General features: G+C 49.5%; 1 protein-coding gene across 15 annotated transcripts; it reads left to right on the forward strand.

The window, feature by feature from the left end:
• The first annotated feature begins 3,283 nt into the window (after positions 1-3,283).
• On the forward strand, positions 3,284-79,640 carry OPA1 (OPA1 mitochondrial dynamin like GTPase). Of its 15 annotated transcripts, none has more exons than XM_084847836.1 (31): positions 3,284-3,392; positions 7,785-8,100; positions 10,182-10,278; positions 11,743-11,850; positions 12,945-12,998; positions 13,704-13,771; positions 19,305-19,415; positions 25,525-25,578; positions 28,238-28,342; positions 28,758-28,844; positions 29,195-29,308; positions 30,743-30,823; positions 32,735-32,809; positions 33,006-33,077; positions 34,526-34,625; positions 35,013-35,143; positions 36,266-36,338; positions 36,438-36,510; positions 37,477-37,592; positions 38,467-38,531; positions 39,923-39,999; positions 41,741-41,906; positions 45,744-45,896; positions 46,987-47,095; positions 47,411-47,490; positions 49,701-49,841; positions 52,156-52,272; positions 58,355-58,448; positions 59,230-59,340; positions 76,624-76,704; positions 77,606-79,640. In XM_084847836.1, the coding sequence occupies exons 1-30, from the start codon at positions 3,364-3,366 to the stop codon at positions 76,689-76,691; spliced, it is 3,045 nt and encodes a 1,014-aa protein (XP_084703962.1). In that variant the 5' UTR covers positions 3,284-3,363; the 3' UTR covers positions 76,692-76,704; positions 77,606-79,640. The 15 variants fall into 15 exon arrangements, with proteins under 15 accessions (XP_084703962.1, XP_084703963.1, XP_084703967.1 ...); XM_084847837.1 differs by having other exon boundaries at positions 7,788-8,100; XM_084847841.1 differs by lacking the exon at positions 28,238-28,342.
• The last annotated feature ends 62,715 nt before the right edge of the window (positions 79,641-142,355 follow it).

The raw sequence follows: 142,355 nt of genomic DNA on the forward strand, positions 1-142,355 counted from the left end.
GAAAAAGAAATGCAAGAAAGCCAAGTGGCTGTCTGAGGAGGCTTTCCAAGTAGCTGAGGAAAGAAGGGAAGCGAAAACCAAGGGAGAAAGGGGAAGACTGAGAGCTAGTGTAGTGTAGTGGCAAGAGTGGTCGACTAGGAGCTGGGAGATCCGGGTTCTAGTCCCCATTCGGCCATGGAAGCTCACTGGGTGACTTTGGGCCAGTCACACACTCTCAGCCCAACCCACCTCACAGGGTTGTTATTGTGAGGATAAAATGGAGAGGAGGAGGATAATGTAAGCCGCCTTGGGTTCCTTGCAAGAGGAAAAAAGGCGGGGTATAAATGCAATAAATGAAATTAAATGAAAGATATATCCAACTGAATGCAGAGTTCCAGAAAATAGCAAGGAGAGACAAGAAGGCCTTCTTAAATGAACAATGCAAAGAAATTGAGGAATACAATAGAATGGGAAAGACTGCAGATCTCTTCAAGAAAATCGGAGATATAAAGGGAACGTTTTTTGCAAAGACGGGCATGAAAAAGGACAAAGAAGGCAGGGACCTAACAGAAGCAGATGAGATTAAGAAGAGGTGGCAAGAATACACAGAAGAACTATACAGGAAAGATCTGAATGTCCCTGATAGCCATGATAGTGCAGTCACTGAACTGGAGCCGGACATCTTAGAGAGTGAAGTCAAGAGGGCCTTAGGAAGCATTAGTAACAACAAAGCTAGCGGAGATGACAGTCTTCCAGCTGAGCTATTTAAAATCCTAAAGATGCTGCTGCTAAAGTGCTGCACTCAATATGCCAACAAATTTGGAACACTCAATAGTGGCCACAAGAGTGGAAAAAGTCAGTTTACATTCCAGTTCCAAAGAAGCCAAAGACTGTTCAAACTACCGCACAATTGCGTTCATTTCACATGCCAGCAAGGTGATGCTCAAACTCCTACAAGCTAGGCTTCAGCAGTATGTGAACCGAGAACTACCGGAAGTACAAGCGGGGTTTTGAAGAGGCAGAGGAACTAGAGATCAAATCGCCAACATTCGCTGCATCATGGAGAAAGCAAGAGAATTCCAGAAAAACATCTATTTCTGCTTCATTGACTACGCTAAAGCCTTTGATTGTGTGGATCACAACAAACTGTGGCAAATTCTGAAAGAGATGGGAGTACCAGACCAGCTTACCTGTCTCCTGGGAAACCTGTACGAGGGTCAAGAAGCAACAGTAAGAACCGGACATGGAACAACCGAGTGGTTCAACATTGGGAAGGGAGTACGACAAGGCTGCATATTGTCGCCCTGCTTATTTAACTTATATGCAGAGTACATCACGAGAAACGCCGGGTTGGATGAATCACCGGTCGAAATTAAGATTGCCGGGAGAATTATCAACAACCTCAGATACGCAGACGATACCACCCTAATGGCAGAAAGCGAAGAGGATCTAAAGAGCCTCTTGTTGAGGGTGAAAGTGGAGAGTGCAAAAGCTGGTTTGAAACTCAACGTTAAAAAAACTAAGATCGTGGCATCTGGCCCCATCACTTCCTGGCATATAGAAGGGGAAGAAATGGAAACAGTGACAGATTTTACTTTCTTGGGCTCCAAGATCACTGCAGACGGTGACTGTAGCCATGCAGTTAAAAGACGCTTGCTCCTTGGGAGGAAAGCTATGGCACACCTAGACAGCATAGTCAGAAGCAGAGACATCACCTTGCCGACAAAGGTTCGTATAAGCAAAGCTATGTTTTTCTCAGTAGTAACGTATGGCTGTGAGAGCTGGACTATAAGGAAGGCTGAGTGCCGAAGAATTGATGCTTTCGAACTGTGGTGCTGGCGAAGACTCTTACGAGTCCCCCGGACTACAAGGAGGTCAAATCAGTCAATCCTAAAGGAAATCAACCCTGGCTGCTCATTGGAAGGACAGATACTGAAGGGTAAGCTCAAATATTTTGGCCACTGAATGCGAAGAGAAAACTCCGTGGAAAAGACCCTGATGCTGGGAAAGACTGAAGGCAAAAGGAGAAGGGGATGGCAGAGGATGGCTGGATAGCATCACCGATGCAATGAATATGAACTTGAGCATGCTCCGGGAGAGAGCGCAGGACAGGGAGGCCTGGCATGCTGTGGTCCATGGGGTCACGAAGAGTCGGACACGACTCAACGACTGAACAACAACCAGGAAATACCTCTGGATGTGCCCTAGAGGTTGATGACATCATGAAAAGGGCCACAAACTTCCCTGAGTGAGCCATCTCAATACCAGGATAAAAGTTCTGTGTGAAGGAGCCCGTAAAGGCAGCCTCAGTCTCAGAGGCTGTCCTCCAGGTTTCCCCATGGAGGGAGGTTCAGTCGGTGAGTCCAAGAAGTGGGGGCCTTTTCAGTTGTGAAACAGTTTTCCCAGGGAAAGCTTCTGTGCCCATTCTTATGAGCTTTTCAACATGGCGCCGTCTGAGAGAGCCTGATAGCTGTTAAGTCTTTTTCTGCTCTTGTGGCTGCCCCTCTTTATTTTGCTGACTGATTTATCCGTGCTGTTGCATTCTTTCCGGCTGAACATCAGGAAAAACGTCCTGTTAGAGCAATACGACAAGGGAACCCATTCCCCAGGGAGGCGGTGGGCTCTCCCGCGTTGGAGGCGTTCAAGACGAGGCTGGGCAGCCACCTGCCAGGGATGCTCTGGCTTGGACTCCTGCGCTGAGCAGGGGGCTGGGCTCGAGGGCCTCGTGGGCCCTTCCAACCCTGGTATTCTATGATTCTGTGATCTGAAGCCGTGGGAAGGCAGCAGAGAGCGGGGCGTCTCCGGGGCCACGGTCTGTGTCACCCACCACCGGCTCCTTCAACGGGGAGGCCGCAGCGGGGAGGCGGCCGCTTTGGCTGTGGCGCGCAGGCGTGAGCCGGCCCCGGCACCCGTGCAGCCGCCTGTCAGGCACCAGGCAAAGGCCTTTTTATGTTCCCAGGTCTTCTGGGCTGTGCTCCATTTCTGCTGCACATGTTTTTGGGCTGCTTTCTTGCATGATCGGAAACCACGGCGGCGATTCTCAACCGAGGGCCGACACAGAAACAAAGGAACAAAACAAGGAAGGTGGGCGGCCTTCGGGCAGAGCCTGTTTCGTCTGAGCAGCGGCAGCCTCCGGGATCTGTCCCCCCGCGAACACCGCCGCCGGCACCTGCGGGCCGCCCCGGCTCGTCCTCCCTGGCCAGCGGCCCCCTTGCGGAGGCGCGCGGGCCGCACTGCCGGGCGGGCGCCCCCTCCCGCCCCGGAACTCGGCGCCGCGCCGGAGCGCTTTGGCTGCCGGACCGCCGCGCGGCGCCGTGCCGCGGCCCGGAAGCGGCAGGACTCCGGCGGCGCGGCTCCGCGGGCGCGCGGCCTCCACGCAGCGGGATGTGGCGAGCCCGGGCGGCGGCGGCCTGGTGAGCGAGCGCGGCTGGGGCTCCGCTTGCGAGGGGCGCGGGCGCGGGGCGCGTCTCGGGCCCGAGCCCCGCTCTGCCGGCGGAAGGCCCCGCCAGCCCTTGGGCCGGGCCGGCGGCGGCGGCGGCGGCGGGCGGGCGGGCGAGGGGCTGTGCTCCGCCCGCGCGCGCGAGAGCCGGGCGTGCTGCTCGCGGCGGGGCCGAGGCGCGGGCTCCGGCGGCTCCGCCGTGGCGGGGCGGCCCCCGCCGAAGGCGCTGCGCGCGAGGCCCGGCGGGGCAGCTGGGCGGGCGGGCGGCCGCTCTCCGCGGCTGCGGCCGGCCGCTGGGCCTCGGGGGCGCCCCCGCCCGCGCGGAGCCGCCCTCTCGCCGGGCGTGCGCGCGGAGCGGAGAAGTGTGCCGCGAGCCGAGCTAAGCTGCTGGGCCCCGGGGGCCCGGCCCAGCCGCCCTGCCTGAGGACGCCGTGACCTGCCGCTCCGTGGCCGCTGGTCGTGGCGGCTCTGCGCTGCCTGCGGGCCAGCGACGCCTTGCCTCCGAGCGCCCGTTGCTGGGCAGCAGCAGGGGAGGCGGCTGTGCCAGAACTGGCCCGGGACATGTTGCAGCTTGCGGTGAAGGACAATGGCCGCCCTCCCTAGAGGCGGGTCGCGCGGGGAGTGGAATCGGCCTACGATCCATCTTCGCACCCTTTCTAAAAGCCAAGGTAGCAGGGCCAAGCGTAGTTCTTAAGGGGGCGTATTCCACGAACTGAGGGCAGCGCAGGAAAAAGCCCTTGCAGATGTGCACCACAGGCGAGCCTCTGTGGGTAATGGTGCCTTCAAAAGGGCCTGTCCTGGGGAGTTTACGAGCCAGGCAGGCTCAAAGTGAGACCGGCATCCCATTGAATTGAGCCCGGAAAGTGATTGGCAGCCAGTGCAGGTCTTTCAGGACAGGTATAATATGGTCCCGATATCATGCACCAGTTAGCAGCCTAGCTGATGCATTTTGTACCAGTTGAAGCTTACAGACGCTATTCAGGGGTAGCCTCGGGTAGAGTATATTGCAGTGGTCTAAACGTGATGTAACCACTGCCTGGATAACTGTTGCCAGATCAGACCGGCTTGGGAAGGGTTGCAGCTGGAACACCAAGCATAGTTGTGCACTCTCTGGAAAAGACACTGATGCTGGGAAAGATTGAAGGCAACAGGAGAAGGGGACGGCAGAGGATGAGATGGCTGGATAGCATCACCGATGCAATGAATATGGACTTGAGCACGCTCCGGGAGAGAGCGCAGGACAGGGAGGCCTGGCGTGCTATGGTCCATGGGGTCACGAAGAGTCGGACACGACGACTGAACAACCAGAACAACAACAAAACTCACTGCCGCCACCACCTGAAGATCCAGGGACAGTGTAGGACCAAGGAGCATTCCCAAGCTGTGGGCCTGATCCTTCCGGAGGAGTACAGCCTCTTCCAGAGCAGGTTGAGTGCCAGGCCCCGAGGAGCCAGGCTTTTTTCTGACCAACAACAGCGTTGTCTTGTCTTGGTTTAACTCTGGCTTATTCACCCTCAAGCAGCCCATTATTGAACCAGGCAGTGCTCGAGGGTTTTGACGGCTTGCTGGGTGACAAAGGGCCATAGAGCTGAGTGCCATTAGCGTTGGTGGTACCTTACTCTAAAGTGCCAAATATCTTTACCCAGTGGTTTCAAGTAAATATGAAACAACATGGGGGACAGGATAGAACTGTGTGGGACACTGTAGGCCGAAGGCCATGGAGCCTAGCAGTAATCCTCCAACACCACCTTCTGGACATGGCCTGATAGAGAGGGCCAGAACCATTGGAAATCAGTATCTTTGAGGCCCAGCTGTGCCAGGCAGCTTAGAAGGATACCACGTTTAATAGTATCAAAAGCCACCAAGAGGTCCAGGAGAACTAATAGAGTCGCACTCCCCACATCCAGTTCTCGGTGTAGGTCATCCACCAAGACAGGGATGGGCAACTGTCCAAGCCAGCATAGCCCGTGGTGAGGGATGATGGGAGTTGTAGGCTAAAACATCTGGAAGGCCATAAGTTGCCCACCCTTTCACCGAGGCAACCAGAGCATTCTTCGTAACTCAAGAAACCCTGAAAGCTTTGTCTAACCTTCTCTTGCAGGCCTCCTAGAAACAGTTTCGTGGTCCACTTATTACTGCACTTTATTGTTTATGCAGTAGTGTTATATCTTCAGATGAGAAATTGTACCATCTAATAGTGCGAGTCATTGTCATTATGGGCTCATTTACCCTGTTGATCATTCCTCTAATGTCATATATGCTGTTGCCTACCACTGACACCCATCAGCATTCAAGATAACAGTCCCTCTATAAGAGAATGAGGGATGCAAATTGAATGGTAGAAACGGGAGCTTGCAGAAGCCAGTGGGGTTAATCTAGTTCGGGGATATTGAACCTCTGGCCCGCCCGGGGACCCAGTCTGGTCCTCCAGGGTTCCCCAGATGGTCATCATGTTTCCCCACTTTCGCCGGTAGTTCAGTTGTTTCCCGGCTTTTCCGTGTTTTTCCCCCATTCTAAAAGGTTGAACTGCCTCCCCTGATGCTTAATTGCTGGCAATAAGAGCTTTAAGGTAGAATCTGCTGGGGCTTGGGGCTCTGCCCCTTTTTGCTTTCAGCCCTGACCACTGTTGGAATGGGCCCAAGAGCTTCTCTAGAACTGAATTCAGCCTTCAGGCTGAAAGAAGTCCAACACCCCTGACCTAGTTCATCTATCCTGAAGGAGTGTTTTCAATTTTCTATACTCATCTTTTGCAGCTTGGAAACGGAAGCTGTGAAATAGTGATGTGTTCAATGCATCCTAGTTAAGTTTGTAATGAGGAATTTAGATCCAGGTCTCCCAAAGCCCAAGAGCCTCGTGTGGCACAGAGCGGTAGGCGGCAGTATTGCAACCGAAACTCTCCCCACAACCTGAGTTCGATCCCAGCGGAAGCCGGGTCCCAGGTAGCCGACTCAGGTCAACTCAGCCTTCCATCCTTCCGAGGTCGGTAGAATGAGTACCCAGCTTGCTGGGGGAAAGGCAGTCACGACTGGGGAAGGCCATGGCAAACCACCCGCTACAGTCTGCCATGAAAATGCCAGCATGAGCAGCGTCCCTCTAGGGGTCAGTAATGACCCGGTGCTTGCACAGGGGGAACCTTTCCTTTTCCTTCCTGCCAAAGCCCAGTGCAATGCTCCCAATATTGGCTTTCTTGCGTTTCTGCAGCGATGAACTGGTTTAAAGGCTCATTCATCAGTCCCATGTCACCTGTTTAGTTTCTTCCAATACATAACTAGAAACCTGGGAAGCTGCCTTCTACCCAGTCAGACCACCGATCCATCTAGCCCAGTGCTGTCGACGCTGGCTGGCAGCAGCGGCTCCCCAGGGCTTCAGGCAAGTGCTTTTCCATCCCTACCTGGAGATGCCGGGGATTGAGCCTGTGACCTTCTGCATGCAAAGCAGGTGCCCTACCACTGAGCCCAGCCCCCACTAATTAAAAGTTAGTGCTCCAGTTTCTGTGGCCAGCTCTTTCATCCCATTGTATTACTCCTGTTGCACATGTGAGAGTGAAGGGTTTAAGCAATGTTGCAGTCTCACTTTAAAATGGGGGAGTTTGGAAGAAAGAGGGCTGCCTTGCCTATTAGTGCTTCATTTTCATCTGTGTTTGGTTCACTCTTCACCTGGCTTGAAACATCGTATACTGTAATCTTCACTTTCAGGATACGTAGCAAAACCACTGGGTGTGTGTGCCTCTTTCTCAAGTCTGGTGTCCTGCGTGCAGCAGCTCTGCAGTGATGGTCTCACTGAAGTAGTGACTTGCACTGTTCCTGACTGCTTAGGTCCTAATAGCCGCTCTGCTGCTGTTAGAATGTGGGTTTCAGCATCTTCTCTTTATACTGTGTAGCCACCATGAACATAGATGATCTTATATAACAGTCACCTACTTGTTTCGCTGTAGGTTCAAGTTGCTGATCACCCCAGTCTGTGCTTAGTGAAGGTTTGTGAGGACAGTGACCCAGGGTCTGTGTTCATGAGAAGGAAGCAGATAATGGCTTCAGCACAGATTCAGAAATCACCAGACATGTGCCATGATGGCCGTATGAATTTGCCCTTACTTGTTGGGGCAGCAAGCTTTGGGGCTGGGGCCGTTTGTGTGTCGTTCAACATCCACCCCTTGCGACCTGCTTCTGAAGGTCCCATGCTGTGTCCTGGATCATCAGGGGGTGCCCAGGGGACAGCTGTGGCAGCTCAGAGCGGGACGCTGAAGGGAGGACCGCCCTTTGAGGAGTAGCCTGCGGGTGGGACTCTTGGCGTCTGAGCCTTGGAGGAGCCTGGAATCCTGACTAAGGCCAGAGCTTTGTGCAAATAAGCTTGCTGTCTTCTCCTTCAGCAGTGTCTGTCAAAACCTAGCAAATGGGACCTACGGAGCAAGAGGGAAGTCGACGCTGCAGAAGCTGCATCTTGTTTCCCGAAGTATTCATCATTCCCGCTATCCAGTATCCAAGTTCCAAAGGCTTCCGTCACAGATCTCAGTGCAGCACTTCTCCACTCTTAATCATCTTCCCTTGCGCAACAGCAAACTCCTTGTAAAGTGTGGATCCCAACCCCATAGGAACTTTTGGCTGGCCAGAGTGGCATCAAGGCTTCTGAAACTTCGCTATATTGTCCTAGGATCTGCTGTTGGTGGTGGCTACACAGCCAAAAAGGTACTTAGTTCTACAGTAGCAACTGTTCTGTGTCATCTGCTCTGTGTGTTGCCTGTTCCTGAAACCGGTACAGTCTGGGGTTGTCCTTTGAAGAATTAATGATTTGGCAGTGGAGAGTACACAGCTGTTTTATCCATGGAGTGGCCTTTCATCTTATGAAGCAAGTCTTACACAAAACATAAGTGAGAGGGGAGCAATAGCGGCTTATAAAATTACTAACAAATATCCCATCAAATGGATTGGAGGAATAAGTGTTTTTCAGGGAGGGAAAGTTCTGGTCTTCACTTCTGATCTCACTCCTTTTTGCTCACCTTATATTAGCCCATCCTCTCCCTTTTCACGTGCCTCTCCTCGCTCCAGCCTTCTGTGTTGCCATCTTCTCATTCTACCACTGGGGAAAAGAGTTTTCAGCATGGAGCTGGATGTCTAGAACATCTAGTTCTGTTTCTCTAGGCCAGCCTTGCCTAACCTGGTGCCCTGATTGGTCTACGACTCCCAATGGCCATAGCCAGCATGGGCAGTGGTTAGAGATTATGGTAGTTGTAGTCCAAAACATCTGGAGGGTACCAGATTGGGGAAGCCTGCTCTAGGCTGTTGCAGTTTTGACTTTTCATCCTCAGTGATCTTAGATGCGATGGTAGGAAAGGGTACCTGGCCTTCCTTCTGCTCCATGCCAAAAGTGGATAGAAGGGGGAAAGCCTTTGGAGTGATGCTGCTGTTTCCGGGGACGGGGGGCTCCCTTAGGTCTTGTTAAGTGCAGTTGCGGCAGCACTGAATGGGACACACCGAATGAGAGCAGTGGAGTCATGAGCGATGTCAAGAGGTTAAAGGCCAGTAGAGAAACCTTATGTTTTCTCTCACACAATTACGCCCTGAAACTGAGACATGTCAGGATTAAATCAGGAGGGTAAGCAGGTTATGGAACTCCTTGCTCCAGGCCACTTTGGTGCAGATAGCATAAATGGTTGTTAAAAGGATTAGCAAACACTTAGTCAAGGGCTGCTAGCTGTGATGGCCGAAAGTGTACCCTCCATGCCCTTGCTATCCTTGCTTGCCAGTCCTCTGGATGGACAGAATGCAGAATTACCTGGCTTTCCCAGCCTCAGAGTTCTCCATGAGGGCACCAGCACCCATTGCATGGAGTTCGCCACATCCCTTTGCCCTCCCCCTTCGCAATCAACACACTCCAGGAAACAAGGCTTCAGGCTCACTACTTTATTAGTTAATGACTAGCTTCTTTACCAATGCAGATTTTAGGAAACTCTCAGACTGCAGCAAAACAGCTAATCCACACATCTACAAATGTCAATAGAGGAATTTCAATAGAGGAGCCGAAGTGGAAGTTAGAGAAGTTTCCAGCAGTCTGGGCAAGAACTCCTCTGCCAGACTAGCTTCGCAGGGATGCTCCTCCCTTAGGATGGCTCCCTCCTTTCATGAGCGGCCAACCTGGTGGAGCATCTGGGCTCCACCTCTAACTTTTCCCGCTTCACTCTGCAATGGACCCTAGCGTCCCTCAAGTCACGCCCCTTGCTCTCCTTCTCGTCTGAATCCTGGGTTCTCATGGTGGAGGAATGGGGGGGGGGCATTCAGGCTGAGCCATCTGTGCATCAGGGTCTTGGAAAGAAGGCCTTACCTATCTGGGCTCACTTGGGAGGGTGCCTCCCACTGTTCTGGCTGTTCCCAATCTGAATCTGAGCTGCCAGACATCTGCACGCTCTCGGATTCATTCCTGGCAAGTAACAGGCCAGTTATCTAAACTGAGTTGGGTCCCATAAAGTCAGCCCCAGACTGGAAAACTCTGGGATCCCAAGTCAAGGCTCCTTGCTAGCCTCCTCTCAGTTAACGTGCACCTCCTGTCAGTTCTGTCTGTGAAGCTCCCAATCTCAAAGACAACTTTTAAAAATGAGTTGGCAACAGCGGCTTACTTGGTACATCAATATAATGGACCAGACTTCACAGGGGTTCCGTGGCAAAGCCAGCGGAGGGGAGGGAGTAGATGTTGCAGACGTTGCAGTTTTGTCTTATTCATCATAGTAACTAATGCCAAAGCTTGCTGATACCTTTCTGGCTTTTATTTTAAGACATTTGACCAATGGAAGGACATGCTACCTGATCTCGGCGAGTACAAGTGGATTGTACCTGACTTCATATGGGAACTTGATGAATATGTCGACTTTGGTGGGTGCTTGACTTTTGTTGTGCTTCTAATGTCAAATTCATGCTGAACTCGAATATCAGATATAATGAGGAAAATGCATAATGCTTTTTTCTGGAAAAGCTTCTAAGTATATTTCAGAAGGCAGTGGGCAGCTTGTTGGACTGCAAGTCCCATAAGCCCTAGCCAGCATAGCTATGGGGATCATGGGAGTTGCAGTCTAACAACATCTGGAGGACCACAAGTTGCCCACCTTTTCCCTAAAAGACATTATACAGCAACAAAACATGATAATCTGATCAACTTTAAAGCAGCAAATAAAAAAGAACAAATTACTTTTTAAAAGGGGGAAGAGAGAGGAAACCATGACAAAGACAGAATGATGTCCCTATTGATAGATCAGCCTTTCCCAACCTGGTGTTCTCCAGATACTTTGGCTTTCAACTCCCCTCAGCCCCAGCTAGCATGGCCAATGGTCAGGAATCCTGGGAATTGAAGTCCAAAACATCTGGAGGGTACCAGGCTCATGGCCTAGTGTAAGAGGTGTGCTCCTGACTCCTGGGCTGGTGAGGCACTCCTGGGCTAGGTTTGCCACCAGCTGCCACATAGAACTGCTGCCCTGCTCAGGTTCAAGGAGGGGTGTTGCCCATTCTCAGCCTTCCCCCGTGGAGCAATTCTGCAGCGTTTCCCCAGCTGAGTCGGTGCTTCCTGACCTGTGTGTCTTGGCTCCCTTTTTCCTTGGATTTCACCCTCTGATTGCTTCACTGGTTTCAACCAGCCTCCTGCTGGTCTCCCCATGATCTTGCTCCTCTCAAATAGGATGCCAGGGAAGCCAAACTTTTCCCCAGTTTGGAGGAGGAGGGGCTCCAAGGAGTCAGTCGTGCCTTTGGAGGGGAGGGGCTCCAAGGATTCAGTTGTGCCACAGCTAGGCACATTCCATGTTTTGCATGAGAAGTATACGGAATTGGAATCGACTGACTTGTTGCCATCTGCTTAGAAACAAGCTTGGACTTGCTGGTGCCAGCAGCAGGCAAGGTTGGAATAATTTCAGGAACTTGTTTGCCCAGTGAGCAGACTGGAGGTCTAGGTTCAACTATGTGACATCTCTGCAGCCACTACTGTCCCAGCCTCATTTTTCCCTTTGTGAAAAGAGTTTCAGCAACCCGCCTCACAGGATATGTTAAAAATTGTAAAGCGTTTGCCTGTGAAGTGTATTTAAAAGCTGACCGTGGGCCTTGAAATACCCACACAATTCTTTCTTTGTGCCCTTAGAGGACTTTCCATGTATCCTTACAGTATGGTGTTTCATTTTAAGAAATAATATGAAAATCTTCTGTAATAGTACTATTTGAAATGTGTTCCACAAAAGCATAATCTTTCAGACTTGAAAGTTGAATGTAGCAGTCCAGGTTAAAGCTGAGGTGACAGTCGGTTATAGTTCCCAAAATCCAGAAGTGACCAATTCTCTCCCTGGCCTCTTCTTCTAGAAAAACTTAAAAAAGCGCTTCCTGATTCAGAAGACCTTGCTAAGCTGATGCCCGACTTTGACAATATTGGAGAGAGCATCAGGTCACTGACGGGTTTCGTCACACCTGGTAAGGGCATTTTTCACCGTGTTTAGTAAGACAAGATATGTAAACTCTGCAAAGGAACAATTTTGTAATCTTTCAGTCCTCTTAATCTTTAGTGAGTTGAATAAATTAATTGACTTAATGATTTTTAGGCTTATTGGTACAAGTGAGACCTGCAACGAAATGTTGCAGTGTGAAGTGCTTCAGAGTTTCAGCCAGCTAGCCTCTCCCAGGATACTCCATTCTCTGCTGGAAGAGGTGGCTTTCTTTCGACTCCTAGTTCAACATTAGGTGTCAGGGCCCCATTTTGGCTTAGCTCAGTTCCTGTTTGTGAGCATGTTTCAGCTGACAAATCTAGCCCCTTTTTTTTACTGAGCATCGTAAGTGTTTTTGTTCTTTGTCAGCCAGCATGTGATCCTTGTGCCCCTTTTTACAATGTACCCTTTCTGATGTTTAACATGATTTGGGGCTGAATTATCACTTCCCAATATGCATTTCCACCCGAAATGGTGAGTTCGTTCCACATAAATGTGAACGCGAAGATCTGAGCCTGGCACCATGCATGGGCAGGGGCTCTTCTGGTTTCCTAGTGGCTGCCAGAGACTTTCCTACTCAGGCACAGCATTTGAAGCCGTTCCCATCATATTGCCCCTTTCTCACACTTCCAAGGCTCTGCCTATCTCACCTTTCTTGTTCTAGGATTAGATGGCTTCTGCCACATGGTGCTAGAATGCAGCAGGAACCAGGCAGCCATCTCTCCCGATAATCTTTCAGTACTATTTGCATTGTCTTTACCAGTTGCTCTTTGCATGGGAGAGCGGTACGGAGCAGTAACTCTGATTGGGCCTGAATGGAAGGGATGTACTTAGAAACCAATGACAAGTAGATGAGACCCTCCTATGCACTATAGGTTTTTAAAAATTGGGATGTAATTTTAACCTCACTGTGAATTATTTTCACCCCACCTGTCTGTATCTGTTGGCATACCATGTTCGGGAAGTTTGCCATTGTGTCTGTGTGGCCCTTGCAGTGTATGAGACCAAAGCGTCTCGCATTTGCTTTGCCATTTGTTCATATTTATAATTTTTATTTCCCCTTTTTTTGCTGGTTTTCCACAGGTTACAATTTGGTTAGTGAAGTCATAGGAGCTTCTGATCTACTTCTCTTGTTAGGTGTGTAAAAAGCACTTTTTTTACTGTCCCTTAACATTCCTCCCCTTTCTCAAAAATGGTAATTTTAAAAAATGCCAGCAAGAATAGAAGGGAATAGTTTCATCAGTTAAGATGGAATAGTTTTTATGATTTCGGAACACTGTGGAGCCGTTCTCGGTAAACTCAGTTCTGCGAAGTAGGATGGCTCTTTTTTAGTATTATACATTGTGTTCATTCTCTGTTTCGATTGAAGTAAACAGAATTCCCAAGGAAGAGTAGAAGATCAGTGCTTCTTGTGCATCTTTCATTTAAAAAAACCAGTTGCTTGCATAGAGACAGATACTTTGCTGAAGAGTTTGGCAGTCTGCAGAGTGACAGATGGCAGCCCTGTCCCTGCCATACCGAGGCAGCCCCTTTGTGCCCTCCAGCCTGCCTCAGTGGTGGGCATTTCAGTGCTCGCTCTTGCTCCATCAGCAGAAATGCTACAGTGCCCTGGCCATTTTGAGTACTGGGCTGTATGTTCGTTACCTCAGCAAATAGGTAGATCTGACTATATTTGTGCTTTAGGAAAGAGATCCTTTTAGAGAGATTTCTGTATCCCAGGGGAGAAACTTGAGCTGATTAAAAGAAAGGGGCAGGGACAACTTGTTGCTTAACTCATGTGGTTGTCTTTGTTCTGTTCAAATTATGTACCACATTGTGTGAGTCCTTCCTCTTCCTTCCCAGGCTCTTCAGGGGATACAGCATTCAGGGCTACAGACCAGGGGAGTGAGAGTGAGAAACGGTACAAGAAGGTAAGCTGTGAAGAAGACGCGTGTGTGTGAGCCAGAAACAAACACGGGCAAAGGAGAGACTGAGGCAGGGGTGGGCACTTCAAGGCCCTCTGGTACTTTGCCCCAAGCCCCCATCAGCCCTAGCCTGCACAGCTAATGGTGTGGGAAGATGGAAGGTGCAGGCCAAAACATCTGGAGAGCCACAGGTGGCCCACCCCTGGACTAAGGTTTGGGCATGCTTGCTCTCTTTCATGTCGGAAATCAGTGGAATACATCTGCCTGAAAAACTCAGGCAGGCAAAGTTAGCGTACAGTGCAATTTTTAACCTTCCATGTCTAAATCTTAAATGTCCAAATAAGCCACCTTGAGTCAAGAAAAATGTTGTTTAAATTTCTAATGCGTCAATCACTTCCTGATCACAAAATATTAACTTGTGTATTTCAATTTCTAACATGCTCCATTTTTCAAATGGGTAACTATGCTTTAAAAATGCAATAATAAAATAAGGTATTTTACCAATTAAAATACCAAAAAACTTGTGTGTAAGCAAACTAAAATGACTTCCCATTTAACCCATGTTGTTCAATGCCAGCCTAGGCAAGGTGGGCCTTTTAGCACTCCCAGAAAGGGCCCAAGCTCAGACTTTGTTGAATTTCTGGAGGAAGGGAATTCTACAGTTATCCTTAAGGTGGCAGCCTACACCAAGCCCAGGAAGGGTTTTTTTTTTTTTTTTTTGCTGCTTAGCCTGAATGCCAGAAGATCAGAAGAAAAGGGAGTAGGCCAGATCATGTAACCCCACATTCTCGAATGTCCCAAACAATTAAAAAATGCCCCCAAAGAGAGAAGGGATTGTGCTTTAGTATTCTTCAACTTTGCAAGGGGGGTGGGGGTGGAGGGAGCCACATGCTGGTTTCTAGAGCTGCACTGACCTAAGAGGAGGCAGGTTGGTCTGGTCTTTTGCATGCTTGACCTGTGTGTGCGCGTGTATGCCAGTATACTTGAGAATGAATTATCCAACCAGCCAGGAAGTGTCCACTCTTCTGAACAAGGCTTTGCTAAGAACCAGGGGTTGAAAGCCACAGCAGACAGATCCTCTATAGCAAAGTCAAAGCATATGCACTAAAATGAACATGGCTTTCTGCGTCAGCCCCAGCATGCATGGTCAGTGGTCAGGAATACTGAAAGTTATAGTCCAAAACATCTGGTGGGCACCACGTTGAGGAAGACGGGTTTAGGGCCATGTGTACTATGTTTGAGGCTTGATTCTTTGGGATTCACGTTTAGTGCATCAAGTCATTGGGACAAGTAACAGGGCACCACCTCTGTGCAAGTTTCAAGACTGATTTGTATAGTCAGATTGAGTTTATTTTATACCTGGATCCTCACAAGATGGACTTAGCCCTTTCCAGCCTTCTGCAGGACTCTGTAGCCATTGAGTAGCCTGTGACACTTCATAGTTTACTTCTAGATTATTCTGTTTTTAGTAAAACAGCAAATAGCCCAAATAGCTCCACTCGGTTCTTGGTTTTCTGGATCCTCTTGGGCTTCCCACCCCTTCATCTCAGTGTCTTAGCATTCAACTGGCAGGGCAGGAGAAGGTCCATGGGCAAAACAGGAGAAGTGTGCAGTGAGAATATATTATGCTGGCCTCACTCTGCAGGCAGCTGCTTGTGTTGGTGCTGTAGTCCAGATGGGCCCAGGATCAACATGGGCTGAGCCCAGGCCTCCGCATGCTGCACAGGGGTCTCCTTGGGCAGAGGAGTAGCATCGCTGGACTTGACTGGACTTCAGCGTGGGGCTGCCCACACCCAATGTGCCTCCTGGCAGTTTACCTGATATGTATGTCCACAGTATCATAAGAAAACACAGCAGCTGGGCCAACAGAGAATTGCACAGGGGCAGTGTTGAGGGCGAGGGGGGCAGCAAGCATCCTTATCGAGAGCAAGATCGTAGGGCAAACCCTGCAGAATGTTTGTGACTGGGTAATCACTTGTTTTGCTTTTTAAAAAATAACATATCCGTAGGCATGCAAGCACAGTTATCTGTATAGTCTTTTTTACAGTATGTCTGCTAGTGCTGTATCCATATGTGGAAAAGGAGGTCTGGTTTTGCTGTCAGGAGACTGTACTGCTCTGCATTGAAGTTTTTATATCTCCCCTTTTTATTTTAATCTTGGCAGCTGCTTTGAATACCTTTCTGGCAGAAAAGCAGCTTTAAAATACCTATGTAAATAAATATAAAATAAAATGTTATTATGACTGCATTTTGACAGTCATATTTCTGAAATTAGTGCAGTTGCAGTTAAGCAATTGTTCATTGACCTGCAAGGTTGCTTAGGAGAAATTGCCCTGATAAATTGGCCCATCAAAAGGTCAAATATACCTTAAATTCAAGTGATGTATCTGAGTTGTGATTCTAAATGGAACAGATAGCAAAAGCCCCTAATATTTTTTTTAGTCTTCTATGAAGCAAAATCACTCCATAGATCCTTCTGTACCGCAGGTGGCAACATGTGGCACCCCACCCACTTTTTCTGCTGCCCAGCTGATCAGTGCTCAGCTGAGTGGTGGGGTAATGATCGCTGTTCCCATTAGCAGTGCAAGGACAGCAGCATTCATAGGTGTCCTGTATTGGCTGCAACAGACCCTGATTGAAGGGGCTTACCAAAAAGCAAGGTAACGAAACAGGCAAATGTTCCAATGCACAAATGGTTTCAGTCCAGTGGGGCTCAGGCTAAAGCAGGAGAGGTCAAGATAGCAGACAAAGGTCGAAGCGCAGGCAAGCGGTCAGATACGTGGGAGCAGGCTAAGGCAGGAGTGGTCAAGATAGCACGTAGAGGTCAAAACACAGGCAGTCAGATACGTTACACAGTCCAGAAGCAGAGTCCAAGGGTCAGTAGCACAGAGTATCAATCACAGGGCAAGGTCCAGGAGGCAAGGTAGAAGACGGTGCACCAGAAAGAATAGCATTGTTTCCAGCACTGGCTAGATAGACACTACACGCTTTTATCACCAGGGCCTGCCAACCCCCACCCAGAGCTCAGCTGCAGTACATTAGAGCTGTCTGGCCAGAGCATTACTCTTGAGGAATTGCTTTCTCCTGAGGAATCCTCCTTTGCAAGGGGGCACTCCTTCTCACGGGAGCCCCACTAGCCTGCTGCTTGAGGTGAAAGGGGTTGCTCAGCCTCTGCCTCAGGGCAGAGTCCCCTCCCCTGGCAGGGATGGGCCTGCAGCCATCTCCTCTGAGGTCCCAGGGTCCTCCTGGTCTGGTGACAGTGACTGATCAGGGGGCTTTCAGTTTCTGGGAGCTCCAGCTCTTCCTCTGAGGAGGATTCCTCCTGTGTGGGCATGACAGTATGGGTCGTGGGTGTGAGGGGTACTTTAACTCCCCCGCCCAGCAATCCCAGTGTAGCCTTGATTGCTGTCTCTTCACTGCTAATAGCTACAGTGCCTTACTCGTAATGAGCGCTCCATAATAACCGAAGTAACAAAAATGGAGATGATATGCTGGCACTGAGAAAAAGAGTTGAGTGGTGAACTTTAAATTTGCTCCTAGGTTGTTTGTAGAGACATGTGTTTCTTCCAAAGGGAAAGAGGGAATAATATTTGCTGCCCAGAGGAACTCATATATACCTCAGTCCAGTGAAACTTAGTGAGTCATGAGCACATGGCTACCTTTCTCTGAATTGCATTCCTAGTCATGGGAGAAAACTGCATTTTGGCTGCCGCGCTCATTTATTTATTTATTTGATTTATTTATTAATCGCCCATCTGACTGGTCACCCAGCCACTCATGTGCTGTGGTTGCTCTTTGCCAGCACAGGTAATTTGAGAATGCCACCATCGCCAGTGCTTTTGATAGGGTATAGATTGTATGATGCTGCTGAGGAATTGCACCTATTCTCATTTTACCAGTGGACAGTCTAGTAGCCCCATTCCTCTGGTTTTTGAGTGAGATGTTTACATGCTTGGTCCCCATAAAATGTTCTCTAGCTTACACTTGTATTCTGCAGATACATAGCTGCCATTTTCCCAGTGTGAAACTGCATGATTCATGTTTTCACTCGACATTGTGCCCAGCTGATTGGGCTAATTCTGTTGTAGCACTTTCTCAGTCACTGGCAGTCTGGGACTTTGCACTAGGGAAGCAGCAAAAGAGGATGGGGAGCATGGATTGCTGCTGTACCTCAGAAGTCTCCTCGAGAATGGCTGGCTCTTAGCATCTTATAAGAAAGGCTGTGCACCTGTCATCTCATTTTGATGGACACTTGGAAGGTCTTTCCAAAGCCCTACTGAACTCCAGAACTGTTGTTTTCTTGAGAAAGCCAGCCGTTACGTATAACTGAAATTATGCATATATAGCCATTTGAATGAAAATGTGATACTAATTAGGCATGCACATGAGTGCACACGCTGAAGCCACTCTTTATTTTCATCAGCCCATTCCTGTCCCTTTGTGTTTGTTGCCTCCGCTTGGGCCTTTAGTGCCTCTTCTGGCCAATGAGGTGGATAAATTAATTCCAGGATCTTCTTCCAGCGCAGAATATAAGTAATGGACACCTAGCGAGGTTTATGCAGGTGACCTCAGTAAAAGTCTATACACAAAGGTAGAGCTGTCACAATAACGTTATCTGATTTTTGATGACAGGGAGTATTAATGGAGGAGAGGTTCTCGCTCAGAGCAGCCACCAGTGAAGCAAAACTCTCTCTTGTAGTGCACCAACACAACTAATTTTGTAGTGCAATAAGAATTTGTAGATTCTGTTTATAATTCCAACCATTTCAATCATATTGGGTTTGATTATGCTGCCACTTTCTGTTTTAATGTATCTCCCAGTGGTGTGAATTTAAATTTCATGTGTAACTTCTTGTTTCTATGCTTTTTTGTACCATGTTCCTTGGTGCTCCACTTCTAAAGTAGTTTTCTAGTCATATGGCTGTTTAACAGCATTCAAATGAATGAAAATTGTACATATTTGCACAGCTTGGGTCAAATGTTTTGTGTACATCTGTGGCATAACTGAGTTGGCGTGAAGATGTGCATTTTTAGTTTAAATGCCATAGGCATGATCTTGGCATGTGAGAAGGGAAAGCTTTCCATATTATACAAAGCTTTTTGGTTACTGCATGGGGGTGGATTAAGCTTTAGCACAAGTGATAATTTTCTGGCAAGTCATAAATATGAAGTCTGGTGCACTCAGAGCAGAACTGAACATTTTCAGCGCTCTGCAGACGACCCCCATTTTCATGCTTTATGTCTCATATTTCTATGGGCATCTGTGACAGCTGTCAGGGGGGACCTTAATCCCTTCAAAGCACATTTGTCTTGACCCAGCAGTTTAAGGCTTCTTTAACTTTAATTCTTAAATGTTCCTAAAAAACAGACGCTCTTGGCATGTTGGTTTCTGTTCAGCTCCTTGTTTTTTTTGCTGTTTGAGCCACGCCACTTGTTTCTTTTCGTGCACATGTCTTTGTGTTGCACCCTTTGGTTTGACATTATTGCTCCCCTCACCTCCATTTTTTTCCTTCTCCTTCTTATTGTAAACTTGCGGCAGGGTCTTCTTGGCGAACTCATTCTCTTGCAGCAGCAAATCCATCAGCATGAAGAGGAGGCGCAGAGAGCCGCTGACCAATATGGCCCAGGCTCTTCCCAACAGAAACGAAAGGTGATGGCTTAAAAACAAAATAAAGGCACTGGGTGCTGTGTAATTCTTCTTTGCCCAGCCCCATCTAATCAAACTCTGTGATTTGTTAGCTGTGAATGAATCCCTGATTGAACTTTGGTTATGGGCCCTAGCACTGATCTTGGAATGCATTATTCGTAAGAGCACCAATAATATAATTGATTCAGCTTCCTCATGGCACTGTGATTTATGTGGTTTTAATTTTGACCACAAAAATGATGTTGATTGTGGGAAAGACCTGTACTCGACTATACTTCAGAACTTTCTGCTAGCTTGTATTTGACTATCCAGAGGGGGACGTTTATCTATGCATACCTCTGTGGGCTTTCTGAAGTAGCTGGCTGGCTACTGGAAATGGGACCTTGGTCTGATCCAGCAAGGCCCTCCATATGTTCTTAAGGCTCTATGTTTTGAGCATGTAAAGCAGAGGTGGGCTTCATGTGAGCCCTGCAGCCCCCCCAGTGCGCCTCGCCCAAAATTCTTTTTTTGTTTTCGCAAACAAATGGCACCTGGAGCTGCCGCAGCATTCCAAAAGGGTCAAGATTAGCTTGCAAACAAGCTGATGTTAACACTTCAGGCGCTCCGTCGCAGCTCCAGATGCCATTTTGCTTTTATTTTTTTAATCCCCCCCTGCCGCCGCCTGTTTTGGGCACCCGCAGGGCGGGGGGAGCTCATGGGAGGACCGGGGAGATGCACAAAGACGGCCCCCAGATCTCCCAGAGTTGCCCACCCCTGATATAACACATTCAGGGCAGCTTTTTAATAAAGGCTGATTGGTTTGCCAGTTAGTATGATCTGCACAGAATGTAACATCTCCCTCTGAGAGCAAGAGGAGAAGTGCAAGTTCATGGCACAGTGACTGAAATGTCCAGCAATGGCCCTGTGAGACAGGTGCCATTGTAGACCCACTGTGAACAAGAGCAGGAGGATGGTGTTGCACTCATGTCCTACTTGTGGTCTTCCTAGAGGCAGCTGCTTGGCCACTGAACAGGATGCTGGACTAGATGAACTTTTGGTCTGATCCAGCACAAATCATCTTGTGTTCTTCTCAATAGAAGCAGCTCTTACGTTTAGCTGTGAATCATTACGTGGTGATTTGTTCCCTTTGTTATGTTCGGAATCCCTGTCTCCCTTAAACATGTTTTGAGCAGCTTTTCAGCCATAAAAGAATCTTGGGGGGAGGTTAGGCTGCACACATGGCTTGCCCAAAGAACAGGATTGAAGGGCAGTATAAAATACTTAAAATACATTATTTATTATATGTTATTTATTATTACACCTATATCCTGCCTTTCCTTCAAGGCGCCCAAGGTGGCATACATGATCCTCCTCTTCTCCATTTTAACCTCACAACAGTCCTGTGAGGTAGGGTAGGCTGAGAGTCAGTGACTGGCCCAAAGTCACCCAGTGAGCTTCATGGCCAAGTGGGGACTAGACCCCAGATCTCCCGAGTCCCAGTCCAGCACTCCAACCACTACTCCACACTGGCTCTCTAAATGACTAAAATTCAGTAAACTTCGCAAATGAGTCGGGATGTAATCCTCAGTTTAGTCTAGTCCAGGCCCAATTCTACTTGCTGCACCCTGCTCTGGCAGGGTTGTGGGTGTATCAGTGAAAATACCTTAGTGCAGCCATTGAAAAGCACCTTTCTCCTCAGTATAAGTAGCCAGCATATAGAGATCCCAGGCAGCTAAATACTTGATGCTGGTTCCCACCCTAGTTAGGTCTTTGTACCTAGACTTTGATCCTGCCTCCTATACATCTTTCTTTAGTGCCTCAGAGTGAAGGGAGAGAGGGAGTTGCCCAAACTCCCTGCAGTGTAGTCAGGGAAAAACAATTGCCCGGTAGACTGCCCCCCCCCCCCCACCACACACACATCCTCCTCAGCCTGGCCAGGAGCTCTCAGGCCTTTCTGGACACACTTCGGTCCCAGTAGGCGCCCTCTTTGTCAAGCCCTCAGGCCTGACGCTCTAGACGGTAGCAATGAGCCAAGCAGAAGGCTCTGAATTTACTGCTGAAGTTTACTTGGAAGAAAGCACACACAGCTCTAGAGGGAGAAATGCAGTTTATGTACGTATATAAAAAGGTGAATGGGATAAAAAGATGGACAAGAATCAGAGAAAACCTTTGGAACAATGCTCCGTGCAAAAATAGCAAAGCCATACCTAACTGTCCCCTAGACATTGCCTGAGCATGGGTGTCCCAAGAGGACTGGGCCCCATCCATGAACCAAGAGCTGACAAGCCTGAGAGCAAGCTGGCACAGGGAGATGGAGTCAACTGGGCAGCTCCAAGCCTCTCCCTTTCATGCTCAGAGCCCCGGCAAGGCAGAGAAGGTTCCAGGGGGCTGATTGCAGGCTGCTGCAGCGTCTCAAACCCTGCAACGGAGGGGGGAAGGTGCACACAGGAATGTAGCTGAGGTCATTCAGTCCCAGTTAACTGGGTCTTACTCTGGCCTTGAAGGCTGGAGCTGTCTCGAGATAACAAGACTCACAGGCACAGGTGGTTACGCTGCGATGTGCCATTTCAGCTTAGCCAAACGGGGTGGTCACACAGTTTGAGCACAAAAAGAAAACGGCGCTCTCAGAGCAAGGACAAAACTCTTGACGCTCGGAATTTGAAATATCTTTCCAGCCCAGTGAATGTTGATGAATTTTTGAACATAGTGGTGGAATCTGGAACTGGAATAGTGAGGAAACTCAGAGTTGGGTGGGGAGGGGAGGCTCTCTGACAGATCCAAGGCCACGTTTGCTTGCTTGCTTATTTATTTAATTCATATACTGATTACCCTATTAAAATATATATATATCTAAGCAGTTTACATTAAAATACATTAGTGGCTGGAGCAGCAGTAGGTCTGTCGGGTTCCTGCCTTGTGGAGACAGAATGTGCTGGTCACGCTGCCTCATCACAGCCGCTGCGTGACGCAAACAGGCCGGATCTGTCTTTGGAGATATTTCTAGGAACGTCTTGCCTTGGCCATGTTTAGATGAATGCCTGGGGAGGCTGCCTCTTCCACACTGGATGGGAGCATGAGGGGGCAGCGGGGGCTCCTCGATGGTGGCCCTGGCACTCTAGACTGCCCCCTTTTTAGACAAAAACAGGATCTTTTTCCTAACATTTGTTAAATCTTTCGCTCTTCCACTACTTCTAATGACTGCACGTTCGAAAGATGTTTTTAATTAATTGTTTTCACAGTTGTATTGTGATGGTATTGTGTTAATTGCTTTTGAGCTTTCCTCAGGGTTCAGTGTGCAGAAGAGCAGGGTATAAATGTGTTCAACAACAACAGCAACAAAATAGTTGTATAGCCACTTCTTTACTTCTGCTTTGCATATAAAAGCTTTGGCCATGATCATTGCATATAAAAGCTCTGAATATTTTTATAGCCTGAAAACATCCCCTCCTGATGTAGAGAAAAATGTAGTAACCCACACATGTTAGCCAATGCTTGGCATGTTAAATGATCCTTTGCCCCCAAGGATGTCTCTGGGTCCAGAAACTTGCTTCCTTCATCTTGTTAGCAACCCCTCCCAGCGACCTCCGCAGAATCAAAGTTTCTGTCCTAGCTAGTATCTGCTTTACGGAAAGAAAGGCAGTGCCAGAGACTCCCAGGTGCGTCCTCCTTTTCTGGTTCTTTCCATGAGGACAACAAGCACAGAAATCATAGAACATAGAGTTGGATGGGACTTTGCAGGTAATCTAGTCCGACCCAGGATGCAGTTACCACAGCCGTCCAGCCTCTGATTTAATACTCCCAGCGGAGAGCTCACCACCTCCCAAGACAGTCTGTTCCACTGCTGAACAGTTCTTACCATTATAAAATTTCTTTTAATGGTTAGCTGAAATATGCTTTCCTGCCATTTCTACTCCTGCCCTCTGGAGCAACAGAGCAAATCTGCTCAACCTTCTGCATGACAGCCATTCAGATATTTGAAGACCACTGTTGCATCTCCCTGTTAGTTTCTCTTCTCCAGGCTAAGCGGATCCAGCTCTTTAAACTGTTCCGTATAGGATGTGCTTCCCAGACATCTCACTGTCCTGCATCAATGCATTGTCCAGCGTCTGACTGATCTTTCTGCAGGTCTCATAGGACCAGTGTGCAATTTCTTAGACAAAACCAAGGCAAGCAATGTACATAGAAGCACTTACTCTGATCTCCTGTATGTGGACAAATTGTTCACACAGCAAAGACAGTGGATCTCCATTGGCCAATAGTGTACATTGAGAGCCCCTAGGAAACAGGAGGGTGCAAAAATATTAAGTTTCCCTGCTTGTGTATGTGCTCTTTAGTCATGCTGGACAATGTGCTCATCACTTGCATTAAAAATTATATGAGAAAATAATTGGCTGAATTGGGACCAGCCAACCAGTTCTGAGGCTGTTTGAGAATGCTAAGGCAAGAGTGCCAGCTGTATCCATTTTGTTTGCAATGTCTTGTCATTACTGATGAAACCTGAGCCTTTTAAGTGCAAAAATATGGTCAGAATGTCGGGTTTGAAGTCCATTCCTGTTTCAAGCAGTGCTGCTGCTTGACCAGTTCCGCGGTTGTTGTCTTTGGGAGAATTGCTAGCCAGTGACAGCTCATCTGAAAGCTGACGTTCTCCAGCCCGCCTGGAAGCGCTGTGTTGCTAGCCACGTTGCAGCCCCTGCTCTGGAGGCAACACAGGCGCCCCCTCGTCTTGTGCTGGCTGAATGGCATTTGGAAGCTTGCAGATCAGGAGTCTTTCCGTGCTGGGAGGCCTCTCGCGCCTTCCTGTAACATGAAATGGCTGTGGCCTTGATTATCTTTTCTGCCGTAAAAATGGATATTCAGTTCTTCTCTCTTTTTTTCAGTCAGCATTTCAGAAGTTTTAAAAGGAGATTAATTCAAAATTCCTTTCCATAAATGGAGCAGAATTGGAGAGTTTTCCATATTGTACCCTTAATTTTTGTGAACCGCCCAGATTGCTTCAGCTGTTGGGCGATAGAGAAGTGGAGTGAATGAATGAATGAACGAACAAACAAATGGTTTACAGTAAGATTATTTCATCCCATGTTGTTATAATGTCTGCCCAGCTTTGCCCCAATTGAAACTCATTGAGGCATAAGTGGTGTAAAGTATAAGAAACAAGAACTGGCAACTACAGGAGGGCTGTCTTCTAAAAATTAGTGCTCTGTATTTATCCCAGCACATAACTTTTTAATCTCTTATTTAATCACAAAAGACCTGCTGATACAAAAAGGGACTTAAAAGTGCATAACTGTGTCCTTGGTGGCAACTGGAGTTATGGTTTCATATTAAATGTCCCTTCATTAAAAAAAAAAATCATCTTAACAAGATACTTCTAGGAGTGTAAACCAATTCATTTACTATGACATTCTTAGTATTAATGTCAGGGTGGACACTGAGCCCATAGAATCCAAGAGTAGTTCTGATTCTGAGGTGGAGCAGCCGCTTCTGGGAGAGGAGTGCGCTCATCCTTCCCAGGGCCAACAGCTGGCAGAGATTCCTCCCACCGGCATTCCTGACATAGATAGCAGTCCCAGGAGTGAGAGAGCGTGGGAAGAAGACTTGCTGGATGCGTGACGCCAACGCAGGGAGCGGCGCCAAATGGAGGGCGTGGAAAAGAGGCGTAGTGCCTGGTTCACGCGCAAACAACGGTTGCGCCCAGAGGATCCAAAGGAAAAGGGGAGGGACTCTCCCTAGCCCATAAATTCAGGGTCTGCCAGTGATTCTCCTTCAAATGGGGACCAACTGTTCCAACTTAGGGCATAGGTACTCTGCTGCTCATAGCTAGTTGCTAACAGAGTTGTTAAGTTGTAAAAAAGGAATAAAGCTTTGAAAAGAATCCCTTTGTCTGTGTCTGGACTTGGCTACTGGATTAGACTGAAAGAGGCCGCCAAGGAGCCCTTGACAATTAAGACTGCTATTATGAAAGAGGCTCTATCCTTAGTTTCCTTTCTGTCTCATGCTTTCAATTGACAAAAGAACTTGATTGAATGGTCCTTGTGAAACTGATGACTCTTAAAACTCATCATTTGTGGATCTGCTATATCCTGAACATAAAATAAATCCATGATATTCATGCTTATGATTTTTGCTGTTGCAGGTTTCTGACAAAGACAAGGTTGATCAGCTCCAAGAAGAACTACTGCATACTCAGGTATAGTCACTTTGCTGATGTGAAGGCCAAAATTCACAGTTGCTTCACCTTTGCCAGGGGAGTCATAGACCCTGAGTCAAACCAGGAATTGAGCACTTCTGCCTTTTCCTTGTCATCTGTTATCATTTTGCCATCCTCACTGATGAGTTGTACACCATTTCTTTCCTCTGTCTTTTACTATGCACATATCTGAAGAAAGTCCTTTTGTTGCTTTTAGCATCCCTCTCTAACCTCAGCTTGTTCTCAGCTTTAGCCTTCCGGATGCCATCCTTGCAATTCTGTGCTACCTGCCTGTACTCTTCCTTTGTAGCTTGGCCTTCCTTCCACTTCCTATATGTGTCCTTTTTTGTTTCCAGGTCATCTCTAAGCTTTTTGTGAAGCCACATTAGCTTTTTCTGTTGTCTTCCACCTTTTTTTCTTGTTGGAATTGTTTGTAATTGTGCCTTGAGAATTTCCTTTTTTAAAAACTCCCACCCTTCTTGGACTCCTTTTCTCACTAGAATCGTTTGCCATGGGACCTTACTGATCATTGTTCTGAGTTGATTAAAATCAGCTTTCCTAAAATCCAGGGTATGCATTTCGCCACACTTGGCTTTTGCTTCCTTTAGAACCAAAAACTCAACTATAAGATGGTCACTTTCCCCCAGAGTTCCTGTAACTGCTACTTTATCCACTAATTCATCTCTGTGGGTTAGAATCAAGTCAAGGATAGCTGATCCTCTAGTTCCTATCTCTACTTTCTGTAGGAGGGAATTATCTGCCACACAAGTCAGGAATTTCCTGGAGGGTCCATGTTTTGCAGAATTTGTCTCCCAACAAATATCGGGGAAATTGAAGCCCTCCATCATTACTACATCATGCTTCCTTGAAACATTGGCAATTTGGTTTTCAAAAGTTTCATCCTCGTCTTCTCCTTGATTGGGTGGCCCATAGTTGACTCCGACCACCAAGTTCCTGTTATTCTTTGCTTCACTGATTTTAACCCAGATGCTCTTGATGGGGCTACCAAGCTCCTCCTCCTGTATTTCTGTGCAGAGATATGTATTTTTAACATATAGTGCAACTCCACCTCCCTTTCTGTTCCTCCTGTTCTTTTGGAACAAGTTATATCCTTCAATTGCTGTATTCCAGTCATGAGAGTCATCCCACCAAGTTTCAGTTACACCTATCAAGTCATAACTTCCCTCCTGTATTAAGAGTTCAAGTTCTGTTTGTTTCCCATACTCTGGACATTAGCGTATAGACATTGAAGACCATGTGCTTCATAGTCTGGCTTTCTTCCTCCATGTTTGTGAAGACTATGATTGGCTGCTGTTTGAGCTGTTCTCTCCGTTGCGGTGCATGAGCCTTCATTGTTACCCCCAACTTTACGTCTCTCTCCCCTGTAGGATTCAGTGTAAAGCCCTCCTGATGAAGTTCTTCATGATGCATTTTATTCATGCTTCATTTTATTCAAAGTGCTTGTTGTAACCTATTAAGCTCCACTTGGCTCAGGACCCCAGGACCCCAAGTACCGACCCTCCCCATATGAACCTACCCAGTCCCTGAAGGTCAGCTTTAGAGGCCGTTCTCTGTGCATCCCCTCCAAGAAAAGCTCAGGGGTGTCAGCTTGGGAACGGGCCTTTTCTGTGATAGCCCTGAGTTTATGGAACACTCTCCCCAAGGAGGCTTGGCTGGCGTGGTACTGTCATTTTTTCAGCACCGTGCAGAGACATACCTATTTTCCCTGGTGTTTGGACATGAGTTATGACGCGACTGTTGTGGGGCTTTTGTGTTGTTCATTCTAGATGGTGAATGGGGAATGATTCTGTGTACTTGTGGATGGATGAACACTTTTCATACTGTATTGTTTTTAGGTTACGTTTTTATAGGATTTATTTTTACTTGTATTATTGTGCTCATTATGGTGTATATTGATATTAGGGGCTTTTTCTTGCTATAGTAATCATGGGTTTCTGAATTGTGTGTAAGTCACATCGAGACTGCTTTTCCCAGTGGGAACTGGTGCAAAAAATTAATAATACTAATAATCGCTTAAAAAAAAAAACTTGAAGAAGCACAAGGGGTTTGTTTGTTGTTCATTACAGGAATTTCTTTCCAGCCCTGTTTACCCCTGTCTCTGCTCTCTTCCTCTGCTGTTTCCCTGTGTCCGTTTTTAGACTGTAAGCCTTTTGGGGCAAAGACCTGTAAAAACTGTCCTTTGTAAAGCACTATGTAAATCAATGGCACTATGTAAAAGGTTCCCAGGGTTCTGGCCCCCACCTGCATTATCAGAACACCCCTAATATGACACAATTTGATTATACACAATAAAATCTTCAGATACTGATATTCCTTTTATCAAAACTGCTAGAATAAAGCACATTGTTTTAATTTCACACTTCAATAAGATGGACTGTACTGGAGCAATACTAGGACTTGGTTATGAGGTACACAAATCACCTTTTTAAAAACGTCATTAAAAATAACCTTTTCTCTGAAGTCATGGCCAAGGTTGTCAAGGAAGCAAAGAGCATCTCCTGTGGTTAGATTATTTGGTAATAATTCTGGTATGGAAGAGGGAGCAGCAATTTGTTAGCATAGATGGTGGCCCCTTATTTTACTAACCTTTTTCCTCTCCCCTCCCAACCTCCTGGTTTTAATATTTCCTGTTTTGCAGTTGAAATATCAAAGGATGCTTGAGCGCTTAGAGAAGGAGAATAAAGAGCTAAGGAAGATTGTATTGCAGAAAGATGACAAAGGCATCCATCAGAGGAAGCTGAAGGTAGTGCATTCAAAACCTGCACATCTCCAGCCTGCCCGCCCACCACCATATCTTTCATACTACCATCGTTCACCTGAGCTAACTCCTTTTACGAGCAAGTTTAGTTAATAAAAGCCAAAACCCTCCGGTGACTGGCATTTTCCTTGAATTCCAGACTAATGTGATACATCCTGGATATAGTCTAGTTTCTTCTGGATATTTTATTACGGGGCTGTCTGACTGGAAGAGACAGCTAGCTCTCTTCAGTCAGGGTCTTGCATTCCTGAAAACGCCTGTTGCAACAGGTGCATGTCCTGCCATAGGTGGTCTTGGATTCCACTGATAAGTGAGTTTTTATGAGACTGCAAGAAGGCTTCTTTCTCATGCTTGGCTTTGGCTCAGCTCACCAAGTTCACTTTAATTCTTTTTTTCTTAGAAATCTTTGATTGATATGTATTCCGAAGTCCTGGATACTTTGTCGGATTATGATGCTAGCTATAATACCCATGATCATTTACCTCGGGTAAGTAAATGATGAGCTTTGAACAGCTTTGCATTTACAATAAAGGGTGGCATAGTTTAATACCTTCCAGTTCAGCCATGAGCAAGAGGAATGGCTCATGAAGTTCTAGCATTGTTGAAAATACCCGTTTAATTTTTGAACCATTGACAGGCAATAACTGTCTAGTTCGGGGCATTCTAAGTACAAAGTAATGAATTTGTATGTTTTTCTATAAATACAATTGGATCTTCTGAAAACCTCTATTTCCCCCCCAAAGTTAAGGCGGTCACTTCTGATTTGAATTCTGGGGTGACTGGCCAAAAGTCTATTGGTTTCTGTTAAAAGCCAGTGACTGAATATTTTTGGTTAAGGTTGTAGTGGTTGGAGATCAGAGTGCTGGAAAAACCAGTGTGCTCGAAATGATAGCCCAAGCTCGGATCTTCCCTCGAGGCTCTGGAGAAATGATGACTCGTTCACCTGTTAAGGTAAGAATGTTGAAATAGAGTGGAGCGGTCACCAGGGTTCAGGTGGAAAAGACACCGTTTCAGAAATGAATCCTTTGGTTGTATGGGTCTTGTATGGTTACTGTAAAGCAGGGGTGGGCAACCTCTGGCCCTCTGGATGTTTTGGCCTACAACTCGCATCAGTCCCCATCGTTGGGCATGCTGGCTAAGGCTGATGGCAGAGCTAGACCCAAACATGTGGAGGGCCACAAGTTTGTTTATTACTATTTTATTTGAAACATTTCTATCCCGCCCTATATCATTAAGATCTCAGGGCGGCGTACAGATAAAATCAATTTAAACAGTATAAAACAATCAATAATTTAAACACCTAAAACATATTAAACAAGCTAATACCAGTTAAAATCTAAAACAATAAAACAGTTAAAACAATGTGCTAGGGAATACATTTAGCCCTCAAAGGCTTTGGTAAAAAGCCATGTTTTTACTTGGCACCAAAACGAGACCAGTGTCGGCGCCAGTTAGACCTCCAAGGGGATGGCATTCCACAACCAGGGTGCCACAGCAGAGAAGGACCTCTCCCATGTCCCACCATAGTGTATGTCTTGCACTGGTGGGATGCAGAGGAGGGCCCCTCCAACAGATCTCAGTTCTCAGGCAGGCATACATAGGGAGAAGCGCTCCCTCAAATATCGAGGTCCCAGCCGCTTAGGGCTTTAAATGTCATCACCAAAACCTTGAATTCTGACCAGAAGCATATTGGTAGCCAGTGCAATTCCTTTAAAACCGGTGTTACATGGTTTTTATGAGGTGTTCCGGTCAGCAGTCTAGCTGCTGCATTTTGCAGTAGCTGCAACTTCCGAGTCGTCTTCAAGGGTAGCCCCAGGTAAAGTGCATTGCAGCAGTCTAATCAGGAAGTCACCAGCACATGTACTACTGTGGCTAGGTCATCCCTGTCCAGAAGGGCCGTAGCTGGCGGATCAGCCGAAGCTGGGCCCAAGTACTCCGGGCCACGGAGTCCACCTGGGGCTCCAGTGACGGGGTGGATCTAGGAGTACTCCCCAGCTATGCACCTGCTCCTTCAGGGGGAGTGCAACCCTGTCCAGGACAGGTCGTTTACCCAATTCCTGTGCTTGGGAACCACCACTCCATGGAGCTTCCATCTTGTCGGGATTTAGCTTCCATTTATTGGCCCTCATCCAGCCCACTGTAGCCTCCAGGCACTGGTCCAGCACCTTCACCGCCTCAACTGACTCCGACGACAAGGAGAAATAGAGCTGCGTATCAGCATACCGGTGACATCCCACACCAAAACTCGTAATGACCTCTCCCGACGGCTTCATAGAGATACTGAACAGCATGGGGGATAGAATAGAACCCTTTCGCACCTCAGCCCTGCTCTAAAACCTGCTCAGATCTTTAATCCGCTGCTCTTTTCTCCCCTTTGGATGTTAGGTCACCCTCAGTGAAGGTCCTCACCATGTGGCTATCTTCAAGGATAGTTCTCGAGAGTTTGATCTGACCAAGGAGGAGGATGTAAGTTTCAAATAATAGTTTATTATCCAAGGACTAACTTTTTAAAAATCATATCCATGACTTGGAGCGTGAATTATCCATGTGGGTGGATGTGAGTGAGGAAACATCTGTATGAAAAAGGTTAACTTTGGTGTTATAAAGTGAGCGTGGACCAAGGAGAGTTGAGTTCAAAACCCCACTCAGCCATGAAAATTACTGGGTGGCCTTAGGCTGAGCGATAATGACCTGCCCACTTCCTCAAAAGATGCCCCTGAGCTCCTTGGAGGAAGGGCAGGGAACAAATGTTTCATCGATGGAAAAACTGTCAGGTGTCCTCATCTGGCTTGACAAATGGTTCTACCCACTAAACACATCTGCTGCGCAACTTCCATTTACGTCACAGAGCTTTACACGGATCTCCTTGTGGAACTCCACTGAGAACAAGTTGAAGTTGCTCAATACCAGGGTTTACAAGATTATATTCTTGTTTGGCATCTTTCTTCATTGTAAAATGCCATGTTCCTTTGGAAGATCATTAAAAAGCTGTAAATGACCATTGTCTTGCATGTCCCATGAAGTCATCTGGTAACATTACAGTATGCTACTTTTGAAAATAAATGGAAGCCTACACAAATTTACTGAAAGGTTTATTCTAAATTCAGACTACCTCATTGGCTCTCACCCACATCAGAGAGTTCCTTCTGTTCCTAGGCCCTTTATGCTGACAATTTACACCTGAGCCAGTTACAATGTTTGTGAACATTCCATGACATTACAATAATTCACCCAGTGGATAAGGATGGAATATGGATAAGTAATAGCCACTCTGTGTCTGCTGCAGGTTTTGTCACCTTTTGAAGCAATGAACTGTGCCTTCTCTCCACCACCACCACCCAACCCACCCCCCCACCTGGCAAATATACCATCCTTCAGGTTTCAAGTGCAGCTCCTTCCAGATCAGGGCACGCTGGGACTCTGTTTTTTTAATTGTTTATGTTAATTGTATATCATACTTTTCCAAACACTTCTTAGTAAATAATATCAAACACTACAATAGAATTACAGTTAAAAATACCATAACCAAATAGCAAACAAAATTGCAGCACTGACAATAAAATAAATTATGAGAACACAATTAACTTAAAGCAGCAAACCATTTAAATGTTAAAAGCTTTTTGGAATAAATCTTAAAGAGATGGATAAAAGTAAAAGAGGGGAGGAAACCTGGAGGATCTCCTCAGGGAGGGCATTCCACAGTCTCAGTGCCACCACCAAAAAGGACTCGCTGTCTTTTACAACAACTCACCTGACATCCCATGTTGACAGGCCAGAGAGCATGCCTGGCCTCAGATGTTAAGAGACTGATCTTAAAGCCCAGGAAGGTTCATATGGGAAAAGGTGGTTCTTGAGGTAACCTATTCCTAGGCCATTTAGGCCTATGTAGGTCTTCATTGGCACTTTTAATTGAGCCCAGAAACAAATTGGCAATCAGTGTAGATTATATAAAACTGCAGTCATATGCGTGAATCATTAACCCAACTAATACCACCAACCTTCTGGTGGCCGCATTTTGGACCAATTGCTGTTTCTCAACTGTTGTATAACTAGTGGTGTGGCTGCCATTGTCTTCTTGGAGAGACCACCAGGCCGTAGTGTGGCTGAATGAGGATTGAGCTCCCTGTTGCTTCTGACCTCTTTGCCTTGCTTTAGGCTCCTGTTTGCAGGAGTGGAGAGCAAGTTCTGTGCACTTAGAAGTGATTTCCATTGAGTGCCTGCTCACTTTCAGTGGTAATGGAAGAGACGTGTGCCTTGAACGTTCCCCTTCCATCCTTTCTCTTAAAGGAAATAAAATAAGGAAAACTGGTCACCTGCTGACACAAGTGTCTTGATTTCAGTTATGAATTCTAGTTATTTCTGATTATGTTGACGCAGCTCGCAGCCTTGAGGAATGAGATTGAGATCAGAATGAGGAAGAGTGTGAGTGAAGGCTGCACGGTCAGCTCTGAGGTAAGGCCTGGCTGTTGTCTTGAGTTCTCTCTCCCCAATTTCCTAAGAGGCCTAATCTTGCCTCTATTCCAGAAATCACTTATGTTACAAACTTTTCAGGGGGTTGTCCTAAGCACCCTTGTCTTTATTTTCTTTTTCTAGGAGTCTCCTCTGAACCCTTGTTATGCAAATCCTTCTTCTTTGTTTTCTTTTGCAGACCATCTCCCTTAGTGTTAAAGGTCCTGGCCTCCAAAGAATGGTGCTGGTGGATTTGCCTGGTGTCATTAGTGTGAGTATGCTGCGCTTGTGAGTTGCTGTCAGAGCCACCAGCATTATCAAGTGGATAACATTTTGTACGGGGCTGGGAAACAGGGGATCAAATTCCAGTTCATCCACTGTTGACTTTGGTCATCACTCCCTCTGCCTCAGTTCCCCAGCTGTAAAATGGGAGTGGTGCTGACCGGAATTGCAGGGCAGCTATAGGAATGGAGGAGAGCAGGACCACTTGAGCACTCTGGGGAGAGAGATGACAGGAGCCCTGTGTTCAGGAGAATGAAGCTGTGGCAATGAGAAAGGGGAGAGTTGACGAAGAGGACTATGGTACAAGATAGCTTCAAGGAAAGTGCAGGGAGAAATTGCCTGCTATTCCCCAGTACTTAAATGGACATCAAGGAGACGGTCTTCTCCCCTTTGACCTTCCTGCTCCTTTGAAATTGGCTGGAGAGGCCCTTCTCTGAGTTCCTTCCTCGGGTGCCCATGGGGCTTTGGGCAGGCAGTTCTTGGTGGTGCCACCACAGCTGTGGAATCTACCACCAACCAGTCCGTCTTCTTGACTGAATTTAGATGTGAATTGAACATTTACAGGCTTTTTAAATTCATGCGAAGTGTTTTGTTTTTTCTATGATTTATTTTATGAATTGCATGCTGCTTTGGATGCCTTCTGGGCTGAAATGTGGTTTGATACATTTTATAAATGAATTTTTCCATCATTGCCAGCTGTTTGTGTTGGGCCCCACCTTGTCCTGAGTCAGTTTAAGGACCAGCTGTATCAGCAGTCATTTGAAAATAATTGTTAGAGGTAGCAAAAGAATGTGGGTCTAACTCTTCCCAGCCCCCCTTAGAGAGGGATTTCCCATGCTTTCATTTATAGGATGGCGAATGGAAGCTCAGCAGAAATGGTGGTAGTAAGCAAGTGTATCTAGTAAGCTCTGTCAGGATCAGGGAGTCTAGGCTAACAGGAATACAGGCATAGAATAAGGATTGAAAGGAACTGGGTGTCCTAGTCATGGGTGGTTTGCCGTTGTGTTAGTACTTTAGTCATCTAAAGTACTAACACAAGGAGTGGCCAAGTGACCAGCCAGATGGGCGATTAACAAATTTAATTAATAAAAAATAAATCTAGAATGCTTGGGGATCAATTTGAGACTGTTGCTGCCTGCACTGAGCCCATGGAATAGGGCAGGCTAAAAAACGCTAGTTCATCCTAGCTGTTGATTAGGAGAAGTTTAAAGAGAGCCTTTTTCAGTTAATCATTTGAAAGAGCTTCCTAACTTGAGAGAGGTTCAGCCCTGGAACCAGCTTCTTAGGAAAGCTATGGAATCCCTTTCCAAGGTAGGCTTCAAAAAATACTGGGCGTGTGCCTGTCAGGGACAGTGTAGGTAGCTGATCCAACAGCTCCTTTCCAATTTTCTTAGGCCAGCTGTTTCTCTCTCCATCATCCCTGGTCTCTCTTTACAGACGGTGACATCAGGGATGGCTCCAGACACAAAGGAAACTATCTTCAGCATAAGCAAAGCCTACATGCAGAACCCTAATGCCATAATCCTTTGCATTCAAGGTAAGCAAGGAGTCCGGGCTGAACCAGGAGTGGCCTTGTCTCTTGATTAACAAAGGCCCGGCAGTTGCACCCCTTGTTCATTTGGATTCTTAGGAGATGGATTGTGACTGCAGACCAGACATGCTCCTTGTTTGTGACCTGGATTGGAAAGGTGGGGTGGTGCAAAGGGATGGTTCTGTCCTCATGTTGTGGGTGAACTAGCTGACCTCTTCTTCTCTCCAGCTCTGTGACTGTTAATCGTTTGTTTGTTAGGTCCCTGAGTTGACTAACTTTGTTCATCCCTTATTTTCTTCAAGTGAGTTGTAATTAGCTCCTGCTTTTTCTTGAAAAAGCTTTGTGCAGTATGCAAAGTCATAGCAAATTTAGGCTTTTTTGTTTTGTTTCCAGATGGGTCTGTGGATGCAGAACGCAGCATTGTCACTGACTTGGTCAGCCAAATGGATCCTCAGGGCAAGAGGACGATCTTTGTTTTGACAAAAGTGGATCTTGCTGAGAAAAACGTGGCCAGTCCAAGCAGGGTGAGGAGGAGAAGTGATTTCATGTAGCAGGTGCTGTTTGAGCTGCCTAGAAGAGCAGGAAGAGAAATGTCTTCTGGAGTGTCCCGAAGGGAGTTCTTGTGTTGACTACTCGATTTCCCAAAACTGTTAGGAATAATTTGATAATTCTTATAGAAGTCAAGTTTGTTATGCAGATACTCTGTGGTTGTGATTTTGCTTCTGTATGTAGGAGAGGTCCATATACATACTTGGGATTTTGCCCAGTGTCTTCTCTGACAGCAGTGCCAGTATAGCTCAGCTCGCTTGTGGAAGTCAACACACTTTTGGTGCTATTTTTTTATGGGTGTTCGTGCAGCTATTAAAAAAATGATTTGTTTCTTGGCCTGTGAGAGAAAATTAGCTACTTGGGAACTGGTATGAGGTGAACATTCTGGACACAGCACCGTCTCTCCCATGGTGCATAACTGGGACCTCCATTGGGACACTTGGCATGCCCTGAGCTTTTAAACAAAGCCATTCCTGCTCCTTTGTTTTCATACAGTTCCCCTGACTATTCAGTACTTAATCCATTACTTAAAATGTTCTCAGTTTTGTGTGTGAGGGTTTGTTATTGCTCCTTACTTTTAAAGTACAGTACAAGTAGTCAAAACCATGCATTAATTCTGGTTTCTTGGTTTTGTTTTGTTAATATCATTGTTTAGAACCCCATGATTCAAGGCTTACTTTAATGGACCTAGCCATGCTGTATTCTGCCTGCGAGACTATGCCCCTTATTTAAGCCAGGGTGGGCTGTGATGTGTGCTGGGGGACTTTTACATATTCAAGCTGCATCCGCAGCTTGTTGTGATGTGTGAACATGGTGAGGGTGGGTTGTTGGCCCATAGGTTGTGAGTGGTTTGTTAACCACGCCAACAACCCATCCTTGCCAGTTCACATGACACGACAAGGCATGGTTGTGGCTTGAATATGCAGAAGGGCTGCCCACCCGCACCACTAACTCCTGGTAGTTAATTAACCCACCATGGCTTAGTGTGACATGCAACAGGCCCTGTTTCTTCTTGACTGCTCTTTCCTACTGTACAATTTGAACAAAGGAAATCCGAGAGAGCACGTGAGATAAGCTTTATCTCCCTGTTTTCACAGATCCAGCAAATAATTGAAGGCAAACTCTTCCCAATGAAGGCTCTTGGATATTTTGCAGTTGTTACAGGAAAAGGTAATGTAGAGTTTTGATTTTCGCCAGCTGGTGCAGGTTCTTGTGTATATTAGATTATTTTAAATGCTTTCCCCTCTTTGTGTGCTTCCTTCTGTCTAGGAAATAGCAGTGAAAGTATTGAATCTATTCGAGAGTATGAAGAAGAATTTTTCCAAAACTCCAAACTGCTGAAGTATGTCAATATTTGTTGTTTTTAAAGTGTGTCTTGTTGGTTTAATGCCACTTGTCAACACAGGCTTCAGAATTTCTAGTTGGATATAAACCATTTCAGTCTGTCGAGGAACAAAGCACTTGAGTGGTTGCTCCAGATGTGGTTTGGAACCATCTGTCCTGAAAAGCTTTGTCTTTCCTTGGAATTGTGGAGACCTCCTTCATCAAAATAGACTAAAGGGTCTTTCAGCTTTCAGATGTTACTGTAGGTTTAATCCAATATGTGAGTCCTGTGGAAATACACTTCTGAGCTAGTCAATGAATTCCTAGCATATGATCTGGAGAAATGCAGCAATTTGTGCATTCATGCATTGCATTTCTAGAGGAATTTGGGCCTGAACATAATTTGCAGGAAAATCCTAACAAGTGAGTTGGCTCCTCTTTCCTTACAGTGCAATCCTATGCACGTTTTCTTGGAAGTAAGTCCTGTTGTATCCAGTGGGACTTACTCCCTGGTAAGTGCGTTTAGGATTGCACCCTCAGTGTGGCTGTAGATTTGCCTCCTTCCAGTGGGCAGTAGTACAGCGTGTGCTTCCATAGTGTGCAGCTCTTCCAAATAGTTTTGAGCAGGGCTCTTCAGACTGACTCGCCATTAAGAGCCACCCTCCTTTCTCTGGAGAGTGATCAGCTCTAGAACCCTCCTGGATCTGGAGCTCATGGACTGGGATGGGGGAGTGGGGAGAATTATCTCTGACTTTGTGCTTTGCTTTGCTTTGGAGATGTTCCAAGTGCGATGTTGAAGACAAGACACCATCACTCCATGTCAACTCAAAAAGTGACATGTAGCTGAATGCTCTGGGTATTTTGACAGGAGAGATGACCATGTGAGAACTTCCAGCATCAGCACTTCCTTCCTTTTCCATTCATGGGAAATAGATCCCTTGCTTTGATAAGCTTCCACAGTGTTGCACTTCTGTGTCTTTCATAGGAATTGTATGCTGAAGGCCCATCAGGTGACCACACGGAACCTCAGCCTGGCAGTCTCGGACTGTTTTTGGAAAATGGTGCGAGAGTCTGTGGAGCAGCAAGCGGATGCTTTCAAAGGTAGTGGGCTGACGGACGGTTCAGTGGGAAGCCTTGGGGGGGAGGGGTGCGCCTTTTCTGAAGAGCTGAGCATGGTACCGCATATTTACTTTACAGGCACCTCCCAGCTGTGTACGGAATATCCTCAGGCCTGGGTCAGGCTCGTTACTTAGAACAGCTTTTTTAATTTCTCCCTACCTGGGTCTGCAAAAAAGCTACAACAACAGTTTTAGGCACACACAAGTTTGTGTGTCACCCTTGATAGGATCGATATGCAAGGGGTGTGCTTGTCCCTTGAAGCTTCTGATTGCTGCGCAGAGGCAAAGCGCAAGATGAGTAGGATTGGAGAAAAAGCGATGGTTCATCTCAGTGTCATGGTGAGGAACAGGGGGTCCTTGAACATTTGTATAAGCTCCTAAGGCTAGAGAGCGCTGCTGCAGCCACCTAGAATGGTCTGACTACAGAAAAGGAAACTTTATATATTCCAACAAGGGATGTGTCGTAGTAGTCTTGTACTGTATACTTGTGGGAGACTAAAATAGCCTTTTAAAAAAATCTGCTATTCTGTGTATTGCATGTGTACCTCGGGGGGGGGGGGGGAATTAAACCTGTTTTTTGCTTCGACTGCAGTGCAGTTTGAAACCTCAGGATTAAAATGTTGATAATGCACAGGCAACTCTTGTGAAGCTTCAGTGTTGTTACACGTGTTAACACTGGTAACGTTTCCCTTGAGGAAGTTGATGTGTTTCCCAACCTTGTATTGTAACCTACTGTATGTTGCTTTAATTGCTGCTGCTATTTCAGCTGCAGGCATTGTTACTGCAACCAAGGGGCAAATGTGATGTGCACAGTCTTGTAGAATAAGGCATGAATTTCACCTCTGCTCTTCCCATAGCAACACGTTTTAATTTGGAGACTGAATGGAAGAACAACTATCCCCGCTTGCGAGAGCTTGACCGGGTAAGTGCATTCCCTAGGTCAGAGCCACCGCGGGCTTCGGGCCAGGAGGCCAGCCTGAGTGCTCCGCATCAGAGAAGCGTGATGCACGGTTCCCCTTTGTGGTGGGGAGGCTGCTTCTGCTGCACTTACGGCATAAATTCCCCGGCCTTGGAAGCCTGTCAGTTGACATACCTGTATAGCTGTTGGTACCAGTTGGTCTCTCTTTTCACAGGCCTTCTAAATGTGGGGAAATTGGCTGGGAAATTGGCTGTTTTTATCACCAGTTATGTCTCTCATTTTTTCTTGTTTTTTTCCTACTTGCTTAAAAAAATTTCTTCACTACTCTGGGCCTTTTTCAAAATGGAAAAGTGGTTTATATATATTATACTAGCAAATGGACCCAGGTGGGAAGAGCCCAGGTTGGGAAGAGCCCTTAACTGGATACAACAAAGCCTTACACGCTTGTCGGAGTTGGAGTGAAGCCTTCGAGCAAAGTTACACAGCTGCCAGAGTTGGACACATTACGCTTGCCCTGGCCCCTAGGCACAGCCCCTGCCTCCTGAAGACTGTCCTGAGTTCCCCTCTCTGTCAGCCATGTCTCCCTCTTCTCCACTCTTCCTTTTCTCCCCCTCCCACCACATCAGTTGCCAACATTCTTCTTCAATTACCGGGACAACCCGTTTCCTTCCCCCAGCCCCTGCTGTATCTATGTGATAATATAGGTTGAGTATCTGATAGCGGACAAAAACTTCACTATGCCTAAAACCATCCCAGATAGAGGTACAACACATTCTGAAAGTTTCATAACAATCGGATGTATGGTTTTAGAGTCTATCGAGGACGTACAACAAACACCTCCATTTATATAGAGAGATGGACTAGCTGACAATGCTGTAGTTTTCTCCTCCTCACCTATGATTTTAACTGGACTAGCTTGGTGAGACCTTGCCGGAGTAATTTGTTATATGTAATTTGTGCAGAAAAGCAGCTATTCTGAAGCCGCCTTGACAGAACAATGATGTGGCTAATAGAGAGAGTTGTCTTTGAGCTCCTTATTCCTTTGCCAAGCAAGGATGTTCCTTGAAAGACAAAATGAGCCTGTCTGCTTCCCATGCCTCAGAAGGAGAGCATCCGTCAGGCGTGCAAAAGGTTTAATTGCTGGGATCTCCAGTTCAAGGCATCTCTGGAAGCAGGGAGGTGAAAGAAGGCCTTTCTGCTTTGGAAAGCTGCTGCCAGCAAGGTCGGAAGGGGCTAGGCTAGATTAGGACGCTGCCGCTCAGGGGTGGAGCCAGCAGCCCAACTCTAGGCTAGATGGAGCAGTGGTGTGAATCTGCATAATGCTACTACAGACGTTCACAAACCTGACTTAGCACAAGCATCTCTAGAGCAACAAATACTTTTTTTCTGTCTAGAATGAACTGTTTGAAAAAGCAAAGAATGAAATCCTTGACGAAGTCATAAGCTTGAGCCAGGTGACGCCAAAGCACTGGTACAGTAATTAATTGGGGGGTTTTGGTCTTCTGTTCTGTTTTGTTTTTGTCTTGGATGTAGTAGGTTATGTTAAGATTAAAATAGGCCACCATAAATTATCTGTGATCCCATGATGATGCCATGTATTTCTTATAATCCACCTGGAATGCATCCACTCCTTTTTCCCTATAAAATATTTATTGGTTCTACATCTCTGAATGATTTTGGTGACCCCTGACATTCTGCAGATGGCTGGCAATTTTGCTGCTCTCTCAAGAGAAATTATAGCATATGTTAACTGTTCTTGTTCCAGGAATTATAGAAACCAGCAATGAGGGAAGGTCTTTCTAAATATAGGTTAAAGCAACGACATGCCGGGGGCTGTGGATACTCTGGGTGAAAGCCAATTGTGTCCATCCACCAACAGAATGGCATCCATCAGGGGAGGGATTGAGCCCCCCCCCCCCCCCCACACACACACGCCCCAGTCTGCTTTGGAGGGTTGGGCCTTCCGGACCAGATTTTCGGGGTGCACCAGCGGGCTGCAGAGGGAGGAGAGGAGAGTTCCATTGCGCTCAGTGTTGGATGTTACCCTAAGCTCACTGTTAAACAGAAAAAAGTTTCTGCACCAAGAAAAGTTGGATTTAATGGCCTGCATGCAGCATGCAAACCTATGTGTGTGTTGCATAATGCTGCTTCTGCTCGCCTTGAACAGGGGCAAAGACCTAGGCAGGGCACTGACGACTGGAAATGGATGCTCTATGTGCATACATACGTCCCACTTCTGACATTTCACAAGAGGAGGTACTGGTAATACACTTCCACGCTCCCCTTGGCAGCTGTCAGTGCTAGACACCTTCCGAAAGCAGTGTTTCTCTGATGTGGTGGAGAGGGAAGCCATGTGGTCTTAACTACCCAGTCTTTTCCTGGGGTAGGAAAAGCCCCTTCTGCAACCTTGTGGGTTATACCTCCGAGATGGTCTCTTGTCAGACTAGGCCAGGAGGCTGTGAGGGACAGATTGAAGGGTGTACATTTGTGGAACTGTGTTTTTAACAGATTGATTTGCCTCAAGCCAGAGCTTGACATAAACCATAATTTGGCCAAAGACAATAACAACAACTGCTTTTCATTTCTGCAAGTCATTCCTGCTTGTTTATGCTTCAGTACCTTTAAAGTTTTCATACGTAACTCTTGGCAGATCTAAAAAGCTGCCTGCCTTCTCCACTTTTACAGGCGGAGCTGGTTTGGACCCATCTGGGCTTACTTGGCAATTTTGAGTTTACTACAGTTTGGGGGAAGATGGGAAGACTGTGGCAATAAACTTCTTTTATTGGGTCAAGGAAAGGCTTGAATTGACCAGCTTCCAAAGCATCGACTTAAGGAGTGAAAAGGGTCTCCAGTAAATATTTTGGTTGATCTTGACAAACATGAGGTTTGTTCCCTCCCTGCTTTGGATGCTGCTACCACGCTCCACCTTGAGAACAGGCTAGAGTCTCGCGAGCAGCGCTAAAACTGGTTTCCAACCTCACAGTACAGGCAGCTTTGTGCATAGCCAAGTATTAAGGTTTTCCTGCTTCTGAAATGCCGCCCCCACCATTTCCTAGTGCAGGAGACGCGTGACTTGGAGGCTGTATCTCCACTTTGAAGGTTGGAGGCTCGGGGAGGAGGGACCCTTTCCCACAAGGCGACCCTTTGGCCCAGCTGTATCCATCACCCACCTGCAGGGATGCAAATGAACGTTTCCCCTTCCTTCTCCTTAGGGAGGAGATTCTTCAGAAGTCCTTGTGGGAGAGGGTCTCGACACATGTGATAGAAAACATCTACCTTCCGGCAGCGCAAACCACGAATTCGGGGACTTTTAATACCACAGTGGACATCAAGCTCAAGCAGTGGACTGACAAGCAGCTGCCCAACAAAGCTGTGGAGGTGAGGCTTCTGTGGCCTGGGCATCTGCGTACTAGCGGATCTCCTCAGTGAAACCTGTCCGTTCCTTCAGGCTCTCTGTGCAAGTCACTGCAAGGTGACAGAGGTGATGGCAGTTCAGGCTGCGGTGCTGGTGTGCGCTCTCTTTCGCTCACAATACTCTACTGTAGATAGTTACTGAGTTCGTGGTTCTCGTGGAATCGGGTAAGGCAGGAAGGAGGAGCCATTTTTAGCCTGAGGGCCACGTTCCCTTCTGGGTTGTATCTACAAAAAGTGGGCAGGTCAGATCTAAAGTGACCGGGCACCCCCTTCTCATTCCCACATACCTATACCAACACGGGCATGTATGCATCCATACAACACGGGATGCAGACACACCCATTCTCACGTGCATAGTGTGCACCCATTCCTTCATGCCTTGTGCGCATGCACAGTGACCCGCCACCGCAGCCCCTAGGCTTGGAAGGATCCCTCCATTTACACCAGCGGAGGCTTTTTTCAAACCTAGTTGTTATTGGGGGGCGGGGGGGGTGTCATTAGCCAGGTGGGGAGGTTTCACAGCTGCATCCGGCCGATGGGCTGGAAGTTCCTCACACATGATGTAAGGCTTAGACCCAGGGTCACCCACAGAGACAAATGTGTGAAGGCTTGGTAGGAGCTGGGAGCAGGCTCAGAGGTGCATCCAACTTTGTAGAATTCTGAAGCAGATTAATTCAAAGTCATTCACAAAACTGAGTCTCGGCTTCCCCTCTTGGCCTCTTTGGCAGAAACTGAGTGGACATGCAGAGGAAGTGCATAGCCCTCCTGTCTTTAGACCCTGTGTGACCGAAGGTTTGTCATGGACACTCCCCTCCCTCTTCTCAATTCTGTGCATTTACCGCCTCTTCTGTTTCAAGCTGCCTCTTCTACACCCCCATCCTGCTTCACGGCCAGCCTGCAGTCATAGAATCATAGAATAGTAGGGTTGGAAGGGGCCTACAAGGCCATCGAGTCCAACCCCCTGCTCATTGCAGGAATCCAAGTCAGAGCATCCCTGACAGATGGCTGTCCAGCCTCGTCCTGAATGCCTCCAGTGTGGGAGAGTCCCCCACCTCCCTAGGTAATGGGTTCCATTGTCGTATTGCTCTAACAGACAGGAGGTTTTTCCTGATGTTCAGCCGGAATCTGGCTTCCTGTCACTTGAGCCCATTATTCTGTGTCCTGCACTCTGGGATGATGGAGAAGAGATCCTGGCCTTCCCCTCTCTCACAACCTTTCAAGTACTTGAAGAGCGCTATCATATCTCCCTTCAGTCTTCTCCTCTGAAGGCTAAACATGCCCAGTTCTTTCAGTCTCTCTTCATAGGGCTTTGTTTCCAGTCCCCTATCATCCCTGTTGCCTCCTCTGAACCCTCTCCAGTTTGTCTGCATCCTTCTTAAAGTGCAGTGCCCGGAACTGGACACAGTACTCCAGATGAGGCCTAACCAGTGCTGAGTAGAGGGGAACTAGTACTTCCCGGGATTTGGAAGCTATACTTCTGTTAATGTAGCCCAAAAGAGCATTTGCCTTTTTTGCAGCCACATCACCTTGTTGACTCATATTCCGCTTGTGATTGACAACAATTCCAAGATCCTTTTTGCTTGTAGTGTTGTTGAGCCACGTATCCGCCATCTTGTAACTGTGCATTTGGTTTCTTTTTCTTTACGTCTCCTGTAGGATTCAGTTTAAAGCCCTCCTGATGAAGTTCTTCATGCTGTGGCCAAACACATTCTTCCCAGCCTTTGTAAGGTGCAACCCGTCCCTTGCCAACAGTCTATCTTCCGGGAAGTTTAGCCCATGGTCCCAGAACCCAAATCTCTTGTGTCAGCACCACCTTCGTAGCCAGTCATTCACCCGGAGTATTTTTCTTTCTCTTTCTTTCCCTCTTGTAACTACTAGAAGGATGAATGAGAAAACTATCTGGGCCCCAAAGTTCTTGAGTTTCCTTCTCAAAGCTTCGAAGTCTGATGTGATTTCTTAGTAGCTCCTCTTGGCGATATCATTTGTTCCCACATGGACGAGAAGACAGGGATGCCTGTCAGCGGACTGAAGGCAACCCTTCAGTCACGTCTCTAATCCATCCTCCTGGGAAACAGTATACCTGGTGAGTCCACAGGTCTTCGTGACATACCTGGGTTTCGATCCCATGCAGCAAGGAGTCTCCCACTACTACTACTCTTCTCTTCTTGTTGTAGGCCTTGGTTTCATCGCCTCTGCTTGGCTGACGTTCAGCCTCTTGCTCACGCTCATGCAGGTTCCCCTGTGATTCTTCCTCTGCAGGCTGTCCTCCATTCTCATCCTCAACTACCTGGAATCGGTTCCACAGCTCCACTGCTTCCACTGGTGCGGAGTAGCGTCTAGTTCTTCTTCTCCTAACTGTCACCCTTTTCCAAGGAGTATCCTCTACTCCATTTTTCCTCAGCTCAGCAGTTTCCTCTTCTGCCTCTGCTTGCTGTTGCTCTTCTAACTCCTGTACTTCACTTTGCTGCTGTAGTTCCACCGTTCTGTCCAAGGACTCTTCATGTTCTGTTATTCCCTGGAGGGTCAACACTCGCTGCTCCAGTCCTCTTTTTCTTCCAGCAGCGTGAGCAACTTGCACTTGTTGCAGGTGTGGGCCATGTTGTTCTTAGGCAAGAAAACAAACGTGGCACACGCCTTGCAGGTCACCATCACTGGAGAGTCTTGTCCTTCCATAGCTTCTTTTCCCTTTTTGTGTCTAGCTTTCTGGTTGTTCTAGAGTAGTCTGTGCCTGCTCCTCTACTTACTGCAGGTTAAAAACAGAGTCCCACTGGTATGGAAATGTGTGTAACAAGACAAGTACATTTTTTAAATGAAAAAAAAAAGTAAATAAATAAATAAATGTTTGGGGCCTCCCCCTTGACCTCCCCTGGCCAACTCCTGTTTGCTCCCCCAGTCTGCTCGCTCTGATCACTCGCTCTCTGGGAGCTTGCTTGCTTCTATACTCCCTAGACCAGCTGGAGCAGCTTCCTCTGCTCTGCTCTGCTCAGCTGGGAGGCGGGAAACAGACTGAAGCTTCCTGCCCACACAGCTGCTGGGAGTACTCAGGCCACACCCCTCCAATTCAGTTGGAGCTTTCAGGAGCACCTGGTGAGCTCACAGCCGCTCAGAAGGAAAAGGACAGCCCCCTGGGTTCCCTCCAGCTTCCTTCAGCCCACTTACCTCTTTGCCTTTGTCTCCTTTGTCTCTTCAACCACTGCAACTCCCCTGGCCATCTCCTGTTTGCTCCCCCTGTTCGCTCGCTCTGATAGCTCAGTCTCTGGGAGCTTGCTTGCTTCTATACTCCCAAGACCAGCTGGAGCAGCTTGCTCTGCTCTGCTCTGCTCAGCTGGGAGGCGGGAAACAGCGTGGTCTGCCAAGCCCACTCCCTTCCTTCAGTCAACCTCCCTCTGGTGTATCATCTTGCCTGGCAGCCATAGCTCTTCCCACTCAACCCATTGCGGAAAACAGCCCCGCCTCATGTGCAGTGTGGTGACTCCCCCACCAAATCAGCCTTTTACTTTCCTCACACAAGTGGCACTGTTAGCATTCTGTTATGTTCATCTTCCACCTTGAGCAGTTAGAATGTTCACGATTCTTCTGTAACAATGTGAGGCCACAGGCAGATTTTACCCTATTCTGTGTACAAGCAGTGGGTGTGTTGATAAGCAGAGATGGACCATTACTCTATTCTACTGCAATGTGGTTAAACATCTTACGTTATTTCTACTCTACTCTGTGTGTTGGCCTTTGTGTTAAAGCACAGTCCGATCCCTCCTGCATTTGGCTGCTTTTGAAGGCAGGACTCTGTTGCCAAATTTGCAGGTTGCCTGGGAAACCCTCCAGGAGGAATTTTCTCGCTTCATGACAGAAGAGAAGGGGAAAGAACATGATGATATCTTTGACAAACTGAAGCAGGCTGTTAAGGATGAGAGCATCAAGCGGCACACTTGGAACGAGAGAGCAGAAGACAGCCTGGTAGGGCTTTGCCTTCACTGGAACTATTTTTCTTAAAACATTGCCACAGCTGTCTAGAAAACATAAAAGAAATGAATGCTTCTCAATTTTGGCATGTCTTTTTAGGGGTGGGGGGTTGGGAGGGGAGGGCTGCTGCAGTTTTTTAAAAAGTCACAATTTATGTGCTAACTATGCAGGTACCAGCCAAGGAGCCCTCTTTTTCTTAAGCACATTTCTTCTGTTGGTTTGGATCACTATTTTGAAATCTGTACATGAATTGGATATTTGCCCAGCTAGGTGTTAGAATGTTTTCTGTTTCTGAGGTGATTCCATCACCTATCATAACTTTTGTAAACTTGTCCTTCCTGGAAAGCTCAGAGCAGATCACAGGGTGCTCTCTCTCTCTCTCTCTCTCTGTCTCACTCACACACACACACACACACACACCGCTTTCACTTACTGCAAAGCCATGCTTTGCTGACTTGATGATTGTTGTCTCTTACAGTGGCTTCATACCCAGAAGATCTTGTACAGAGTCAATGAGTTGGACACAGAATAGCTTAGGGCGCAATCCTGTGGAGAGAGTCATCAGCCTCCGAAGTCAGAGGCTGACAGCTATCCAAGGCAGGGCAGCTGTGCTTTGGCCTCCCTGCATTTTGCTAAACAGGCAATTTTGCCTGTCTAGCCGGGGAGCTTCAGAGCGGGGGGAAGGGGGGGCGTGGCACATGGGAACCTGCGTAACGCAGCTTCTGCAGTCCCCGCCCTGCCCCCAGGACCACCCCCTTTTCCTCATCTCCGCACTCGTTTCTGATGCTGTCTAGGGGACATAGGATGGCTCCCTTAGTCACACTTTAGTCCCATTGGAATCGTAATTAACTTATGTCATTGATCTCAGTGGAAGAAAAGCATGACTAACCCAGTCTAGATCCAGCCCATTGTGTGCTTTCCAAATCCTCTGGAATTCTTATGGAACAGTGTTCTGAATTATCTGGAGTTTTTGCAAAACTTTTTTTTCCTGAAGTCAGGCTATTCAGGAAACACCACCAGTTTAGTGACTGACTAGAACAAGGGGAGATGTTTGTACCCTAATGATTGCACTGTACATTGGCAGAGGGTAATCCAGCATAATGCTTTGGAAGATCGCTCTATATCAGACAAGCAGCAGTGGGATGCAGCAATTCAGTTCATGGAGGAAACACTTCGGAGTCGCCTGAAAGACAGTAAGTGCCATTTCCCTTTGGCTGTGCTGCCGCCGCCGCCTCCTTGTCCCCTGGAGCATCTCTGAGACTGGCCTTCTGTGCCATCTGCACCTCCCGTGAAAATTCCCCCCTCTCTTTTGGTCATCTCCTGTCAGATCTCCTCCTCCCTGACCTGCCCTCCTGCCATCCCTCCTTTTGTGATCAGTCCAGAATGCTTCTGTCACAATCAACTTTTTGTCCCATCGCTAGGATCTTGCCACCGGGAGAGAAAGCAAATCACAACACTATGTTGTGTTACAATATTAAAGGTTTCTTGTTTGTCCTGTTTTTGTCCAGCTGAATCAGTTATTGAAGACATGGTGGGCCCAGATTGGAAAAAAAGGTGGCTCTACTGGATGGGGCGGACTAAAGAACAGGTAAAAGGCTGCGTGGTTGTGGTGCTGGACTCTTCTGGGAGGATGGCTCAGCCCTGCTTATACTGAAATGCCAACTTGCTTCTAGTCCACCTAAAAAAGGATACTGTAGATCTGGAAAAGGTGCAGAGATGGGCAACCGAAATGATCAGGCGGTTGGAGCAACTCCCGTATGAGGAATGGTTAAAAAGTTTGTGAGTGTTTAACTTAGAAAAAAAGGCAAGGGAGGGGTGATGTGACAGAGGTGTATAATGTTATGCACGGTGTGGAGAAACTGGGTCCCATGAACTTGAATGATACGAGATTGAGAAGAGATACAAGGAAAAATGTCTTCCCGCAGTGCATAGTTAAAGTGTGGAATTTGCATAGTTAAATTATGGAATATGGACGACCCCATGGTTCTAGTACTATGAGAGGGAGAAGAATGTCTTCCTGTGCACTTTCTCGGCACCAGGCTTCATTTTGTACACCTCTATCCTGTCTTCCTTTATTTGCCTTTTACAGTCCCAGAGGTTGTAACCTTTCCTCATAGGGGAGTTACTCCAGCCCCTTGATCATTTTGGTTGCCCGTTTCTGCACCAGTTCTGTGGTGACCAGAACCGTACACAGTATTCCCAGCATGATAGCACCATAGATTTGTATAAGGGCAGTAGGATATTGGCAGTTTTATTCTCAATTCCTTTCCTAATTATGCCCAACTTGGATTTTGCCTTTTTCACAGCAGCTGCACACTGGGTCAACATTTTCACTGAGCTGTCCACCACAACTCCAAGATCAAATTTGGTCATTCAGCGTTGTTTCATATATGTAATGGCCTTGATTGGAGGACCACTTTCATTGCCAAAGGCAGTGAATACTCCCATTTGAACGTTCCCCTTTTCAGTTTCCATTTCCAGTGTCCTTTGTTTTATTGCCACCATTCCTTTGGCAGTGTTCCTTAGTTAAAAGTAGGGAAGAATGTTGTTGTGTCCTTTAAGCTGCACTGTTCCCTAGCATTAGTAGCTTCCGTGTTGTGTCTACTGGTTCCATACCATCTCTTTGTTATATTCTCCACCGAAACATTAATTCAGAACAAACTGGATGTGGCAGTACCCATAACAAATGCCACATTTGCCTGGCTACTAACCTGTCAATTTCCTTTCATTTTCAAACTGTTCATCAGTTCTTGTCCTTCAACTGGACAAGACAATATCTGTCTGATGGTCATATAACATGGAACCCATTTTCAAAGAATGTTTAGACACCAGGCTGTGTTTCTTCAAGTTTGTTCATGTTCTGAAGGCAAATTTGCATGACTTGGTGTAGCTGTTGTGCTACAAAGAGGTTTCATTTGTGAAGCAGCACAGGAGTACAGCTTCTCAAGTTCCCTTTGTTCAGTCCTTATGAGGAGGGAAAGAAGGTTGCCAAGCCCATATACCAGAGCCAGGGTCCCATGTCAAGTTTCCATAAAGTTTGCTTGTTTTCCCCTTCCTGTCCCATCCCATCTTTAATGAGCTTCCACAACACATTAAAAACGTGGTTGTTCAGGCAGGCATTTGGGGTAGGTTAGGGTATTTTTAGAAATATGATGTTTTAATGTAGAATTTTATTGTTTTAAAACTTTGTATTGCTGTACATCACCCAGAGTGCCCGGGTGACTGGCCAGATGGGCGATTAAGAAAGTTAATTAATTAATTAATCCCTCCTCTTGTGTCGCATCTATCAGATTGCAAGGCTGTGGACAAGAACTGTCTTTTTAAAATCTTAATACAATACCTAGAAAATTTTAGCTGCTTCATAAATGATTTAATAATACAATATTTATATATCCAATGGTTGAGTGACTGGAAGGAATCTTCCCCCTCCCACATCTCCCTGCACCCCGACAAGCCTCTCCAGAGGCCAGGGGGCTCTGTTGAACCATGTGGGTTGTGTTGTGGAGCTGCTGGAGGAGGGCTTGTTGCTCCAAATCGGGCAGAGGTACTTCACAGAAGGTGCGTTCACCTGGTTTGGGGCAATTCCCCCTGCTTGCACATTGCATCCCATCAGGAAACAGCTGATGCTCTTCAGGATGCCCCCAACCCTCCAGAGAGGCTTTTTGGGGGTGCAGCCGGGTGAAGAAAGATGGGTTGTGTACACTTCCTCCTGCCTGGGCAATAATTGGGTGATGATGATGATGATGATGATAATAAAGATAAACAACGACATAAGCAATTGCATCTCCTTCATTTAAGACAATCCGCAATGAAACAAAAAATGAACTTGAGAAGATGATAAAATGCAACGAAGAGCACCCAGCTTACCTTGCGAATGACGAGGTCACAACCGTTCGAAAGAACCTTGAGGCCCGAGGGGTAGCAGTCGACCCGTGCTTGGTAAGGTGTCTCCAGCAGAAGATTTACGAGCACTTTGATTTCCAGTTAGAGGGGAAAGATAGGCTTTAAATATGGAAGCCATAATCTGTGCCGGTTGTGAACAAAACATCAAGGCTTGTTCTCGTGAACGCATCTGTGTATTTGCTGGCTGCCAGATGGTTGGGCACTTTTCAGGTACTTGAGCTCCCTGACATTCCCAGGATGTTTGAAGTTGTGTTTGATGGAGGCAATAATAGGAGGGGCTCCTAATTCTTTTTGTTCCCATCAGAAGTGCCACTCCTTCCTGCATGCGTGTGTGAGAGAGGGTGACAGAGACAGAAAGGGGAACCGTCATCTGGCATTGCTGTTTCTCCAGCTACTCTTTTTAGGAAGGTGTAGTGCATGCATGTTGGTTTTGGACATGAGAGATTCAAGTTCACTTTCCAAAAACTCCTACTTAGTCCCACAGTTCAATAAGTAACTTGCAGAAAGAACATAAGAAACTGCCTTACGCAGAGTCAGACTGTTGGTCCAGTCTAGCCCAGTATCGTCTCTGCTGACTGGCAGCAGCGGCTCTCCAGGGTTTCAGGCAGGGCTCTTTCCCAGCCCTACCTGGAGATGTTGTGGAGCGAATCCAGGACCTTTGCATGGAAGGGAGGTGTTCTACCCACTGAGCTAGATAGATTCCACAGCAGAACAGCTTTCCCCTGCTCAGATGGATTCCGTGGGCTTGCGGACCAGTGTTCTAACTTTCCCGAATTTTGTGCAAATTTTGTTGTAGAAAAATGCACAAGATTTTTAAAAAGCGGCCAAAAATGCACATTCCCCCCATAGGCTAAAGTGTGAAACTGTGCATTTGGGGGGAATTTGTGCGTTTTCACATGTGCGCACTTGCGCAAATTTTGAAACAGAAAGGAATCCGATTCTGCCCGTAGACGGATGATGGAACGAAAGGTGCCTGACAATCTGCGAAACGCAGACGGAGTGGATTTTACTCCATCCGTACATCCCGAAGATACAGCAAGGTTGGCTGCACTGGAATGGAAGCAGGCCAGTGGCGCCAGGCATGGCCTTTGTTGAGTGTCTAATTTATGTGCAGGCAGCGTTCCCTCCTTACAGTGAAAAAGGAATATCAATGTTCAGTAAAGATGTCTGGGATTCTGTCATTTCAGAACATAATGTGGAGTAGTTCTCAGCACACTCTTTGGGGGGAGATGACCTTGTGGATGGCTTCTCCTCATGATCTTAGTCTTGCTGTATCCAGTTGGGATCAGGGATTATTGTTCCACACAACAGAGACCCTGGAGAGAGAGGTGTTTTGGCCACTGCCTTTGGCCACCTGGAGCTGTCACTCTGTGGGCATTTTACACGGATGTGTTTGAGGGTTGGCAAAGGGAGGCGAGAGAGAGTTGGAGGGTCTCAGCAGAGAGGAACAGCTCCAGGCTTCACCAGATCTGATTTCTCAGCCCCGTGACATGTGGGACAGGCCTTCACAGGCTGATCTTTTAAGGTCATAAGAGAAAAGAGCTTCTGCAAGGGACACCAGGCCTAAGCTGCGTAAAACTTTAATACTTGAAATTCACCTTTCTGTGCCTGAGATGAACGAGTGGAAGTCACAAAGTCAAGGATGTCAAGAGGGCAGGTTTCAACTAGATGTTAAAGCAATATCAAGTCATATCCCAGAGGGTTGGTATGTTTTAACATGCTGTTAAGAAGAATGATGTCAGTGCAGAATTTGGTGCAAGCTGACTTTTCTTGTGTGAGGTGTACAGTCATCAAAGGCAAACTAACAATGAACAATGCAGCGGGGGGGAGCTTTCCCTCCCCTTCCTGACATGTCCTTTCTCTAGATTGTGTGCTTCTGGGCAGAACTTTGATTTGTTTTTTTACAATCCTTACATATTGCCTGGCAGTACAGGGCACCTGAAATAGTGGATTTATTTTATTTATTTAAACATTTCTTGGCCTCCTTTCAGGGCAGAAGCCCTCCCAACGTGGCTTACAGCAGTAAAATACATAAAATGAGAACCTCCTAACTGTAGCGACAGTTCAAGCAGTGTGGAACAGGCTTCTGCTGGACAGATTTTCAGTAGATCTTTTTTTGCAAGAAGCAAACTGCTACTGGAGCTGGCGTCTGCCTTTTCTACTGTACCTGCTGCCCTCTGCGAAGGAATGGCGTCCACATGAGCACATAGCTCCCCCTTCCCTGGCAGCCAGCCTTCCAGCACCTTGGAAAGGCGGAGTGTTCTTCTGGGCAGCCTGGCCCCGCTGGCACGTGCTCCGGTGCCGTTTGGACTCAGGCCAGCAGTAACCAGATGTTTCTCTCTGGTCCCAGATTAAAGACACCTGGCACCAGGTTTACAGGCGGCATTTCTTGAAGAAGGCCCTGGGCCACTGCAATCTCTGCCGGAGAGGCTTTTATTACTACCAGAGGCATTTTGTGGACTCCGAGGTAAGTGGAGGAACTCAGGGTTGTGAGGGCTTAGGGAGTGGTAGCTCTCCTCTGTTGTCTAGTCAGAAGAGAGAGAGAGAATGTTCTCACTCTACTCTTTTGAGTGGTGCCTATATGTGATATTATTGGGACATTCCACTAGATGGTAGTCTTGGGATAAGCATGTGATCCTGCCTCTGTTGCCTTTTTAATGGGCTGTGCCTACTGAGTGCCTATGAGCAACCCCTCACAACAATGTGTGTTGGCTGTAGCTTTGTTTCCGCACAGCTCCTGTGAACATCTGCTGTCCTTTGCAATGTTAGAGGCAAAGGTTGTAGCCTAAACGGAACCTTGCTGCCTGGTCCAGCTGACTTAATATCTGGTGGACCAGCTAAGGCTGTAAGGAAGTTGCTTTTAGAGGTGTAAATGAAGCTCTACCCTTGCTGTGTCTTCACACGGCGTTGATCCTGCTGTTACTGCGTTGTCCATGATCAGCCTCGGGCTTGGATGGCTGCATTGAAGGCTTCCAGCATTCTGGCAAAGCATGTCCTGCTACAACCTTGGGCAAGCCAGGGGCTCTAATAGGAGAATGCCTCGCAGCCTTAGTTTCCCCATGAATAAAATAGGTTATTTTATTCATAAAATAGAATAAAATAGAAATAGAAATTAGTACATGGCCAGCTGGCTGTGTGGGTGGATGAGATGGGATCTGTTGTGTTTGATGCTATTCTGTGATGTTATATAGAATGATGCATTCCACCTTAATGTCCCTAGTTTTAAGCACTTAGGTTGGTTACAAATGCTAAACCTTTTCTGTCACTTGCTTGAAAGCAAAAGAATGCAGGATTTGAACATCAGGAAAAGCTTTCTGACTGTTAGAGCAATACGACAATGGAACCAGTTACCTGGGGAGGTGGTGGGCTCTCCCACACTGGAGGCATTCAGGACGAGGCTGGACAGCCATCTGTCAGGGATGCTCTGACTTAGATTCCTGCATTGAGCAGGGGGTTGGACTCGATGGTCTTGTAGGCCCCTTCCAACCCTACTATTCTATGATTCTACCACCCATTGCATCTCCACTGGCAGAAGTCACAGAACCTCAGGTGTTAAGCTCTTGGGGTCAGTGAGCTTTCAGGTTAGGGCCTCCTTGGTGGTGGCACCCTGCCACTGGAGTTCCAGGTCCAGCAGTTTAGCTCTGAATAATGCCTGTCTGTTATTGCTGCTCTCTTTTTTTTTAAGGGTTTGTTTCTCTGATTGCCTGCCTCCTCATTGCTTTATGCCTGCCTCCTCATTGATTCAAAGTCTTTTAACAAGTACTGGACAGGATATCTGACTCCTAAAATAGCTTGGTTATGTTATTTAAAAGGTATAGGCATATGACCCTTTCATGGATCACTGCCTTGTTGTGGCGAAGGGGCTTGTGTAACTCAGTGAAGCCATAAGCTATGCCATGCAGGGCCACCCAAGACGGACAGGTCATGGCAGAGAGTTCTGACAAAATGTGGTCCACTGGAGAAGGAAATGGCAACCCACTCCAGTATTCTTGCCAAGAAAACCCCATGGAACGTATCACAAGGCTAAAAGAGATGACGCCGGAAGATGAGCCCCTCAGGTGGGAAGTTGCCCAATATACTACTGGGGAAGAGCAGAGGGAATTTCCAAGTAGCGCCAGAAAGAGTGAAGCGGCTGGGCCAAAGCCGAAAGGACACTCAGCTGTGGATGTGTCTGATGGTGAAAAGAAAATCCGATGCTGTAAAGAACAATATTGTTTAGGAACCTGGAATGTCAGATCAATGAATCAAGGTAAGCTGGAGGTGGTCAAACATGAGATGGCGAGATTGAACATCGACATTTTGGGAATCAGTGAATTCAAATGGACAGGCATGGGCGAATTTAATTCAGGTGACCATCATATCTACTATTGTGGGCAAGAATCCCTGAGAAGAAATGAAGTAGCACTCATAGTCAGCAAAAGGGTGGGAAAAGCAGTACTGGGGTACAATCTTAAAAATGATAGAATGATCTCAGTATGAATCCAAGGCAAACCATTCAACATCACAGTAATTCAAGTCTATGCGCCAACCACTGAGGCCCAAGAAGCTGAGGTTGATCGGTTCTGTGAAGACCTACAACACCTTCTAGAACTAACACCAAAAAAAGATGTCCTCTTCATCATAGGAGATTGGAATGCTAAAGTAGGAAGTCAAGAAATCACTGGGATAACAGGCAGGCATGGCCTTGGTGTACAAAATGAAGCAGGACAAAGGCTAATAGAGTTTTGCCAAGAGGACACACTCATCATAGCAAACACTCTTTTCCAACAGCACAAGAGACGACTCTACACACGGACATCACCAGATGGTCAGTATCGAAATCAGATTGCCAAGTTCTGCACCTAGGAAAAAGAAACCAAATGCACAGTTACAAGATGGGGGATACGTGGCTCAACCACACTACGAGCGAGAAGGATCTTGGAATTGTCGTCGATCACAAGCTGAATATGAGCCAACAATGTGATGTGGCTGCAAAAAAGGCAAATGCTATTTTGGGCTGCATTCATAGAAGCATCGCTTCCAAATCCCGGGAAGTACTAGTTCCCCTCTACTCAGCACTGGTTAGGCCTCATCTGGAGTACTGTGTCCAGTTCTGGGCACCACACTTTAAGAAGGATGCAGACAAGCTGGAGAGGGTTCAAAGGAGGGCAACAAAGATGATCAGGGGACTGGAAACAAAGCCCTATGAAGAGAGACTGAAAGAACTGGGCATGTTTAGCCTTGAGAAGAGAAGACTGAGGGGAGATATGATAGCGCTCTTCAAGTACTTGAAAGGTTGTCACAGAGAAGAAGGCCAGGATCTCTTCTTGATTATCCCAGAGTGCAGGACACGGAATAATGGGCTCAAGTTACAGGAAGCCAGATTCCGACTGAACATCAGGAAAAACTTCCTGAGTGTCAGAGCAATACGGCAATGGAACCAATTACCTAGGGAGGTGGTGGGCTCTCCCACACTGGAGGCCTTCAAGACGAGGCTGGACAGCCATTTGTCAGGGATGCTCTGACTTGGATTCCTGCATTGAGCAGGGGGTTGGACTCGATGGCCTTGTAGGCCCCTTCCAACCCTACTATTCTATGATTCTATGATTCTATGATTATGTCCTTTGCAGCCCAAGATGGAGAAGCTCTATGCAGTCAGTAAAAACAAGACCTGGAGCTGACTGTGGCTCAGATCATGAGCTTCTTGTTGCAAAATTTCAGCTTAAATTGAAGAACGTAGGGAAAACCACTAAACCGTTCAGGTATGACCTCAATCATATCCCTTATGAATATACAGTGGAGGTGAGGAATAGATTTCAGGGATTAGACCTGATAGACAGAGTGCCCAAGGAACTATGGACGGAGGTCCGTAACATTGTTCAGGAGGCAGCAACGAAATCCATCCCAAAGAAAAAGAAATGCAAGAAAGCCAAGTGGCTTTCTGATGAGGCTTTACAAGGAGCTGAGGAAAGAAGGGAAGTGAAAAGCAAGGGAGAAAGGGGAAGATATATCCAACTGAATGCAGAGTTCCAGAGAATAGCAAGGAGAGACAAGAAGGCCTTCTTAAATGAACAATGCAAAGACATCGAGGAAAACAACAGAATGGGAAAGACTAGAGATCTCTTCAAGAAAATCGGAGATCTCAAGGGAACGTTTTGTGCAAAGACGGGCATGATAAAGGACAAAGAAGGCAGGGACCTAACAGAAGCAGATGAGATTAAGAAGAGGTGGAAAGAATACACAGGAAAGAATACACAAGAACTATACAGGAAAGATCTTAATGTCCCTGATAGAGATGATAGTGCGGTCACTGAACTGGAGCAGGACATCCTAGAGAGTGAAGTCAAGTGGGCCTTAGGAAGCATTAGTAACAACAAAGCTAGCGGAGATGACAGTATTCCAGCTGAGCTATTTAAAATCCTAAAAGATGATGCTGTTAAAGTGCTGCATTCAATATGCCAACAAATTTGGAACACTCAACAATGGCCGCAAGACTGGAAGAGGTCAGTTTACATTCCAATTCCATAGAAGGGCAATACCAAAGAGTGTTCAAACTACCGCACAATTGCGCTTATTTCACATGCCAGCAAGGTGATGCTCAAAATCCTACAAGCTAGGCTTCAGCAGTATGCGAACCGAGAACTACCGGAAGTACAAGCGGGGTTTCGAAGAGGCAGAGGAACTAGAGATCAAATCGTCAACGTTCGCTGGATCATGGAGAAAGCAAGAGAATTCCAGAAAAATGTCTATTTCTGCTTCATTGACTACGCTAAAGCCTTTGATTGTGTGGATCACAACAAACTCTGGCAAATTCTGAAAGAGATGGGAGTACCAGACCACCTTACCTGTCTCCTGAGAAACCTGTACGAGGGTCAAGAAGCAACAGTCAGAACCAGACATGGAACAACCGAGTGGTTCAAAATTGGGAAAGGAGTACGACAAGGCTGCATATTGTCACCCTGCTTATTTAACTTATATGCAGAGTACATCATGAGAAACGCCGGGTTGGATGAATCACAGGTCGGAATTAAGATTGCTGGGAGAATTATCAACAACCTCTGATATGCAGACGATACCACCCTATTGGCAGAAAGCGAAGAGGATCTCAAGAGCCTCTTGTTGAGGGTGAAAGAGGAGAGTGCAAAAGCTGGTTTGAAACTCAACATTAAAAAAACGAAGATCATGGCATCTGGCCCCATGACTTCCTGGCATATAGAAGGGGAAGAAATGGAAGCAGTGACAGATTATATTTTCTTGGGCTCCAAGATCACTGCAGACGGTGACTGTAGCCATGCAATTAAAAGATGCTTGCTCCTTGGGAGGAAAGCTATGGCACACCTAGACAGCATAGTAAGAAGCAGAGACATCACCTTGCCGACAAAGGTCCGTCTAATCAAAGCTATGGTTTTCCCAGTAGTAACGTATGGCTGTGAGAGCTGGACTATACGGAAGGCTGAGCGCCGAAGAATTGATGCCTTCGAACTGTGGTGCTGGAGAAGACTCTTACGAGTCCCCTGGACTGCAAGGAGGTCAAATCAGTCAATCCTAAAGGAAATCAACCCTGAGTGCTCCTTGGAAGGACAGATACTGAAGCTGAAGCTCAAATCTTTTGGCCACCTAATGCGAAGAGAAAACTCTCTGGAAAAGACCCTGATGCTGGGAAAGACTGAAGGCAAAAGGAGAAGGGGACGGCAGAGGATGAGATGGCTAGATAGCATCACCGATGCAATGAATATGAACTTGAGCACACTCCGAGAGACAGCGGAGGACAGGGAGGCCTGGCGTGCTATGGTCATTGGGGCCACGAAGAGTCGGACACGACTGAACGACTGAACAACAACATAGGCATATGAATCAAAATATATGAATCTTGGAATTAAGTTTAAGTTTATTAACAGCAGCAACAATTGTATATAGCCCTGCATTGGAAGAAAAACAAAACAAAATCCCTCCCACCCACCGTTATCTGACTGGTTTAAGAGCGTTTGGAGCATTGCTTTGATGTAAAAATGAACTTATCCGTTTAGAAGATCTACAGGAACTCAGTCTGATAAAATTTATCCAAGTGTGTGCTCCTTTGATAGTATTTTGGCACAAGAGTGTTCAAGACAGTGTTTTTCCTCATGTTGTTCATACTCTTTCTTTAATAACCACATAAATGCTCAAAACCCCCAAACCGTTCATGGCCAGGGAGCTGCTCCTCCGTGGGGCAGCCTTTCCCATGCCGGATGCTCATGTCCTGCTTCATATGCCCCTTGTGGCAAGAGTGAGAAGCAGGGCCTCTGACACAGTGGCCCCTCAGCTTTGGAACAACTTTCCATCTATGGCTGATTTCCGTAAGGGCTATAAGGCTTTCTTATTTTGGCAGGCATTTGGTTGATTTAGTAATTTGGGGGCTTTTATCATTACTGTTTGCAGTTCAGTTTTGGGATGTATTTTATATTGTGTGTGTAAGGTTTATTTTACTTGTAAGGTTGCGGAAAGTGTCCTGTAAATATTCCAAATGAGTTGTGCATTTCAAGTTGCCTAGCTGTGTTCTTAGTGCTAACTTCCTCTTCTGGTGGCTTCAGCTGGAATGCAACGATGTGGTCCTGTTCTGGCGGATACAGCGGATGCTGGCCATCACTTCCAACACTTTGAGGCAGCAGCTGACCAACACAGAAGGTGAGGGCTGCAGAGGCTGCCATGCCTAGATGATTGTCCCAGCCTTGTTTGGGAGCAGAATCCTGCCACTTGCTCAGCACTTCAGATGCAGTGGGCCTCCTGCACTCATGCTGGGCTTGCCATTTTGGTCTTGTCCAAAAGCTCCCTTTTAGGACCTGCTGCCTATGGATCGGCTGATTTGACTGAAGTCCGATTCAGCAAGACTGGAGTAATGGTACTTAGCAAGAATGAGGAGTGGGGAGAGTCATCTCTTTTAATAACTGTGGCTGCACTCTTAGGCTGCTCCTGCATCCATTATGGCACCTAAAACTTCAGGTTGGGTATTCTTCCTTAGGGGTTGGCACTGTAATTGTTTTAAAAAAACCCTCATTCATATCTCTTCCTTCTAACAGATATCCCATTTTGACCGTATGTGTTATGCAGCAAGGACTCCTTCCACCATTATTTTTTTTCTGCCCTCTGCAGTGGCACCCACCATCTGGAAAACCCTCCCTCATATAGTTTGGGAGGCAGAAAATGTGACATCTTCTCAAAGCCTCCTGAAAACACACTTGTTCGCTGAGGCTTTCCTGGGCTGTAAATTAATTATGCCACTCCCATTTTACTACTCCTTGATTTTTTACTGTAGCTGGTAGTGTTTTTAGTGCTGTGTTTTAATGTTGTGTTTTTAATATTGCATTTTAATATTGTGAACCGCTGAGAGATTTTATTATATTCAGCAGTGTATAAATAACACAAATAAACAAAAATAGTTCTGTTAAAAATGGCATCTTTTCTACAGTGAGGCGCCTAGAAAAGAATGTAAAAGAAGTGCTGGAGGATTTTGCAGAGGACTGTGAGAAGAAGACAAAATTACTAACTGGGAAACGAGTCCAGCTTGCGGAGGACCTCAGTGAGTATGTCTCTAGTTCAGAAACAGATGGACACAGCAGTACCTAAAGAAATCCCTTTCCTGCAGAAGTTGGTTCTTCAGGAAATTCTGCTCAAATTTAGAAATGTCTTTTGTTTTATAGGCTTAAAAAACTGAAAATTTCTTGGTCTTAATTTAAGCCGCCGTAGTTAGTTCTGGGTTCCTCTGCCTGTACTAAGAGGTTCCCATAGTGCACCTGCTTCTGGCAACTCTACTGATACATTTCCATTTTGCTCTACCTTTAAAAATATACTAAAATGGTATGTAATATTAAATTCCTCATATGTTCATGGCACAGGACACCTTTGATGAACCAACAGCTTTGGCAACTTAGGGTAGCAACCTTCTGAGTTGACCAGAACTCTTCCCCAGGGTGGAAACAGGGTAGATGCATTCTGTGCGACTCAGCTGCTTGCTGCCCTCCCTTTCCCAGCACAGAAAAGGTGCCCTCTGAATCAGTTCTTGCATTTCATCTGCCTGGCTTTAGGAGATGCTACTGTGCTTTTCCCATAACTGAAGGGCAGATTGCATCTGGAACACATTTCTTCACTTCTCCTTTGTAGTAAGTAGACAGGGGGCTTCTGTGACTTTCCTGCATGGCCAGGGCACCTCTCTTTGGTGATAAAAGCACAGGTGGGCCTTCCATCCGATAATGTTACATTCATGACATGTAGCAGCCGTTGGGGAGATCCTCCTTGCCTGTCTCGGTCAATATTTGCATTTTAATCTCCAGTTGAGTTCCTAATTGGAAACATTTCCTGGTCAACAAAGCCGCTCTCCTGTTGGGACTTGCCACCGGATACAGAAGGCTTGCTCTGTTGCTAGGGGAACATCAACACTTAATGCCATGGTGTTGTCCAAAGGGCTTTGTCATTATTCACTTACACTGGGATGCCCCTGGATGGCGTCTTCTGCTGTCAAGAGGCTGCCATGAAATGGACCGGTGCACAACTCCAGTTTAATGCAAGCCTTTTGTTCTCATCTTTCCTTCTACTTCTGGAGTGTTCTGTGTTTAACTAGGCATGTTCTTCTTAGAGTGTTCATTTCCCCCTCTTGTGATGATTGTGATTAAACTTCAAGACACCTGCTTGTGCAGGAATTCCTTTAAAAAGCAAATGAGTGCCAATTGCTAAGAAAATAAGTTCATACTGCAGAACTAATCAGATATTTTATGGAAACATGAAAACAAAATATGATTTTATCTTAATAAATAAACTGTGGCCTTTTGGAATGTAAATAGCTTCAGTATTAATATTGTTGAGCCAAGTTCAAGTATGACATTTAATGGCCCCAGAACATCTGAAAAAGGTGTGGGAAAAGATGTTGCCTGCCATAATATTTCAATGAAATATCCTGGCTTGCCTGTACTACTTACAGCTGGTGTGTTGCCAAAACACTTGTCCAGGAATTGGTTTTAATGCTTTGGGCCCTGCGTAGTTCCAGTTTAGTCATGCAGCTCAAATTTGCAGGTTGGAGGCTCTTGGCTCAGGAGGGGTGTCCTCTCAACAGGAGCCTGTCATGTGTGTGTGTGTGTGCTGGGGGAGAGTTAGGAGAGAAGCAAGAAGAAATCTATTTATGCCTTGTGGGCTTGACTAAATGATGTGCTAATACAATTGCATTGAACATGTCTTTAAAAACAAAAAGAAAAAAGCAGCTACAGCAGCCGCCAGTCAGGATTGGGACCATTGGGTGGGGTTTAGCCCTTTCCCCTGCTCCATAGTCCTGACTAAAGTCACCCCTCCAAAGCTACTATTTTCCCTTGCGGAGAAGCTCCAAAGGAAGCCTCCCTCCCAGGCCAGGAAGCAGATTCAGAGGAGAGATTTTAGTCAAAACCACGGTGTAGGAGGAAGATTTGAGCTGCACTTTGCAGACCCAGTCCTGGCCATTCCTTCTCCCTCTCAGCTGCTTTTCAAAACATTGTTGTTGTTGTTGTTGTTCAGTCATTAAGTCATGTCCGACTCTTCATGACCCCACGGACCGTAGCACACCAGGCCTTCTTGTCCTCCGCTCTCTCCCGGAGCGTGCTCAAGTCCATATTCATTGCATTTTTCAAAACATATATGTATTTTAATCTCACGTTTTAGCACATCACCTGGTTTGGCCTTGAGTCTTCAGTAGCTTACCTCTGGGTGTGTCCACTTTGTCCTCCTCCCTCTAGAACTTGTAACCATCTTGGAAATAATTATGTCCAAGACTAAACTGCCTAAGAACGGGAAGCTGTAAGGGCTTTTTATTTCTGTTTCAAATTCCCACCCCACCCTTTAGAACGTTCCCTCTCCCACGAGCAATGGGGGTGGGTGGACTGGCAATCGCATGTCATCAAGCAGTTCTGTAGCCGGTTGCATCTTTGTGACTTGCTGAGATTATGCTCTGTAACCACAAGAGATAGAAAACTACCGGAGAGACAGGAAGGGGAAGCTGGTGCTCCTGGCGTTTCGAGCAGCAACCCACCGGCGCAGCCGAGAGCTGCTGTGGGAGCTTGTACACCTGCCGCTGTGGAATCTTGGTCAGCATTAATGGGGTTTCCACAGGATTTGTAAAGGATTTGGGGGCATTTTCATTTTGTCATTTCTGGTTTGCTGTGCTAATAATTTAGTGCTGAGAGGGATAATACACTGCCTCAAAGAGACCAGCACCTTTTCTCAGCTTCCAGAGGCAGCAGGGGGTTGCCTTCAGGGGGTCCCATTGAAAGAAGGGCTGATGCAGAGGAAGAAGAAAGGAGTGTTTGCTGCCACCCGCTGACCTCCTGCCTCTGTTTACTGTCCTTCGCTGCTTGGGGCTTCAGCATCTCCCAGGCAGCCGTCAGCGGCCGTTGGTACGCGTCCAGCTTTCTTTCTCTGGGGCTTGTCTGGGCTTGCCGCCGCCTTTCCCCTCTGCACTGGCACTTTGCAAACCGGCCTCTTTCTCTAAACCAAACCCTTCCTCCTATCTGCCTTGCAAACAGAGGCTTTCCAGTGACGGTGGCAGGCAGTGCGTGCCTTTAGGGTAGTGGCTGGGTTGCCAAGTCTCGTGGCTTTTGTGGGGAGTCTTGAGAGCTTTGTTTAACTCTTCTTGTTCTTGTTGACACATTGCAGTAAGGCCCATGGCTGTTTTCCTTTTGACCCTCCAAAACCAGCTGGGGTTGCTGTGGACCTGAGCAGTTGTTTGAAATATTTGTAAAACCTTTTGTAGCAACCTGACCCATTTCATATTCCATGTACTCCTCAACCATTATGGGGTCCATTGTCCTGTGGTGTGTTATCTCTGCCCCTCCCTTTCTTTTTTTATATATATATATATATATATATATATATATATATATATATACACACACACACACACACACACACACACACACACACACTCAGGTATCAGGGTCTGATTTACCCCGACTGAAGGGAAGGTGGAACTATCCAATGCCTAAATTGATTGGGGCCCATTCTCTCCCCAGCAACTTCTCAAAATGGAGTAGTGAAAATAACTTGGCATTTTGCCTGTATCACAAAGTCCAATCTTTGGTGGCAGGGCTACTTCAAGAGTGCTGGAATAGATTGTTTTAGGTTTCTGTAAAAACAATTTGGTATGTTCAGGTGTGTTCAAAATCCCAGAATTTACAAAGCACTACAGAGGGATCTCTTTGTCCCCGGGAGTAAATTTTACATTAGGGCATAGGGATGTTCATTCTGCTCCAAGCTGACTTTATTTTGACTCAAGAGTTAACACTCCCTCATAGTGCAAACTTGCAACACTGATTTCTTATTTGTAATGTTCTTCTTGTAATGGAGGGAAGCCCTGTTAGGCTATTGGGGCACATTGGACCCCCTCATGTTTATTTACTAAATTTAGAAAATAAATACTCTGAGCCCAGTATTTCACCTCTGCATTTAGATTTCTGTTTTGCTTTCTCTTCTGTTCCCTCCTCCAGAGGTTCCTGATAACTTACATTCCTCATTGGGTTAATATTGAGAGTTCCAATATACTCCAGTTGTTTTTGTGTTAGACCAAACTTTTGGAATGTGATAACAATTTTACTTATTTATGTATGTATTTATTTCATTTCTATACTGCCCAATAGCCAAAGCTCTCCGGGCGGTTCACAAAAATTAATAAAATCTATATTTTATGTTACACGGGAGTCATTTGAAATTTATCATTATATTTATTTCCATTTAGGACTTTACAGAGGTCTGTTGAATCCATTGAGGTTGCAAAAAAAAAAAAAGTATGCAAGGGTTAAAAACACTAAAGCCTTGTTGCCTGGGAAGACAGATTGACATTATCCTCTGAGTACAGCCCCCAACGCCGCCCCGCCCCCCCCCCCCCCCGGCAACTGAAAGCGGGTGAAAAGAACTACACATTTGCCTGAAATGGTATTATTTTGTAGTCACTCTGATAGTTTTGAGAACCTGTCAGAGACTTCATTGATAAAATCCATGGCCTTGGGAATCTTATCACATTTGCTTTGCATGGCATGATGTCTCTGTGCTTTCTATAAGAAATGGGGCTAAGTCCCCCTGGTTAAATCTATACAATTGCTACACTGGGCCAAACCAAAGGTTCATCCAGCTGAGCCTTTGTAATCAGACAAACTCGCAAGGATAAAAAAAATACTGTAATTTGGACATTTGAGTTGTCAAAAAATATTAGGTCAGTTGTCCAGTTAAATAATGGCCATGTATTCAAAGCATTGTTTTATTAGAACTGTAGTAGCATATGCTAATTACACACACACACACACACACAGCCCCCATTAGTTAACTGGTATGAAACAGTAATATCAACTGACTATAGCCCCAACACTTGATGGTGATATAGATTCCCTCTGGCTGGTCTGCACCATGTGGTAGAGGCATGCTTCCCCTGAACATGGGCTCTGCATTCCTGGGTCCCATGCTAATAGCCTCATCCCCAGCACATTCATACTGAAATGTTCAAAAAGGTCCTTATGGTCTAAGCCGTTGCAAAACTGGTGTCAAAGTATTCCTTTGATTAGTCCAGTCTGAAGGTCTACTGTTCCTCTTAGAGTTGCTTTCTCCCCATTTCAGTAGATAGTCACAGATTTTACTGTTGATTCTGACTAGGTATGATGTTGGAAGGCGTTTTTGTCTGCAACAGTATGTTAGACAATGTTCTCTCTCTTCAGTCAGGGCGCTACTCTCATCCGTTGGTTTCTCTTAGTTCCAGCTTCTCTCAAAGACCTCTGCTTTTCTCCAAAATTTGTTTGTGGAGGAAGGTGTAGCGGGAAGGAAGGGGGCCTTGTCTAGAAAGCTGAAACCTGCAGAGGGGGGGTCCAGCCCCCTCATTTGTTGCCAGTGCATGAAATGCTGACACCTGGGCAGGCGTTGCGGGCGAGTGGGAACATTGCGCTGCACAAAGGTCTCTTCCGGCTGGGAGGCCAGGCCCCAAAGGTGCAGGCGTGGTTCTCCTGGCAGGCAGCTGCTCGCTGGCATTCTGGCACTGCACGCGTAATTGCAGTCGGAGGCTGGGGGCTGGCCGCTCAGAAAGCTTCGCATTACCCAGACAGCTTCAGCCAGTTTGGTTTGGGATGTGTAGAGTCTTGCAGGCTCCCAGACCATTTTGTTGAGATGGAAATGGTTTTGTGTTCATGTCTGTCCTTTGCTGCAACCTTTCTGTGTAATATTACTATTTACTTACTTATCATAGAATCATAGACTGGTAGGGTTGGGAGGGGCCATCAAGTCCAAGCCCCTGCTCAGTGCAGGAATCCAAGTCACAGCATCCCTGACAAGTGGCTGTCCAGCTTCGTCTTGAACGCCTCCAGTGTGGGAGAGCCCACCATACCCACCAGTTTATACTTATATAAACTGTTACGAACACTTAACCAGTCAACCCCTTTTTGATCTTCTCCAGCTTCCTGCCTATGGGGTCAGCAGCACAGCCTCAGCACTTGACCAATCTATACCAAGAACTGATGAGTTAGGCTGCTTTGCAAAAGTGCTGCAGTTTCGTTTAGGCCAGGCAGCTGCCTATGTGGGGATTGTGGAGCCAAGACCCCTTGCCAGTTCACACAAGGGGTCTGTTGGACCCATGTTCCTGCACAGTTCAGAATCCATCTCTGTATATTTTTGTCATACATGTAAAGAGCTCTTGGGAGTTTCTGGCCACAGCCCAGCCTGGGTTTATGGGCTTAAGCACACTTACCTCTACCTTGGATCTTGGCCAGTTTCTGTTGCTATATTGGGCCCAACTTTATGCTTATCCCACATGTAATGAGATTTCTTCACTGTTGAGGGAAGCTGTGTATTTGCCAGTGCATTTGTCTATCATCCCACTGATAATTGACTGCCAAGGCCCAGGCCTTTGGAAGGTGGTTTGTTATTCCTCCTCCTCCTGGGGTGATGAGTACAAATTCCTCTTTATTGTCTTGCCTTTACTTAACTGTCTGTAATCCTGTGAACTCAGCCAAAGGAAAGGCAGCTTGTCATAGCAGGGACAGTTGAACTGATAGCCATTCAAAATCAACAGACATAAAGTGTCTCCTGCAGGAGTGCTGGGGCTTGCTTGTGTCAGAGAACAAGTAAGGTAGCAGCACCTGCTTTGTGCTCGGGCAAAAGGGTTTTTTAGGGAGTCATGCCTTATTAAAGGGGAGGCAAAATATCATCCCAGGAGAGTGTCCATCAGTGGCAAGCCTGCTTGAGGGGTTGATGGTGGACCTAACCTCAGAACTCCGGATGAAGCGACTGGGCCATGGTGCTTTCCAGAGGTTGTGGATGAAGAGCCAGGCACTGAGATCCAGGCTCAGGGACTGAAGCTTGGACAATGTATTTATTTTTTTATATAAACTAATATTTACCTTATTTAAAAGTATCAATAAGTGGTTTACAAGAAAATGAACTACATTAAAATACATGGCGATATACATTAAAATACAATTAAAATGCAGCGCATCCTTCGTAGGCCAAGCTCGTCCCTTAAAGTCTGTGTGGAAAGAAACAGATTGATCAGGGCCAGTCTAAAGATTTACATGTTGTCCGTTAATCTTGCCCAGTTTATATCTCTCTAAGTCTTTGTTGCCTCCATGTTGCAGTATGTTGGTCATAACTTCACTTAAGAAGTTTGGTCAGTCCTACAATACCATATCCTAAGATGCTTCTGCTTGTGGGTTCGGTATTTCTTGTGCAATTAAATGTGTGGTTGACTGAAACAAGCAAGATAGTTTCTGGGACTGGAGACGTGCAAATTGAAATCCCTCTCGGATGAGAACTTTCAGTCTTTTATTCTGCTCTGCTGTTTTAACTAATTCTCATTTTAATGGAAAAGTGGAATTTGGCCAATGTGTTGGCTGCCCCTCTCAGCTGTCCTTTGATCACCCTTTTCCGTCGCAGCAGGTCTTCAGCCTAGGAGCAGTGCTCTCACTAATATAGCCCCTCTTCTCCCCCCCCCTTTTTTTCATAGAATAGTAGGGTTGGAAGGGGCCTACAAGGCCATCGAGTCCAACCCCCTGCTCAATGCAGGAATCCAAGTCAGAGCATCCCTGACAAATGGCTGTCCTTACATGTGTGTGTTTTCTCCCTCTGGCTAAAATATGTATTTCACTGGGTATGCTCTGGGCTGGCCCATTATGAGGTGAAAAAATCCAGATGAACTAGTTATATTCAGATTTGTCAGTCCTTCACACCAAACCTGCTTTGGGAAGGGATGCTAAATGAGAAACGCTGTGTTCTGCCTTGACAAAGCAACAAGCCAGCAGGATCTGACAAAGACCTTTGCACCAGCACTGCGTTGCATATTAGTGCTACACCAAGGCTGATGAACAGCCAGGACGCTGCTTGGGTGCTACTGTCCTCCCGCTCCTCCTGCATCTGGTCGGTGTAGGAAGTGGGGTGCTGGACTGGATGGCCCTTTGGTCTGATCTGGCTTCAGGGCTCCTCTTGCACTCAGACCATGCTGGTGGGACAAGGGACTTCCCTCTTGCGCAGTATGTGCCAGTGACAACCATCACCCAGTATTTCTCAGAGTTGGGGATGTGGGACACTAACGTCAGGATTTTTATTTTATATATTTATATCCTGCTTTCTAGAAAAATACCTTACAAGGCAGTTTATAAGACATCTAAAAAAATCACAATAAACAACATAAACTGAATAATAAAACAGCACCACTAAAAACCATTTTAAAGCTTGCATACCCAATAAAAGTAATCATAAAAGGCCTTTCTGAATTTAAAAAAATACTAAAAGGAGTTTTTCAAGGTGCAAAGTGGGTGGGGTGGGATGAAATATACCAGGGAATGGACAGTGGGAGTGCAGTTCTGTTAGCGCTTCTGGACCGCTCAGTGGTTTTTGATACCATCGGCCATAATATCCTTCTCAGTTGGGTTTAAGGGCATGGTACTATGGTAGCTCTGATCCTGCCTGGCAGGTTGGTTTCAGAAGGTGGTGCTAGGAGAAGTCTTCTCTGCCCTGTGGAGTACTGCAAAGTCCCATTTTGACCCCCGTGCTATTTAACATCTACAAGTCATGTGCAGGTTTGGGTTGCAGTGTCACCAGTATACCGATGACAGGCCTGCCCCTGTGTTTCATCTGCTAAATCCAGGGTGGACGTGGAAGTCCTGAATAGGTGCTTGTACGCAGGTTTTGGGGTGGATGTGGGTGAGCAAGCTGAAGCTTAATCCGGGCAAGGCGATGGTACTGTGGATGGGGAAATGTGCTGATCTAGATAGAGGAATTCAACTGGCGCTGGACAGGTGGCACTTCCCCTGCAGGACCAAGTTTGTAGCTTGGGGAATCTTTTGGTTTTGATTCGGTCTTTGGAAGCACAAATGGCAGCGTTAGCTAGGAGTGCTTCTTACATCAGCTGTGACGTTATCTAGGGAGAACAGACTTGACCTCAGTTACACATACGCTAGTTACATCCAGACTGGACTATTGTAATGTGCCCGATATGGGGCTGCCATTGAAGGCGTCTCAGAAACTTTAACTGATGCAAAACATGGCCAGTTCCTGCAGTGAGGAAAGACATGGTGGTGGACGAGTCAGGTTCTGCCACCAAGTCCCCTGAGATACCTGCTGGGGGCAGCAGGAGGACAGAGGTGGAAGGAGAGGGAGAACAACCCACGGTGAGCCTGATCGTCTGTTGGGTTCACCTGGGGTAGTTCGGATGACAGTCCATACTGCCTGGTTTATTTTGCAGGGTGGGTTGTTGTGTCGTGTGAAATCAGCCACTGTGGCTTCTTTTAATCCCCAGTGTGTGCCCGGCACCATTTCCCTAATTACCCCCCGCAAGCGCAGGTTGTCATGTCATCTGAACCAGGGAGGCATGGTTTGTTTGAGGGGGAAACATCCCTCAAATAACCCATAGTATGTTATAGGGTTACTTGAGGGTTGTTTCCCCCTCAAACCAGCCATGCCACTTGGGTTCAGGCAACAGAACAAGTCGTGCCCAGGCGGGTAATTAGGGCAACATTGCCCAGCATGCACCGGAGAGTAAAACAAGCCACCATAGCTGGTTTGATGGTGCGAACCGGCTGATCGTAAGCCACCGTGAGAAGACTGCAGGGTTGGGAGATAGCTAAGAAGTGCATTAAAATTAAAAGCTTATTGAAATAAAAAGGTCAAGTAGAGAACAGTTTTTATAATAAAACTATTATAACTGTTTTAGAAAAGTGACAACATTCACGTAATTTGAGATATGCTGCCAACTGGCTAACACAGATGCAGTGGCAATTCTTTGTAGGCGCTCAAAGTATCGCTATTCCTTGCTCTCCTGTGACCGGTGGCAGATTCTGCTGATGGTAAATAATTTTGCTCAGATGTTGGGAAAGCCAAATTTATGCTGCTGAAGAGATTGATTTCTTTGCTGGAGTTTCAAATCCCAGTGGAGTCCCCCCAGATTGGCTTCTTAGTGTATTCATTTTCCAGGAGCAATAGCACTGATCTGTGTTGGTAAGTCTACCTCTTTCTGTATTGTAAAGGATTCAGAGCTGCCAACTGCTTCATTTGTGCAAATAAATACCTTGTTGCAGGAGCAGTGTGGTGGCAGAAGTGTACCTGCATGGAAGTCACAGTGGCAGCATCCGTGAACAGGCTGCACTGGGGATGCTGTCATCCTGGCCTGGGAGGCTGCCATCAATGTCCGTGTGGATACTTTCCCAATGTCTGCATGAGTGGACCTCTCAGCAGTTCTTAGTATGAGTGAAGTAACAGACTTCTGCGCGTCTCCTCTTCCCCGGAAAAGGGCCACAGCTCAGTGGTAGAGCCCATCCTGTGCAGGCTGAAGGCCCCAGCTTCAGCCCTTAAAAGGCTTCAGCTTCAGTTAAAGTGTCTTGGTAACCCCAGAGGCCAAAACTGAAGGCCAAAGGAGAAGGGGACGGCAGAGGATGAGATGGCTAGATAGCATCACCGATGCAATGAATATGAACTTGAGCACGCTCCGGGAGAGAGCGCAGGACAGGAAGGCCTGGCGTGCTGTGGTCCATGGGGTCACGAAGAGTCGGACACGACTGAACGACTGAACAACAACAAACCCCAGAGGGCATCCAGCAGTCAGAGTAGGAAGTGTGCTTGCTGACTTGTATTGTTTTCATTTTCAATATTTGTACATCGCTTTTCAACTATAATGGTATGGTTCTCAGAACTGTTCACAATAATAAAACCATATTTGTTGGTGGCGATGTTGTCCACCCCTACAGTAACAGATCTGGAATACCAGGTGCTGCTTGTTGGCATCGTCTGGCTCCTGGCTTTGCTCCCCTGGGCATGGTGGGCCCTGAGAGGCAGGCCTTTCTCAGCCTCTTCTCCCCAGTCCGCCAGGTTTTTTCTGCTACCTCTGCGGTGGTGCTCTCTGCGAGCTGGACCCATAGTCTGAGTTGGAAGAAATTTATTTATTTATTATTAAATTTATTAATCGCCCATCTGGCTGGTCACCAATCTGAAAGAAATCAGGTCTTTATTTCCCTGTATCCTTACCCAGGTATCACAGGACCAGGATCCCTGAAAATACTTCCTTAGTGTTAGAGCTGCGACGATGGTGCCTATGGAAATGTTAGTGGGGTGAAACCTAATGGAACTGATCTTTCAGTTACAGGTTTGAGGCAAACTCCATTTATAGATGTGACATCTTGATTAGTGATTCTCCAGTACTGATTGCAGGTTCCTGCTCCTTGGAATTCCCAGGACGTGTTTGCTTGAGCTTGGCAGGAATTGGCTCCATGACATGCCGCTTACATCGTGTTCTTTGAGTGTATGTCGTCGGCTAGCACAGGGTGGTGTTGCAGCTTTTCTGCAAGCTTTCACTTTAAGCCTGTAATAACCTTCGTGATGATTCATGGTGTGACTCTCCCTGGACGGGTATAAATCCCGTTCAAATGCTTTCTGTTTGGCAGTTCTTTGTCTCATGGTTTCGCTGCACTAATGAGCTAATTGTTTAAGAATCTCTCCAGATTCCTTTGCCTGCTCTGCCTCTTTGGGAAGCCCGGGCTGCAGAAGACCTTTTGACAAGCCAATCTTTCTACCCGCTTGACAGTGGGGTGAGGAACAGCGCTGGTCTTTGTAGCCAGGCAAAGAAAGGGCCTTTCCAGCAGCCAGCCGTGCTGTTTCCGTCTTGACCCCCTTTTCTCTGCTGGGAACATAAATGCAGCAGACAAGCGGAACCTCCCCTGTGTTTTCTTGACCCGTGGACTGTCCATTCACTTCCCATCTGGTTTTGCAGCCTTAAACAGAGGGGGGCCTCTTATTATAAATCTGTCTTCGCAAGTGATCGATGATGTGCTGTCTCTTTAAGGGCCGCCTGGGTGGTTTCTCTTTAAAGTGTTGCTTTTTCCTGTTGGCCAGTGTGGTATGCGAACAAGAGGAAACTGGCTCAAAAATGTTAAGCATTAATGTAAAGTGATTTTTAAGGGAAAAAAATTAGCAGGGCATGACCCTGGCTAAGATCACTCAGTTCAGGCAGCTTCTAGTCGCATCATTGCGCTCTGCTTGAATGTACAAAAGCTTGTGGAAAGAGACTCCTTCTGTCATTTCTGCTGTGGTTGTGCTATGGCCAGTTAAAGTTCGTTGGCATATTCGTGTTAGCAAAGCTGGTGGGAACAGCAGCACACGAGGAAATACTGTATGGAACAATCCGTGTTGCGGCTGCGCCACCTCTTGTTGGCTGGATGCAAAGTCGTAGTGTTGGGAGAGCCCTCCTGGGCTGCGCACCTGCTCACCCTGCTTCAGGCCCCTTCCTCAGAGCGGGAGCGCTGCCCACCTTCATCTCCAGGAGCTGGACGCATTTCAAACCACTTTGGGTTTTTTCTCTGTATCTGTTAGACAAATTGTGGGAAGGAACACCTAGATGGAAAGGTGGGGCAGGAGAGTTGGGGGACTGGTGAAATGGGGGAACTGACCTGCAGGGGGCAAGAGTTGGATGCAGAGGATGTAAGAGCAGTGGTCAAGGTGATTCTGATGGAGTGATGAAACTCTGGGGTGGTGATGATAGTTGTGAATGTAGGAGTGATGCTGAGAGGAGTGGAGCCATTGAATTATGATGTGGGGGACTCCTCTTGGAGAAGAGGACTGGCTCTTCCCAGGGTACGGTATGACAGTACAGGAAGCTAAGCAGGTTCTGGCTTGCTCTGGGCCCAGGTGCGAGACCCTGAGCCGCCATGTGTACCATCTTGTGTTTCGCGAGATGAATGATCATTCCTCCCCCTTTATAAAATGTTCACTGATGGACTTTTCTGGGACCATGGCCACGAACAGGAGCCAACCTCAATCTGTTTGCAGAGCTCTTCTGAAAAGGCCTCTCACGCATCTGTGAAACATTCTGGGGACAGTTAATTCCATGAAAATGGGAGCAGGGATATTTACCAATGGATTCCAGAGCAAGGGGTCTCACAGGACAGAACTAGGTGCACTCTTCTGATTCTGGCTCATAAGAACACAAGAAGAGCCCTGGAGCTGGATCAGACCAAGGGTCCATCTACGCCAACATTCTGCTCACGCTGTCGCCAACCTACCGCCTGTGGGAAACCCACAAGCAGGACATGAGTGCAACAGCACCCTCCCGCCCATGTTCCCCAGCAACTGGTGCACTTAGGCATAGTCCCTCTGATACTGGAGGTAGCATATAGCCTTCAGGACTAGAAGCTGTTGGTAGCCTTCAGCTCCATGAATTGGTCCAATCCCTTTTTAAAGCCATCCAGGTTGGAATGGCTCGCGGATGCAAACTCCCTAGTTTAACTGTGTGCTGTGTGAAGAAGCCCTTCCTTTTCTCTGCCCTGCATCGCCCACCAATATGCTTCACGGGAGGACTCCACTGGAGTTCTGGTGTTCGGAGAGAGGGATGTGCACTGGCCATGTGCAGCCCAGATGGGTTATGAGGAGGAGCCTGCCTCTGCTGTGGGACCGTGACCCTACCGTCGCTGGCAGCAACTATAATGACAGGAGCCAAATCTGTGTGAACGGACAGCAGGAGAGGACCAGCCATGTAACATAATCTTGTAAAGTATGATGGTTCCCCTCCTTACTTGTCCTGCTTTTGTTTCTCAGCCCCTTGCCTAGCTCACCAGTTCTGCCGGAATCTGAAACAGATCCTCATCCTGTGTGGTGTTGCTCTTTCCTGGGACTAAGTGGCTCTAAAAACTGGTGCTGGAAGGGTTTTTTTCCCAAGTTTTTTCTCCTTCTTTAGCTGATGTTACCAGCACAAGCGGCCCTTGTCCCTGTAGCTTTGTTTTTCTGTGTTCACGGTGTGTATTCAAACCCTAATTACAGATCAATTAGTCTGTTTTTGAGCCCCATAGAGCCAGTACCAGAGGATTAATGAAAAGAAAATGAGTTGGGCTGTGGGTGTTGTTTCATGTGGGGATAAAGAGCCCGCAAGCATGAATGGGTCTCTTGAGGCCTCTGAATAGAGGATTTCTTCATTGTGTGTCAGCCAGGGTTTATGGGATATTGGGAGAGGGGATTATGGGAATATTCATGACCAGATCAGGGGCCGGGATGAATTGATGCATGGAACAGCTCATCTTTTGAGTAAACACTGAGTAAATGGAGAGGAGAATGGGCATTCACTGGGGCTGGCCCAACGTATCTCGTTGTTGCAGCGCTGGAAATGAGGGCTTTGTGTCTTCGGTCTTCTGGTGTTTGGATCGCTGTTTAACAGGTGTTGCAAGAATTAGGCATTCGTATCTTTCCCTCTGTACTGTAAGCCATCAAAGGGAAGGTTGTTTGTACAGAAGTCATCCGGAGCAACTGTTTGGGCATAGAGGTCAGGAGGGGGCCGGCAAAATGGTCAGCGCGCTAAAAAAATGTGGGTGATACTTGGGAGGGGGCAGTCAGAAGAACGTGTTGATGGAAAGGGTCAGCAAAGTGGGATAGCAGAACGCTCCAGAGTAGGCAAAGTGAACGGTGGTTGTACGTCAAAGGCTGCTTTTGAAGGCCATCTGGAACCACAACTGCTGCAGGGCCAGGTGGTTGAGCCTCTGGAGGCTGTGGGCTGCCGGACAGGTGCATGTTTATACCTGTGCCCGAAGTCTGCAGTGGCTTCTTACCACCTTCCAGGCACCACTTTCTAGAAGTTTCAAGTTTCTAGAATTGCCCTGTAACGGTCTAAGTGGCTTGGGTGGGTCAGGCACCCGTGCTCAGATGATTCTGCCTTCATCAGTACATCTGAGAGCTAATAGCGTGACCTCTTGCCTCTGCCTTGTCATCTCTGCGATGCATCCACATGACGGGCTGTTCTTGGCAGCTGCCCTATAGCTCTGAGGTGCTTGTTTTGACGTTTTCCCAAAGTCCAAGCCTGTGTGTTTCTCACTGCCTGTTTCTCTTTGGACTGACAGTGGGGACCTGTGGCAGGATGTGCACCAAGGGGCTTGTGTCTTTGCTTGTGTACACATTTGTGCAGAGGGCTACTTGCTTTAACTTTCTACATTGGGCAAGATGCAGATTTAAGAAAATAACCTGTAGGGATCCTTTATGTTCCCTGTTAACTATGGCAGAAGGGCCTTCTTTGCAGCCCTGCGATGGGGTTGGGTCTGGTTTCCAATACAGCGACGTGGAACGATGGGTGGCCATAAGCCAAGAGTCCTGCAGGATTAGAACTCATCTGTCTCAGCTTTTGGGTTAAACTTGCAACTTATTTACAATGTTGTTTATTTATTTATTTAAAACATTTGTATACTGCTCTATATTTAAACAGATTCCAGAGTGGTGAACAAGAGATAAAATGAACAAAAGACAAAAAGAAGAATTAAACATGATATTGAAATAATTCTTTAAAAAATAGAGTTCCAATGAATCCAAGACTGGTTAACCAAGGAAGGCTTCCTGGAAAAGAGCTTTTTCATGCCAAAAACCCAGGACTGTATTGCAAAGATCTGTTAAAAGCAGCAGCTCTTTCAGTAGCTATGAAAAGCCATAAACTCCCAAGTCATGATATTTCACTAGCAATCTAACTACAGTTCTGCAACCGCTTACACTTAGAGCACTGGCTACTAAAAAGTGTGATGTTTGGAGATGTCCACTCTTACCGGCATGGGCATTTGACAGCTTTCAAGTCACCTGCAGTTCAGCCTGACAGTCAGTGGTCTGTAATCAACTGCTGGTCTCTCTAGTTTAGACATGTGAAATGCTTTCTTCCTCCCCCCGCCCATTTTTTGTTCTTGGGCTTAAAGTCAGAACTGAGGATTGGATAACAACCTTTGCAGAAACATCTTTAAATTCAGAGCCTTTCACTTACTCTTCCCTGCTTAAATAGATATCTTCTATGTTCTTGCTTTAATGTGCTGTGAGTTTTCTTAAAAATCAACACTGGCTCAAATGCTGCTTCCTCTTTTGAAAAGGTAGACCCCTAAATTATGAATGTTCTGCTCTGGAATATTTTTTGAGCTAGCAAAATATCACCTTTTTTAATGTTGTTTATTCTTGCTTTGTTGAAACAAAGTGAACTGCTTGATTAATGTGAAAGGGGTCTACTGGGGAAAATGTGTCAACACCCCCTACAGCAGCCCATACCAAGAACAAACAGCCCCGGTTGACTGCTTGTTTGGGGGGAAGTGATGGCTGCACACTACTGTTCAGAAGCGGGTGGTGCTGTCTGTGGGTTCTCTGCATAGCTGTTGCTGGCTTCTGTCCAACCTCTGGAGTTGCCCCAGCATAAAGGGATAGGCTGCTGCCCAGCACACCCGGAACACTTAGTGTGTCTGTTGGACGCCACCAGCATCCCGCTGCACACATTGGAGTGGGACTCACATGTGGCCGCCTTTTGTAGTGCCTTACTCCTGCGAAGGTTGGCCTGACTAGGCCTCTTGAGCACATACAACAGGACGTTTTTGAGAGGCAGTGATAGATCAGCTCAGTAGGACAGAATTTTATCCCCAGATAAAGCAAAGAGAATGCATTTCCCTGGCCCAAAGCTCTGTGGGCAGAGCTCTGGCGTGCTCAGGCTCCCAGCATATGAACAGGAGCCTTTCAGTTGACTAGAGTGCCAGTGCGTGCAGGGGGCACAATGGACACGTGGAGTTGTTCCCCGCACTGAGTGGTAAAATCCTCCCAGGATCAGAGGCAGCCACAGTGGGGAAGTGGACGCCAGACTGGAGGGATCAACTGAGACACACCTTATGCAAGGTTCATCTACAATGAAGGGTGGAAATTGAATCAGTAAGCAGCTACATTTAACAACATTTTTTGTTTCACTGACAGTTACTTGTTGCATGATACCAGCCTTCATAAGACTTGTATAGAGATTACGCTAAATGCAGTGTGGGGGCCCAGGCATATCTCTGAACACCTGAGCTCTCCACCATAGCAGCATGTTGAAAAGATCAGTTATAATGATAGCTTCAACCAGCAGAATGGTTTAATGGCTTGTGAAAATGTGTACCATAATTACAAGATTATAAAAAGTATTTCATAGTGATTACTAATGACCTTCAGCATAACGATAATCAAATGCGTTGAGGCTGTTTCAAGACAAGGACCCACATTTGCTGCATCTGTTTCAACACACACACCAACCAGAGATTGACCCTGGGCCATCTTGGCAGGGGCCATGGGCTGGAGGAATGCTGTTCAGTCCCTGCTTTTGCCCCAAGGCCTCTGGCTGAGAGCTGGCACTACGAAGGGCGTTGCCTGTGAGAAGTCAGCCTTGTCCTGCTTCTCTTCGGGGCTGTGGATGAGCTGGGTGTTGGCTTGCTTGAGTCCTCTGAGGAACTGGTGGGGGGGAAGGGGAGGAGAGCTGCGCTCCACTGCCTTTCTCCTTGAGCCTCCCTCCAAACCCAGCCTTCTACTGGAGAGGCATCTGTGCTGAGAGCTAGCGGTTTTGACAGCACTATCTTAATCTTTCCAGAAAAAGTTCGGGAGATCCAGGAAAAACTTGAAGTCTTCATTGAAGCCCTCCATCAAGAAGAGAAGTAGATGGTTCACACAGGTAAGCTGCTTTTGAGAGTTAATTGGGAGTCCTCCAGTGCAACCTTTTGGCTGGAAGCAGAAACCTTCCCAGTAATGTGCATCCTTAGATATATGCCTGGAATTGGCCCTGAGAGGTCTTCCGGTGAATTCTCCTGCTTCATCTGGAGAGTCTTGCCTTGCTCATTTTCCGAACACTCTTACCAGCTGAGCTGGGGAGAGAAAGTACTGCCTCCAAGGCCACCTAATCAGCTTCCTTGCCGATTGAACCTGGGGCTCTCCAATCCAACACAGTCTTCTAGGGCAGAGGTGGGGAACTGTTTGCGGCTCACCCCTGGGACTCGCCCCTGCTTCTTTCTGCAAGGAAAAGTGTGCAGTTCCTATCAGTGGTAGAGAAAGGCAGTCTCTGTGACTGAAGAGAAGAACAGGGTTTTCCTCTCCCAATGGCAGAGAGAGGCTGGCTTTCTCTAGCACTGGGAGAGGGCAGGGCTCAGGAGAGGACCTCTGGGCCAGAGGTTCCCCACCCATGTTCTAGGGCATTGCATTGTTTGAGACAAAATGCTTTGTGCCAGTCTCTCCCTCTTGGTGTTCTATCCTTTGGGGTTCCAGATTCTTCTTGTAAAAATCCAGCTTCTTGCGGCGGGATGTCGCTGTCATCTTTGTGCAAGGTCTGAGACCTGTTGCTTGGGTAGTGGGTGACCTGGGATGTGAGCACCCGAAGGGGAGGTGGTGGCTGTGGCATTTCTGTTTGCAGCGAGCAGATTTGGTCCTCCTTGGCCTCTTCTGTGGGAGAACTCTGCCTCACGTTTGCTGACTCCATCCCTGAGCAGCAGCTTCAGTTTCTTTAGGGTTGCATGAGAGGCATAACAACTGGGCCGTGTGCTCTGTCCATGTTCACTTTTAAAATTAATTTTATTTTTCAGTGGAACCCTCTACAGGAAGACAAAGCCCTGTTCTGGAACACACTGCACTCTAAACAGCCACGTGGAATCTCCCGGTCCTCTTCTCCTCCCTCTTATACTTTTTAGGAGTGTCCTAAAATGCCACAAAGGAAGTGTGCTAGTTAGGAGGGCACTCTGTGGTGAATCTGCTCTTTGAGTGGAGGGAGAGAGAGAGAGAGAGAGAGAAACAAACCTGACAACAGGAATCTGGACGTCATTGCTTTGAAATGATGAGTTGGGGTAGCATCCAGATTGTGTCATGTTTTTTTTGTTTTTGCGAGGTCTCGGGGACAGAGGAAGGGAGTTCTCTTCCTGGGGTGGCAGGGTCCCCCAGTCTCCTCAAGTGATTTTAGCCATTTTTGGGCTCTGTGGTGTGAAACACTTGGGGAGCTTAGAATAAAATTTTAGCATTTGTACATATATCGATTACATGTTCTCAGTAATATTTGTTTGTATGTGCGATGCAGTACCTTGAGGTGTCCTCTAAGTGATAAAATTTGCTTTTAAATACTCCGTTGAGAAACCAGATCTTGGAGAGTAAAGATGGACTTGGTTGAAGCACTTGAGAGAAACCTGGCCATGACGATCCATGGTCTGGCGGATGCTTCCAGCACATTTCCAAACAGACATCCAGGTTGCCATTTGTGGGCATCTTGCCTAGAGAACTGCCTCATCAGCCATTCCTTTTGCTGCAGTTTTGTCAGGTGGAGAAAGAGAAGGATGGGATTTAGGCCAGCCACATTTCATTTTTATTTTTTAGGGTCACTACTGGGGGTTCCTTACCGATTCCATGCCAAAAGAAGACGTTGGCAGGGAGGGGAGGCGATGACAGATTCCAGATAAATTTTGGTGCATCAGCAGCTTGCTTAGCCATCTCTGCAAGAGAAGAAGAACCTTTTAAGTGGTTTTCTGGGGAACATTAAGGAAAAGTCCTGTTCATTTTGTGGATGGCCCTCTGCATGGAAACCACTTCAAGTTTCTCCATATGCTGAGCCCTTTGTGCGTAACACCTTGCCACGTGGATTGGGTCATTTTCTCCAGCCCACCATAGATATTGGTAGGTTTATGTTGGCACAGAGAAAAGTGCCTCATCCACATGATGAGGCCCTGCACACAAATGGCTCACTAAGCCAGAGCATCTTGCAGCACCCATCCCATGATAACTTTAGCATGTTGCACTGGCCCCAAGTGAGGTATTCTGTAGTGTCACTGACATTGTCTCATTTCAAAATACACCACACCCTTTGTGAGTACTCTTCTCCAGAGGCCCTCCTGGGTGAGCTGGCAGCCCCCCCCACATCAGTAATAAACTGCTGAACTGAGACGTCTGTCTTTGACATCTCTTTACATAAGTATACTGCTGGCAGGCTGTTCTCTTCAGTGTACTACAGATCATTTAAGTGAAGTTTTCTCCCCAGTGGCTGTTGCCTGGCACATGCCCCACTGAGGCGGCCCCTGCCAGGGCAGCCAGAGGGAGAATGAGGTCGGTCCTTGGCTGTCCCCCGCGCATCCTGCCTCTAAGCTCCATAAACGAGTGGATGGGGAGCACAGGGCTGCTGTTGTCAGTCGCCAAAAGTAGAGGGCGTTGTGTGGGAAATTATGCTTATGTTTTCAGCTACACAGCAGAGATTTTGAGTCTTGGGATCTTGTGCCCTTGAAAATATGAAAGAAACTCGATGCTATTAGTCGCTCTGCACTGACTGCAGATAACCCAAGAAGTCTGAGAAGTTCTTGCTGGTGCCAGATTGTCCTGTGACTGATCCCATCCTTGTGTGGCCTCCATGCCCAAAGCTCTTTTGCACTGATAGGAGGCACCGCCCAAGTCACTGCAGAGGAGCTCTTCTGGTGGGCCAGCCGTCATAGGTTGTTCTTGGTTTTTTTGCTGTCCGGTACACCTTTTTGTTATAAATCTCTACTGCTGATCTAGAACTTAGCATGATATATCCCATGAAAGTTATTTATTGAATGCAGATGTCATTGAAGATGAATGAAATAAATGCAGGTTTTGAACACTTAATTGCTCATGTTGTATGTACTGGGGAAGTTGGAGAATGACTCCAGTGTACCCTTTTTTCCCTTTCTCAAAATGGGGGGATGTAGTTCTTGTGCCAAGCACAGCGAGATCTGTAGACAAGAATCAGATGGCGCATCAACACTCAGCGTCGCTTCTGGCAGGTGGAAACGAGAGCCATCCTTCCTGCGCACGCACAGACACACACACACCACCCCCGTCACAACTCAGCAGTATTTGGGGAGCTTAGACTCGCTCCTTGGGTTCCACTGGGGGTGGGATGAGGAACACACAGCTGAACAGGATGGGCAGAGCACACACGGCCTGCTCCCGCAGATGCTCTGCTGCAACCCCGTCTTTCACGCCTGGTCCTGGGGCGGGTGAACCGCCAGCACAGGGCAGAGTCCCTGGGCATGCAACCCCCCGGGATCTGCAGAAGCCCACTTGCCGAAGGGTGTGCCGGCCCTGACCAGCCTCTGCTGGGACTGAACGTGTTTCTTGTAAGTGGTGTGAGAGCAGTGCTGCTGCCTGCGCTCGCAGGAGAATTGCTAACCGGTCACATGTTCGCAAAGAAGAAACTCCCTCTATCCATGCCAGTCATTCGCAAGCTGTTGCACCACTCTCGCCTTTGGAGTAGCTTTTTCCTCTTTGAGAAAGGCAAAGATGAGTTTCAGAACTGCACTGCATTTGGCCCTTTCTTAAAACACTAATCCTTCAGCCATGTAATTAGTCAAGATGGATTGCACTGGGTAAAAGTGCAAAGAAAATGGATTTTTCTTTTAATTAGCTAAAGCCAGCATATTGAGGAGAGATTGGCTGACTCCATTTTACTTGAAACTGTATTAAAACAAAATTACCCTAATTATCTTGTGATTTGTTTGAACACAGAAATTATAGTGCATTACCCAGTAGTTCATCCATCAATCCATCCCATGAACGTTGAATTTGATTTCTAAAACTGGTTGGATGGGAATCTTAACTGAAGAGTTGGGGAGAGAATGGCGATATCCAGTCAAAATGGAAAATCTGAACTGGGAGTTACAACCTGTCCTATACCCGTAGATGCTTGGCAGTGAACATTTAGATGCTTTGTTAGGTAGGTTGTATCAGTGTGTTCTCCACTGAGGAAATAATTTTAGATGCTGCATATAGCAGACAGGTATACATAGTAATATATTTAGGTTGTTCACCCAATCATGAGTGTCTGGTGCCCTTTCAAATAAAAAATATAGTGAAACTGCATTCATAATCCAATTTACGTACATAAAAATAGGTGTGGAAGACATAACACCTCCCACCCCCCAAATCCAGCAGTCTATAAGCACCTGGATAATTAAAAGGTCTTCAAGCCCTTTTTATTGCAGATCAGAGAGGAATACAGCCATTTAGGCTTGTTTATCTGTATTTTTCTTCTATTGTGGTACATTTATACCGAGCTTTCCTAACAAGGTGTTCAACCAATGCCCATCCACTCTCTTTAAACCAGTACGATCTGGTCTACAATATACAGCAGAGGTATATTTAGAGGTAAGGGAGGGTAGAAACCTGAGGGGGTAGAAAGAATGGCACCATTTCAGACTCGGGGGTGGGGTCACATTTTTAAATGCTGCCCTTCATTAAGAAGAGAGGAAATGAAACCCGCATTCCTGCAAGTGGAAGGACAAGAAGAGTGGTGCTAGAACCTTTCTCGTTGCAGTGGTGATTCTTGGCTTGCGGCGAGTTTTTTTATTGACATGGCAAAGAACCCTCCCCTTGCAGCCTGAACTGATGCTCTCCCTCACCTCTGGGTTCTGCCACCTTCTGCAGGCCCGGTCTGTGCACGTAGAGCAACCCAATGTAGCAGCAGTGCCCATGACGTGCTCCCAGTGTGCCGGAGCTACATGGGACGCAAGGTGGAAAAGGCATTGCAGCTGTCAGCAGTGTTGGGACTAGGGAGTGTGGTGTAGTGGTTAGAGGGCTGTATGGGACTAGGGAGACGCAGGTTCTAGTCCCCACTTGGCCACGAGGCTCCCTAGGGTGACTGCAGGCCAGTCACTGACTCTCAGCCCTACCTACCTCACAGAGTACTGAGATGATAAAATGGAGAGATCATTTACGCCGCATTGTGTTGCTTGGAGGAAAGACGGGATATAAATGTAGCAATTAAGAAATAACTTTGTGCAGCCTCTCAGCTGTGTCCCTGGAGCACCTAACTTGAATGTCAGCAGAGTCCCCATGGCTTGAACATCAGCCACTTTTTGCCTTCCCCCGCCTCCACTCCCCACACCATTTTTGTTTTGTTCCCCGTCTTTCCTGATGAGGAGTTCTGGAGAACTTGAATGCTTGCACAGTATTCTGTGATCTTTGAGTTAGCCTAATAAAAGTATTACTGTGATACGGATTTTGGAATTTGTCTCCTGGCCACCATGGCTATCTTCTCCGCTTGTGTCTACTGGAACAAAGGTGCCCACGAGCCTTTAAACCAGTTACTCAGTTCACAGAATGGCAGAATGGAAGGGGCCTAGAAGTTCAGTGCTGGGGTGCACCGTGGGGGCTGCCCCGTGCAGGTGGTGCTCACAGTCTCGGGGCAAAAATCGCAAGAAAACCCAGAGCGGTTTTGGGCCAGGTAGACAGCAGAAGCAAAGACACACCAAGCTCAGCCAAAGGCCTGGGGGAGCCTGCAAGCTGCTGACGCTGTTTCTCTTGAAGTGTACCTCCTGTATCTGCTGGCAGATTCCAGCCATTCTGCCTCCATCAATGTTTAACAAAAAATAGGGGAAAGGCCTGGAAGAAACTGTGGTCCAGACAGCACAGAACAATCCACAAACGCACATGCCCGCCCGGCTGCTGCCCTTGCCCCCTGAGACTGCCTAGAGCCTTTGATGCAAAGATATGACGCATTTGTTGCTGGCTTCTCCCTACTATGGCTCTTCTCTGGTTTATGTGAAAACCAACGTCCTCCAGGATGCTATAATACTATTAGCATTTGCAAAGGCCTTGCTCCATGGCTGTGTAGGGCTGATGTGGTGCGCGGTGCGTCCCCCGCCGGTTTTTTGCAGTGCTCAGTTTGTCTATTATGTGGGAGACACAAAGAGACGGAAGGCAGCCAAAGGCCTGTGCAATCTTGTCATGTAGCAGCCGACCCCCAGAAGCTGCATTCCCGGGCACCGTGGCCACCCCCACCTCTCCTCTGAATGCGCGCCGAGGTAGGCAAATGAATTCCGCAGGTTGCTGGGCAGGCCATGCCTTTGTGAGCCCGCTGCTGTCCCGTTTGTTCCAGGGCTTGTCAGAGGACGAGGGACATCTCTGGGCCCTTTGTTTCAAATAATTTTTCGCGGGTTGGGGAGTTAATGTAAACCTCGTCTGCACCCACCCAAGCAGAAAGAGTCCGGGGTACAAGTCAAGACACTCTGTGGGTGGGGAGGGCCATGGAAGTGCCAGATCCGAGAGGCACAGCCCGGAGTCGCCGGTCAGGTTCTGGCAAGCACGGCACTCGCACACCCGCTCCGCAGCCAGGCCCCGCGTGATGGTCGTGCCTGGGGCAGGATGCTGGTGGTTGCACTGCAGAGGCGTCATGAGTTGACAAGTCTTGGGGGGGACTGGGGGCTCCTCCGGAGGGGATAAGTGCAAGAGAGGATCGGGCAGCTACTGGCCACTGTGGGAACAGAATGCCAGACTAGGTGGGCCCTTGGTCTGTGCCAGCATCAGGGCTCTTCCTGTGGCCTGCCCATTCTAAACTCCAGCCCTCCACAGAGACACCGGATTTGTGTGCGGTTGGAAGGTGTGGGCGACGCGGAACGTGGAGGCTGCGCTTCTGGTCTACTGTCCGCTGAAAAACCCGTCCTCCATAGATCCCTGGAAACTATGGGTTGGATCCAGTCTATGTCATGCTTGGAGTAGGCCCATTGAAATCGATAGGACATGTCATAATTCCTGACTTAACCCCACTGATTTCAGTGGGTCTACTCTAAGCATGACTGAGTCTGGATCCAACCTGCTGTGTATGCAGGTAGGCATCATGGCAGAGGGGAGAGCAAGACGGATTCCGGATGAGGCGGAGAAGCACAAGGTGCAGGCGTGGGGGCGGTGTCTCCGCATGGTCCTGCCACGTGGGAGAGGATTTGATCACACTTTTGCAGCTCGAGGACTTGATAAGTGTCTCCTCACCACTCGGCAGGCCCCAACACATGAAGTTATTGCCTGCACACCAGGGAAGTGCTGGTGGCAGCCGCGGTCCTTCCAGGAGGGCCAGGCAGCCGCCACTGGAACAGCCAGAACGCCGCATCACTCTGGGGCGCTCTGCGGGGTAGTGTTGGCTGATGACAAGGCACTGAGGCTGCTGACCCTCGGAGAGATTAAGGGGCTACTGGTGACTCTGGAGGATCAGTAGGTGAATCCTCCCCCCACGCCCTCAAGGCCGGGGGCTCATCCTTTGGACAAACAGCGCAGAAAGGCAGGCAGCAGCACCCCCCACCCTGCTGTCCTATTCTTGTCTACAAAGGACTGAGACAGCTTTGCTCCTCATCTGGGCTACCTCCACAGTCTCTCTCTCTCTCTCTCTTTTTCCAAAGAGCTCTGCCTGGCCGAACTGGGAGTCTGGTGACCTAACTTGAAAAAGCCAAGAGGAAGCTTGGCATCCACGGGTCTTTTGTGCTGTTCCTTGCAGCAGAGCATTCACAGAGATGCCAGAATCCCAGAACATCTGTGCAAATTGGGGCTGCTGGCCAAGCCAGCCTCCTAAATATCCCAGGAAGGGGCTCCAACTATGGTTTTCTCACGTTGATAGGAGAAATCCACAGGGACAGGTGATTAGGTGGAGCCCACTTCCCCAAACAGCAAGATGTCCCTGGGGCAGCTCTGCAGGATTCAGTTTCCTCTGGATGGGAAGAAGCTGGCAACTGAAGGCATATTTCCAACATTTCTTTTATGTACAGGTATACAAGCAAAGCCCATTGAAAGCAATGGACACCCAGAGCAGGCCCACAGCTCCTGCATTTGAGTCCCAAAGAGAGCAGCTGCTTGGACCCCCCACCCACCAGCTGCCTCCACTCCAGGGGCCAAATGCTGCAGCCCAGCACCCCACAGCAGTGTGGGGATACGTGCGACCAGAGCAGTGAGGGCTCAAGGCACAAATGTAATGGTGGTGGCATGAGGAAGAGCACAGGCAGGCGTTTTGGGACACGCCAAGGACAGGGCTCCACTTAACATCTGCAGCACAGCCTCCCCCAACCTGGTGCCCTCCAGATGTTTTGGAGTACAACTCCCAGGGTTCCAACACATCTGGAGGGCAGTGGGTTAGCAAAGGCTGCCGTAGCAGAACCAGGCTGCCAGCACTCAATTGCTAAAAGGCCACAGACCAGCCGCTAAGGTTATTTGGGGGCGGGGAGCTGAGGTTAAGTGGGAGCACCTGGCATGGGACGACCCTCCCTGAAGGCATGACGGGAGTGGGACAGGTCATCCCAGAGGGGACAGGGCTCAGCGCAGCCAGCATGCTGAAACAAGTGACGGCTCTTCCAAGAGACCAACGTGTTTTCAGCGGGAAACTGCACCCCAAGGGGACCTTTGGAGAAAGATGCATCATAAGGAGGTCTCTGTGCTGATACTAGAAGCCCCCAAGCAAGACAGGGAAACTGGAGATCCTGGTGCTAAATGAAAATGGAGGAGCAGCAGACCTAGCAGAAACCTGGAGGAAGAGGGGACAGCTTTCCCCCACCTGGTGCCCTCCAAACATGTGAGCCCACAACTGGCCATGCTGGGTAGGGCTGATGGAAGTTGTAGTCCAAAACATCAGGAGGGCTGCCATAGAATATGCTTATCTCTGCATTTTTGGCACATGTACACAGTTCAAGGTCTTTGAAAGTCTGGTTTTCAGCTGGATTTGTACAGCATCAGTTGACTGGAATTTGTGTCAGTCACAAAGTACCATCCCACACCCATGCAGTGCCCGCAATCTGCTTTCATTGAACACCTCAGTGTGTGCTGATCCCTGGCCTGCCTCTACCTGGCCAAGCCACAGTGGGGCTAATGATGGGATGAGCAAGGACCAAGCAAACTCCATGGCAAGAAGGCACACTCTGCTGCCTGCCCAAAAAACGGGTCCCAACTTCTTTCAGGGCTCTGCTTACTCCGGGGGTTGGACTCGGCCTTGTAGGTCCCTTCCAACCCTACTATTCTATTTCTGCAGATGTTTCTAACAGATGTGCCATTAGAAGCTTCACTGCCCACCCAGCAACATCCCTCCCCTTTCCGTGTATTTACTGACAGGTCCAGCAAACGGAGCGCTGCACCCACAAGCATTACTGGGCTAAGAAAGGCAACATTCTTGGGATCTGCTACTGCTGCTGCTCCTACTTTATGGCACTCATCTCAAGCTGATTAAGCATTCGGTGAACAATTCTTGCAGGCCCAAAGCTCACTCCATCTTGGGGCAAATATTGAACTAACATCTTGAGCTTGATAGCCCCATTCCCCAGGAGCCAACTTAATAGCGCTGTCTTCTTTTGTTCCCATCAAGTGCAACTTGCCGATGGATTCTGGAATAATACTCTTTGTGTAAACAGCTAGGCGAAGGCAACTGTTTACTCTCCCCCTAGAAAGCTCCCACCTCCTCTCTGAAACCAAACATCGGCTCTCTGCCTGTCATGGTTACATTCAAACATCACCGAAATGAACCACTCCGAGTGTCAGCCACTGGCGGAAAGCATTTCATCCACCAGGGAAGAGTTACTGTACAAGGAAGCCACATCTGCTCCAGGCTGGGTCTCAACATGGAGCAAGGTTCGGAGTGAAACCTCAGCCTCCACGCCATGGTGTGCAGCGCAGTCCAAGACGAAGATGGGCATGCATCAGCCCCTTGACATCAGTGGGCCGAAGCATGCCCTGATTCTGCGCTGGATTGTAGCCCAGGCATGACACCTGGGAGAGGTCTTCATTTGGGAGAGTGCTCTCTCCTTGCTTTGGGAGTTATTTCATTTCTAAAATGTCTAGACCACTTTCCCATTAAGAATACACAGAGTGCCATATGAATAAGACATTTAAAAGCCCCATGAAATACGCTGTGCCTTGTCGACATTGACATGCATTCATTTCACATCAACAGTGGCATAAAACAGGTAGGGATGTTAGAGAATTCCGCCACGGACTCCAGTGAGGCCGGATCCTTTAGAATCCGGCCCCCTGGAGTCCGTGGCAGAATGGAGCAATCCCCTCCGCCACCCCGCGGAATCCCCCTGGGATGGAGCCTACCTTTGTCAGAAGACCGCTGCCCCGCAAATGGCTTCCCGGTCTGCGGTTGCCATTTCCATTCTACTTTAGCCATGATAGGCTATGTAAGTATTTACGTAGCCTATCACGGCTACCGCAGGGACGCAAATGGTGTAGCAGCCGCCATTTGTGTTCCTGCCTTTTGCCATGATAGGCTATGTAAATACTCACATAGCCTATCACGGCTACCGCAGGGACGCAAATGGTGGCTGCTATGGCGGCCGCCATTTGCGGCCGCAGCCCAGCAGCGGATGGAGGTCCGGCTGCAGGCAGCCCCAGCTGGCAGCTCTGCGGGCTCCCCGCAGAGCAGAGCTGGCTGGGGAGGATTCCGGGGGGGAGAGACGAATCGCCTACCCCCCCAGCAGACGGCCCCAGCAGAACGGGGTAAGTAATCCATACACCCCTAAAAACACGCTCTCAATGGGACCACGTGCATGTGTGTTACGACAGAACCTCCCCCCTCCTCCACCGGACCGCACATCCCCCCACACTCCATGGCTCCAGATGCTTTTGTCCCCAGCCCAGCTCTGATCCCAGAAGGGAGCTGAGCAGGGGAGAAAGAAGCCAGAAGCAAGGGAGCACAGCAAAGTTATATCAAGGGGGGGGGGGTTGTTGCTTTTCAAATAAAGACCTCTCCACCCCCTGCTGTATATGAGCATGGGACAAATGCAGTTGGCCCAGAATTATGATTTCTTATTTTAAAAAGAACCTAAAATATGTAATGTGCTGTACAAAGGTAACATGAACAGTTCCTTGCCTGCAGGCAAACAGTTCTTTAAAAAGAAACAAGACAAGGAACTTGGAGGAAAAGGCGGAAATGTTACACCGGTTGAGAGAGACTAAAAGAAGCAGAAAGAGCAACTATACATGAGGAGGCACACAGGAACCAGAGAAGGATCAAAGGAGATTCCAGACAGACTTGGGCCTCACAGCAAACGTTTCGCCCGTGCACTTGAGCTGCCATCTGTCCTAGAGGCAAGAAGTCAGGTGGCAGAGTGCGGATGAAACATCCAAGCTAAGGATCAACAATCAGAAATCCCAGGCCCTGATTAAGAAACCTTGTCATATGCTGCCAAATGCCTGAGAGTAGAGGAAAGTCTTAACCTGGTGCAGAACAGATAACAATGTTGGTGCCAGGCGGGCAAAAGGAGATGTTAAACCCAGAGGATGTTTCCTTGCAGCTTGGGGGGTGGTAGGAACTGACTTGTTCAATATCAATGACAGAAATTGTATAGTTACAGTAGACCATGACTCCAGTTTTGGGAGGTGGATTACTTTGAAGATACTTGGGCAAGAAGGGTGATCAGGAAGCTTAAGGTTCATTTTGCAAGGCATGGGATACCTGGCACTCAGGCTGCTTCCCAACAGAGAGCTCCTGGTGTGGGGTCCAACCACGCATGAAAGAACGGCAAAAGACCACTGAGGAGACGCCCTGTGAGGTTGTTCTAGACAGTGGGCAGCATTCAAGATGTAACTGAAGGAAGCTGTGGAGTGCTTGCACAGGGGAAATACAACTGAGCAAAGGAATCCAGGCTCAGGACCAAGACAGCTTTGACAACTGGTCAGTCATCAGTGGGTCCCAGATACAGTCAGGGCCAGAAATATTGGAGCAAGGATAACTGTTTCGGCAGTTGGCCTCTGTACACCACCACATTGAAGTTGAAAGAAAACACACCCAGATGGGAGTGAAGTCAGGACTTCCAGCTGTAATTCAAGGGGTTCGACAAAAGTGGGGCACTAATCATTCAGGAAGGACAGCCAGTGGCATACACACACACCCATCATTGGTGGCTCATATGTAATGGAATGAATGACTGACAAGCAGCTGCATGGCCAGGGGTGGCCTGTTTCCTGGGTGCCCCATGACCAATCAAGCAGGTAAGAGGCCTGGAGGTGGTTCTGAGTGTTACATTTACATTTGGTAGCTGTTCACTGGAACCCCCAACATGAGGTCCAAAGAGGTGTCCCTGCGAGTGAAGGAGGCCATCATTAGGCTGAGGAAACAAAATAAGCCCATCAGAGAGATCACAAAAACACTGGGAGTGGCCAACACAACAGTTTGGAACATCCTGGAAAAGAAGGAATTAACTGGCAAGCTCAGCAACAGCAAAAGGCCTGGAAGACCACAGAAGACAACTAAAGGGGATGACCGCAGAATTCTGCTCATGGTGAAGAAGGACCCTTTCACAACATCTCGCCAGGTCAAGAACGCTCTTGCGGAGGTGGGCATGTCATTGTCAACATCTGCATTCAAGAGACGGCTTTATGAATGTAAATACAGAGGCTTCACAACAAGGTGCAAACCACGGGTAACACTCAAGAACAGAAAGGCCAGATTAGCCTTCGCCAGCAAACACCTAAAAAAGCCTGCCCAGTTCTGGAATACGATTTTTTGGACTGATGAAACCAAGATTAACTTGTACCAGAATGATGGGAAAAGTATGGAGAAGGAAAGGAACAGCTCATGATCCGAAGCATACCACATCATCTGTCAAACATGGTGGAGGCAGTGTTATGGCATGGGCATGTATGGCTGCCAATGGAACCGGGTCACTGGTGTTTATTGATGACCTGACTGCTGATAAAAGCAGCAGGATGAATTCTGAAGTGTATAGGGCTATACTTTCTGCTCAGATTCAGCCGAATGCTGCCAAACTGATAGGACGCCGCTTCATATTGCAGATGGATAATGACCCAAAACATACAGCAAAAGCTACCCAAGAGTTTCTCAAGGCAAAGAAGTGGGATGTTCTTCAGTGGCCAAGTCAGTCACCTGATCTCAACCCAGCAGAGCATGCTTCTCACTTACTGAAGGCAGAAAGACCCACAAACAAGCAGCAGCTGAAGGCAGCTGCAGTGAAGGCCTGGCAAAGCATCTCGAGGGAGGAAATGCAGCATTTAGCCATGTCCATGGGCTCCAGACTTCAGGCAGTCATTGACTGCAAAGGGTTTTCATCCAGGTATTAAAGGCATTAAGTATTAAAGGTATTAAGTTTGAAATGATGTTGGTTCGTTCCATTACTTATAAGCCCCCAACAATGGGGGGGGGCGTATGCCACTGGCTGTCCTTCCTGAATGGTTAATGCCCCACTTTTGCCAAACCCCTTGAATTACAGCTGAAAGTCCTGACTTCACTCCCATCTGGGTGTGTTTCCTTTCAACTTCAATGTGGTGGTGTACAGAGGCCAACTGCCAAAACAGTTATCCTTGCTCCAATATTTCTGGCCCTGACTGTAGCTGGGGAAGATGCCACGGACTCCAGAAAGGAAAGAGATACACAAGAAGAGACCAGCCCACAAAACAGACCCTAACAGAAGAGAGGCAAGTGTAGCACCCAGAACAGTAAATCAAACAAACAAGAAGCGGGGGGCTGATTACCTGGATGTCCATGAGCCCTAAAAGAAAGAGCAGCAGTAAAGGCCAGGTCTCTGTGGCAACCAAAGTGCTCGCAGCCTGTAGCTCCAACTAGTTGAATAAGTTAATTATGGGTTTTAGCCCATTTAAAGGACAGCTGTAAAATATCTCTGGAGTCTAGCAAGAGCACGAAGGCAGAATTGGAAGGAGGAACAGGATAAGAGGAGGAGGAAGAGAGGGGGCAAGGAGAGAAGCACAGGTCCTGCAACTGCCCTGTAAGAGACTCTCCCTCAGTGAAGTACAGTGTTTGTATGCATTTGGGAATTCCTCCTTTGTGGCACCTAAAACACCAGAGGGTGTTGCAGACCAAAGTGGGCTGGATGAAACAATGATCCGGTGGATCCACAGTTGGCTACAGAATCGGACTCAAAGAGTTAATTTATCAATGGGACCTTATCAATGGGACCTTATCAATGGGACCTTCTCAACCTGGGTAGAGGTAACGAGTGGGGTACTGCAGGGCTCAGTCCTGGGCCCAGTGCTCTTCCACATTTGTATGAATGACTTGGAGGAGGAGGTGCAGGGAATGCTGATCAAATTTGTAGATGGCACAAAATTGGGCAGGATAGCTAATAACTTGGAAGACAGAAACAAAATTCAAAGTGATCTTGATAGACTGGAGCGCTGGGCAGAAAACAACAGAATGACATTTAATAGGGAGAAATGCCAAGTTCTGCACCTAGGAAAAAGAAACCAAATGCACAGTTACAAGATGGGGGACACTTGGTAATACTACAAGCGAGAAGGATCTTGGAATTCTTGTCGATCACAAACTGAACCACAATCACAAGCTGAACCACAAGCTGAGCCAACAACATGATGTGGCTGCAAAAAAGGCAAATGCTGTTTTGGGCTGCATTCATAGAAGCATCGCTTCCAAATCCTGGGAAGTACTAGTTCCCCTCTACTCAGCACTGGTTAGGCCTCATCTGGAGTACCGTGTCCAGTTCTGGGCACATTTTAAGGATGCAGACAAGCTGGAGAGGGTTCAGAAGAGGGCAACAAAGATGATCAGGGGACTGGATACAAAGCCCTGTGAAGAGAGACTGAAAGAACTGGACATGTTTAGCCTTGAGAAGACTGAGGGGAGATATGATAGCACTCTTCAAGTACTTGACAGGTTGTCACAGGGAGGAAGGCCAGCATCTCTTCTTGGTCATCCCAGAGTGCAGGACACGGAATCATGGGCTCAAGTTTCAGGAAGCCAGATTCCGGCTGAACATCAGGAAAAACTTCCTGTCAGAGCAATACGACAATGGAACCAATGACCTGGGGAGGCGGTGGGCTCTCCCACACTGGAGGCCTTCAAGAAGAGGCTGGACAGCCACCTGTCAGGGATGCTCTGACTGGGATTCCTGCATTGAGCAGGGGGTTGGGCTCGATGGCCTCGTGGGTCCCTTCCAACCCTGCTATTCTGTGGTTCTGTGATTGTAGGGCAGCCTAGCGGCGCGGTCGGGGGGGGGGGCGCACAGTGCCAGCGCCCTCCACCCACCCCGCTCGCTCACTGCCCCGCTGGCCCGGCTTGCTGCGGGCTCGCTGTGGCGCCGGGGTGGGTCGCGCGGGCCGAGCATGCGCTGCCCGCCCCGCCCGCGCCTTTCCCCCGGCAGCGCGGGGCGCCGGGCCGGGACAGGCCCCGGAAACAGAAGCCTTCGCCCCTGCCGCCTCCGCGCGCCGCAGCAGCCAGCGCCAGCGCGGCCCGCGAGCCCTGGGCGGCCGCAGAGGCCCCCGCCCGAGCGTGCGCGGCGGGCGCGCGGCCGGCCGGCCGGCAGGCAGGGCGGGGCCGGGGAAGCGCCTGCCTCAGCCGGGCCGCAGCGGCCAGCCGGGGCCGGCGGGAGGGCTCGCTGCCCCGAGGCCTGGCTCGCCGGGCGGCTTCCTCCGCCGCCGCGAAGGCTGCCGGCCCGGGCCCCGGGCGTCGCCTCCCCAGCCGCGGCCCCGAGGCGCTGGGGCGGCGTGCAGGGCGCGCTGCGCGGGCGCGACGGGCGTGGCGGCCCGCCGCCTCCGCAGGGCGCCGGGCGGGAAGGCGCGCGGAAGGGCGCTCGGCGGGCTGAGCCGCCCGAAGCCCGGGCTGGCCGCCTTCCCCGCGCGCGGGCGGGCGCCCGGCCAGGGCGGTGGGGCTGCCCTGAGGCTGGGCGCGGCAGCGGGCTCCGGAGCGCGGGGGCGGCGAGAGGCGCGGGCGCCTGCGCGCTTCCCGCCAGTGCCCGGCCACGCGGCTCCGGCGGGCGCCGCGCTTCGGAAGCCCGGGGCGCTTGCTGGCGAGAGCAGCAGGGCAGCCCGCGCGCCCCCCGAGGCTCCCCCGCGCCCAGGGATGGCGCTTTTGCCCCTCCGAAGCCGCCGCCTGGCGGGGCGCTGGGCGTGGCGGAGCGCTGCCCGCCTCATTCGCCTGGCGCCCGGCCAGCGCCGACGGCCCACGCCTCTGGGCGCCGCCCGGGTTCCCGGCACCCGCCCTGCGAAGCCTCCTTGAGGGCCCGGCGCGCCTGAGCGAGGGATGCCCCGGCTGGCGAGACGGCTTGATTCGGGCGCCCCCCTCCGGTTCTGTGGGAGCACCCTATCAACTGGTGCACTCCCAGACCCGCCTGGGACACCCGTCGGATGCTTTCTTCACGCCCTTGCAAGATCTCCGCCATTCGCCCCCGGCCTCCCAGGGAGCAGCGAGCGTAGTTCAGGAGCGCCCGACGTGGGGCCATAGCAGCAGCTCATGTGGCATCCGGATTCCCTTTTGACAGCCTGGGGCCGAATCGAGGCCTCCTTCCCTGCAAGGATCACGTTCTCCGAGGTCATCACCCGGCCTCCTCCGCCTGCATCTGAGGCACTTGCTGGGTGGCAGAGCTGCTGTGGGCCTCCTGCAGGGCGGGGCTGCCCCGCCTTGTTTTTGCACAGCCCAGGAACAAATGGGGAGGCGCAGGGAGGGACGCCCCGCCCGCAGCTCGCAGGGGCAGATGAGCTGCTCTAGGCAACACCCATCGGCAGCTGGTGCGGCTGGACTTGGGAAGGCTGGTATCTCTTCGGCCCCCGTTCGGCCCCTCTTTGGACGCGGCGGCTGCTTCCTTCATAGAATCATAGAATAGAAGGCTTGGAAGGGGCCCACAAGGCCATCGAGTCCAACACCCTGCTCAATGCAGGAGTCCAAGTCAGAGCATCCCTGGCAGGTGGCTGTCCAGCTTTGTCTTGAATGCCTGCCTCCAGATCGTTGTTTCATCTAGCCCACTTTGAGCTAGTTTGCTCATCAGGATATCATGGGGCACTTTGTCGAAAGCTTTGCTGAAGTCGCAGTATATGATGTCTACAGCATTCCCACGGTCCACAAGGGAGGTGACTTGATCAAAAAGTGAGATCAGATTCATCTGGCAGGACTTGTTTTTGACAAGTCCATGTTGGCTTCAAGTAATCACGGCATTGTTGTCAAGGTGCTTCCAGATGGATTGCTTTATCATCTGCTCCAGAATTTTCCCAGGGATTGATGTCAGACTGACTGGTCTGTAGTTCCCAGGTTCCTCCTTTTTACCCTTTTTGAAGAGAGGGACAACATTCGCCCTCCTCCAGTCATCTGGCACTTCCCCCGTCCTCCATGATTTCTCAAAGAGAATAGACAGTGGTTCTGAGAGTTCTTCTGCCAGTTTCTTTATCACTCTAGGATGCAGTTCATCTGGCCCTGGAGATTTGAACTCATTCAAAGAATTAAGTGTTACTTGACCATATGCCTGTCGATCTCAAGCTGCAATCCTGCCCCTTCAGCCTGTACTTCGCCTTTGCCAGGGGGGGTCATAGACCCTCTTTTGGGAGAAGACTGAGCCAGAGTAGGAACTGAGCACCTCTGCCTTTTCTTTGTCATCTATTATCATTTTGCCGAGAGCTGGACTGTAAGGAAGGCTGAGCGCCAAATAATTGATGCTTTCAAACTGTGGTGCTGGAGAAGACTCTTACGAGTCCCCCGCACTGCAAGGAGGTCAAATCAGTCCATCCTAAAGGAAATCAACCCTGACTGCTCATTGGAAGGACAGATCCTGAAGCTGAAGCTCAAATATTTTGGCCACCTAATGCAAAGAGAAAACTCCCTGGAAAAGACCCTGATGCTGGGAAAGATTGAAGGCAAAAGGAGAAGGGGACGGCAGAGGATGAGATGGCTAGATAGCATCACTGATGCAATGAATATGGACTTGAGCACGCTCCGGGAGAGAGCGCAGGACAGGAAGGCCTGGCGTGCTATGGTCCATGGGGTCATGAAGAGTCGGACATGACTGAACGACTGCACAACAAATCATTTTGCCATCCTTATTTAATAGCTGAACCACCATTTATTTTCTCTTCTACTATGCACGTAGCTGAAGAAAGCCTGTTTGTTGTTTTTCGCATCCCTCGCTAACCTCAGCTTGTTCTCAGCTTTAGCCTTCCTGACGCCATCCCTGCAATTCTGTGCTACCTGCCTGTACTCTTCCTTTGTTGCTTGGCCTTCCTTCCACTTCCTCTATGTGTCCTTTTTTGTTTTCAGGTCATCCCTAAGCTTTTTGTGAAGCCACAATGGCATCTTCTGTTGTCTTCCACCTTTTCTTCTTTTTGGAATTGTTTGTAATTGTGCCTTGAGAATTTCCTTTTTTAAAAGCTCCCACCCATCTTGGACTCCTTTTCTCGTTAGCGTCGCTTGCCATGGGACCTTGCTGATCATTGTCCTGAGTTTATTAAAATCAGCTTTCCTAAAATCCAGGGTACGCGTTTGACTACACTCGGCTTTTGCTTCCCTTAGAACCAAGAACTGAAGTACAACATGGTCGCTTTCCCCCAGAGTTCCTATAACTGCTACAAGTATAGACAAGTGAGCCCCACTTTAGGCAAGAGGGACTGTCTTCCCCAAAATAAATTTGGGCAAAGGCCATTCAGCCCACCCACCTCTTCCTGAGCTGGATCTCTTTTTTTAAAAGCAGACTTTGCACAAATCCATCCATTTCCCAGTCACTCCGCAGGCCTCTGGCAGGAGCGCCCCCTCCCATTGCATGTGCGAGACCACAGTGCTCTGGGGCTAACAGCACCTGAAGCCAGGCCTGCCAGGCCTGCTTCCCCAGTTCTCCAGAGTGGGGAGCTGGGTGCAGATCAAAGAGGCTGGCAGCTGTAACAGGAGCAGAACCTCAGACTGGGGGGGGGGGCAAATCCAGCCTGCCTGGGCTCCTAATCTGCCCCCCTAGGGTCCCCCAGAGGCCCAGACCCCCTTTCCCAAACTCACCAGGAGCTTCCTGCTTCCCCTCCCCTGTCCCCAATTGCCTGCCGTTTGGTGTTTTCCTGGGTTTTGTGTGACTCCTTCCCCAGTCTAAAAGGTCAAAATTTCATTCCTACTGTGTAGTTACTGGCAGCAAAAGCTCAAAGCTAAAAGAAGCTGATACTGCTTTGTGCTTTGGCCCTGCCCCTTTTGCCCTGGGCTGCGCCCACCACTGGAATGCGGCCCCTGAGTGTGTCTCTGAAAAGGGAGGTTCCGCACCCCTGAGAGGCTGGGAAAGGTTCCGCACCCCTGAGCCAGTGCTCGCACGCAAGCAAGCAAGCAACCCACCACTTTTCCAGCCCCCTGTGAAGACTTGGGTTCGACGGTTGCTGTGCCGGGTGAGGGTGGGCATGTGGGGGGCTCAGGAAGACTGGCTTGGCGTTATCCAGGAGCCTGGCTGGGGCAGCTGCCATCAGTCACTGAGTCTCTCTGGGCTCCAGAGCTTCCCCGAAATGCTTTGGGGGCCATTTTCCAGCATTTGCCAATGATGGCAATTTGAAAAGGCAGGGCTCGCTCTCCCTCCCCAGAGCTAGTGCGCAAGCGCTCGCAGCTGTGCGTTCTCTGCTGGGCGGCCACTCTGCACCCTTGCAGTGGCTCATGGATCTTTTCCTTGCCCCCTCCCTCTCCCCAAGTAACCAGTTAATTACTAAATAAAACAAGCCAGCATTCAAGCTGATTAGCCCAGATTAATGGGTGGCAGGTTGTTTCGCTGCCCACCACCATTTATCATGGTGACGCGTGAGGCCTTTAATGATTTAGGTGCCTGGCCCGCGCAGGCACCCTCCGACGCCGGCGGCCTCCCATTGCGGTAATTGCCCTTTGTAGTCTGTGACCTGGAAAAAGCTGTGACAGCGCCCCATTAGCGCCGGGCAGCTTGCTTCTGGCTCGTCTGTCACAAAAACCCACGGGGAAGGGGGGCTTCTCAGTGGACTTCATTACCAAGATATATGGGGGTCAAGCATCCGGCCGGCACCCCACTGGCCAGGCTGTTTATCAGCCCGAACAGGTTGATCAACCTGTGTATGTTTCATTTGTTTTCATTCCAGCCTCTTCCTCTTCTCCACCGCCCCCCCCCCGCCACTTCCCCAAGCTTTTAATCACACTTTTAGAAAGGTGTGTGTGTGTGAAAGCCAAATTCGGCTTTGACTCCATTCCTGAAGGTGTTAATTATAGTCCATTTACAGCAATCTTGGTGTGACAGCGGGAGCTGTTTTATACTCCGCCATTACTTATGAAAAGCCTTTTCATTAAACTCTCTGGAATAAAACCCTTAAGTGGGCCCCATAATTAATATTAAACTGAAGCAGGGCTTCCCGTGGGCAGGCTCAGAAGCTGCCGCCGCCACTGTGAAGATGCTGGAAGGAAGAGAGCAGCCTTTTCGAGCCACTTCCTTCCCTTGCCGCCTTTGTGGCACGCTGACCACCAACCCCTCGAACAGGCTGACCCTGGAAATGACCCTTCCCCCCACGCGGAGGGCAGGCGGTGAGAGACGCAGCAGCAGCACGGGCCAGGCGTCTGCTGGCAACCGGGAACCAGAGGCGTCGGAGTCAGACTAGACAGAGGCCTCGGGTCAGCGGCTGTGATGGCAGGGGTCACACCGTGGCAGTGACAACACCAGCACCAGAAGCTTGGCACCTGCACACAGCCTAAATTGTGGGTCGCTGTCTAGGGGTGTGTTGTGAGTGGGTGACACACGCAGAGAGAGAGAGAGAGAGAAGCTGATTCTCACACATAGCGCCAACTGGACTCCAAAGCCTGTGTGGTGTGGTGCTGTGGCCAGAGTGTGGGCTGTGGACCATGGAGAGGTGGGCTGAAATCCATTCCCAGCCTTGGCATGGCCTTGAGCAAGCCCCACCCACCTCACTGGGATTTTGCAAGGATAGAAATGGGGAACCACGTGCACACAGAGACTGCACACACAAGCTCCTTGGAGAAAACGTGGGATTGCATGTACAATGCATTTAAAACGTGAACCAAGCCCATGGAGCAGATCTCCAGAGAGACTGCTTCTGGGAAGTTGTCAGATGGCATACAGATCAGCTTTCTCCAACCTGGCGCCCTCCAGATGTGTTGGACTGCGACTTCCATCAGCCCCAGCTAGCCTGGCCAGTGCTCAGGAACCTTGGGAGGACTCCTGGAGGGGGCCAGGTTGGTGAAGGCTGATTAGAGATTGGCCTATCAGCTAAACCATGTTTCTGCGGCTGGGCTTGGTTCTGTCCAGCTTCTGCCCCCCCGCCCCCCGCCAGCCTCTTTCTCTGTCTCCATTTCTGCCCCAGTGCGGCTCGTGCTACAGACCCACAGCCAACTGCAAAGTGGCGCCAGTCCTTTCTCTGGCCTCTGTATTCCACGGAACTGCTGGGCCACTCCAGTTTCAGCTATTTCTATCTAAAGAAGAGTGGAACAGCCTGAAACCAAAGTCATTATAAAAAAAATCTAAGCATTTCACAAGGGTAAAACCGGAGCCTTTGGTACTGTAGAACTTTGAAACCCCCAGAAACAGGTTCTTGTCCTGTTTGGAAAGCAGCATCCTGCTTGGCCATGGAGACCAAGCTGCTTACGCCACCCTGCTTGAGTGGCTCCAGAGTGGAGGTTTACTTTGTCCAGCACTGGATGTGACACAAAGCGGCAGCTGGTCTCAGCAGTTGGGAATCTGTTTGATCCATGCTTCTAGCCCTCTGTGACTGACCATGAGCAGGTGGAGCACATGAGTCTAATCCAGGCACACTTCTCAAGATCTCCTGTGCAAGAAGAGATTGCCATTGCACCGGGCCATACCTATGCCACCACCTTCCTCCTTGTGAGCAGGCTCTAAGTCAAGTGGCACTACCCTTCCCTCCTCCCCACCTCAGATCTGCACTGCTTCCAGAATTTAGTGCCTGCTTGAATTTCCCCCCCAGCATGGAAAGCAGATCCTTGCCCTGACTCAAGAGTTGCCAGGACTGCCCTGCTGGCGTGGAAAGCGCGCAGCAATGGTGAGGTGGCCCCAGCGATGACCGTATGGGCTCTCAAGGCTCCCTGCCCTACCCTGAGCTTGGTTTTTACAGTGGGCCTTTGCAACAGCCCCAGTTCAGTCCCTAATGTCTGGATTTGCATCTCTTGAAGTCTCCCCAGTCTCCAGGCGTCATCCCACCCTTTCTAGGGAGCAAGAGATGGCTAAAGAAGCTACCTCACTGGCTCATGGCCACCGCAGCTCTGCAGAGCCCCAGTGACGGATGCCTGGGAAATCTCAGGACTGCCAAGACTCCCCTGTCCTCACCCACCGGGAGCCCCGCCGCCCTCTCTTTTGCTTTGCTGCACTTTGCGGTGGCAAGGCCCTTGGTCTCTCTTCTCTGGGTCCACGTGGAATGCACAAGGCCTGAGGTCAGGCACTGGGGGTGGGAGGCAGCTGCTACCTCCCGCCTTGCTGTGGCCCCCCTCCAGGACAGGGTGAGGGCTCTGATCGAGCGGGTGTGGGCGGTCTTCACTGCCCTGCAAGGGGGGCGTCTGTGGATGGGGCTTTCGGACATCCCATGGGCAGAGCGCTTAGTTTCCACATGCAGTGGGCGCTGCATGTGATGGGGTGGTGGTCTCAAGATTGCGTTGGCGCCGCAGGGCCCCCTTCTTCATGGCATCTGGGTATGTGTTCTCCCCAAAGGACCAGGCCCGTTGCTTGGAGGTGCTCTTCGATCCATCCTTGTCACTCGTGGCGCAGGTGGACTTGGGGCCTGGGGACGCCTTTTATCAGCTGAGGCTGATGTTACATATCCTGGGCCGGGGGGGGGGGAGCAGGTACTGTGGCTTTGTTTTGAACCTTGGCAGCTCCTGTAGAGTTGGGAGTAGCATCTGCTGAGTTCTTCTGTGTGTGATAAATAAAGGACACTTGTGTTTGTGGGCTGCTGATTCTCACTGTTGTTCCCTCTGCCTATGCAACAGCTGATATCCCAACTAAGACACTGCCTGGACAGAGATCGCCCTCCAACAGTTATTGATCCTCTGGCAACCTCTCTTTTGGAGTATTGCAACACGTTATACATGGGCCTGCCTTTGAGAATGGTCTGGAAACTTCAGTTAGCCCCAAACAGGATGGCTAGAGTGCTGACCGGGACTGGCTGACGTGATCATATTACGCCAGTGCTTTTCCATCTGAATTGGCTGCCAGTCTGTTTCCGAGAGCAATTCAAAGTGCTGGTCCTAAACTTTAAAGTCCTACATGGCTTGGGGCCAGATTACCTGAAGCAGTGTCTCCTCCCATATTTCCCTACCTAGGTGGACACTAAGGTCATCATCTGAGCTGGTCCCCCAGGTGCCCCCACCAGCTGAGGCGAGGCAGATGGCTAGAGAGCCCAGGCCTTTGCAGCAGCAGCCTATCTGTGGGTCACCTTCCCAAGACAGGCTCACCTAGTGCCTGCATTAGTCTTTTTGGTACCAGGTAAGGACCTTTTTGTTCAAACTACCGTACAATTGTGCTCATTTCACATGCCAGCAAGGTTATGCTCAAAATCCTACAAGCTAGGCTTCAGCAGTATGTGAACCAAGAACTACTGGAAGTACAAGCTGGGTTTCGAAGAGGCAGAGGAACTAGAGATCAAATTGCCAACATTCGCTGCATCATGGAGAAAGCAAGAGAATTCCAGAAAAACGTCTATTTCTGCTTCCTTGACTACGCTAAAGCCTTTGATTATGTGGATCACAACAAACTCTGGCAAATTCTTCAAGAGATGGGAGCACCAGACCACCTTACCTGTCTCCTGAGAAACCTGTATGAGGGTCAAGAAGCAACAGTAAGAACCAGACATGGAACAACGAATTGGTTCAAAATTGGGAAAGGAGTACGACAGGGCTGCATATTGTCGCCCTGCTTATTTAACTTATATGCAGAGTACATCATGAGAAACGCCGGGTTGGATGAATCACAGGTCGGAATTAAGATTGCCGGGAGAATTATCAACAACCTCAGGTACGCAGACAATACCACCCTAATGGCAGAAAGCGAAGAGGATCTATAGAGCCTCTTGCTGAGGGTGAAAGTGGAGAGTGCAAAAGCTGGTTTGAAACTCAACATTAAAAAAACAAAGATCATGGCACCTGGCCCCATCACTTCCTGGCATATAGAAGGGGAAGAAATGGAAGCAGATTTTATTTTCTTGGGCTCCAAAATCACCGCAGACGGTGACTGTAGCCATGAAATTAAAAGACGCTTGCTCCTTGGGAGGAAAGCTATGGCAAACCTAGACAGCATAGTCAGAAGCAGAGACATCACCTTGCCGACAAAGGTCCGCCTAATCAAAGCTATGGTTTTCCCATTAGCAACATATGGCTGTGAGAGCTGGACTATAAGGAAGGCTGAGCACCGAAGAATGGATGCTTTCGAACTGTGGTGCTGGAGAAGACTCTTACGAGTCCCCCGCACTGCAAGGAGGTCAAATCAGTCAATCCTAAAGGAAATCAACCCTGAGTGCTCCTTGGAAGGACAGATACTGAAGCTGAAGCTCCAATATTTTGGCCACCTAATGCGAAGAGAAAACTCCCTGGAAAAGACCCTGATGCTGGGAAAGATTGAAGGCAACAGGAGAAGGGGATGGCAGAGGATGAGATGGCTAGATAGCATCACTGATGCAATGAATATGAACCTGAGCACACTCCGGGAGAGAGCGGAGGACAGGAAGGCCTGGCGTGCTGTGGTCCATGGGGTCATGAAGAGTCGGACACAACTCAACGACTGAACAGCAACAACAAAGGACCTTTTTATTCTCCCAGGCATTTCAAAAACACCTTTCGTATCTTCAATTACTTTATTCTGCTGCTGGCTTTAGTTTGGTTCTATGATGTTGCAATGGTTTTATTCCTTGCTGCTGGTTTTATCTTGGTTTTATTCTGTGCTGGTTTTATTTTGTTTTAAATGTCTGTACTGTATATTTTATTGTATGGTACTCTGCCCAAATAACTTTGGTTATTGGGCTGTTTAAAAGTACAGTAAATAAACAAACAGCCCTGTGAGGTAGGTTAGGCTGAGAGTCAGTGACTGCCCCAAAGTCGCCCAGTGAAGTTTATGGCCAAGTGGGGACTTGAACCCAGGTCTCCCCAGGCTCAGTCCAATGATCTAACCACTACACCGCACCGGCTGCATCTGGCTGGCCAGGCTACTGGGGTGGATCCTCCTGAGACAGTCCTGGGTCCTGGCGGAGGGGTGCAGAGATGCTGAGGCCCTCACCTGGCGCTCAAAGGCAACGCCAGTGGGGCGGGCAGGCGCTTGGCCATGAGGTGCCCTTGGCTTTCTCTTCATGGCCATGGCTGGCCCCGCTTACGGAGGGGTTGATTTCTCCGCCTGGACTCTCCCCTGCCCCCCCTTCCAAGGGCAAAGGAGTGCTCTGGCAGGAGCTTGGCTTGCTGCCAGGGTCTCGGCCCCTTTGCTTGCTCCTCGGGCAGTGCGGGTTTGCGGGCGGTGAAAGGAGGGGCTGAGGCCTCCTTGGCTGGCTGACGTGGTGGCTGGGCTGTGGTGTGAGGGGGGGCTCCCGGTCGTTGCTGGCAGGGTCATTTCTAGGCACGGCACAGCCGCAGCGCTTGCTCCTGGCCTGCCCGCAGAGTTCCCTTTTCCCACTGGCTGCCTCTCCCCTCCCAGGCCAAGGGCTGGGGCTCGATGGAGCAGATCTGGTGCTGGGCTCACTGGCGGAGGTTCCTGACTTTGGCGGACCTCAGCGCTTAGGACAGCTGGGCTCATTGCCGGTTTTTCTTCCTGCACAGGGGAGGGGATTTAATTTTCTGATTCCCTCTTGTTGTTTTTTCCTTTCCATTTTTTATAGCAAAATATAGTGCTATTAGGAAAAGAAATGTTAAAAAAATCAAGGAGCTAGTCATTAAAGTACCCTTCCTGTGTGGGAACAGAAACTGACATGGGGCAATGAAGAGAGGCTGCTTGGGGTGTTCTGGGGAGGCCAGCTTGGGGCCCTCAGATTTCTGGGGAGGCCCTGGGGAGCCAGCGTGGTCTGCCCACCATTCTCTCCAGAAAGGTAGGTGGACTGTGCTGGCCAGTGGGGTCTCTCTGGGTTGTGGCAACCAGCTTAGGCAAACACGCCTTTCTTTGTGTGAGCTTTTGGTGCTTTGTTATAATTGGGAGAGGTATTTTCACTGTTCACTTACCTGCTGTTAACTATTTGTTTTCATAGAATCATAGATATTTGTTTTCTTGTATAGATTTGCTGAGTTTTTAAGTTAGTTTTGTACCTTATTGCTTGTTTTATAGTGTAGATCTGCAGGCCACACAGGCAGTGTCCACGGGCCTCAGTTTACCCATGTGTGCTTTATACTACATCCCATTCTGAGAGCTTAGCCTTTGACTATTTAAGGGTTGATATAAACAAATAAATAGGAGCGCATCCACTTGGGGGAGGGGGGTCTTACGCCAGACCTGTCCACATGGAGTCCTTCCCCCATGCACGGCTCCCCTTTCTGTCCTCATGGACCATAGAAGCATAATCATAGAAGCATAATCATAGAATAGTAGGGTTGGATGCTTTCGAACTGTGGTGCTGGAGAAGACTCTTACGAGTCCCCCGGACTACAAGGAGGTCAAATCAGTCAATCCTAAAGGAAATCAACCCTGAGGGCTCATTGGAAGGACAGATACTGAAGCTGAAGCTCAAATATTTTGGCCACCTAATGCGAAGAGAAAACTCTCTGGAAAAGACCCTGATGCTGGGAAAGACTGAAGGCAAAAGGAGAAGGGGACAGCAGAGGATGAGATGGCTGGATAGCATCACCGATGCAATGAATATGAACTTGAGCACGCTCCGGGAGAGAGCGCAGGACAGGAAGGCCTGGCGTGCTCTGGTCCATGGGGTCACGAAGAGTCGGATACGACTGAACGACTGAACAAGAAGTAGGGTTGGAAGGGACCTCCAAGACCATCGAGTCCAACCCCATGCTCAGTGCAGGAATCCAAGTCAGAGCATCCCTGACAGATGGCTGTCCAGCCTCGTCTTGAACGTCTCTGGTGTGGGGGAGCCCACCGCCTCCCTAGGGAATTGGTTCCTTGTCGTATTGCTCCAACAGTCAGGACGTTTCTCCTGATGTTCAGCCGGAATCCGGCTTCCTGTCACTTGAGCCCATTATTCCGTGTCCTGCACTCTGGGATGATGGAGAAGAGATCCTGGCCTTCCTCTCTGTGACAGGTGCTCCTACCACAGTCCCCACAGCTGTGGTGCAAGGGGTCCAGGGCTTTGCTGCACCTGCTTTTCCTGGGCCTCATCTCCTTCTCCCACCGGGCCTGAGCCCCTCACCAGCCTTGCAGCTGCTGATGCCACAGAGAGAGCCTCTTCCTTCTTCCCTGAGCTCTGCCTTGCTAGGCTCATGGATCTTCATTAGCTTTCCCAGCCACTTGCTCTCTTCCTGCACTCTAAAGGGACTCGATGACCTAAATTGCTTCATGTGAGAAAGCTGGAGAGGGAAGTGTTTTGTAGCCGTTCTCTCTCTTTCTCTCTCTCTCTCTCTCTTTCTCACACACACACACACTGTAAGCAAGTACATGTTTGCTTTAATGACACGTTAGGAGGCAGCTCTCTCCCTGAGAGTAACATGGGCATAGATTCACACTCCAGGGCTCTCCTGTACACCCTAATAGCGGTTCTGTAATGCTGGAGGTGGCAACAACTCCTGTTAGGGACAGAGACGCAGCCAAGTGCAAATTGTCCCTCATGGTAGTTGTGACTACAGGCAAGGCAAAGGTGCTCACTGCTGCCGGAACGTTTCCCAGAAATCCCACACCATGCTAAATTGAATCTACAATTCCAAATACCACTTTCTTCAAAATTCCTTCCTAAAATTATATTTCCAGAGATAAAGGAAAAACCAACAAGCCAATTGCAACTTTTTAATTAATTCTAAAGCCCACATCAAAAGAACGCACACACAGGCACATGTCTTTCTCCATAGGTGGGGGTCATGTCATCATGGCCGGTGAGGTTATAATGGAGGTGTGATACACATGTTTCCCCCTGCTGCCTGGTGGGACTCTGCAAAGGGTCTTCCTCACTCAAGTACCAGAGAGAAGATGCACTGCAGTGGCAGGCTGATGAACTTTCTGTGGAAAGCCCCTTGCTTCCGACTGGCAGAGAGGGATTTTCCCCAAGGGGGTCTGTAGAAGGCCTGGTCCCCAGCATGTGCATGAATGCTGAGTACGCTGTAAGACTAGGCAAAGGCCTCTTCTCCTTTTGCTCCCCAGATCGATGGGCTTTTTTCCTCCCAGGGTGGATGGAGGAGTCTCCCTTCTCAGCCACGCAGGAGAAAAGCTTGACAGTTAGGATTTCCATGGGTATTAAAGGTGCCTTTTCCCCTCCCCTGAATAAATTCGTCTTGCAGAGCTTGGAATGGTCATTTTTAATAGTTTCCTTTTTGAGTGTGGAGTTGATTTAGATAAGACAGTAATGCAGAGGTGGTTTTCCATAGTACTCTCTCCCACCTAGCCAGCCGCTATCTCTTCTCCTAGCCCACCTTGCGGGGTCACTGGGAAGCCAGAATAAGGGGGAAGAGCAACAACAACGCGGGGGGGGGGGCAAGCTGGGTCTAATGAAGACGGTGCCCCCATGAAGCAGTCATCATGGCTGCTAGGGTTGGTTGGGTGCACTGACTGCGTATGCGTCCGTTTGTGGATTTCTTACTTCTGTCGTTGGGAAATCGCCATGCCCTTCGGACTCAGTGCAAGCAGTGAGCTGCATTCAGTTTCAGCACACGCTGACACATTAGCAGGGAGGGACTCGCAGTGCCAGCAGCCTCAAGGTGAGCCACCAGAAGACCCTCTCCCCCTCGAAGGAGGGGGCCCAGCCCCCATGGCCCCCCTCCAGGCCCCCAGAAGGGCCTCCGACTTCCCTCCAGTTGTGGAGGGGTGGGGAGGAGCCATCCATCCTGTTGCAGGAACCAGTGCTCAGGGGAGGGGGGGAGGGGGGAGGGGAGGGGGGGCATGGGGCCGGCAGCATCTCTCCTGATTGATTGTTCCGCCAGCTCGCTATGAGAGTTGCCTGTGTACAGGGCCAGTGTAAATCCCGGGAAGGATCTGGAATCAAAAGGGCTGTTTGTAGTGGGATAACATGCCAGATGTGGAGAGAGCCCCCATCTTTTCCTTGGGTGGCTGTTTGGATGCAAGGAACAGGGAGCGAAGAAGAGTCCTTGCCCTGCTTTACTCTGCCCTAAGTCCAAGGCACAAGAGCAGAACTGAAGAGCAGTGAGCCGGGCTGGTGCTGAGGGCCACCTGGAGCTGGGACCTCGTTACTGGGCCATTGGCACCGTTCTCCACCAGCCTTAATTGCTCACACTGAATCAGTCTGTGGGGGGACCCGTCCATCTCATGGAGGTAGCGGTCAGATCACCATTCTGCCTGTACTATTGGTATGGGGGTGGTGGAAGGCCAGATGCCATCTTTGAAGTAAGCTCTGAAGAGGGACCGGATAGGGGTCATTTCTAGAATGGCCCAGGGGCCTCCAAAACACCCTGGACCATTTCTAGGGATCTTCTCAGGGCCAGCCCAACCATTAAGCAGAGTGAAGTGACTGCATCAGGTTTTGGGGTGTTGTGAAAAGGCCGCAACGTGTTAGTCATTTCCAATTGTTGTATTTTTACTCTCAGGGACAGGGCACGGGGATAGGTTTTTCTATCTCAGCTGCCAACATAACTTGGCCAGCCTGGGGTATTATGCACATTGGCGGGGGGCGGGTAGAGGCCACCATGTACGGTTTTGCCTTGAGCACAGCCAGATGTCTCAGGACAGCTGTGCAGATTTGGTAGGTGGAGAGAAGCAAAGGTGACAGAGCCCAGGGTATGTCAGATTTGGGCCACCATTGATTGGGCCCATGTTCCATTTACAAAGGGTTAGCAAGTCATTCAGAGCCAATGTGATCTGCTGGAAGAAGGGTGTGGACTCTGGATTTGGGAGATCCGCCTTCAGATAAAGGTTGTCCCCTTTCCCCCTCCACTCTGGGCCAGCATACGTGTCTTAAATAGCCACAGGACAGGCAGAACGTCAACTTTCCCCATCACTCAGCTGCCCCAGTTGGATTCAATGTGGCTTTCTGGTTTTCTTGTGAAGAATGCTCTGGCTCCTGTTTTTATTTTATTGTTATAATGTATTTGTTTTATTCTGATTTTATCCCTGTTTTCATCTGAATTTTGTATATTGCCTTGAGCATCTGGTGGGCAGAGGGCTGATTTACAAATAAATCAGATAAATACATATATTTTAGATCCATTATTTTTGTTTTTTGGATTATTTAGATCCATTCTAATCAGGTTTCAGGCCCGGTTATGGGATGGAAACAGCCTTGGTCACCCTGGTTGACTTACACCAGGGAATGGACAGGGTGAGTGCAACCCTTTTGGTTCTTCTGGACCTCTCAGCGGCTTTCGATATCATCGACCATGGTATCCTTCTGGATCGTTTATCTGGATTGGACTTGGGAGGCACAGTTTGAAAGTGGTTCCGGTCCTTTCTGGAGGAGCAGTTTCAGAAGGTGGTGCTAGGGGACTCCGGTTCAACCCCATGGCCATTAGTCTGTGGGGTGCTGCAAGGTTCTATCTTGTCCCTGATACTTTTTAACAACTACATGAAACTGCTGGGGGAAGTCATCAGGAGGTTTGGGATGAAATGTTATCAGTATGCAGATGATACTCAGCTCTGCCTCTCGTTTCCATCTGCACATCCCAGGGAGGCTGTGGAACTCTTGGACCAGCGTCTGGAGGCTGTTTTGGGATGGATGAGGGCTAACAAGGTGAAACTTTATTTTATTTATTTATTTATTTCATTTCTATACTGCCCAATAGCCGAAGCTCTCTGGGCGGTTCACAAAAATTAAAACCAAACAACACACAATAAAACAATTTAAAATATATAGAACATTAAAACCACAATATAACAATACAACCACAATAAAACCTAGCAGCAGTGCAAGAGTTTAAAATACAGATTTAAAACAGCAAAGATAAAAATTTAGAAAGCTAAAATGCTAAAATGCCTGGGAAAATAAAAAGGTCTTCACCTATGTAGGCACCAGGCGAACCTCACTAGGGAGCTCATTCCAGAGCCGCGGTGCCACAGCAGAAACTTAATCCAGGCAAGACGGAGGTACTGTGGGTTGGGAAACCACCTACTTCAGATGGAGGTTTACAACTGGTCTTAGATGGAGTTGCGCAGTCTGGGAGCCCTCCTGGACTCTGAGCTAACTGGGGAAGCCCAGGTGGCTGCGGTGTCCAGGAGTGCTTTTTGCCAGCTTAGTCTGGTACACCAACTGTGGCCCTATCTGGAGAGGACGGACCTTGCCTCAGTTATCCACACACTAGTCATGTCCAAGCTGGGCTACTATAATGCACTATATGTGGGGCTGCCTTTGAAGATGGTTCAGAAACTACAGCTTGTGCAGAATGCGGCCGCCCGAGTATTGGTGGGAGCAAGGTGATTCAATCATATAACGCCTATACTGTGCCAGCTGCACTGGTTACCAGTGCATTTCTGAGCCCACTTCAAAGTGCTGGTTTTGACCTTTAAAGCCTTAAACAGTTTGAGACCAAGTTACTTGAAGGACCGCCTACACCCATATCAGCCTGCCTGCACTTTAAGATCAGAAAGAGAGACCCTTCTCATTTGCCCACCCATGAGAGCAGTCAGGTGGGTGACCACACATGAGAGGGCCTTCTCTGCAGTGGCCCCACACCTTTGGAACAAGCCGCCATTGGTCTGCCATGCTCCGTCAATGCAGATTTTTAAGAAGGCCTTGAAAACGTATTCTTTTACCTTGGCCTTCTCTTGATATGACTGCTATTGCTGCTGCTGCTGCTGCTGCTGCTAACATCATTGTTGGTTTATTGTTGGCTTTTATTGTTGTTTTTATTGTGTTTATGTTTTTTATCACTTTTAATATTTTAATTATTTTCATATATTTTATTGTTGTAAGCCACCTTGGGAGAGCTTCCGCACTGAAAGGCGGCCAAGGAATATTTTAAATAAATAAATGTCAAATTTTTAAAAAATTCTGCCTAAAACTCCGCTATTAAAAGCTCTGGAGTCTTCTCAGGAAAAAAAAATGGTGATCCAAGTCCAAACCCTTTAGCTCAGTGCTCATTGGCTGTGGCTGGCCACAGGGAAACAGTTCTCTTTTAGAAGAACCAACCTCATCAAAGCTATAGAAATACATGAACTCTTTTGCGTATAGAAAATTGCAACGGCAATAACTAATTTAGAAGTTTTCTTGTCCCATTTCTGAGTAAGATACAAGGTGGCCTTGTATGATACTGATAATTTGCATCCATTCTGGCCTGGTTTCTGGCCTGGTTTTGGGATAGAAGCTGCCTTGGTTGCCCTGGCAGAGGATGTATGCTGGGGAATGGATGGGGAAATGCGACCCCGTCAGCCCCCCCGGACCCCTTGGTGGCCTTCGATACCATCAAACGTGATACCTGTCTGGGCAGCCTAGCCGTGGCAGGCTGTGTGTGTGTGTGTGTTATGGTGGCTCCGGTCTCCTTTGGAGGGATGCACCCAGAAAGCGGTGCTTGGGGACCCTGTTCTGCCTCGGGGGCACTGCCCTTTGGTCGCCTCAGGGTTCTAGCCAGAAGTCATCCAAAGGTTTGTGCTAAAACCTTTTTAGCTTTTTCAGCTAAAGCTGGGCTGAGCGTTCTTGAATGGGCCTTAAAGACCTGGGTGTTGCAGCCTGCGTTTGAATGGATGTATGCCGTCTTTATTTTATACACTGCAGTTTCTACTGTCACTGTTGCTTTAAGAAATGTTTTATGCGACTGTTCTTATTGTATTCTATACTTTATATTTTTATCATTGTATCTTGCACTCCACCTTGTGGAGGCTTCACCTCAAAAGGTAGTCCAAAAATATTTTACGTAAACGAAAGAGATAAATAAATTTTCTTCCTGATGGCCTCCATCCGAGGGACAGATTGGCTCATCTAGGTGTTCGACACGCTCGCATCAGCTGCAGGAAGGAAGCGGGTCCTGTTGGCTTCCCCGCCCCCCCGGAGCCTTCTCAGCCCCGGAACATCCCGCACCCGCGGTCCCGCGCCTGGCGGCGAGTCCACGTATCCCGCCGCTGTCCTCCCGCTGCGCGGCTCGGCCCCCGGTCGGGCCAGGCCGACGCCGCTCGAGCCGCGGGGGAGGGCGGCGTGTTGCTGAGCAGGCCGCCTGTCTCCGGCGAGGCCCCAGTGGCTCCGTTCGGTTTCTCTTTATTGTTTATGTACCTATTGCGTTTATGCCCCGCCGCTGGTCCTCCTTGAGGGGCCCGCGGCGGCACCCGCAACCCTCCTCCCCCTCCTGCTCTTGTCCTCACAACCACCGCCCTGTGAGCGGGCGGGGCGGGGCGCCTGCGGCTGGCCGGCGCCACCCAGCGCGCCGCCACGGCCGAGCGCGGCCCGGGCCCGGATCTCCCGGCTCCCCGCGCAGCGCTCCCGCCCCTTCGAGGCGGAGGGCGCCCGCCGGGCGCTGCGGCAGCGCGCGAGCTCCGCCGACCCGTGCTGGCCGCTCTTCGCCGCGCGAACCGCCGAGCGGCTGGCCCCCTTCCCCCTCTCGTGGGCCGCCTTTGGGGCTCCCGGGGCGCCAGCGGGGCGCTCTTCCCCTGCCCCGCGCGGCCTCCGCGGCGCCCCCCCGCCCGAGCAGGCCCGAATGGGCTCCGGGGGAGGCGGGCGCGCGCGCGCGCGCGGAGGCTTCCGGCCCGGCGGATTCCTCGGCCGTGTGCGGCCAAGCTTGCGGAGGGGCCGGCGCCGTGTCGGGCTCTTCGTCGCGCGTGCTGCCCCGGCGGGGCAGGAGTTAATGGGGCCCCGTCCGAAGCCACTGGCGCGGGACGCCTGCTGTCGGAGGGGCCGAGAGGCAGCGCCGGCCGCCGCGGGCCTCCGGGGGAGGCGAGGCCGCAGCCCAGCCCGGGAGCCCCCGCGCCGGACGCCTCGGCCGCCGCCCCAGCCCCGTCCTTGCGCAGCTGCCTCCCGGAGAGGGCTTTCCTCTGTCCCGGGTGTTCATTGGCCTGCCCTTTTCTCTGCCTCCTCTTGCTGCGCACCGGGGCTCTCCCAGCCCGCCCGGGCCGACTATCTGGACAGGGGAGGGGTGCGAGGAGGAAGCAAGCTTTGTTCCAGACCCGGGCGGGGCGGGGCGGGGCATAATACAAGGGACAGAAACCCACCCCAGGGAAGCTGAGGAAACCCCTCAGAGAGGGAGTAGTATCAGCGCCGTTGGCCCAGGTACACGGTACTAGGGCGGTATTTGCAGCAGGGGTGCAAAGGAGGCCTGGATCCTTGCGGTGCCGCAGCAATGAAACCAGCACCTGCTGAAATTCCCCCTTCAACCCCAGAATCACATGTACAGGAGCCCTGATTGTTCGCCTTTGCATCTGGTGGTCACCCTAATTATTAGAGTATTTATTCGTTTTGTTTATTCTCTTTCTAACCTACCTTTCTTCATGTCACAGGCCCAAGGTGAGTTAGAAAGAGAATATAACAACTATTCCTCACTTAAAATAAATAACAAGATAATACATAGTAAAACATAAACTCAGCAATCACAAAGTACATATAAGCACATATATTGGCGCTCAGCTCCCTGGCATGGATGTTTACGGTTCCCGCAGTTTTTAAACAGCTACATAGAACTGCTGAGGGAGGTCATCTAGACGTTTGGGGTGAGGCAACATCGGTATGTGGGTGACAAGCTATTTCTCCTTTTTGTCCAGTTCAGGTGAAGTAGTGATAGTTCTAAGCCAGTGCCTGTAAGTGGTAAAAGGGAAAGGGAAAGGTGTCCCCAGCCAGTCGTGTCCGACTCTAGGGTGTGGTGCTCATCTCCATTTCTAAGCCAAAGAGCCAGCGCTGTCCGAAGACGCTTCCGTGGTCATGTGGCCGGCATGACTGAACACCGAGGTGCATGGAACACTGTTACCTTTCCCACCAAAGTGGTACCTAGTTATCTACTTGCAATTTCTTGCTTTCGAACTGCTAGGTTGGCAGGAGCTGGGACTGAAGACAGGAGCTCACTCTGTCACGCAGCACTCGGGTCTCGAACTGCTGTCCTGCCGACCTTCCAGTCTGCAATTCAGCGTCTTAACCACTAAGCCACCGCGGCCTCATAAGGAAAGTTTCCTCCTGTGCAAGCACCGAGTTATTACTGACTCCTAGAGGGACGCCGCTTGCGCTAATGTTTTCATGGCAGACTAGCAGGGTGGTTTGCCATTGCCTTCCCCAGTCATGACTACCTTTCCCCCAGCAAGCTGGGTACTCATTTTACCATCCTCGGAAGGGCGGAGGGCTGAGTCGACCTGAGCAGACTACCTGGGACCCAGCTTCTGCTGGGATCGAACTCAGGTCGTGGGGAGAGTTTCGGTTGCAATACTGCCGCCTACCGTCTGCGCCACACGAGGCTGTAAGTAATGAACTGGAAAAGGGCCAACAAGCTGAAGCTCAATTCAGACAAGTCAGAGGTCATATTGGTGGGTGGGTCATCTTGCCGGAGTTCATGTTGTCCACCCTGTGCTGGATGGGCCTACTCATTGTGGAGGTGCTCCACAATCTGTCCGTCACTGGGTGTGGGGGCTGCCTCCACAAAATGAAGAGTATCCTCCCAGCTTAGCCTGGTGCACCAACTGTGGCCCTATCAGGACGGGCAGAGCTTGACATAAGAACACGAATTCAGGAAATGGGAAAATCGGCAGTATCCAATGGTGTCATTCTACAAACTCAAATAGTGCTAGCAGAACTCTGCCAAATCCTTCTGTTACACAAGCAATTGTGTATTACGCTTGCGCAAATGGTTGTGCAAGCAGTTGCACAATGGGTTCCGCAACCATAATACACAACGGCTTGCACAACCACACTTGCGCAAACGTAATTTTACTTGGACATAGTTTGGAACCTATTTTCCGCTAGCATAAGGTCATTTGCGCTAGCAGGATGATACAGTTGGATACTGCCCATACGTGGGAATCATGTTCAGTACTTGAAGTATGCTGTAGAAACATGAAAACATAAGAAGAGCTCTGAAGCTGGATCAGACCAAAAGCCTCTCTAGTCCAGCATGCTGTTCCCACAGTGGCCAATCGGATGCCCCAATGAGAAGCCTGCAAGGGGGACATGAGCGCAAGAGCTCCCTCCTCATGTTCCCCAGCAACTGGCATTCAGAGGCATATCGATCCATGGCCTCAGTGATCCATGTCTTCATAGTGGCCATATTAAACTATGGTAATGGGTTATAAGTGGGGCTACCAGGGGCTCAGAAACTGCAGTTAGTGCAAAATACACCTGCAGACTGGGCCTGGGGATCAGACCACACTGGTGCTTTGCCAACTGCACTGGCTCCCAGTTTATCTTGATCCAGTGTGTCAGTTTTCCCCTTGAAAGCCCTTCGCCACTTGAGACCAGGATGCCAGAAGGACCGCTTGTCTCCACACGTGCCTGCCTCGACACCAAGACCTCCAGCGGAAGCCCATCAGAGTGTGGCTCCAGGGGAAAGGGCTACTATTCAGTGGGACGTGTCGACTGTGGACGGCTCTACCCATGGAGGCTTGCCAGGTGCCTCCTTGGATGTCATTTTGAAGACAGGCAAAGACCTTCTTCCCCCCAGCTTTGTAACCTGACCCGTTTATCTCAGCTGCATGCTTCTATGCTGCACTGTGTTTTTGCTTTGTACGCCGATGGCTGTTATGCTGCCCTTTTAAATTGTGATGTTTTTATGTTTTTGTTTTAAATTGGTTTTCATTTTAATTGTACTTCCTTGAAATCCAGCCTGGGAATTTGTTGGAGGGCGGGGTCAAATCCCTAAAGCAAGCAAACAAATAGCAGCAGCAGCAGCTAAACCCACTTTAAAGCCTTTTGGAAAAAGCACATTTTCCATTCCTTCTAAAACTTTTCAAAGATCAAGGCCAAGAGAGCTTCCAAAGGAGAGAGATCCACAACAGAGATGCCACCACAGAAAAGGCACTTCCTCTGATAGCTGCAAACCTAAGCACGGAGGGAGGGAAGAGAGGATCATTGGGGGTGGGGGGAGGCCTTCAGTGAGTGACACCCAAGCTGTCTAGTGTTACTTCCAAATGGACCCTTTCCTCTGGAATCTCTACCCTTTGTTCACTCACTTTTTGTGGAGAATCCAAATAATGTTGCAGACAAATGCTGCATTCCAGTGTTTTCTGTGTTCTCCTCCTTGTTTTCTCAGGCAATCTCCCCCTGCGGGGGGGGGGGGGGGCAATAAGCACAATTGTGGTGGCAGCCTGTCCATTGTGTGGGTCAGCAAAGTGCTCCAAGGCTTTTCAAGCAAATTCATTTACTATGAATTGTCCAATGAAATGGGGGCGATAATTAGTGAGTTTGAGCTTAGTATGAAGGCCTCCATGACTAAGCTATAAACAGGCAGCCCTATTGTAACTGCGTTTCCCCCCCTGCACAGCTAATAGCAGCTTTTGGGGGAGCAAGGAGTTTGACCCAAGGTGCTTGCAGACGGAGAGAGGGCTCCTAGAACTACCACTCAGAAGGCCTGAGGCAGTTCTTCCGGTTTTCTCTCCTTAATGGATTTTCCATGTTAAGGAAAAAGATGTCAGAAGCCGTAAGACAACTCAGGAGGGTCATGAATAGATGTAATTGTCTGAACCCTGGTCAACTCCTGTGGATGAGGCAAGGTGATGGCACCATAAAAGCCTTATCTTTTGGGGTACAAAACCTATCTTCTGCAAATTAATAGATTCCACCCTCAGAAGTACCCTTTTCTTCAGCATCTGCCATTAGCATTACTGGATGACAAGTTTGGAAAATTCTCTGATGAGCTAAGACATTATTAGCAACTCCAAATGAGCCGATTTTAACACATTTACCCATTTTACTTCAATTTTTAAATAAGCACATATTTCTTTCACATTTTGGTGACAACTACAGATGTATTTTATTCAGGCTTCTCAGGATAGCAATCCTTTGTTGACTTGGTGGGGTTTGGTCAGTGATTCAGAAGTTATTAAGGCTTCCCTGCCCCATTAAAGCCTGTGGTAGCCACTGCAGGAAAAATTAACTCGTGCATGCTGTTTATTCGAAAGTGAGAATGCTGCCAGGACTCTGACTCTGACTGAGGGATTCTCTTGTGAGGCGTGTACTTCCACCCCAGGTCCAAGCGGGGAGACGTCTCGGGGGTTCCAGCACTGAGCCAGGATTCTGTTTCCTTGCAAGGAGGCCTGTGGAGACTTATGGCATTTCTGTATATGAGGTATATTTAAAGATCTAGATACAGGCTGAGCTTAAAGACGGGGGTTCTCAGCATTGACAGTATCACAGGTTCCTGTCTCCCCATCAGATGTCTGTTGTTGTTCAGTCGTGTCCGACTCTTCGTGACCCCATGGACCACAGCACGCCAGGCCTTCCTGTCCTGCGCTCTCTCCCGGAGTGTGCTCAAGTTCATATTCATTGCATCGGTGATGCTATCTAGCCATCTCATCCTCCGCTGTCCCCTTCTCCTTTTGCCTTCAGTCTTTCCCAGCATCATGGTCTTTTCCAGGGACTTTTCTCTTCGCATTAGGTAGCCAAAATATTTGAGCTTCAGCTCCAGTATCTGTCCTTCCAATGAGCAGTCAGGGTTGAGATCAGATGTCTAGGGCAGCCCATACCGCCACAGGATTTCTTGCAGGCAGCAAAGTCAGCTGTCTGCCTCTTTTACAGATCCAGCACAAACTAACTCCCTGCTGCACACACAGTCACCACCCTCGCCCCCCCCCCCCCCCGGTGTCCCCTGAGGGGAAGAGTGGCGAGTCCTTTCCGCCCATCCCCTCTGCCATCTCAGCTCCCACTGAAACCTGTCACTAGATGGCCACCAACTGTCCTTTTAGAGGGCTTGCTTCAGGCAAGGATGCTGGCAGCTTCACACAGTGAAATCTTAGAGCCAAAGCTTGCATCGTGGAAAAGGATCCTGAGTCTCTTCCCAAACATGAGCACTTGGGCTAGAAAGGGGCATTGCAAGGCCAGCCAGACCAGCCCATGAGGCCAGGCTGCAGAAGGAATTGAGGGGATTCATTGTGCAGTGCCAGTTTCTTTAGGGATGGAAATGGCATGTTACTACCCAAACTGGGATTCTAAGGGGCTTTATCCCTTTGCTCCCTGCTGTGGTCCCAACCTGGGTCACTCCCCCCTTCCACACCTGCAATTTATATTACCCAAAGGTGAACCAGTTGTAATAGAAATTGCGGGTGCTCCCTGATCTGGCTGGGACCACAGTGAGGAGCAAAGGGTTAAAGCCCTGCACCCCCATGGTAAGGCCCCATTCCATATTAGGTCTCCTGTGCGTGCTTTTGAGTAAAGCAGAAGGGGAAGCTACTAGAGACATCTTTAGAGTAACATGTAGTTTGGCCCCCAAGGAACTGTGTTGTGTGTGGGGGTGGGCTGAGCGTGGGGGTGTGTGATGGAATAGACACGTGGTAGAAGCAGAAGAATCAGGGTCCCTCGATATCTTTTGAAATGCAACACGAGGGCTGCAGTGCGTGCTGTTCCTTTCTGTCTGGTGGGGAAAGGAAATGTGGGGGACTGGGGCCTTTTTGAAGGCAGAAATACAACGTGGTGGCCCCGATCCCTGCATTGATCCTGTCTGTGTGGCGCAAAAATCACATTCAGGGGTCGGGATTCACACGAAGGGCATTCACGCATTACACTGTGGGCTCCTTCACTCCGGGCTTTTGTCCTGTGATTGGGATGGCTCCTTCATGGAAGCGCGCGGGCTCTTTACAGGACGCCGGGACCCTGCCGGGACCCTCCCACACTAAATGCCCTTTGTTCCATTTTGAAATGGATCGCAGATCATGAGCTAGCAAGTTACCCCGCTGAGTTCCGCTTCACTTTCCTCCGTGAAAAGGGTAAAGCAGCAATGAGAGGAGCGAGATCAGTGAGAGATAATAGAAGACTCAGATACGGGGAGAAGGGGGCGGGGAAAAGGAAGCACGTGTAAAGGGAGTCAGTTGTGATCCTGCATTTAAAATGGAAGCAGAAAGTCCCATTTTAAATGCAGGATTTTAGGCTGGTGTGGAAATGCCCTGTGTCTGCTCATTTAGATGGTTGTGAGAATTTAGCCCAATTCAGGCATCCAGAGATCTTAAGCATGCAGAGGATGCTCCCCACCCCACCCCTCCCCGAGAAACAGTAACCCAGTTTGGCCAAATGCAGTACAGTTTCCCTTCAGGCTTTCCCTGTCAATGTCGGAGGCTGGCAGGTGGAGCTGGCATGTTTGTCCCCATCTACCCTCTACACATAAAGATTTTCAGACACCTGAATAGGGCAGTTGTCAGCATGCAATCATACCTGATTCATGTACGAGTACAAGAATCCTATTTAATGCAGGGCACAGATCATGCGTACAAAGGAATCTGGGCTGAATGGGCAGGCATATGCACAACATCATTACTGACCACGGGGCAGGACTGTGAAGGCTTCCAGTTCCCTGGCTTTCTGGAGCTTCAGCCAACATGACAATGCCTCAGTTTTGGTCTTAGACCAGCAGGATTAATTTTTTTAATCACTGGATTCTAATGAGCATGCAGAGGTTGGGAGTGGATCTTGCCATCGCAATGCTCTTCCCTACCACCACACCTGTTCATTTTACTGTGAGTACTCCTGCTGCTACTTCTCCTCCTCCTCCTATTATTATTATTATTTTGTTATTAAATAAGTGGTACAATTGTTGAGTATCTCCTACGGTATTTGTTCAGTTGTCCTACATACACAGCTGTTAAGATCATGAAGTACCACACCCAGATTTTGAATGCAGTCTGCTCCTGGTTTCTGTAGCTGAATTTATAGACAATTTGTTTGCTGGAAACTCTTAAAGCATTTTTTTGCTGCTGCTGCTGTGTATTAATCATGTCAGGCATTTTTAGATACTAATATGATAAATTGTTCTCATGATCAGACTGATGCTTTTCAGTATTTTTTTTCTGAATTTTGAGTAATTGTTTTGAATTGATCATATTTGTTTTCTGTATTCTATTTTTGCCGTGACCTATGATTTTGACAATAACATTTGATTTGATTTGCACGAACAATTATTTCCAGCACCCATTACAGACATAGAAGGTTGTGAGTCTAAGCATAATCTATAGGCAATTCTATCATTTAAGCATAATCTGTACACTCCGGCCAGATGTGATTCAATGCCACCTCCTGGAGGAAATCCTCCTTGACATGTGTGTCATTTGGGGTGGTGCAAAGCTTATTGCAGGGTTCATAACCACAGTTCCTTATGTGTCATTGTCATCTGCTGTCATTATGGATTAATGTGCAGTGCTTAAAAACGACAGTCTTGATTGGAGCTAATTATTGCTAATCTCAAGGCAACAGTCTCCCCGTCATGGCAGTATATGACATGGCAGCCTTCCTGAGCCTGGTGCCCCCCAGATATTTTGGACTTCAGCTTCCATCAGCCGCAGCCAGCACAGCTAATGGTCAGAAATTCTGGGAGTTGTAGTCCAACACATCTGGAGGGTTCCAGGACTGTGTTTCCACGAAAACGGATGGGTGAAGCAAATGAAGGAATACCGGAATTTTCATGAAATCGGCATGGCTCTGTGCAGGGCTCCATGAAGGACTGCATTGCACCATTATAAGTCACTGACAGAAACATACTTCCAGGTGGGGTGGGGGGATTGGAGGTGAACATCACCAGACTGACAGGGGCTGCTCAACCAAAAGGAGAGGCTCTCACTTCCAGGCTGTACTCCCTTTAATGGCAATATCAGGAACAAGCCTCATTGATCACAATGGGATTTACTTCTGAGTAGACTTCCCAGAACAATGCCCCATTCTGCCCATTTATTGCCCCTTTCCCTCTAAATACCAGGCTACCGCATTAGCAGGCACCTCTGAATAAGTGTGCTAACGCGTAATAGCACAAATGCATGTTAGTGCCATTTGATGATAGAGTGACACTGACATGGAGGGTATGCATATTAACGGAAGATCTGTGCAATGGTGTTCTAATGAGATAGCGCCTTAGTGTGCAATATACCAAAGCTGAACTATGAAGCTTGCGAAAGGGGACCGAAGGACACAAAGGAGTATTAGCCATGGATCCTCCACGCTTGTGGTTCTGGGGAAGCAACCTGAGGTCAAATTTATTTTCAGGCTGTAGTGGGAGCACTTGCTTGCCTGTGATAGCATGCTTACATGCACTAGTGATCTTGCGCTTATTTTCAATGTGTTTTTTTAAGTTGGTCCCTCAGCATCCTGCTCCAAAATGGTGTTGACACTTCCAGAAAACAGGGAGGGAAAGGGCTGGATCAGTGAAGTAGCAGGCAGGGGAACGACACACCCGCATCGGCAGGACTATGATATTGACTCAAGTGCGGGGATGGAACACACTCCAATAGGACCGTAACCAAGCCGAAGAGGAAAAGTTGGACTATAACCAGTCCCAGAAGAACCGTTTTCCCTGCAATAAACTCTGGGACGCCTGCTGGATGGCTATGACGTCATGTAAACCGTGCAACCTCAACACACAGCCAGGCTGGAGTAAATTGCTGGTGGAAACACATCCCAGGTTTGGGAAGGCTGTAATATGGGGTAGTTCAAAGCACATTTTGCCATGGTTTACTGACTGAGGCCGCTTTCGAACTTTCACACAAATAAGGAACTGGGAACTAGTAGCCAACTTCCGCATCATATTCTGGATGGTGGTAGTGGTTATTATTACATACATTTCTGTACTGTTGCTTATCTGTGGCATGGGTACACATCCAATGGTTAACAAAAGTAGGATCTTTTAAGGAAAAAGTATGAAAAATCTCACAAAATCTTTTTACAAGAATCCCAGCTTCTCTCCTGATGGCAAGTGATAAAGGGCCAAAGATGCCTATGTGTATGTTGGGGGGAATTTTAAGGACTTCTCCCCATTTTTCTCCAAAGACTAAATAATACGGAAAAAATGGGAGGTGGGGAGGAAATTGAAACTGTGTCAGTAAATACTTTCTCTCACCATGTAGATCACTATCTAAAGCAATATATTATTGCTGCTGCTGCCCCGCAACATCCCATTATGTTTTCCAATATTAATTAATCAGAATGTAAGTGCTGGGCTCTGTTTAAAATTTCCCATATCAGAATTTGGTGCACATATGAAAATCTGGACACAAAATCAGGAAACAGGCTAACAAGAGAGGCCTGAGAAGCTTTTTGCGTTGTGCAAATCTTGCACTGTCTGAAATAGACATGCCGCAGGCTTAGAAACATATGAACAATCGCGATAGGGAGTTGGGTAGCCAAGAAAAAGAGTGCAGCACAGTCCCCCTAACTCTATTATCCTTGCATTTCCAAAACCATCACAGTATCCATGAAGAGGATGGTTACATTTATATCCTGCCTTTCCACCCAAAAATGGTGCTCAAGCTGCACTGCTTTATGCAGTTTGTTTATAATACTTATACCACGCATACTCTATGAGCAATAAAGTTATTCTCTCTTAGTCTCAGTTTCCCATATGCAAAACGGGAATCATTTTGATTGAGTCATAGAATCATAGAATAGTAGGGTTTGAAGGGGCCTCGAAGACCATCAAGTCCAACCCGCTGCTCAATGCAGGAATCCAGGTCAGAGCATCCCTGACAGGTGGCTGTCCAGCTTCATCTTGAATGCCTCCAGTGTGGGAGAGCCCACCACCTCCCTAGGTAATGGGTTCCATTGTCGTATTGCTCTAACAGGAAGTTTTTCCTGATGTTCAGCCGGAATCTGGCTTCCTGGAACTTGAGCCTATGATTCCGTGTCCTGCACTCTGGGATGATCAAGAAGAGATCCTGGCCTTCCTCTCTGTGACCTTTCAAGTACTTGAAGAGCGCTATCCTGTCTCCCCTCAGTCTTCTCTTCTCAAGGCTAAACATGCCCAGTTCTTTCAGTCTCTCTTCATAGGGCTTTGTTTCCAGTACCTTGATCATCTTTGTTGCCTAGGTGCAGAACTTGGCATGTATCCCTATTAAATTTTATTCTGTTGCTTTCTGCCCAACGCTCCAGTCTATCAAGATCACTTTGAATTCTGTTTCTGTCTTCCAAGGTATTAGCTATCCCGCCCAATTTTGTGTCATCTGCAAATTTGATCAGCATTCCCTGCACCTCCTCATCCAAGTAATTAATAAAAATGTTGAAGAGCACTGGGCCTGGGACTGAGCCCTGCGGTACCCCACTCGGTACCTTTCCCCACTTTGAGAAGATCCCATTGATAAACACTCTTTGAGTCCGATAACGTAGCCAGAGTCCATGGAGGTTTGGTTGGAGCAATAAGGTTTGTAGAGCACGTTGTACATGAATGCAATAGAAATGCTTAGCAATATTAAAAATAATGTAAAATGGTTCCTTCTCACTTTATATTGGGCTCAGAATAGATATGTATCCAAGTAGTCTATGGAAGGGACACTCGGCTGACTCCATCGTCCAGTCCATAAAGGGCCCAGTCTCAGTACAATGAGACAAAGTAACAATGTTGGTGGCCTTTGAGATGGATCCTTCGAGCCTCAGCAACAAGCGACTCTGGGAAGCTGCAGGAGAAAATGCATCTTGCAGCCTAGGTCCACTTCAGATGGAAGGATGCCATTTAAGCAAATTGGAATAGACAAGCAGCTGTCAAACTTTAATTTTCAGGCTAAGTAATGGCAGAGAATCCATCATTTCATTATTCCTGACCCTAGAAACAAAATTTATTAGTACTTTCAGGTTTGGCACAGTTGTACTTAATGGGGCGTGTAATGCCCTAATTTAGTGCCTCATTAGCATAATCACAACGTCTGTATGCATCTACATTTCCTTGGCTGGCAGCTCTCACAAGCCCCACAAAGAACTTGCGTAGGACATTTCACCCTATTAGTCATCTCTCCATGCCTGGGAATCGATAAACAGGATATTCCCCCCCCCCCTTCTCGGTGAAAAGGCATAAAAAACATCAATTGGTCTTAATGAGGAAAATTAAAATGCAGACAACTCAGCTCCCCTTTCCAAAGCATTTCACTTGACAGCATTTCTGACTGGTGAGAATAAAAAATCCACTCCAAGTTTGGGCTGGGGAAGAAAATTCTGCTTCACTACCACAAAGAAGACCACAGCACCGGTATTATTAGAAATTCAGAGAGAGAGAATGAGAGAGAGAGAGAGAGAGAGAGAGAGGCCATTTCAAAATAATTAAGAAGAATGCAAGAAGAGCCCTGCTGGATCAGACCAAGGGTCCATCTAGTCCAGCATTCTGTCACACAGCTGGGGACCCGCAAGCAGGACACGAGTTCAACAGCACCCTCCTGCCCACGATGGTGCACATCACCCATTCCAGCCAGAACTTCTCCTTCACAAGCTGAAACAAAAGCTTTCCCATCAACTCCCCGTGCTGCCAACCTATTAGCTTTCAGTTTCAATGTAAGAAGTTCGTTATCACCTATAAATGGCCCAAGATCCATTTTTGTGCAAGTCTGTTAAGGTCTTGTGAGGAGACCTACTTGGGGTTTTGGTAACAAATGCATGCAAAGTGATGCTGGGCTCAGTAGCAGCCTTGGCTGTAGCCCAGCTTCAGGGATCTTCCAAAGGTAATGCATCTGCTGGCCCGTGGGCAATGAACCGTAAGACTGGCAGCGCTGCAGCGGGCCTCCCCAAGATCTTTATGCCGCCCCTCTGAGGCCCTTCTCCGCACGATGCCACGGGTGGGGGCGTGGCAGGGAGGCACCCGGTTGGGCCTTTGGGGTGATGGGCCACGAGCTGGAGTGCGTGCCTCTCAAGGGAGGTCTGCAGCAAGCAGCCAAGCCGGCTGTGTCTCAGCAGGCCTCATGCAAGGCGGCCCTCGTAAGGCAGCCCTACCGCTCCTGCTGCTTCTTGCCTCCTCATCAACAGCTTTATTCTTTGCTCATTGTTGACTGCTATCTTTTGTTTGTTTGAAAGCTGCCTTGGGTATATTTGTGCGTGGAATGGTGGGGCAGAACTGCTAGATTTCCTGGGCAGGATGGTGCCTCAGGCAGAGCGCGCGCTTTGCTGCAGAAGGCCCTGGGCATCGCCAGCTGCCGGAGCAGGGTCTTGGCTGGCGGGCAGTGACGGGTTCGGGTCTCCCTCTGGCTGAGACCCCGGGGAACCGCTGCCAGCCAGAGCAGAGGGCAATGCTGGGCTGGACGGACAAAGAGGCTGACCTGCTCTAGGGCAGCGCCTCCTGGGCTCCGGAAAGAAGCAACACACAAGCGACTCATGGGGGGGGGGGTTCAGCATTTCTATTATAACCAGGAATCCCAGGAATGAGGAACTCTACAGCTGGTTTAGCCAGGCAGCTGACAGCATCCCCCTATTAAACCAGCCTTCCCCAACCTGCACCTTCCAGAGGTGTTGGACTAAAACTCCCATAACCCCCAGCCAACAGCATGGGGTTTGTAGTTCAACACCTCTGGAGGGCGCCAGGTTGGGGAAGGCTGTCTTAAACCCTTCAGCTGCCGGCGGTCCAGGAACCACTGAGGCTGCAAGGGGATGGGGAATTTCCTCACAGCAGCCTCTGGGGCAAGTGGGAAACCTATTGCAAGGATCTCTTTGCAGGGAAGTGTCGTTTGCTTGCTTGAAACCGGGATGCAACATTCCTGCAAAAGTCCTAGGCTGGGTGGAGTTCTGAGAATGAGTATTCCTCACTCATACGATGCCCGCCACCAGCGATCCCTGTTGGGGAGCACAAAGCGATCGTGGCTGGTAGGCAGGAGTTCCAGTGCCGGAGGCAGGTTGCCTCTCTGTGTCAGTTGCTCGGGAAGGGCTAAGCAAATCAGGGCCTTAACACCACTGGGAAAGAGAAAGAAAGAGAATGAGAAAGGTCCAGGAGCAAGCTCACAAGCACAGGAGGGGCAAAGGAACAGCTTCGACTCGCGAGCAGGCTGTGCCTCAGGACTAGCCTTGATCTGCAATCCCTGTGGCAAAAGGGGGATGTCATGATAGTGGTAACCTGAAGCTATTTCTCTCACTCATTCCCTTTTCCAGCACTTTCTGTGCAGTCTCTATTGTTTCCTCTGCTAAATCTTCATCTTATTATATTGTGCTCTGGAGAGACTGGCTTGACCATAAATGAAGACGGGTCAAAAGAGGCACCCAGATAGGACATCCAGCCGTGATTCTTCCAGCTAGATGACCAGGGGAAGGTTTTCCATAAAGCGGCCGGGCTTCTGACCAAATACTATTAAAACATACACCAAATTGTAACACACTGACTGTGAAGGTTTGAGAACAACAGAGGCAAAAGGAAATAAAGGTCAGTCTTAGCGGCCTGGAGTTTTTTGTTGGGAGGGGGTACCCCCGAGAGAAGTAGTTTCATTTCTTCAGGTTTGAAACAATACTTTTGGTTTTGAGGGAGAAGGGTATAAAAAGAGAGCGAGAGAGCCAGTAAGAGCAGAATCGGGGAGACCAGGGCCTGAAGAGGGAGCAGGAAGAAGCAGCCTGGAGAAGTCTAAAGTACAGCTAGCGTAATGGAACTTGCATTTTGCAACTTGTATTTTCTCTTCAAGCCTTTTGTATCACTCAGCTCTGTTGTTTAAATACCTTTAGTTGTGATCTGCTTGCTTTAATTTACCAGTAAACTGTTGTGGTTAAACCCTATGTCTCGAGTGTCAATCACCCCACATCTACAGCCTAACCCCCATATTATTGGAAAGGTAAAAGAAGTAAGATGGGACTCTTATGGAGGCAAGAGATCCTTAAGGAGTTGCTCAGGGGCTCCAGGTCATAAAGGGAACCTTGACACTCACACACCCACACAAGACAGAGGGTACAGAGTAGGAGGCTGCAATTTGCATCCGCTGTGAACCGCCCAGAGAGCTTCGGCTATTGGGCAGTATAGAAATGAAATAAATTTGTAGACAGAGGATCTCCAGAAAATAGAATAGGGCTTTGAAAGATAACTTTCTTTGGGTTTTAGTAAACCTGGTCCAGAGGTTGAAGATTGGGGCACACTGAAATTACTGAGGTCTCAGTAGGGATGTACGAATCCCCTACCTGCCAGTCTGGGGGGGGGGGGTGTCTGCAGGGGGGGGGAGGTGATCTGGCTCCAGATTGCCAGCGATATGGCCGCCATGCCCTATTGCTGGCTGAAGGGGACTTGACTGACTGCGGACGCAAATGGCATCCAGGACGCCATTTGCGGCTGTAAAGGCCTTGTTGTTGTTCAGTCGTTCAGTCGTGTCCAACTCTTCGTGACCCCATGGACCAGAGCACGCCAGGCCTTAGTTTAAGGTAAATGCAGCCATTTACGGCCACAGTCAGTCTCCTTCAGCCAGCGATACGGCATGGCAGCCGTATCGCTGGCAATCCGGAGCTGGAGGAGCCGGCTGAAGAGGATTCCGCAGGGAGGCGGAGGTAAGTCTTCCGTTCCGCCATGGACTCTGGGCGGGCGGATTCTTTAGAATCTGGCCTCATTGAAGTCCGTGGTGGAATTCTCCGCCATCCCTAAGTCTCAGCAAGGAAAAATAGGAAATAGGTCTGTTTGAAAAAAGGCTGCAGCGGGGTCTGCAGGGACCTTGGTGGCCAGAAACAGGGAAGTCTGGGCAAAAAGGTATTGGAGTAGGGGGCCAGGATAATGGTGTTCCGTGGCTTAACAATGTCTAGCAGAGCTACTGAGGGCCAGCGGAGGCAACCAGAACTCACTGGACATGTCTGCAACCAAAGGGAGGATACACCAAGCCCTGGGTGGCCACAGAACTCTGATGTTTGCCACACTTCGGGGAGGGAGTATGGAATCCTGCCAGGCAGAGGACTGCCAGATTTCAGCGAACTTGGGCCAGTACTGGAAAAGCAGCAAAGTGGAACTGATAGGAAGCACCAAAACCAAGTGATTTCAGCAGAATGGTACTGGCCAGATTCCCTGGAACACAGAGGGTTTCTGGGTTCTTATAAAGTAAAAATGAAGGCTTCAAAGGGACAATAGGTGCCAGGCCCAGCAGACAATAACACAAAGGCTGCGAGGAAGCCTCTGCAGGCAGAGTCAGTAGCAGTTCGCCCACAAACAGCGGGGATGGCTCACGGCAACCGAGGCCCGGCGCAGCGGCGGCGAGCACGCGGTGCCTGGAGGCGCGGCCTGGCCCGGGAGCGCGGCCCCGCCGCCCAGCGGTCGTCGCGCGGGGCCCCGTCGGGCGAGCGAGGCGCGCGACCCGCACGCCCCCGCGCGGACACGGGCCGGCGGCGCGCGCTTCTCCCGGCGGCCCCCAGGGGGCGCGCTCGCACTGCGGGCGGCAGGGGACGCGGCCCGGCGGGCGGCCGCCCGAGGGGGCCCGCGGGCCGGGTCGCCCGCGGCTCCCGCTTCCAGCCCCGCCTCCGCCGGGACGCGTGGCGCGTCCCCGAGCCCCTCCGCGCGCGCAGCGAGCGGAGCCGCCGGCTGCCGAGCCCGCCGCGGCGCGCCCCGGGAGCGTGCGGAGCCCCCGCGCAGCGGCCGGAGGCGCCGTCCGGGAGGCGGCGCGGGGCCTGCCTCGTCCCCGGCGCGCCGGCGTTCAGAGGCGGGGGCGCGGGGGCCGGGCGCGTGGTTCTCGCTGCGGGCGGGCAGGGCCGCCGCGGTGACCCGGTCCAGGCGGCGCGGCGCGGCTCGCCGGGGCGTGTCATCCGCGACAAGCTGCCGTGCCCGCGCGCTGCGAGAGCCGGGCACGCGTGGCTGTGCGCGGGTAAACCCTCTCGCACACCCCGTAGCTGCTTGCAGGCTCGCGCGCGTGTCGCCGGGGCCTCGCATAACCCCGTGCGCCCGGGACGCGACCACCCCCAGGCAGGGCTCGGAGATGGTTAACGGCGGCCGCGGGCGGGCTGCCTGCGCCACAGCCGCACCGCGGGTTGAATATGGGCTGTTGCGCCGTGCGAAGCACCCCGCTTGCCCCGGAAGCGCGCACCAGCCCGCTGGCTCTGCGTGGGGAGAGGCGTGGCGGGAGCGGCCAGCCGTGCGCCTATCGTATAGCCTCCCTCTTCTTCGGAGGAAAAGTGTCCTCCGCATCCAGTGGACCCGATAGTGGGATAAACCGCCGAGGATGTGTCTTTACCTTCCTTCCTCCGGCAAGCTGCTCCTTGACACAGAAGGCTGGGCCAGAGGGGCCTTGCTCCGATCCAGCGAGGCAGATGGCAGCCTTCCGAGCTGGGAGGGTGGCAGGCCGTTGCACCTTTCTCAGCTGGAGCCTTTGAACCGAGCCACCATCCCTGTCCAGTTCCGTTACAAGTCACGGGCGGGCGGAGGCGCTGCAGAAGTTCACCCGGCTGAGGGCTTCTGCTCCTTCCAGCGCCGCTGAACAGGAACGCCTGTCCTCTGCGGGACTGAAGGCCAGCCTTGGCATGGCTGGCTGTGACTGACCTTCGACCCTCCAGGCAGGTAGCAGCAGTAAACGAACCCAAGTTTTCAGGGAGAGAGTCTGAGGGACTGAGGTAGCGGTGGCAAAACACGCAGCTCTCAACCTTATCGATAAATTGAAAGCTAATAAATCACCGGGCCCAGATGGTATCCACCCTAGGGTTCATGAAGTACTCAAATTGCTGATCATTTAACAAAAATATGTAACATGTCCCTAAGATCGGCCTCTGTACTAGAGGCCTGGAGAATGGCCAATGTAACACCAATTTTAAACAAAGAGAGAACCGGGGGGATCTGGGAAATTACAGGCTAGTTGCGTAACATCTTTTCTGTTGTTAAAGATCAAATTAGTAAGCACACAGAAGCACAAAATCTGCTGAAAAATTTCACAAAGGTAAGTCCTATTTCACGCACCTTGTAGAGTTCCTTGTGTCAATAAACATGTGGAGCGGGGCGATCCAGTAGACATTGTTTACTTAGATTTCCAAAGGGCTTTTGATAAAGTCCCTCAGCAAAGACTCCTGAGCAAACTCAGCAGTCATGGAATAAGAGGAGAGGTCTTCTGGATCATCATCAAGAACAGAAAGCAGAGAGTAGGGAATAACTGGTAAATTCTTCCAATGGGGGATGTAAACAGTGGGGTCCCATAGGGATTTGTATTGGGACCAGTGTTTTTCAACTTGTTCATAAATGATCAGGAATTAGGAGCAAACAGTGAGATGGCCACATTTGCTGGTCACACCAAATTATTCTGGGTGGTTAAAGGAAGGGATCGCCAAGAGCTCCAAAAGGATCTTTCCAAACTGGGTGACAAAATGGCAAGTGTGGCCCAGTGTAAGCAAATGTAAAGTGATTCATGTTGAGACAAAAAACTTCACATACAAGCTGATGGTGACTGATCAAGAAAGAGGTCTTGGTGTTGGGGTAGAAAGCTCTGTGCAAATGTCAACTCAGTGTGCGGCTGCTGTGACAGGCAAATTCCACGTTGGGCCTAATGAGGAAAGGAATCAAAAATAAAACTGCCAAGATCATACTGCCCTTGTACAAATCTGTGGTGTGACCACACTTGGAATACTGTATACAGTTCTGGTTACTACACTAAAAAAGACTATTACAGAGTTTGGAAAAGTGCAGAAAAGGGCAACTAAAAATGATAAAGGGGCTGGAACAACTTCCCTGTCCAGGACTGTTTAGCTTAGAGAAAAGGCAGTTGAGGGGAGACATAGCAGAATTATGAGACATGGCAAAATTATGCCTGGCATGGAGAAATTGGATTGGGAGACACTTTTCTCCCTCTCTCATAGCACCAGAACCCAGTGGGGTCCTCCTGTGAAGCTGATGGGTGGGAGATTCAGGACAGATAAAAGGAAGTCCTTCTTCACACAGTGCAGCTAAACTACCGAATTCACTACCACAAGATCCAAACTGGCCACCAGTTTGGATGGTTTTGAAAGGGAATTAGACACATTCCTGGAAGAGAAGCCGATCAACGGCTCCCGGTCCTGATGGCTGCGTGCTACCTCCAGTCACAGAGGCAGTAAGTACACCAGCTGCTGGGGAACATGGGCAGGAGGTGCTGTCGCGCGCCTGTCCTGCTTGTGGGCGCCCCGTGGGCAGCTGGTTGGCCACCGCGTGAAGGGATGCCGGACTGGACCGGCCGGGCCCGGTCTGATTCGGCTCCAGGGCTCTTCTGCGGCTGTTCGCGTCACGCGCCCACCAGGGGGCGATGGAGGCGCTCGCGGAAGCTCTCCGCCCCGCCCTCTGTCGGGCTGCCCCGGGGGGGAGCGCATCACAGCAATGCCGCCACCCCGCTTCTCCATCTCCAGCAGGTGCCCCGCTGTGCGGCGGAGGTTCTTGCTTCGGGAAGGGGGGCTGCTAAGGGGGGTCTGGGGACGGCATCAAGCCCCCCCGGGCCCAGCAGGGCGGCTGGGTGAGCTGAAGCTCCAGCGGCTCGAGCGTCCTTCTCTCAGGCTCTCCCGAGGAACGAGCCCCGTCTCGGCAGGGCGAGGGGCGGCAGGGAAGAGGCGCGGCCCCTGGCGGCTTCCCCCTGCCCCGCCACGCTCCGTCCACGCTGAGCTGCCAGGCGGAGCCCGGGTCTCCCGGCTGGCCAGGCGCCACGAGGCTCCGCCCTCCGCCCCGGCCCTCACGCTCGGCGCCCGGCCCGGCCCGGCCCCTGGGCAGCCTCGGGACGCCGGGCAGCGCTCCCTTCGGGGCCGGCTCAGAGGCCTCCGTCGCGGGCGGCCTCGCTGGAAGAGCAGGCCGGGCAAAGAACGGCCGGGGCTGCTGGCTCCGGAAGGAAGCAGCCGATCAGCCCCGGCCACGTGGCTGCGGGGACCAGGCGGCTTCGCTCCTCCAGCCAAGGTGCTTAGGGCGGCTTCGGGGACCCCCCACTTCCCAAGGGAGGGGGGCCCTTCCCCTGCCCTAGGAAAACGAGAACTCTGCCCGCTTCCAGAGGCGGCCCGCGGAGCAGCCTCCCCGGGGAGTGGGCCGCCCGTGCCCCGGAATCTGGACACCTTTCTCGGAGGCAGACTTATTCCGCAGCCGCGGAGCAGCGCTCTGGGCGGAAGCGGGGAGAAGCTGGCCCCACGGGCGGGGGCAAAATGCGCTTCCCGAAAGCGCCGACAGACAAAGGCCGCGGCCCTTCGGCGGAAATGGGGGCGCCGCGCCCCAGCCTCGTGCTCGCGTCTTCCGGGCTGCAGACGCTTTGCGCGCCCCTTCCCCACGTGCCCTGAACGCGCATCCTGCAGGTGCAGCCGAACGCAGAACGCTGCGGAGGCCCCGCCCCGCCCCGCCGGAATTCGCGCGTGCCTCGTGACCTCACGGTCGCTCCAGCCGGCGCGGGGCAAGCCGCGCTTCTGGGGGCGGGGGGTTCAAGGCGGCCCCCTTCCAGAGTAAACACGGAGCTGGACGGGGAAACCCGGCGGGAGCAGGGCCGCCTGTGCAGGCCGCGCGCTCCGCTGCCTCGACGGCGACGCGGCTGCCCGGCAGGGCCCCTCTTCCGGCGCTCCTCGCAGAAGCTCCTGCTGAGAAAGGCGGCCGCGGGGTCTTTGCGGCGCTGCCGTGCGCGCGCGGGGAGAGAACGAGGGCCGCTTTGGGGTCTACTCGAGATGCGGCGAGAAGGAGGTTGCTGGACGGCCTCGGGCGCCGCACAAGTAGCCCCCCCCCCCCCGAGGACTCTGCCGGGCTGTGTTTCTGCGCTGCACGCGCAGTCCGCGCCGGACACAGAAGCCCCCGCGCCTCGCTCGCGGCCCTGTTCAGAGGAGCGCCTTCTACCGGGGGGGGGGGCAGGGCTGCGCCCACGAGCCCGCCCTGGCTCTCCCTGCCCCGCAGCGGCGCGTGTACAGGTGTGTCTGGAGGGCGGGGCCTTCTCCTGCACAAGTCTGCACGACGGCTTCCACGTGGCCTGGAAGCCTGGCTAGCTGGGACCCCAGGTCACGCGGATGCTGCACGGGTGCAGGAGCACGTGCAAAAGGCGCCCTCCACGCTGCACATGCAGACAGAAGGGGTGGGGCTAGTTGGCATGGGCTACACTGGGGGTGGGACGTCAGTGTGGCCCCAATCCCCCCTCACATTTGATAGAATGCCTACTGTGTCCTTCCGAGGAGGCTCGCTTGAAGGACAAGGTGTGGAAAGGGGCGGCAGGGTCACACGGCTTGCCCTGTCCCCACTGCCCCGTGGCTCAACGTAGGCAGCGGTGCTGGGGCCAGGAGGAGCTGTGGGATGTCAGGGGTGGGGTGGGGGGCTACAGTGTGACCCCCCTGCCAACACACTTTGCCTTGAAAATGGCTTCCCACTTTGCACAAAGTCAAATCTGAATCAACTTTTGTGATTTTCTGTTCTTGGTTGTGATATCTGAAGGGACTCGTCCTAAAAGCACAGAAGAAACGATGTGATACATATTTTACACTGTGTTTTCAAAAACACCTTAGATCAAACTTCATTCACAAATGGGATTTTGGGAGGAAGCCTGCCTGATGGGTTCAAAACACAAGCAGAGGGGCTTGGATGGGACACAAGGAGGCGCTCCCTGAGCCCTTTGACAGGGGAGCAGGCTGCCTCTGGAGCCGGTGGCCACTCCTTCACAAATGGCATCAAGCAGAGGCTGGATGGCCATTCCTGGGGGTGCTGGACTAGTGGGTTCCTTGCGCCATCTGGGGTTGGACCAGATGACCTTGAGGTCACTCCCAGCCACAGGATGCTATGATTCTGACTCAGTGAAGTGGGACAACTTGGATTCCTGGCACAAAGGGTCGTTTTGTTCAGAGGTCTCTCAGGGGCAGACTGAGAGGTCACAGACAGGCCCACCCAAACGCAGCCTGTGGATCTCTCCCTGTCCCAAACTCCCACTAGAAGACCCCCACGAAGTGTGTGGTCCTCCCTGGGGTCAGGAGCTGCCTGGGCTCTCAGCTGTCCTGTGTGGTGGGCCTCAGAGTGGTGGTTTGGAGCTTCTCCCTGAGCAGGGAAGCCTTCTCAGGCACCGGATTTCCCGGGGTCACCTGGGCTGGCCTTGGGCCGTCTTGGACATGCAGGGCTGTAAAAGGCCTCCATTTGGGCCTGAGCAACAGCCATCTTTCTGGCTCTGGTGTGTGCTGGTCGCCCTCCAGCTCTGACTTTCTGCTGCAATTCCCAGCCCTTCTTGGACAGCTTCCCACAGCTCAGCCTGGCTCCTGGGAACTATTTGCGCCATGCAGTGGAAGAACACGGGGAGCTGCCTTACACAGAGCCAGACCCTTTGCCCACCTAACCCAGCATAGCTGATGGTGACTGGGAGTGGCTCTCCAGGGTTTCAGATATAGGGTCTATCACAGCTGTTCCTGGCCTTGCCAGGGACTGAAGCAGGGGCCTTCTACATGCAAAGCAAGGGCTCCGCCACTGAGCAATGGCCCTCCCTCCAGGGCCACCCTGCCCCCACCCAACTTGCTGCCCTGACGTCTTTCGCCTAAAGTATTCCCAAGAGGTGCCAGACAAGGTTAGAAATACTGGCCTAGCCTACAAAGGTGTCGTCACAAATGCTGTGGTAACATATCTGGGAATTGCTTTCAATGCTTGAAGTTTCCAATGCTAACATAAGGAGATCAGAAGAGCCCTGCTGGATCAGGCCCAGGCCTGTTCAGCCCAGCATTCTCTCTGCGCTGTTGCCAGCCAGCTGCCAGTGGGACGTGCACAAGCAGCAGCACCCTCCCGCTCGTGAGGGTGAGTCCGCCCCACCTGCAGGACAGTGCTGCCCCAGCCACGCTGGCTGCCCTCCGCTGGCTGCCCTCCACCGGGAACCGCACCGCTGGGCCAGGGTGCTTGAGCCCGGGGCGGGCGAAACCTTTTCCCAGGTGCTGGCAAAGAGGACTGACCAAGCCCGATGTTGACAGAGGGGAGACTCAGCCCGAGGAGCAGAACATTGGGGGCTGTGGTGGAAAAGCAGTAGTGGAGATGCACAGACAAGAGCCACCGGACGGACAGCTTTTTGGCATTGGTGTGCTGCCCATCACATGAAGACCTCTGGCCAGCTTACAACAGACCGGCCTTCCCCAGCCTGGGGTCCTCCAGATGTGTTGGCCATGCTGGCTGGGATGATGGGAGTTGCAGTCCAACATATGTGGAGTGGCCCATGTTGGGGAAGGCTGCAGTGGACATACTTAAAAGGATCTTGACAGAATACAGTGTGCAACTAGGCAGCCTAAAGGAACAAGCCAGCCCTCCGTGCTCCAAAGAGCTGCCCGTATTCCCTTTGGGTGCCCGAGCCATCTGCCTCTTGAAGGAGGAGAGATGTGCCACAGCTGCAGCATCTCCCACTGTAGACCTGCAGGGCTGGGAGAAGCACCTTGCCTGGCTCCATTGCTCTCAAAGGGCCCGGAAAAGGCCGTCTGTCTTGAGAAAGATGGCTGCCATCCTCCTCCTGTGGCATTTGCAAGATGGGACTGCTGTAGCCATGGCTTGGACCCAGTTGGCCTCTCCATCCACCCTGCCCCCCTCCCAGGAATGATAAGGGGGACGGAAAGGCCCAGCTGTAGCCCCAGAGGAGGCGGGCTGGACCCTCTGCCAACAGGCCGCCTCCACGGGTTTCCCCTTGCCATCCCATTCGACCTGCCAGAGCCATTCCATAGCTACGGGGCTGTTCCCAGGAACAGAGGAAGCCGCCTTCTACCCAGCCAGACCCACCTTGGTCCATCCAGCCCAGTACTGTCGACCCTGACTGGCAATGGTGGCTCTCCTGTCCTCCAGGGTTTCAGGGAAGGGTCTTTCCGGCCCTGCCTGGAGATACCGCTGGGGATTGAACCAGCAACTTTCTGTGTGCTACCACTGAGCTATGGCCACTTCACGCCCAGCCAGTGAGGGATGTGCTTTCCTCCGGGCTGTGTGGTGCGGCTCCTGGCTTGCGAGAGCCAGGGTGGCTTGTGTCCTGGGCCTTGGCTGGCTGGAGAAGGCACGGGGCTTGGGTGGGACCAAGGCACAGCCCTTTCATAGGGACCCTGGTGCAGCTGGATCAGGCAAATGTCTGCTGGGGATTTGCATGAGATCTTGACAGGAGCTGATGGATTACTCATGTGGGCTGCTTGTAAAATGACCCCAGGAGGGTGCTGCGGCAAGGGCTGTCCTCAGCTAGTTCCGATAAGCCCCCTGTCAACGCTGCTGCCGCTGCTGCCTAACCTTCTTGGCGTTGTCTTTTGCAACGTTTGCTTCTGGGAGACCGTCCCGAGAACTGCAGATTTGGTCTGAGCTTGAGGAGCTTCCCTCCTAGGGACGACAGGCCGGTGGCCTTTTGTGCGGCTTCCCCTGTGAGGCCGATTCCCCATCTCCCCGTTTGGGGACCAGGTCCCTTCGCTTTCCCATTGTTGTTTTCACCACTACTGAGGGCTCTCTAGGGGTCAAGAAAAGTGGGGATCTGGGGTGGGGGTGGAGGGGGAGAAAAGGTGCCTGTGGCCCTGAAAATAATTCCCACATGTGCCCGCAAGCCCGAGAAGGTTGCTACCCCTGCTCTGAGTCATGCTATTGGTAACAAAAGCGCCAGATATCTCAGCAGCTCATCTACAAGCTGTGTAATACAGTAGCTTGGGGCAACCTTGCTCAGTCCTGGGGCTGACCAACAGATCTGGCAAGCCATTCCATCTGAGTTATCTGGCAAGGAGGTAACTCTTAGAACCAGCTCAGGGGTTGCAGTATCCAAGCCCTCAGGAATACACTTAAATCTACTCTTTAGCCTTAAACTCTGGCAATATGAAATATGTTTAAAGGGCTTTTTTGCATTAAATTTAGGTGCTTTTAAATCAGAAATGTTGTTACTGAAGTTGTCCTGATAGCTGTTCCATTCTGGGCCTGTCCCAAATGCAGATGAGTGGCAGCTGTCAAAGCCCAGGACAGATGGGTGGGGTGGGGTGGGGAAGTCTGCCAACCTTAGAATCATAGGGTTGGAAGGGACCTACAAGACCATCGAGTCCATCCCTTCGTTATTTGCACTACAAAAGGAGGCTTTCCCTCTTCACTTGGCCCTCAGATGTATGCTGGACTTATCTGCCAGCTGACCTCCTCCCACCCCTCAACTTGGGGGATGCTCATCTGCGCTGACCCTCAGCCCCCCTCCCCCCAGTCCTCAGTCCGTGAATGAGGACTGCCAGCTGGCTTAGCGGTCCGTTTTCTTGGCTGCCCTGTTCGTAGAGATGCCAGCACAGTGGCTGAGCTTGAATATTCTCCAGGGTGACGCACATGGGTTGATAGGCTCTAGGAATGGAGTGTTTTGTTGGCATATCACTGGGAGGAACCAAAAGGACTGGATAAGGAAGGAGCAACAGTGCCGGCATCTTCTGCTGCGGCGGTCCTTCTGCTTTTGCCTTGTGGTCCAGGGAGGGGCCGACGTGTGCTGTGGTCCAGGGAGGGGCCATCTGGAGGGTGAGAAGGAATGGGCTGGGGAAAGTAACTACACTGGCTCAAAGAGGCTGTGAAAAGGCAAGGATGTCTTTTGCAGCTGCTGATCTGAAGGGGAGAGAGAGCGGCGGCCTGGGGGAGGGGAGCAGAGAGTCTTGTCCGGAGTGGCAGGACAGGCCTCTGGTTTCTCCACACCTTCTCAGTTTGTGTCTCCATTACTGCTGGCTTTGCAGCAGGTTGCAGAGTGTTACTGGATCCGGCCAACGGACAGGTGGGAAGGGAAGGGAAGGCTGTCCTTGGAGAGGGAATGTAGCCACCCTGCAGAAATGGAGAGTAGGTCCTTGACAGCTGCAAGAGGGGGGCCAGGGGGCAGCGAGGCCAGGAGGACCTTCCCACCCCAGGCTAAGAAGGAGCTGTCTTTGCTCCCCTGTGCTGCAGCTAAAATTGTTGGGGGGCGGGGCAAGGAGGGGGATTTTCAAGCAAATCCGCCTAACATAAATTTGCCTGCAATTCACATTTCTGTCCTCTGCCATTCCTCCAGCCCCACTGGACCATTTATGGATGTTGTTAGATTTGGGGGCTTTAGAAAAGCAGGCTGTAAAGAATTAAACCTGGCTATTTAATACCTCTGGGAGAGAGCTCAGGACAGGAAGGCCTGACGTGCTATGGTCCATGGGGTCATGAAGAGTCGGACACGACTGAACAACTGAACAACCATTTAATACCTCACTTTATTACCTTTAGAAGGATCAATAAAATCCAGGGTAAAACCAAATTTCTGTAACTACACTGGAAAATTGCCAGATTTGAGACTTTGGGTTTGAGGGGGTTTTGAGGGAGGAGAAATACCCAAACTGCAAATTTGTGAGTAATTTCAGTTCAGCTTCCATTTGCGCTGATGTTTGCACTTGGCCCTAAATAAGTGTGAGGTTGTCGGCGTGGCGGTAGTAACAGTGGTAGTTAGTGCAGGAGTAGGAGCTGGACTGCCAAGCACGATCTGCTGGAAAGGAGGGCGAGGTGTAGGCCTCACAGGGAGGGAAGGAGGCAGGGGGCCGCAGAGGGCAGAACTTTTGGCAGGCAGAAGTCCCTGCAGAGGCTCCTCCGAGGGCAGGGCTGGGAAGGAGCGGCTAGCTTGGTGTGCTGCTCCCCACACAGATCCAGTCCAGCTGCTCCTCACCCCCTCTCTTTGCCTGATCCTCCCCTAGTGGGGGAAAGGCAGCAGGAGGACCTGCACTGCAAGGGTGTTTTGGAAACAGCCTCTGGGCGCTTCACCCAGACATGGATCTGTTGATGATAGACTCGTTGTTCAGCTTGAGCATTCACATGAACTGGAACAGTGGATACAAGTCTCGAAAGGAAGGAAGGAAGGAAAGAAAGAAAGAAAGAAAGAAAGAAAATCAGACAGGAAAGTAGCCAAAACATATGCCAGTGTCTCAGTGATTATTTGGAAGAAGTTGTCCAGGTAATGACAGGTCTGCAAAAGAAGACTGCAGAGGTCAGGGCTTTGGGGGCTCAAAACAGACGTATCTCCCTCAAGGAGTTTTCCTGCCCCCCATCATAGGAATCTAGGAACATACCTTCTACTGAGTCAGATCCTGGATCCATCTAGCCCAGTCTTGTCAACGCTGACTGGTAGCAGTGGCTCTCCAGGGCTTCACATGGGCTCTTTCCCAGCCCTACCTGGAGATGCGGGGGGGGGGGGGCTTGAACCAGGGACCGTCTGCATGCAAAGCAGGGGCTCTGCCACTGAGCTATGTCCCCTCCCTTATCACTACTGATCCCAACAGCAAGATACCATTTCCACCCGTTCCTCAGGCTTTGGGTTTTCACTCCATGCCCCGTGCTTTGGGCAGGCTTTTTCAACTTCTCTTTTCAGACCCCCAGTTACACAGTTGCTCACCGTGCCTTTTTAAAAGCCAGATTTGTAGAAACTGGAAGCATCGCTCCTTGGGGAGGTAGTATTGGCTGTGTGCTTGTCCCAAGGGCCTGCTGGAAAGACAAAGAGCTGGTTGCTCCAGAGCTCAGTTCAGTCTGGAAGTGTGTGTGTGTGTCCGGAGAAAAAGAAGGGCTGTGTGGGTGGGGGCAGGTGAGTGCGGACCTGCAGCTGGCTCGGCACTCGAGAGCAGAGAGCCGCCTCTGCGCAGCCTTAACTGAGGACAATAAAACGCAGTGTGACAACTCAGGACTGCTTCAGAAACATGGGAAACTCCCCCATGTAGGAAAAGGGGTGCAAAGGGATGTCGATTGCCCCCGACTGTTCCTGGGAGCGCTCCACGGGCGCTGGGTGCTCCTGAATCCCAATTGCCGAAGGATGGACGGCGGGGGGGGGCTTCCGTCCGTCCCCTGCCTGGGGCCCCAGAGGCGCAGAGCCCTGCACTGGATGCACCGCCCTGATCACCCTTTGCTTCTTCAGGTTCTTGCTGCTGGAAGTGTCTCTCCATTAGGAAGGGAGGGGAGAAAGAAGCAGGAGCTGGGATCCAAGAATAACATTTGGCTGGAGGTGAGATCACAGAGCAGAGGCTTGGAAGAGGGCCTGGCTTTGATGGTGGCTGTTAATGCTCTCGCTTCTTCGCTCCAGCGGCTCACGTAGTTTCACGCCAGGCCTGCACAACGCACACAGGCCCCCCGCCGCGGCTCCCCACGCAGTAACACAAGGGCCTCCCCTCGATCTTTCGAGGGGCAGCAGAGAGCTCCCGTTCGTGTCTGGGGCGCTCCTGGGCCCATTGTTAGGCTTCTGGTCATGGCGCTGTCAGGCTGAGCTCCCTTTTCACAAACGTCACCTGGGAGAAGATGCAAACACTGCCCTTCGGATCGCAGCCTGGACTCCGTAGCCTCCCACCTAGGCAGCTGCAGTTTGCTGCCTGGGGCTGCCCTGGGAGGGTGTTTGGCAGCTCCGGGCAGCCCGGGGTGGCCTGGCTGGAGGACTCCTCCTGGGCCACTTCGCCAGGCACGCATTGCAGCACTGCGCCAAGGTCTGCGCCAGCCGTCTCGGGCATCCTGGGCACCAAGCGGCATGCTGAATTATTTGGTCAGGCACAGTGTGCCTTTTCTTGTGCCCCCATCATAGACTCCCCAGTCAACCAACTTTGTGCTCTGGGTGGAGCCCTCCAGCCCCCAGCTCCTCAGAGGAGGGAGGAGCAGAGGAAGCTGCCTTGCTCCATCTAGCCCAGGACTGTCGACACTGCCTGGCCACAATGGCTCTTCAGGCTTCACACAGGGCTCTTTCCCAGCCTGCCCTGGAAATGCTGCCTGGGGATGAGCCTGGGACCGTCTGCATGCAAGGCAGGGGCTCCACCACTGAGCCCTGTTCCAAACAGCAACGTCCGTGGTCAGTCCCGTCTCCCCAGCTGCAGTTCTTTGCTCTGCAGTCGTCACTTGTGTGGCTTCTGCTTGACGACTGTGGTCCTCCATGGCCTGAATGGTGAGGGCTGAGGGGGGCTGGTGTGGCGGGGTGAGGCCCATCCTGCCTTGCAGGGAAGCAGGGGAACACCTGGCCTTTTAGTCCTTCCTAGCTGCTTTTCTATAATTAAAGCACCTGGAAAGAAATCGTCTTCAAATGCCTCCATTTTCATAGAAATTGTATGTGTGCAAGTGGATGCTGCATATACGCAACCAGCTTTGCTGCTAAGTTGTCACCCAAGGATAAAGCGGGGAAGGATGTGGGCCACCGGGCCAGCCTCACCCATGCCAAATCCAGCTGGGCTGCAAGCAAGGGATCCCAGGTGAACTTTAATTTTGAGCAGGAACTGGCTAGTAATGAAACATGCCTCTCAGCTGTTTCCATCCTCAAACCAGAACTGAGCAGGAGGAACTCTGGGTCATGATGGCTCAGTTGTCAAGCCTGTTGTTTGATCCACAGCGCTGGGGAGAGATATTTCTCTTCTCTGTTTAGCTTGTCTGTTGCTTCCTTCTTCTGGCATTTATTAATCAAGCTGGTTAACCATTGAGTTCAAGCAGCCAACAACCCCATCATGGCCTCTCCCATCCTGTTCTCCCCATTGGCTCTTGAATGCCTCCAGTGTGGGAGAGCCCCCATCTCCCTAGGGAATTGGTTCCATTGTCGTATTGCTCTAACAGTTGGGAAGTTTTTCCTGATGTTCAGCCGGAATCTGGCTTCCTGTCACTTGAGCCCATGATTCCGTGTCCTGCACTCTGGGATGATCAAGAAGAGATCATAGAATCATAGAATAGTAGGGTTGGAAGGGGCCTACAAGGCCATCGAGTCCAACCCCCTGCTCAATGCAGGAATCCAAGTCAGAGCATCCCCGACAAATGGCTGTCCAGCCTCGTCTTGAAGGCCTCCAGTGTGGGAGAGCCCACCACCTCCCCAGGTAATTGGTTCCATTGTCGTATTGCTCTGACACTCAGGAAGTTTTCCTGATGTTCAGCCGGAATCTGGCTTCCTGTAACTTGAGCCCATTATTCCGTGTCCTGCACTCTGGGATGATCAAGAAGAGATCCTGGCCTTCTTCTCTGTGACAACCTTTCAAGGACTTGAAGAGTGCTATCATATCTCCCCTCAGTCTTCTCTTCTCAAGGCTAAACATGCCCAGTTCTTTCAGTCTCTCTTCATAGGGCTTTGTTTCCAGTCCCCTGATCATCTTTGTTGCCCTCCTCTGAACCCTCTCCAGTTCGTCTGCATCCTTCTTAAAGTGTGGTGCCCAGAACTGGACACAGTACTCCAGATGAGGCCTAACCAGTGCTGAGTAGAGGGGAACTAGTACTTCCCGGGATTTGGAAGCGATGCTTCTATGAATGCAGCCCAAAAGAGCATTTGCCTTTTTTGCAGCCACATCACATTGTTGGCTCATATTCAGCTTGTGATAGACAACAATTCCAAGATCCTTCTCGCTCGTAGTGTGGTTGAGCCACGTATCCCCCATCTTGTAACTGTGCATTTGGTTTCTTTTTCCTAGGTGCAGAACTTGGCATTTGTCCCTATTAAATGTTATTCTGTTGTTTTCTGCCCAGCGCTCCAGTCTATCCAGATCACTTTGAATTTTGTTTCTGTCTTCCAAAGTATTAGCTATCCCGCCCAATTTTGTGTCATCTGCAAATTTGATCAGCATTCCCTGCACCTCCTCCTCCAAGCCATTAATAACAATGTTGAAGAGCCCTGGGCCCAGGACTGAGCCCTGCGGTACCACACTCGTTACCTCTCCCCAGCTTGAGAAGGTCCCATTGATAAGCACTCTTTGAGTCCGATTCTGTAGCCAACTGTGGATCCACCGGATCGTTGTTTCATCTAGCCCACTTCGAGCTAGTTTGCTCATCAGGATATCATGGGGTACTTTCTCGAAAGCTTTGCTGAAGTCGAGGTATATGATGTCTACAGCATTCCCACGGTCTACAAGGGAGGTGACTTGATCAAAAAATGAGATCAGATTTGTCTGGCAGGACTTGTTTTTGACAAATCCATGTTGGCTTCGAGTAATCACGGCATTGTTGTCAAGGTGCTCCCAGATGGATTGCTTTATGATCTGCTCCAGAATTTTCCCAGGGATTGATGTCAGACTGACTGGTCTGTAGTTCCCAGGTTCCTCCTTTTTACCCTTTTTGAAGATAGGGACATTAGCCCTCCTCCAGTCATCTGGCACTTCCCCCGTCCTCCATGATTTCTCAGAGAGAATAGACAGCGGTTCTGAGAGTTCTTCTGCCAGTTCCTTTATGACTCTAGGATGCAGTTCATCTGGCCCTGGAGATTTGAACTCATTCAAAGTAATGAGGTGTTCCTTGACCATATGCCTGTCGATCTCAAGCTGCAATCCTGCCCCTTCAGCCTGTACTTCGCCTTTGCCAGGGGGGTCATAGACCCTCTTTTGGGAGAAGACTGAGCCAAAGTAGGAATTGAGCACCTCTGCCTTTTCTTTGTCATCTGTTATCGTTTTGCCATCCTGATTTAATAGCTGAACCACCATTTCTTTCCTCTGCCTTTTACTATGTACGTAGCTGAAGAAAGCCTTTTTGTTGTTTTTAACATCCCTTGCTAACCTCAGCTCATTCTCAGCTTTAGCCTTCCTGACGCCATCCCTGCAATTCTGTGCTATCTGCCTGTACTCTTCCTTTGTTACTTGGCCTTCTTTCCACTTCCTATATGTGTCCTTTTTTGTTTTCAGGTCATCCCTAAGCTTTTTGTGAAGCCACATTGGCTTCTTCCGTTGTCTTCCACCTTTTCTTCTTGTTGGAATTGTTTGTGATTGTGCCTTGAGAATTTTCTTTTTTAAACGCTCCCACCCATCTTGGACTCCTTTTCTCGCTAGCATCGCTTGCCATGGGACCTTACTGATCATTGTTCTGAGTTTATGAAAATCAGCTTTCCTTAAATCCAGGGTACGCATTTGACTACACTCGGCTTTTGCTTCCCTTAGAACCAAGAACTCAAGTACAACATGGTCGCTTTCCCTCAGAGTTCCTGTAACTGCTACTTTATCCACTAAGTCATCTCTGTTGGTTAGGATCAAGTCAAGGATAGCCGATCCTCTAGTTCCTTCCTCTCCTTTCTGTAGGAGGAAGTTATCCGCCACACAAGTCAGGAATTTCCTGGAGGGGCCATGTTTTGCAGAATTTGTCTCCCAACAAATATCGGGGAAATTGAAGTCCCCCATTACTACTACATCATGCTTCCTTAAAACATTGGCTATTTGCTTTTCAAAATTTTCATCCTTGTCTTCTCCTTGATTGGGTGGCTGGTAGTAGACTCCGACCACCAGGTTCCTTTTATTCTTTGCTCCATTTATTTCAACCCAGATGCTCTCGATGGGGCTACCAAGCTCTTCCTCCTGTATTTCTGTGCAGAGATATGTATTTTTCACATACAGTGCAACCCCACCTCCCTTTCTGTTCCTCCTGTTTTTTCTGAACAAGTTATATCCTTCAATTGCTGTATTCCAGTCATGAGAGTCATCCCACCAAGTCTCAGTTATACCTATCAAGTCATAATTTCCCTCCTCTATTAAGAGTTCAAGTTCGTTCTGTTTGTTTCCCACACTCTGGGCATTAGTATATAGACATCGAAGACCATGTGCTTCATAGTCTGGCTTTCTTCCCACATGTGTCTGAAGACTATTATTGGGCGCTATCAGAGCTTCTCTCTGTTGCAGAGCATGCGCCTACGTCCATTGTTACCCCCAACATTACATCTCCCTTCCCCGTAGGATTCAGTTTAAAGCCCTCCTGATGAAGTTCTTCATGCTGTGGCCAAACACATTCTTCCCAGCCTTTGTGAGGTGCAACCCATCCCTAGCCAACAGCCCATCTTCCAGGAAGTATAGCCCGTGGTCCCAGAATCCAAATCTCTCTCGTCGGCACCACCTTCGTAGCCAGTCATTCACCTGGAGTATTTTTTGTTCCCTTTCTATCCCTCTTCTAACTACTGGAAGGATGGATGAGAAAACTATCTGGGCCCCAAAGTTCTTGAGTTTCCTTCCCAAAGCTTCAAAGTCTGACGTGATCTCTTCGTAGCTCCGCTTGGCGGTATCATTTGTTCCCACATGGATGAGAAGAAAGGGATACCTGTCAGTGGGCTTTATGAGTGCAGTCAACCTTTCAGTCACGTCTCTATTCTGTCCTTCCGGGAGACAACATACCTGGCGAGTCCACGGGTCTTCGTGACATACTTGGGTCTCGATCCCACGCAGCAAGGAGTCTCCCACTATTACCACCCTTCTCTTCTTCTTCTTGTAGGCCTGGGTTTCATTGCCTCTGTTTGACTGACC

Source organism: Heloderma suspectum, chromosome 3, assembly GCF_057233095.1.
Source record: "Heloderma suspectum isolate Gila_16-S chromosome 3, 16-S_ref, whole genome shotgun sequence".
NCBI lineage: Eukaryota > Metazoa > Chordata > Lepidosauria > Squamata > Helodermatidae > Heloderma > Heloderma suspectum.

Bases quoted from the DNA above. Each gene is read 5' to 3' on its own strand.
- OPA1 (XM_084847836.1), top strand. From the start codon at position 3,364: ATGTGGCGAGCCCGGGCGGCGGCGGCCTG. The intron at 13,772-19,304 runs GTAAGCTGTGAA...AACTTGCGGCAG, and splicing joins GTGAGAAACGGTACAAGAAG to GGTCTTCTTGGCGAACTCAT. The intron at 41,907-45,743 runs GTGAGGCTTCTG...CCAAATTTGCAG, and splicing joins TGCCCAACAAAGCTGTGGAG to GTTGCCTGGGAAACCCTCCA.